Below are 144,179 nucleotides of genomic sequence, written 5' to 3'. Positions count from 1 at the left end.
TCTACCCTGCCCTCTCCCTCCTCACCTCCTACCCATTGTGAAAGCAAGGAAAACAAATCCATTACAAATATGTATAATCGAGCAAAACAAATTTCCATGTTGGCCATGTCCAACAAAACAAAACAAAATATAAGCCTCAATTTGTATTCTGGGTCTATCACCTCTTTTTATGCAGGTGAGTGGCATGTTTCATCATGAGTCCTCTAGATTTCTGATTGCTCACTGTGTTGATCTAAGTCTTTCAAAGTTGTTTGTCTTTACAACGTTGTTGTTATTGTAAATTCTTCTTACTTCACTTTGCATCGGTTCATACAAGTCTTCCCAGGTTTCTCTAAAACCATTCCCTTCATCATTTTTTATAGCACTATATTATTTATGTAATTCATATATCATAACTTGGTTAGTCATTCTCTAATTGATGGGCATTCCCTCAGTTTCTAATTCTTTCCCACAACAAAAAAAATGCTGCTATAAATATTTTTGTACATTTGGGTAATTTTCCCTTTTTATTTTTTATCTTTGGAATATGGATCTAGTAGTGTTACTGCTGGGACACAAGTTATATACTATTTAATGGCTTTCCAGAATATTTGGACCAATTCACAGTTCCATCAAGAATGCATTAATGTATCTGTTTTCTCATAGCCATTTCAGCATTTATCATTTTCTTTTTTTATCATCTTTGCCAATCTGATAGGTATTATTAGGTAGCACCTGAGAATTGTTTTAATCTGCATTTTTCTAATTACTAGTGATTTAGATCATTTTATATGGTGATTAATAGTTTTTATTTCTTCCTCTGAAAGCTATCCATTCATATTTCATAACCATTTGTCAATTGAAGAATGATTCATCCCTATAAATGTGAATTTGTTCCCTATATATCTTACAAATGAGATCTTCATCAGAAAAATTTGATGCAAAAAAATTTTCATTTACCTGATTCTCTTTTAAATTTAATTGAATTAGTTTTTCTTGTACAAAACCTTTAATTTTTTTGTAATCACAGGAGTCCATTTTGCTTTTTGCGATCTCCTCTATCTCTTGTTTAGTCATAAACTCTTCTCTGATCCATATTATTTAACCAGTAATTTCTTTTCTGCTCTTCTAATTTGTTTATGATGTTACCCTTTATGTCTAAATCATGAACCCACTTAGAGTTTGTCTTGGTATAGAATATGAGATGGTGGTGCATTCTTAATTCCTGCCACACAGATTTCCAGTTTTCCCAACATTTTTTGCAAAATAGTAAGTGAGATCTTTGGGTTTATCAAACGCTAGGTTAATGTACTCATTTGCTTCTGTATATTTTGTGCCTAATCGGTTCCACTGAGCAACCTCCCTTTTTTTACCCAGTACAAAATTATTTTAACGATTACAACTTGGTAATATAGTTTGAGATCTGGTACTGCTAGACTCCCTTCCTTCCTGCTTTTTTCATCAGTTCCCAGGATATTCTTCTCTTTTGTTCCTCTCAAGCTGGTTTAAGGCAGCCTACTATAAGCTGGGGAAGACTGGGAGGTATATATTTTGTCAATGTGTTACTACAAATTATTATTCTGTAGTTTCATTCAAAAGGTAACTAGGGTATTGTTTCTATTTCACTTTGTTCTCTGGTTCTCAGAGAATTGGGCAGTCCCTGTTTGTTATTTTTTTAAATATGGTATCCAAACTTTTACTTTGGATCATGATTTTCACATAGATGAATTTTAAAGTTTCTCCTTGACCTGTTTTCCAAGTCAGTTTTTTTTAATAGCATATACCTTACAATTTTCTATTTTTCAATGTTTTATTTTGTTTTAATATTTGTTGTTGTCATTTAAGTCACTGTTTCATTTTTGATCCATTCTAATCTCTGGGGAATTCAGTTCTTGAGTAATTTTTACCACCAATGATTCTAAGCTCTTCTTCTTCCTACTCTTTCCTGCCCAACTATTCTACTTTTCATCTCGTTTCATTTCTTCCAGGTAACTTTGTAGTACTTGTGGTCAACTCATTCTTTTCTTTGAAATTCTACTTAGACTTGTTTTGTAGTTAGTTTCTTCTAGGCTTACCCCATCACACTTTTCTCAGGACAAATGATCTCTGATCTCAGTTTCTAGCTGGAGGGCTTGTGCTTGTGTCAAACTTCTCTTTCATACTGCTGGATGGTGTGGGTATGCCATGATATATCTTGACTTCAGTGGCTACAAGTAGACCCCACCTTCTACAAGATTTGTCTAGCCTTTCTCCTAATATGATACAAGCTCAGGCTGTCTGCATGCTGGACTGGACATTGATTGTATGCGGATGTTGAAGTAGTCAATGGGTTGCCTGATGTTGGGTTGGGCGCAAACTATCTGGATATTGGCATGGCCGTGTCTCTTGTCTCAGTTGAGGCCTCTGGTCCACCTTGAACTAGGTATTTCTCTGTCTCTGTCTCCTCCCCTGAATGGTCTCCTGTGTCTCCCTTTGTTGAGTGCTGCTCTAGCCTTGTCTCTTGCTGTGGAAGAGGGCTCTATGCATTCTCATACTAGGTCCTTCTCTAACTCTATCTCCTGCTGTGAATATTGGCATGTTTTGAATTTTGTCTTTGCTCTACAATTTCACAGAATTCTGGCAGTTCTTTTTTTTTAATAGTCCTATGCTTGTTTGAGGAGTCTGTAGCTGATTCTCCTGTTGCTCTATACCATTATTCATTCAGTTGGATTTTTAGAGCTTTATTAGGCATGTTGGGTAGTGGAAGAGGGAATCTGGGATCCTCTAGGTCCTAACACACTGTCATTTCCCACAGTTGTGTATGTACTATATTTTTAAATATCACCATTAAAGTCTTCCTCTGATACCTCATTGTGTCATGGAAGTGATCTTGGGATCTCCAAGGCTATGACAGTTGTAAGCAAGCTCTGTCTAGTCCTACCATGCTCACAAAATTTAGATTATGGCCCAGTAGCTCAATATCTGTCATCTAAGGATCAGACCATTTACATATGAAAAAGCTGATTACCAGGTTGGGGAGAGGCACAGCAACCCAACTCATGAATATCATCTACTCAAATAATTATGAGATTACAGAGGCATGTGACTATTTAAGAATAAGATTGTATTAGATGTTTAACTGACATGTCAGACTGTAGTCTTATATTGGCAATATTTGAAGGAGTTGTGATTTTATATCCTTTCTCCTTTAATGCTAGCTAGAAGCCCTTGACATCTGAGTAGATGATATTCATGGAAGCTTTTATGGTTGCCATATCACATTGCTGATTGATCTTGAGTTTGCAGTCCACCAAAACTCCCAGATCTTTTTCAGACAAACTGCTGTTTCACCATGCCTATCCATCTAGTATTTGTGAAGTTCATTTTTGAATGTAGGTATGAGATGTTACATTCATCCCTATTAAATTTCATCTTGTTAGATTCATCCCAACATTTTAGCTCAAGAACCATTTGTTCCTATCCTGTGATGACTAATCTATTGTAGGATGGATTTGAATTTCATAGATTTGTGTCAATTCCCTATGGATAATGGATGTAATATTTTTTTCTATTCCTGCTGGAGAGTAATTTACTTTTTATAGGTTTTTTTTACAGGTTATAATTTACTTTCACCTGAAAAGGAGTCTAATATACCTGCACTGTCTTTCCCCAGAGCTACCTGAACTCTCCCTCATACCAGCACATTGTGGTGGGCAGAGAAACATGAAAGAGACCACCCTTCCTGAGGACATTGATATATGACACTACATTGATGACATAATGCTGACCAGACAAGATGAAGCTACAGTGGCAGAGGCCCAAAGCAGATAGTGGCCCATATAAGGGACAAAGGGTGTGAAATCAACCTTAAGAAGAATTGAGGGTCTAGTCTGCTCAGGCAACTTTTTTTTTTTTTTTTATTAATTTTTTTATTTTTTTTAATGTTTAACAATCACTGCCATACAATTGCGATTTTATCCCTCCCCACCCACCCCCCACTACCTCCCTCCCTCCCCACGACTGCATACAATTCTGTATAGATTCTACATATACTTTCCTATTGAGTATATTTTCACTATCGTCATGCTGTGTAGTCAGACTAAGATAAATGAAAGAATCCGTATAACAAATCAGAACATGATACACAAACAGATACACATACACAAACATGATCTGCTACATTATGTGAGTGACTTCCATATTTCTCTCTCTGAGTGTGGAAGGCTTTTTGCCTTGAGGTCCACCATTGGGATTTTTTTTTTTTTTTCAGAAGTTCTTGTGTTATTACAAAAATCTAAGTCTACCAGAAAAAACTCTCACACACTGTGGTTGTTGCTGTGCATAAAGTTCTCCTGGTTCTGCTCCTTTCACTCAGCATCAGGTCATATAAGTCCTTCCAGGCCTCTCTGAAGTCTTCTTGTTCATCATTTCTTATGGCACAATAGTACTCCATTACATTCATATACCATAATTTATTCAGCCATTCCCCAATTGATGGACATCCCCTTGACTTCCAGTTTTTGGCAACTACATAGAGTGCTGCTATAAATATTTTTGTACATGTGGGACCCTTTCCCATTTTTATGATCTCTTGGGGATATAGTCCTAGTAGCGATATTGCTGGGTCAAAGGGTATGCACATTTTTGTAGCCCTTTGGGCATAGTTCCAAATTGCTCTCCAGAATGGTTGGATGCGCTCACAGCTCCACCAACAATGAATTAGTGTTCCAACTCTCCCACATCCTCTCCAGCATTTATCATTTTCTTGTTCTGTCATGTTTGCCAATCTTATAGGTGTGATGTGGTACCTCAGAGTTGTTTTGATTTGCATCTCTCTAACCAATAGTGATTTAGAGCATTTTTTCATATGATTATAGATAGCTTTAATTTCTTCCTCTGAAAATTGTGCTCAGGCAACTTTTGAGGAATACAGGGGGTGAGGAAAACCTAGAGAACTTTGGACACAGTCTAGAATAGGGTAATGAACTTGCTTCTCACAATCTAAGAAGAAAACCTAAAGACACTGGATTCATCAGTTTTTGGAGAATACACATTCTCCACGTGGATATCCTGATGGCCCCCATTAACCAAGTCATTCACAAGTTTGCCTCTTTCAAGTGAGTCCCAGAGTAGGCTTCATCCTTGGAAGATATAAAGCAAGTTGTCCAGTAGTCTCTCCTCTTGGGGCCTTAGGACTCTTAAGGCCCATGTTTCTAGAAATCTTGCTCCATAAAGATTAGGCTGAGTGGAGTCTTTGACAGGCACTAAGAGGTGACCAGAATAAGCAACTGTTAGGCTTCTGAGGTTTGAGTTTCCCCAGAAGAACCACTATGCCACCTATAAAAATTAGTTGCTTGCCTGTTTCTGGGCCCTGAAAAGATACTACAAGGTCATACTCCAGAGTTGCACTTATGGGTTGACTGATACAATAAGGTTCCTCTAACTAGATGGGAGAGTGGAAGAAGAAGATAGAGGGGAATGTGTGGTATACCCTAACCAAGCCAATAGTTAACAACAAAGGGAAAATAACTTCTGAAGGAAGACAAGGGTCTACAGTAGAATGAGTGAGAAGACAGAGGAAGAAATTGCAATATGGGGAAAGGAAGGAGGACATCTCATTTTAATGGTGGGAGGAGATCTCACCAAAGAATACTTTCATGAGGGAAGAACGATATTCTAAACTGGAGATGGGAATCTTACTCCGTATTAAGCATATGAATCATTTTGGATAGTATCATCATTGTAACAAAATTGTCATGACCTAGCCATGAACATTAAATCTCTCCATTTGTTTATTTCTTTTATTTCTGTGATAATTGTCTTTGTCTCCTTGAGGGCAGAGACTATTTTGTTTTTACTTTTATGTCCCCAAAGTCTAGCTGGGTATCTTGTACATTGTAAGAGCTTAATAAATGTCTGTTTAATTTTTTAAAAAAGGAAGAAATATTTTACAGTTACGTAGATATAAGTCCTTGTGTGTCTTGATAGTTTAACTCTCAGGTTTTTTATGCATGTTGTTGAAATTTTAAATGGTATTTCTCTTTCTAGATCTTCTTCCAGATTTTTGTTAGTTGTATACAAAAATGTTAATGCTTTTTATGGATTTATTCTATATCTACTACTATTTTCCCAAAGTTAGTATCTTACTCAATTAATTTTTGTGGACTCTATAAAGGGTCCTTTAAGTAAGCAAGTAGAGATAATTATCTTCATATAGAGACAAATTTTCATCCTTCATTCCCACTTATTCCTTTAATTTCTCTCCAGTAAAATAAAAGCTCCTTATGGGCAGGGACTATTTGATATTTGTCCCTGTATCCTTAGTACTTAACAGTTTCTGGCACATAGTAGTCACTCAACAAATGCATGTTCAATTAACATTAATTGATTTATATTCTTATCTTTTTGTTATAACTAAAAACTGTAGGACCATGTCAACAATAAAGGTGATAATGGGCATCCTTGGTTCATATCTTATCTTACTAAGATATTCTCTAGATTTCTCCATGATAAATAATGCTATACCTCAGTTTCAGATAAATGATTATAAGCTATTGATGCTAAAAATGAGAAATGGAAGGAAGACTAGATATCAGAATAGATTATTAGCATTTCCTCTAAAAAAGTAACCAAGGAAAACCAGTACCAAAAGCAAGTAGACCAAAAGAACCTAGAAATTGCCCCAGTTAGAAAATGCTTTATTTCCTTGTCAAGTAAAAAGATATGACAGCCAAGGACAACACTAGTTTATAGCATAAACTTAATTATAAATCTTTCACAAGCGGTTGGAGGAAGATCACACGCAATGTAACATCATAAAAATCAATAATTAATGGAGGAAAAATGAGTTTTCAGAAACTTTGGTGAGAGACCTAATTGAGCTAAGTCTTCCTGGAGTTGTTTAAGAATAAAACTGGAAGGAGCACATGAAACAGATGAAAAGCATAAAAGGAATCTAATGATATTTATAACAAATGCTTTTCTCCATCAATTAGAGCAGAACCACCACACTTGCATTCTAACATCACAGCCTTATATGTGCTACATGTGGAAGTTAAAATGACACTAAAGAAAACAATGAAGGGAATGGAGACCAGCCAAGATTGCAGAGTAAGAGAAAGCAGTATAGCTCAGTTCTCCCCTACAACTACTCCATCAAAGACATAGGAATATCACCAAAGTCCTGATGGGGAAGTATGTTTTGATGATCTTAAAAAAAAGGCAAAGAATGTGCAAAGGAATACATTAGTGAAAATGGGGAGGAAGGATGAGGGAAACTGTCTAACATAATTGGAGTATGCAAGAAGACTATGCAAACTAGGAGGAAGGAATGGGAGTAATGGATAACACGTAAACTTTACTTTCATCTGAAGTGAACTAAGAAAAGAGAATATACACATGTGGCTACATATACACACACATATGCACATGTACACTGAATCAGGTATGGATACACATTTCATTCATCAGGAAAACAAGAAGGATGGGGTGGAGTGAGAATAATACAAGGGTATTTTCAGGGAGGGATTAGTTAAAACAAAATCAATTCTAACTACACAGAGTAGACCATGAAGAAGATTTTAAAAGGAAAGAGTAAAAATCTACTACTGGGTTCTAGATGAGGGAAAAAGAAAAGAGGAACAGAGGTGGAACCAAATTGCATCAACCAAAGAGCATTGGCACCAAGCACTCTTCTCTCTACCTTTTCTTTGTAAAGAGGGTTCAGGGAGTAAAGAGAAGTAAGAAGTATAAGAGAATAGGATGGAGGGAAATACAAAATTAATAATCATAACTGTGAATGACAATGGGGTGAATTCAGTCAGAAAACAGAAGAGCAGAGACTAATGGATTAAAAACTGAATCCTATATTATATGGTTTACCAAAAAAAAAAAACCAAAACACTCTTGAGGGAACTGTGGGAAGATGGCAGAGTAAGGAAGGAAATTACCTGGATTTCCCAAATTCCCTTACAAACAACTTAAAATAATGTTTCAAAGCAAATTTTAGAGGAGCAGAAATAATTAAAAGTTGGGGTAAAGTAGTCATCCAAACCCATGAACTGATGCTCACTGACCCTGAGTTCACTAAACACTCTTCCCCTACTACTCATGCTAACAATAGCAAGGCTGCATTAGCAGACTAAAGGACCTGAGTTATACAGACTTATTAAAAAAACAAAATACCCCTTCACCTCAGTCTGCTCCCCCCCCCTTTCCAGTGCCAGGGCTATGACAGACAGCCAGTGTGGCCACAGCTCTTTAGGAGCAAAAGCCTTCTGGGAGCTACAATCATGTAGCACCAGCACTGCAGAGCTCGGAAATGCCAGTGTCAGAGTGAATAACTGGTGCCAGGGTGGACAACTGGTATCACCAGCACAAGAGGTCTCTGAACTGCTAGTGGTAGGTCTGAGAACCTACTAACAAAAGGAACAGGACAGAACAACAGGACATGATATTGTGTGTTCTTGTTAAGGGAAAGGGGAGGGCTATGCAGCATTCCGTTAAGTCTGAGGGAAAGAGCATAGAATTTAACAGAGCCTAGTTCTGACCACTCAAAAATTCATTTGAGGCACAGACTTAGGTTTGTGAACTATGAATTGCCTAGTATGAGAAGAGGCTGAGAGACTCTTTGAGATCCAGCCCCCAAGGAAACGACCATCAGAGGGGACAGTTTAAGAAAGTGAAAAGGGGAAAGAAGGGATCAGGGAGAAGACTGAAATTACCAAAGATTTCAAGAAGAAGAAAACTAAAAGATCTTGAGCATAAGCAGATAAATTAACAGGGAAAACATTAACAACAGAAGGAAATATGGCCTTGTTCAGGCATCTATGAATAAATACTACAAAACAAAGGAAAATCATCTATTGTTTGATGAAATAGAGGACCCTATGGAATATGAGAAAAACATGGAACCACAACATGATGTTCCTGAGTGGTTCAAAAAATAAAAGAACAGAATTCATAGCCTATACAACAAAAATAATGGGCACAATATAAAAACTGAAATCTGCAATAGCAAGTCTCAACAAAGAAACAAAAGAGAAAACACTAAATCGGAATGCAAATATACAGAAATGAAGGAAAATCTAGAAGAAAAGTAAAAACAATAACATTAAAAGAAAATATGCTAATTATACAAGCAAAATATACTGATCTCAAAGATAGGATATATAGAGACTACCTAAGGCTTCCAGAAGAACCCAACAAAACATCCAGTATTGTGGGATATTGCATATATTTTCAGAGACTTTTTCAATGTATTGATCCATAATCCTACTTGTTTTTTCTCTTCATTCCTTTTTTTTTTTAAAAAAAAAAAAAAAACAATTCTAATTTTAAAAAATGTAAAGGAAGGAGGTTTAGCAGTACCAGATCTTAAACTGTACTATAAGATGGTAATTATCAAAACTATCTCATACGGACTAAAAAATAGAAATGTATCACTGGAACAGAGTAGCAAATGATTATAGTAACCTTGTGTTTGACAAATGTAAAGATTTAAGCTTTGGGGATATGAATTCACTATTTGGTAAGAATTGTTGGGAAAACTGGAAAGCAGTCGGCAGAAACCAAGTATAGAACAATATATTACAGTATTTAATAAGATAAGGTCAAAATGGATATATGATCTAGATATAAAGGGGGATATCTTAAGTAAATTAAAAGAATATGGAACATATTACCTATCAAACCTATGGATAAGATAATTTAATGATAAACAAAAAATAGAGAGCATTGTGAGATATAAATGGATAATTTTGATTATATTTAATTTAAAATGTTTTGTATAAATAAAAGCAATGTAGCAAAGATTAGAAGGAAAACAAAAAATCGGGGAAGAACTTTAGAGACAATTTCTCAGATAAAGGTCTCATATCTCAAATGCATAGAGAACTTTGTCAAATTTATAAGAATATGAGTTATTCCCCAATTGCTAAATGGCCAAAGGACATGAATAGTCAGTTTTTTTTGGAGGAAGAAATCAAAGTTTTATACATATATATAGATATGTATATATACATATATATATAGTCATATGAAAAAATATTCTAAATCATTATTGACTAGAGAAATACAAATTAAACCAACTTTGAGGCAATATATCATACCTATCAGATTGGCTAAAAGATTGAAGGGGAAAATGACAAATGTTCAAGGGGATGTGGAAAAATTAGGACACTAATACACTGTTTGTTGGTAGAACTGTGAACTGACCCAACTGATCCATTTTGGAGAGCAATCTAGAATTATGCCTAAAGAATTATAAAACTGTGTATACCCTCTGACCCAGCAATATCACTATTAGGTATGTTTCAAAGGAAAAAAGTCTATATGTTCTAAAATATTTATAGCAGCTCTCTTTGTGGTAGCAAAGAACTCATTGAGAGGATGCCCATCAGTTGGGGAATGGTTAAACAAGTCGTGGTATATTATTGTGATGGAATCCTGCTGTGGTGTAAGAAATGACAAGCAGGCTGTTAGAAAAACATGGAAAGACTTGTACGCAATAACGAGTGAAGTTAGCAGAACCAAGAAAACGCTAGATACAGTAACTGCAATATTGTTTGAAAAATAACTGTGAACAACTAAGCTATTCTGAGTATTATAAATATTCAAATCAACTATAAAGGATATATGAAGGAAGATGCTAGCCACCTCCAGAGAAAGAACTGATAAATAGAAGTATGCATGGTATGGTTTCATATATATATATATAGATATATATGTATATGTATGTATATATGTATGTATGTATGTATGTATGTGTGTGTGTGTGTGTGTGTGTGTGTGTGTGTATAATGTGTGTGTGAAAGGGCTTGACCCTGGGCCATTCAAGTCTGAGGACATCTTTGTCACCTTTCAGGGAAAAACTAGCCTAATCTATGCTACGGAAGAAGGGAAGAACTCTGATACATAGCAATCCTATTACAGGGTAAAGTAAGAATATGAATTATCACCACTACTATTAGATGTATGCTAGATAGAAGTGCTAGCTGTGGAAGTAAGAAGAAAAAGAATAAACAAGCAAAGAGAAAACAAAAATATTATTTTCTACAAAAGACATGATAATTTACTTACAGAACCCTAGACAGACAACTAAATAACTAATTGAAATAATTAATAATTTCAGAAGAGTAGCAGGATACAAATCTACATAATTAGCATTTTGTATATTAACAACAGATTCCAGCAAGAAGAGATACAAAAAGAAATTTCATTTAAAATGATAATAAAATATCTAAAATACTTGGGAGTCTACCTACTAAGACACAAACCAGAAACCATATGAATACATCTATGAAACACTCTTTACAGAAATAAAGACGCACCTAAATAATTGAAGAAATATTAATTAACCTTGAAAGGCTGTCAATATGATAAAAATGATAATACTTCCTAAATTAATTCACTTATTCAGCACCATCCCAATTCAGTTGCCAATGGATTAATTTACAGAACTAGAAAAAAGAATAATGAAATCCATCTGTAGCAACAAAAAGTCAAAAATCTCAAAGGCAATAATGAAAAAAGTGGGACAGAAAGGGGCCTAACAGTATCAGATCTCAAACTATGCTTTAAAGCAGTAATTGTGAAAACAATTTGGTACTGCTTAAGAAATAGATAGATCAGTGGAATAGATTAGACAGACAACGTACAGAAGCAAACGAACCTAGTTGTCTAGTATTTGATAAATCCAAAGACCCTTTAAGACAAAGATGGCTGGGACAACTAAAAGGATTCTGGCAGACACTAGGTAAATACTAATATGTCACACAGTATAATACCAAGATAAGTTCTAAGTGTATACATGACATAAAGGATAACATTATAAACCAATTAGAGAAACAAAGAAGAAATTGCCCTTCAGATCAATGGATAAGAAAAGAATTCAAGCTCAAAGGGTAGAGAAGATTACAGAAAATAAAATGAATAACTTTGATTATATAAAATTTTAAAAGATTTTCTATTTAAAAAATCAATGCAGCTAAGATTAGAAGGGCACAACTAGGAAAAAAATCTTCATAGTAAATTTCTCTGATAAGGGTATCATTCTAAAGATATATGAAGAACTCATTCAAATTTATGAGAATCAGAACCACTTTCCAATTGAATACAATTGTATTCAAAGAATACAAGAGGGAAGTTTTCAAAGGAGGAAATCCAATTTATTGATAACTATATCAAAAAATATTCCAAATAACTAATAGAGAAATGCACATTAAAGCAATTCTTTGACAAGTTGGCAAATTTTACAAAAAAAGAAAAACCAATAACTACAGTAGGGGAAACAGAAAACAGGCACTTGAATGCATCATTAGTAGAACTATGAACTGATCCAGATGTTCTGAAAGGGAATTTGGAATTATACCCCCAAAATTACGAAAACTGATTATACCCTTTGATCCAGGTATGTCACTACTAGGCCTGTACCTCAAAGAGATCAAAGAAATAGAAAATATGTACAAAAATGTTTATAGCAACTTTTTGTGGTGGCAAAGAAGTAGAAACTACTATTAATTAAGGAATAGCTGTAAGCAATTTTGGAATATGAATGTATTATAATACTATTGTTCTCTAAGAAATGATACAGGGAACTTTCAGAGCACCTTTGGAAGACTTGTGAGAATTAATGGAGAGTGAACAGAAGAACCAGGAGATTGATTTATACCATAATAGTAATACTGCAGAAATGAACAACTTTGAAAAAAGAATTCTGATTAGTACAATGATTTCATTGCATTGGAATCCCATGATTCCAGAGGACCTATGGTAAAACATGCTACCTACCTCCTGACAAGTGATGGATGAAAAGTGTAAAATAAAACAAATTTTTTGGACATGACCATGAGGGAACTTGTTTTACTTGAATATGCATCTTTGTTACAAGGGTTTTTTTTTTCTCAATGAAGCAAGAGATGGGAGAAAGAGAGAAGAAATTTTTGTTAATTAAAAAATATAATAAAACAAAAAAAAATAAGTTCTTGTTAATTGAAGAAAAATAAAATTTTAAGGAAAGGATTGACAAATAACTGGAGAGCTTTTCCTCAGTAAATCCTGCTCTAAGCCTCATGGAAGCCAGAGCCAAACAGTCCACCCTGCCAGGCTCTGCTCTGCTCTCCTCAACATCATTGCCCAGTGGAAGACTTGGTGGAAATAAACATGAGCCCTTCACCAGACACACAACTTCCTTTTCAGTTTTTTTTTTTAATTTTTATTTATTTATTTTTTAATGTTTAACAATCACTGCCATACAATTGTGATTTTATCCCCCCCACCTACCCCCCACTCCCCCCCTCCCTCCCCATGACTGCATACAATTCTGTATAGATTCTACATATACTTTCCTATTGAGTATATTTTCACTATAGTCATGCTATGTAGTCAGACTAGAATAAATGAAAGAAATCATATAACAAATCAAAACATGATACACAAACACATACACATACACAAACATGGTCTTCTACATTTTGTGAATGGCTTCCATATTTCTTTCTCTGAGTGTGGAAGGCATTTTGCCTTGAGAACCACCATTAGGATTTTTTTTTTTTATAAGAAGTTCTTGCGTTATTACAAAATTCCAAGTCTACCAGAAAAAACTCTCGCACACTGTGGTCGTTGCTGTGCACAAAGTTCTCCTGGTTCTGCTCCTTTCACTCAGCATCAGGTCATATAAGTCCTTCCAGGCCTCTCTGAAGTCTTCTTGTTCATCATTTCTTATGGCACAATAGTACTCCATTACATTCATATACCATAATTTATTCAGCCATTCCCCAATTGATGGACATCCCCTTGACTTCCAGTTTTTGGCAACTACATAGAGTGCTGCTATAAATATTTTTGTACATGTGGGACCCTTTCCCATTTTTATGATCTCTTGGGGATATAGTCCTAGTAGCGATATTGCTGGGTCAAAGGGTATGCACATTTTTGTAGCCCTTTGGGCATAGTTCCAAATTGCTCTCCAGAATGGTTGGATGCGCTCGCAGCTCCACCAACAATGAATTAGTGTTCCAACTCTCCCACATCCTCTCCAGCATTTATCATTTTCTTGTTCTGTCATGTTTGCCAATCTTATAGGTGTGATGTGGTACCTCAGAGTTGTTTTGATTTGCATCTCTCTAACCAATAGTGATTTAGAGCATTTTTTCATATGATTATAGATTGCTTTAATTTCTTCTTCTGAAAATTGCCTGTTCATATCCTTTGACCATTTATCAAGTGGGGAATGACTTGTATGATTATACATTTGGGTCAGTTCTCTATATATTCTAGAAATGAGGCCTTTATCCCTGAGCTTAGCTGTAAAAATTCTTTCCCAATTTACTACATCCCTCTGGATTTTGGTTGCATTGGGTTTGGTTGTGCAAAAACTTCTCAGTTTAATGTAATCAAAGTTATCCATTTTGCATTTCATAATGCTTTCTATTTCTCCTTTAGTAAAGAATTCTTCCCTTCTCCATAGATCTGATAAATACACTATTCCTTGCTTCTCCAGTTTATTCATGGTATCAATCTTTATACCAAAATCATGTACCTATTTGGACTTTATTCTTGTGTACGGTGTCAGGTATGGGTCTATGCCTAATTTCCGCCACACTGTTATCCAGTTTTCCCAGCAATTTTTGTCAAACAATGAGTTCTTATCCCAGAAGCTGGGGTCCTTGGGTTTATCAAACAGAAGGTTGCTATATTCCTTGCCTACTGCATCTTGAGTGCCAAGTCTATTCCACTTGTCTACCTCTCTGTTTCTTAGCCAATACCAAGTGGTTTTGATAATTGCTGCTTTATAGTAGAGTTTGAGGTCTGGTAGCGCTAGGCCACCTTCCCAAGCATTTCTTTTCATTAGTCCCTTTGATATTCTGGACCTTTTGTTTTTCCAAATGAATTTTGATATTATTTTATCCAGCTCTAGAAAGTAATTGTCTGATAGTTTAATTGGTATGGCACTAAATAAGTATATTAATTTGGGTAGAATTGTCATTTTTATTATATTAGCACGGCCTATCCATGAGCAACTAATGTTTTTCCACTTACTTAAATCTGACTTTATTTGTGCAAAAAGTGTCTTGTAATTGTGTTCATATAATCCCTGGGTTTGTTTTGGCAGGTAGACTCCTGAGTATTTTATACTGTCTACCCTAGCTTTAAATGGGATTTCTCTTTCTATCTCTTGCTGTTGGACTTTGTTGCTAATATATAGGAACGCAGAAGATTTGTGTGGGTTTATTTTGTACCCTGCAACTTTGCCAAAGTTGTTTATTAATTCAAGTAATTTTTTACTTGAATCTCTGGGATTCTCTAGGTAAATCATCATATCGTCTGCAAAGAGTGATAACTTAGTTTCTTCTTTGGCTATTCTTATTCCTTGAATATCTTTATCTTGTCTAATTGCTACAGCTAACATTTCTAGTACCATATTGAATAATAGTGGTGATAATGGACAACCTTGTTTCACCCCTGATCTTATTGGGAATGCATCTAGCTTATCCCCATTGCATATAATGCTTGCTGAAGGTTTTAGATAGATACTGCTTATTATTTTATGGAAAGTTCCCTTTATTCATACATTCTCCAATGTTTTTAGTAGGAATGGATGTTGTATTTTGTCAAAAGCTTTTTCTGCATCTATTGAGATAATCATGTGGTTTTTGTTAGCTTTGTTGTTGATGTGATCGATAATGCTAATAGTTTTCCTAATGTTGAACCAGCCCTGTAGTCCTGGTATGAATCCTACCTGATCATAATGTATTAATCTCGTGATAAGATGCTGTATTCGTTTTGCTAAAATCTTATTTAAAATTTTTGCATCTATATTCATTAGGGAAATTGGTCTATAATTTTCTTTCTCTCTTTTGTCTCTTCCTGGTTTGGGTATCAAAACCATATTTGTATCATAGAAAGAATTTGGGAGGACTCCTTCTTCCCCGATTTTCAAAAATAGTGTATGTAGTATTGGAATTAACTGTTCTTTAAATGTTTGATAGAATTCACTTGTGAATCCATCTGGCCCTGGAGATTTTTTCCTAGGGAGTTCATTGATGGCTTGTTCAATTTCTTTTTCTGAGATGGGGTTGTTTAAGTATTCAACTTCCTCTTCTGTTAATCTGGGCAATTTGTATTTTTTAAAATATTCATCCATCTCATTTAGATTATCGAATTTGTGGGCTCCTTTTCAGTTTTGAGCTAAAAGCAGACAAAATGATCGTTTTAGGACAGATAATGATCTAAATGAGCACCAGTTGTTACTGAGGACCAGATGCAAAGAATGCATGCAAAGAATGAATTGCATGTTGCTGAAGAAGAAGCACTGAATTACGGCAACTCAATTAAGTAACGTTAGTATCTTTGAAAATATTTGTATGGGTTTTAATTTCTCTGGGTGGGTTTGATATTATATCACCAGTAGTTTTACAGTTGAAATGTGATTCAGTGATGATGAAGAATGCTACTCACCTCCTTACATAGAGGTGATGGACTAATTGCATCATGAGAAATGAATTTTTGGATATAGGCAATGCGAATATGTGTTTTGCTTGACTATGCCTATTTGTTGCAAGGTTTTTTTCTTTTCTTTAAATGGAAAGGGAAGTGGAATAGAGGAAAAAACAAATACTTGTAGATTAAAAAGAATAAAAGTAATTTTTAAAAAATGAAATGTAGTTCAGCATATGTATATGTAATTGGCCAGCACATAGCAGCATTAGAGGAACACTGAAAAGCAAAAGAAGCAGAAGGAGAAGCAGAAGGAGGAGGAGAAGCAAAGAAGGAAGAAAGAAAGAAGGGAAGAAAGGAAGGAAGGAAGGAAAGAAGGAAGGAAGGAAGGAAGGAAGGAAGGAAGGAAAGAAAGAAAAGCAATAGCTCTTAAATATGTCTGGCAAGTAATCTTCTCATGGAGTTGGTCACAAGTTTCCACAGAAAAGGGTAAATTTATATGAAGATCTTAATGATTTTGGCTATGACATTCCTAAGAGTTTTCATTTTGAGATTTCTTTCAAGAAATGATCAGTGAATTCTTTCTATTTTTCCTTTGTCATCTTGTTCTAATATGTCTACACAGTTGGGGCATATTTCTCAAAATGTTAAATCTGAGCTCTTTTTGGTCATAGCTTTCAGATAGTACAATATTCTTAAATTATCTTTTCTTGTTCTATTTCTATTGTTTGTTTTTGATGTGAGGAACCATATTTTTTTTTCTATTTTAAAAATTTTTTTTATTTTGTTGTAACATGTTTTGTTCTTTCATGGAGTCATCAACTTCTGTTCAATCCACTCTAATTTTCAGGGAGTCTGTTACTTGGGTAAGGTTTTGTATGTTTTGTGCTAAGCTGTTAATTCATCTTCTAAGTTTTTTCCTTCATGACTCTTATTTCATTTCTAATTCTTTCCAACAGTATTCTTCATTTCATTTATAATATCATTTTAACACTTCATTTCCTGTAGAAATTCTAATTAATCCTTATGCCAACCCTTTTTCACTTCAAGGCTTTGTAGACATTTGTGATTTATTCTTCTCTTCTGGGTTTGGATCTTGGGCATCCCTGGCATCACAGAAGCTCTTCATCTCATTCTTTCAGCCTTACCTACCAGATTAGAACTGTGTGTTATGGCCAGGCTCTTCCAACTTCTGGAGGAGCTGTATCCCTCTTCTGAACCAGGGAATAAGCCTGGGATTCCTTCTCCAGAGTCATAACTACAGTGCTGGAGTCTAGTTCCAATTCCTGTTGCATATCCCCTTTCTGTTAGAGCATTAACGCCTCATCACTTTTCTGAGCTCGAAGCCGTTGGCCCAGGAACTGAGTCTGCAATCTCCTCACTCCTTTCTAGATCAGAAAAACAGCACTGTGGTTCTCTTTGTGGCCCTGCTCTGAGGTGGGAAAGAGAAGATCAGGCTCTCTGGACCAGAGGTGCAGAGCTGTAGCCCCTTTTGAAGCAGGAGCTGAGTCTGAAATCCCCCCTCCAGGGTCAGAGTGATAGTGCTATGACCCTGTTCTTAGCCTGTGGTGTAAGTCTGCGATCTTAGCCCATTCCTAGTCCATATCTATTGCCCTGGTCTCTAGCTTGTGGGTGAAATTTGTGATCTTGTGTTAGAAAGATGACCCAAGGTGGTTTCTCCTTAATTTTTCTAACCATTTCACAGTCGCTTTTCTTTCTTAAATCCTTGTTAGAGTAGTTGTAGGAGGAGCTGGGCTATGTATCTTCCTCATACTGATCTCCAGCAAAAGATAATGATGTTGAAGATGATGATAAGTATCATTTTGACAAAAATCAAGAAAAGACACTTTTAATGAAGAGATCTTTTGTGATTCAGCAGCCAAAAAAAAATGTATAAAAATCAAACCAGAATGAAAAAGATTTAAAGCCATCCACACCAAAATTAAAAAAAAAATGTCAAGCCCTTCAAAAAGCAGGACATAACTTATTCCCAAAGGACCCAGTTGTCTAGAGGATATTAAAGCAAAACTTCAGGCAAGTGGAGTAAAAAGGTTGTTTCCTCCCAACAGTGGAAGGCAAATTCATCATTTATGTAAAGAATTGCTTCCAGATGTCTGATCAGGAGGCTATTCAAATTCTCTGGCTGTGGAGGAAATCTCTAAGAAACAGTTTGAACAGTAAGTTAAAATTTTCCATTTTATCTTGATAACAGTTGATATCTGGCTGTTCTTTTTATAATGTAGAATGAGAACTGATAAATGCCATCCATATTACTTTGCCAAGAATGTGTTGGCCAAAATTCCTGTTTAGTTTTTAAAGATCAGACCCCACTGTTTCCTTCATTTAGGTATGTATGGAATGTTATGATAGGGAATAGTAGTCAGACAAATGGAAATAGTGAGAAGACAAATATATGTGAAATAAATTCAGTATTTTAATAAAGTTTTAAAAAAACTAATTAAAGGCCAAATAATCCTAAAGAACTGATGGGTCAAAGAACAAATCACAGAAACAATAGAAAATTTCATCAAAGAAAAAGAAAATAATGAATCAACATACCAAAAACAGTCATTTGCAGAAAATTTCCATTTCTGAATGCTTTCATCAACAGAAGAGAGAAATAATAACTCATTGACTTGAGCATGCAGCTAAAAATAATTTTAAGCCAATAAATCAAAAACTTCCAACTAAATACCAAAGCAGAAATTCCAAAAATCAGACATTAATAAAAGCAAAGCGAAAACCCTATTAAATTGTTATTTAAAAATAAGATTTAATTTTTAAACGTTAATAAAATAGATAAATAGTTAATGTTTTTAAAGGGAAAAAGGAAACCAAACCATTAATATAAAAAATGAAAATAGAGAATTCACAAAAATTGAAATGTAAATAAAAGAAACTATTTTGTCCAATTATGCACCCAAAAATGATAACATAGAAGAAATGGATACAAAAATGTGAAAAACTCAGATTAACAGAAGAAAGCAATTATTTAAATAACTGGATATTAGAAAAAGAAATTGAACAAGTCAAAAGTGAACCCTTCCCTCCAAGAAAACCTCCAAGATTAGATGTATTACAAGTGAATTCTATTAAACATTCAAAGCACAAATGACTCTTAATATCAGATAAATCTCTAGCAAGAGAACGGACTTTTCCATATCCTGTCTATAAAACAAATAAGATTTTAATATCTAAACAAGGGAGAAGCATAGGAGAAAAATAAATCTATAATTCAATATTCCAAATGAACATTGACACAAAAATAATAAGTAAAATAGGATCAACTAGGCAACAACATACTAAAAAGATTATATTCTAGTACCAAGTTGGATTTATGCCAGGAACACAAGATTGGTTCTACATTAGGAAAACTATAAATATAATAGACCATATTAAAAGCAAAATTCACAAAAACCACATGATTATATAAATAGATGCTGAAAAGGCTTTTTTAAAAATCCCCACCCATTTCTGTCAAAAACTCAAAAAAGAATGAGTATGGAAGGAATTTTCCTAACTGGAATCAGTAGTATCTATTTAAAACCAAGAGTAAGCATTATATGTAAGGGAGAAAGGCTGGAGGCCTTTCAAAAAAGATTAAAGATAAAGGAAGAATGCCCCTTATCACTAATGTTATTTAACACAGTGTTAGGAATGCTAGCTACAGCAATAGTATGAGAAAAGGAAATAGAAGAAATTAATGTAAGCAGAAAAGAAATGAAACTATCACTTTTTGAAAATGAAGAATTCTTTAGTGTTTCAATTTAAAATAACTGAAATAATAAATGTTGTAAGCTATAAAATAAACCCACATAAATCATTGGTATTTCTGTATATTAGGAATAAAATCAATCAGGAAGACATAGAAAGAGAAATCCCATTCAAAATCAATACAGAACATATAAAATACTTAGGAAACTATCTACCAAGACACACATGGGATCTTCATGATAGCAACAACAAAACAATCTTCACATTAGTAATGTCATTAATAATTGAAGAAATATTAACTGTTCATTAATGGGTCTTAATAACAATACAAATAATTATTTGTTTAGTCATTTTTCAGTTGCGTCCTACTCTTTAGGACCCCTGTTGGGGGTTTTCTTGGCAGAGATACTGGAGTGGTTTGCCATTTCCTTCTCCAGCTCATTTTATAGATGAGGAAACTGAGGCAAACAAGGTGAAGTGATTTGCCCAGGGTCACATAGCTAGTAAGTATTTGAAGTCACATTTGAACTCAGGTCTTTCTGATTCTAGGCCTGGCATTCTATCCATTGTAGCACCTAGCCGCCCAACACAATGATGCTACCTAAAGTAATTCACTTATTCAAGTGCTATACCAATCAAACTGCCTAAGGATTGCTTAATGGAGCTAGAAAAAAATGACAAAATTCATCTGGAGGAACAAAAGTTTAAGAATTTCATAATGAAAAAAGTTGAAATGAAGGGAGCCTAGAGGTAAGAGAATGCAAACTATACTGCAAAATAGTAAACATCAAACATCAAAACAATAGTGGTTAAAAAACAGAGAGGCTGACCCAGAGAATAGATTACAGTCACAATGAAAAGAAGCAAACAAACCTAGTAGCCTAGTGCTCAATAAACTCCCAAATTCTAAGATAAGTACTCACTTTTCAACAAAAACTGCTGGGAAAACTTGAAAATAGTCTGACAAAAAATAGATTTAGACCAATATCTCACACCATATATGATGGTAAGTTCTAAACGGATACTTGATTTAGATATAAAAGGTCACATCATAAACAAATTAGAGGAGTGTGGAAGAAATTACCTTTCACATCTATGGATAGGGGAAGAGTTCATGAGCAAACAAGGGATAAAGATTACCATGGAAGACAAAATGAATAACTTTGATTATATAAATTTTAAAAGTTTTTGCATAAACTAAGTCAATACCTCTAAGATTAGAAGGGGAAAAAATAACTGGGAAAAAAAAAACCTTTGCAACAAGTTTCTCTGACGAAGATCTCATTTCCAAGATTTAAAAGGAATATATCCAAATTTATAAAACTACAAACCATTGCCCAAAATAAAAATGATCAAAGGATATAAACAGGCATTTCTTAAATGAGGAAATATAAGCAATCAACAGTCACGTGAAAAATATTCCAAATGACTAATAATTAAAGAAATTCAAATTGAAGCAACTTTGAGTTTCCCTCTGATACCCATCAGATTGGCAAAGAGGTCAAAAGAGGAAAATGACAAATGTTGGAAGAGCTGAGGAGAAGTAGATACCTTCATGCACTGCTGGGGATGTTGTCAATTGGTTCATCCATTCTGGAAAATAAATTGGTATTATGCCTGAAAAGGTCACGAAACTATTTATATTCTTTGACTCAACTGCACCTGTGTGTGTGTGTGTGTGTGTGTGTGTGTGTGTGTGCATCCCAAAGAGATCAAAGAAAGAAAAATTACTTATGCGCACATACAAAAAAATGTTTATAGCAAGTTCTTTTTGAAGTAGCCAATAACTGGCACCTAAGGGAGTACCTATTACTTGGGGAATGGCTGAACAAATTATGGCATATAAATGTAATGGAATATTATTTTACCATAAAAAATCATGAAATTGATGGACCTGGGAAGACCTAAAAATACTAATGAAGCGTGAAGTGAGCAAACCAGGAGAACAATTTATACAGTAGCAACTACATTTTAAAGGAAAACAACTATGAAAGACTTGAGAACTCTGATCAATGAAATGACTGATTCTAGAAGATTAATAATGAAGCATGCTGCCTGCTTCTTGACAGAGAGGTGATGGACTCAAGCTGAAAAATAACACATATTTTCAGATGCAGCCAATTCTGCAATTTGTTTTGCTTGACTATGCATTTTTGTTACAAGGTCTTTATTTATCTTTTTTCCAAAGGGAAGTGGGAGTGGTAATGAGATATAAGATAAGGTAGCTAAAAAGAAAAAAGGGGGAAAAAAGGAGAGTAATTAAGGCATCATTTTATTGTTGTTAAATGCAGAGTTAAATGCAGAAATTAGGTCAGAAGGAAGCACAAACAGAACAGCTTTGAAGGCTACAGGCTGAAGTTGTATACTTAAAAAATAAAGCAAGCTGTACATACTAGAGATCTGCAGTTTCACGTACAATACCCTTTTTCTGTTTCATTTTCTGTTTTCTATATTTCTATTTCATTTTGTATATAGAAAAGTCCATTTTATTTGTTATTCAAGTTCAGAATAAGAACACATTAAAAATACAATTCATACAATAAAATATAATCTTTTGTTATATAAACTATAGTCTGGCCCTGATGAGAAAAAGCTAACTAGACAAAAGACTATGTGAAAAATAAAGTACAAAGAAAAACTTCAGCTGTGATTGAGGAGTTTAGAAAACGTTTTATGTGGCTTCTCTCATGACTACCTCAAATGGAAAAGAAACAAGTGGTGAGAAGAGGAGATAAACAAGAGAAAGAACAGGGAAGTAAAGAAATTTGCAAAGAGTCAAGCTGCAAGGTGTTTTAGGACCCAATTAAGCTTGGATGAGTTGACAATCGGAAGAAGCAAATTGTCAGTGAGTTTTCTCTAATGAGATTACCAAGTAACTAACCTATTGACTTGTTTACTTCCTAACATCTATTTGCTCTATACTGAAAAGCTATTTGTGTCAGTTGTTTTGAAATTTCAACCAAACAGTACATACCTTTAAACACAGCCTTAACACTCATGATGAAAAATGCTCTCCACCTTCAGAGAAAGAACTGATGAAGGCTTAATGCGGATTGAAGCATAATATTTTTCATTTTCTTTATTTCGGTGGGATTTTTTGGTCCATTTTCTTTTACAACATGACTAATATGGAAATGTGTTTTGCCTGATTGCATATGTATAGCCTATATCAAATTGCTTACCATCTCAGGAAGGGGAGAGAGAAGGGAGAGAATTTAGAACTCAAAATTTTAAAAAACAAATGTTAAAGATTATTTTTACATGCAATTGGGAAAAATAAAACATTACAGAAAGTATGAATGAATGAATGAATGAATGAATGAATGAATGAAGTCTTAACTAGCAGAGAAAGACTGGGGCTTTGCTCCAGAGTATGAACATGGATGGAGATGGGGGGCACTTTCTCTCCATGGACATCTTCCATCCCAAAGGCTTCTGCTTTGTGTAGGATTGCCCTGGACAACAGTACCACCATTCCCAATATCCCCTGCTTGCCCTGCACCCCTCCTCCTGGAGACTTTGAAGAAAGATTTAGAGACCACCAGTCTTGCACCACTTACCATACTTTCTAGCAGGCAATCCATCCTCTTTCCTGTTCCTGTTGTAAATACTCCCAAAAAAGATTGTCCCCTGTCTGCAGCACCATGTCATTCCATGCCATCCAACCCCAATGCCAATCCCAATTAACTAAATATATCTCAGATTCAAGAATCTCCAGTTAAGTCTAGGGAAGCACTAGAACCAGCTCTAACTAGCTTATAAGAGTCAATTGTCAAAATTTCAGTGCGAACAAACTGGCAGAGTGTGTGTTTATGTATGTATGTCTATATGCGTGTGTGTGTACATTTGAATTGTCTCAGGAAGATTTTGAAGATCACCTGGCATAATAAGAAACCAGACACTGAGGTCCTTCCTCAAATTAAACTGCCAAGCAATCAAACTCTGCTTCAGAGAGTATAACACCAGTGGACTGGCCATGTTGTTCGAATGCAAAACCTATGATTGCCAAAAAGATCATTTTATGGAGACCTCACACAGGGCAAAACATTCACATGTTGGTCAGAAGAAGCGACACAAGGACACTCTCAAGGTCTCTCTTAAAACTCTGGAATTCATTGTGTGACATGGTAGACATTGGCACAGTGTCAGCGTGGCATACCCACATCAGAGAAGGTGCTGTGATCTATGAGCAAAGCAGAACTGAAACAGCTCAAAGGAAATGCAGGATATGCAAATTCGGAGTATTCTCCCCAAATGTTCACACAGACTATTTGTGCCGGACCTGTGGTAGAGCATTCTGAGCTTGTATTAGTCTGATCAGCCTTAGTCTGACACATTGAAACTTGACTCTAGCATAGTGATGTCACTTTGGTCCTCTTTGACAAGGAAGAACAATAACCAATCAACCAATCAGTGTGTGTATATATGTATATGTAGTTATATGTGTGTATGTATTTATTTTTATACATGCCCCTCAGAAATGGCAATCGCTTTGAATCAGGGATTAATTTATTGTTTTATTGATTATATAGGATTAAGAAAGTGTTGATGATTCAGATTAAACTGCAAAGTGTGTGTACATATATTTTTCCCCAGAAGCCTGGTTGTTAAGCATTTACCAGTACATCCCAGTCTTGCTCTATAGACATTGCTTGAGTTCAGCAGGAATGCAGTAGAAGGTTCAGAATGAAGTCATAATCAGACTATAGGCTTAGTGGTGACTATATAATAATAATACAGCCCTTCCTCACTCAAAACAAAGTCAAGTGCAAGTCATGTCGTTATTTCTCTGATGGCATGGTCTTCTTTGGCAACAAAGGATGAACACACACACAATAATAATTAATAACAATAATAACTGACACATACAGAGTGCTTTAAGGTTTGCAAAGTGCTTTAAATCCACTATCTCATTTGAGCCTCACAATACATCTGGTTAAGGCTCTATGGAAGACAGCTGAACTTCCAGAAGATATAAATGTTTTTTAACAAGAGTTCTTTTAGTCACTGAATGGAGAGAGAGATAACATTGTCTTTTTTTCAAAGAGGTCAGAGTTTCTCTACTTTGAAAAGTCAAGGGTCCTAAAATCCATATACTCCTTAATTTTTATGAGAATCAAAACCTGTTTTAAAACAATTTCTGACAATGTTTATTCACTTTTCTAATCTAGAGGACTGGTATTTTTTCCAACAAGGACAGTGACCTCTATCCCTGGCTTATGATATTCTTTTCCATCCTTCCCCTTGCCATGTTCTACGACTACTTCAAAATTCATCTCTTCTTTAAAAAAAAGTATTGATAGTTTTTTGTTTTCACTTCATCCTTCTCTCTATATAAACACATATGTATATTTATATATCCTTCTCCTCTCCCCCACCCAGTGAACCATCCATTGTAACACAGAAAGATGGGAGGTAATGTAGTTCAGCAAAACTAAGCAACACATAATGATATCTGACAGTGCATACAAAAATCCACATTTAGAGTACCTCACCTATGTGAAGAAAAGAGAAAGGTGCTTATTCTCAGATCTTTTTAGTGACCAAGATTAGTCATTCTAATTACACAGTTTCCATTTTCGGTTTCTTTGTTCTTTGTGTTGACATTTCCAACATCCATGTTAATGAGCCACTCACTACCCTTGCTTCATAATTCTTCAAGCTGTTCAACTCCATGGACTTCACCTACACTCCATTTCACCTACACATCCATGGTCATACCTTAGACCTTGCCATCATTTGAAACTGCTCTACTGCCAAGATCTTGAACTCTGATATTCCCCTCCCTGAATACTTCCTATTCCTCCACCTCCCTTATTTTCTGAATTTCCTCTCTTCACTCTCATTGTGACCTTCAGTCAATCAAAAAATAATTCAGTTGGCAAGTATCCTTAAACACTTACTATTTGCCAGGCACTGTTGTAGGCACTGAGGATATAAAGATAAAAATGAAGCAGTCTCTGCCATCATGGAAACTTATCCCTTATAAAGGGAAATAACATGTATATGTAGTGCTTGGGCATACTTCATCCCAGTTCATAGGGTAAATTCCCCCAGGGAATGACAACTCTAGGGTTCAAGGCACTCTGTGAATCCATATTCCCTAAAATCACAGCTCATCCTGATGAAATATGCTACCAAACTCCTGAAAGAAAAGTGATGGAGTTAAATTGGAGAGAGAGACAGAGACAGACAGAGATAGAGACAAACAGACAGAGAAACAGAGAGATTTGACATGGTCAATACAGGAATTTGTTTTCCTTGACTATACATATTTGTTATAAAGGCATTGTTTTTCTTTCTTTTTCAATAGGGGAGATAAAGGTGGGAGAGAGAAAAGGGAGATTTTCAATAATTGAAAAAGATAAAATTTAATTTAAAAAGAAAGAAAAGTACCTATTACTATCCTTTGGCCACTTACTCATTCTTATAAATTTGAATTAGTTCTTTATATATCTTGAACATAAGAACTCGATCAGAGAAACTTGCTGCAAAGATTTTTCCCCAGTTACCTTTTTGCCTTTTAAATTTAACAGCAGTAATGTTCTTCTAAAATGCTTTAATTTTCAGAAATCTAACTTGACCATTTTATCTTCTGTGACCTCTCTATCCCTTGTTTGGTCATAAATTCTTCCCCTATCCATATATCTGAAATATAATTTCTTCCTTGCTCCTCCAGTTTGCTTTTGATGTTACCTTTTATTTCATATACTCCTCAATTTTTTTCCTCCAGAGCTCTTTTGTCATTTTTTTTATTTCTTGCTTTGCTTCTTCCAGGCATTCATTCCATCCAAGTGGCCAAGACATTTTTTCTTTAAGGCTCTGTCTGTAGTTATTATGGAGGTGTTTCCTTCTCCTGAATTGGACTCTTGGGCATCTCGAGATACATAATATTTCTTTATTTTCATCAGTTTTCTTCTGTTTCTTCACAACTATAATCTCAGTCACCTCTCTTGGGTGGAGTTGGATCAGTTGGGCCCTATTTTGTCCTAATGTTGACTTCCTGCACTCCTACTATTGGCTTTCACTTCTGGCACCTGCCTTCAGAGTGTCAGTAAATTTCAAAACCCCTTGGATTGTGGGAGTTTAAAGCATTGGATGTTCAGGTTACTCTGGTGCACTTCAGATCAGAGTGACTCAGATCACTGGGGTAATCTTAATCTGATCACTCTTGTAACAATCAAGCTGCTATTGACTCCCTTTCTGAGTCCACTGTCACCATGTTCTGGGATTCATATCAATTTGTCAGTTTCCTGTTAGAGCCCTCTAGTCTTCCTGCCCCTAAGGACATAGTTCTGAAGCTTTATGTGTCCCTGGGATATCGCTGGCACATATTGGGAGGCTTTTTCTTGCTTGACCTGTATTAGAGCTAGTTTATTGGGCTGGACCCTTTTCTTATTGTACAAGGGTTTCTGGCTTTCTTTCTGTGCAATCCTGGACTGGATAAAAACACTGTAGTTTCTTATTGTTAGGGCTTTACAGGAGTACTTGTGTGAAAGCTTTGCTTTCCTATGGCCATTCACTCAGACATCTTAACCAGAAATTCCCATCATGCTTTGTTTTTAGCTTAAAGTACATAGAACCTTCCTCACTCTTTTAGGAAAGGTAAAAACTACTGGATGTAGTGGCACAAACCTGTTACTAGCAAAGCTGAGGCTGATGGAGCTCTTTAGTTAAGAAGTTCTGAACTGCACTTGGCCAAACCTATCTAGTTTCTACACTAACCAACATCAATATAGTGAGTCCCTGGGAGTTGAGGGAGGGAGGAGTTCCATGTTACCTAAGAAGGAGCAACAAGTCAGAGCTCTTGTACCTATTGGCCTTTGAGTTGTCCCTCTTGACATTCTAATCCAGGGCAAGACAGAAAGACTTAATCTTGATTTTTTAAACTAATTAATTATTTTTTAGTTTTCGACATTCACTTCCACAAGATTTTGAGTTCCAAATTTTCTCCCTATCTCTCCCCAAAGACAGCTTCAAAGTTCAGTGAGAAAGTTCTTTCACCTGGGTGAGAGGGGAGCATAGTCCAGCCCCAGTCCCAGTGTGGCTGCAGTCACCACCACAGTAGGAGCTGCTTCCAGAGCTCTTGGTCTACAGACACTGAGAGAATCAAGGGGTTCATCTGGGTCTCAGTCCTGAGTGGTGATCCTGGAGTGAGGAGGAGCGCTGGCATGGCAGAGCTGATGGCAGCTGTGGAGAGGGAATCCTACTCGCAGTTCCAGCTCAGAAAAGAGTTCTTGTGGTTGCTCAGAGACAAGAGCACAGGCCAGGAGAGGAGTAAACACCTCTCCCCTGACTATACCACTTTGGAGGAACTGAGAACTTACAGGTCCCTAGAGATATCTCAGAGAACTGTTGCAAAAAAACCTCTGAAGCCTGGGGTGGTATACCCTCCACTTGCCAAAGGACTGAAAAGCCAAGTAATTGGCTCAGAAAATGCCCAGAAAAGGGGGGAAAATAAGACTATAGGAGGTTGCTTTCTTGGTGAAAAGGTATTGTCTTCCATCCTTTCAGATGAGGAAGATCAAAGTATACAACCAGAGGAAGACCAAAGTATACAACTGGAGAGAGACAGCAAGGTCAAAGCTTCCATATCTAAAGCCTCCAAAAAACATGAAATGGTTGCAGGCCATGGAAGAGCTCAAAAAGGATTTTGAAAATCAAATAAGAGATGTGGAGGAAAAATTGAGAAGAGAAATGAGAGTGATGCAAGAAAATCATGAAAAATGAGTCAACTGCTTGCTAAAGGGGACCCAAAAATGCTGAAGAAAATAACACCTCTCAAAATAGACTAACCCAAATGACAAAAGAGTTCCAAAAAGCTAATGAGGAGAAGAATGCCTTAAAAAGCAGAATTGACCAAATGGAAAAGGAGATCCAAAAGTTCATTGAAGAAAATAGTTCTTTAAAAATTAGAATGAGCAGATGGAAGCTAATGACTTTATGAGAAATCAAGAAATTATGAAACAAAACCAAAAGAATAAAAAAATAGAAGACAATGTGAAATATCTCACTGGAAAAACAACTAACCTGGAAAATAGATCCAGGAGAGATAATTTTAAAAATTTTGATCTACCAGAAAATCATGATCAAAAAAGAGCCCATACATCTTTCAAGAAATTAACAAGGAAAACTGACTTGATATTCTAGAACCAGAGGGTAAAATAGAAATGGAAAGAATTCACCAATTACCTCCTGAAAGAGACGCCCAAAAGGAAAGCTTCTAGGAATATTGTAGCCAAATTCCAGAGTTCCCAGGTCAAGGAGAAAATATTACAAGCAGCCAGAAAGAAACAATTCAAGTATTGTGGAAGCACAATCAGGATAACACAAGATTTAGCAGCTTCTACACTAAGGGATTAAAGGGTTTGGAATATGATATTCCAGAGGTCAAAGGAGATAGGATTAAAACCAAGAATCACATACCCAGCAAAAGTGAGTATAATACTTCAAGGGAAAAAATAGAATTTCAATGAAAAAAGGACTTCCAAGTATTCTTGTTGAAAAGACCAGAGATGAATAGAAAATTTGACTTTCAAATACAAGAATCAAGAGAAATATGAAAAGGTAAACAGGAAAGAGAAGCCACAAGGAACTCATTAAAGTTGAACTGTGTACATTCCTACATAGAAAGATGATATTTGAAACTCATGAGACCTTTTCTCAGTATTAGGGTAGTTAGAGGGAATATGCTTACATACATACCAATATGAAGGGAGAATACCTAAAAAAATAAAATTTACTGCTGAGTGGAATGTACTAGGAGTAAAAGAAAGGGAGAGGTAGAATGTAGCAAATCATCTCACATAAAAAAGGCAAGAAAGAGCTTTTACAATAGAGGGGAAGAGAGGGGACATGAAATGGAATAAGTGACTCGTACTCTCATGGGATTTGGCTTAAGCAGGAAATAACACACACTCAATTGGGTATGGAAATCTATTTTACCCTGCAGGAAAGCAGGGGGGAATGGGATGGGAGAGGGTAGATAATAGAAGGGACAACAAATTGGGGAAAGGGATAATCAGAAGCAAACACTATTGTGGGGGGGGAACAGATCAAGGGAGAGAATGGAATAAATGTAGGACAGGACAGAAGGAAATGTGGTTAGTCTTTTGCAACATAACTGTTATGGAAGTGTATTGCATGGCTACACATATACGACCTATATTGAATTGCTTGTTTTCTCAGTGAGGGTGGGTGGGGAGGGAGGAAAGGAGAGAATATGGAATCCAAAGCTTTAAAAATGAATGTTAAAAATTGTTTTTGCATGCAACTGGGAAATAAGATTTTCAGGCAGTGGGGTATAGAAATCTATTTTGCCTTACAGGAAAATAGAGAGAAGGGGGATGTAAGAGGGGTGGGGTGATAGGAGGGAAGACAGACTGGAGGAAGGGGTAAAAGGTGTGCACACTGTCCTGGGGTGGGGAGAGATGAGGAACAAATTTGGAATTCAAATTCTTATGAAAGTGAATGTTGAAAACTGAAAAATAAATACATTATATATTGTTTTAAATAAAGAAATGAGGCCTTTATCAGAGAAAAAAAGAAAAGGCTTTTTTCTTGCCTCTTTTATGTGAGAGATAATTTACCCCATTCTATTTCTCCCTTTCTCCTTTTCCCAATATATTCCTCTCTCACCTCTTAGTTTTATTTTTTTTAGATATCATGCTTTCATATTCAACTCATCCTGTGCCCTCTATCTATATGTATATAATCCATTAAACTACCCTAATATTGAGAAGAGTCTCAAGAGTTACAAGTATTATCTTTCCATGTAGGAATATAAACAGTTCAACTGTAATAGGTCCCTTATGATTTCTCTTTCCTGTTTACCTTTTCATGTTTCTCTTGATTCTTGTGTTTGAAAGTCAAATTTTCTATTCATCTCTGGTCTTTTCATCAAAATTGCTTGAAAGTCCTCTATTTAATTGAACTTTTCCCCTGAAATTTTATACTCAGTTTTGCTGAGTAGGTGATTCTTGGTTTTAATCCTAGCTCCTTTGACCTCTGAAATATCATAGTCCAAGACCTCTGATCCCTTAATGTAGAAGTTGCTAGATTTTGTGTTTCCACAATACTCAAATTCTTTCTTTCTGGCTGCTTACAATATTTTCTTGACCTGGGAGCTCTGGAATTTGACTACAGTATTCCTAGGAGTTTTCTCTTTGGGATTTCTTTCAGGAAGTGATCAGTGGATTCTTTCCATTTCTATTTTACTCTCTGGTTCTAGAATATCAGGTCAGTTTTCCTTGATAATTTCTTGGAAGATGATGTCTAGGCTCTTTTTTTTTTTATCATGGCTTTCAGGTAGTCCAATAATTTTTAAATTATCTCCCCTTGGTCTATTTTCCAGGTCAGTTGTTTTTCCAATGAGATACTACACATTATGTGCTATTTTTTCATTCCTTTAGTTTTTTTTTTAATAATTTCTTGATTTTTCATAAAGTCGTTAGCTTCCATCTGTTCCATTTTAATCTTTAAGGAATTATTTTCTTCAGTGAGCTTTTGGATCTCCTTTTCCACATCTGGCCAATTCTGCTTTTTAAGGCATTCTTCTCCTCATGGCTTTTTGGATCTCTTTTGCCATTTGGGTTAGTCTATTTTCTTCAGCATTTTTTGGTTCCCCTTTAGCAAGCAATTGACTCATTTTTTCATGATTTTCTTGCATCACTCTCATTTCTCTTCCCAGTTTTTGCTTTACTTCTCTTACTTGATTTTCAAAATCCTTTTTGAGCTCTTCCATGGCCTGAGACCAATTCATATATTTTTTTTGGAGGCTCTGGATAGAGGAGCTTTGACTTTGTTGTCTTCTTCTCTTTGCATATTTTGGTCTTCCTTGTCACTAAAGTAAGATTCTATAGTCTGATTCTTTTTCCAGCTTTTGCTAACTTCCCCAGCCATTTACTTGACTTTTGAGCTTTTTGTCAAGGTTGCTCTCTGCTTCCAGTGGGGATAGGAGGGGTGTCCTGTCAGTCACTTGATCCCCCCACAATCTGTGGGCCTAGAGCTCCAGAAACAGCTGCTGCTTCTGCCCCTGTTTTGGCTGCCACAGGTTCTTCCACCCCCTCTGCCACCCTGGGGCTGGGGCCAGCCCACTCTACTCTCTCAAACAGTTCAGACAGGTTTTCTTCAGTAACCTTCCAATTTGTTCTCAGTGTTTTGGTGTTTCAAAGTCTGGAAACTGCCATAGGTGCCAGAAATTCAGTCCCCTCAAGGCCTGTTCAGATTCCATCTGTGCCAGAGCAGCCCATGCTAGATTGTTCTCCGCTCCCAGTGAAGCATGATAGGCATTTCCTGTTGACCTTCCCGGATGTCTTGGGCTGAAGATTTGTTTCACTCTGTCATTCTGTGGGTTCTTCAGCTTCAGAATTTATTGAGTCATTTTTCAGGTATTTGGCTGGGCTTGGGGGGATTGCTCTACCAAGTCTCTGCTCCTGCTCAGCCATCTTAGCTCCATCTCCATCAAGACTTGGTCTTTTAAAAAAAAGTGAAGGGGACCTTGACCTGGAACCATAGAGAAGTCTCTCCTCAGCTTTTCCTATTTTCTTCCTGCAAAGTATTGGCTCTTGACTCCCCAAAAGATTCTCAGTCCTAAGTGTCCAGCTTCTTCAAACTAAAAGCATGGTCATATCAGGGAGCTAATGCCCTAGGGCTTGGTTTTTTCTTTGGATAATGTTTCAGGTCCAGAGCCTTGGACACCTCTGTCAGAAATTTACCCCAATTCATGGTCAAAACTCTGCATGCCAATGATTCAAGACAAGTCCAAAAGACTCATGATGGAAAATGTTAAACATATCCAGAAAAAGAACTAATGAAGTTTGAATATAGATCAAAGCATACTATTTTCACTTTATTTTTTTCATAATTTTTCCTTTTGTTCTATTTCTTCTTTCAAGACATGACTAATATAGAAATATATTTTACATGATTGTACATATATATCCTTTATTTAATTGCTTGTCATCTTGGGGAGGGAGAAGGGAAAAGGAAGAAAATTTGGAACTCATAATCTTATACAAAAAATGTTAAAAATTGTCTTTACATGTAATTGGAAAAAATAAAATACTATTTTAAAAAAAGGAAAAACTCTGTTTGCCTCCCAATTTTAGTCTCTTTAAGGCAAAACTTTAAACCAGGTAATTGCTATTTACCTTAAAAGCACCAAACAGCTCTAAAACACATGGATTTGTGTTTCTCAGTTTTCCCAAGACTTTTTTGTAAGTCTCTTCCTTTCTCCCAATGCAGATGAGTAAGTGAGAAAAAAAGACATAGAAGGATACCAAGCCCAGTGAGTGAGGTCCAACCTCCCAGCCTTTTTACTGACCTTTTCATATATAGATGTCGCTAGTCCAAACACTCCGAGGGGCTTTTGAGGCACACCCTTACATACATATAGCAGTATATACAAAATATATATCTTGAGAACAGAGAAGTTTATGACCAAACAAGAGATAGAGAACATTATGAAATGCAAAATGGATAATTTTGATTATCTTATATTGAAAAATTTTTCCACAAATAAAGCCAATGCAACCAAAATTAGGAAGGGAGCAGAAAACTGGAAAAGAATTTTTACAACCAGTATCTCTGATAAAGGCCTCATTTCTAAAACATATAGAGAACTGAATGAAATGTACAAGAATACAAGTCATTCCCCAGTTGATAAACGGTCAAAGGATATGAACAGGCAGTTTTCAGAGGAAGAAACTAAAGTTATATATAGTCATATGAAAAAAATGCTCTAAACCACTACTGATTAGAGAGATGCAAATCAAAACAACTCAAGATACCACATCACATCTATCAGACTGGCTAACATGACAAAACAGGAAAATGATAAATGTTGGAAAATATGTGGGAGAGATGGAACACTAATTCATTGTTGGTGGAGCTGTGAGCTAATTCAACCATTCTGGAGAACAGTTTGGAACTATACCTAAAGGGCTATAAAAAATATGCATACCCTTTGACACAGCAATATCACTTTTAGGGCTGTATTCCAAAGAGATCATAAAATGGGGAAAGGATGCACATGTACAAAAATATTTATTGCAGCTCTTTTTGTGGTGGCCAAGAACTGGAAATCAAGCAGATGCTCATCAATTGGGGAATGGCTGAAAATCTGGGGTATGTGAGTGTAATGGAATACTATTGTGCTATAAGAAATGACAAACAGTCAGACCAGAAAAACATGGAAAGACTTATATGAAATGGTGCTGAGTGAAGTGAGCAAAGCCAGGAAAACATTATACACAGTAATAGCCACAGTGTGGGAGGACTGATTTTGACGGACTTAGCCCTTCATAGCAATGCAAGGACCTAAAACATTTTCAAAAGACTCATGATACAAAATGCCATCCATGTCCAGAGAAAGAATTATTGAGTTGAAACACAGAATGAAGTAGACTATTTTCTCTTATGTTTTGTTTTGTTTTTTTCATGCTTTCTCCCATTCATTTTAATTCTTCTATGTAATATGAATAATGTGAAAATGTGTTAAATGGAAATGTACATATAGAGCCCATATAAGATTACATGCCATCTTGGGGAGAGAGAAAGAGAAAATTTAAAACTTACGGAAGTAAATGTTGAAAACTGGAAATAAATAAATTTTGGGAGAAAATATATCCTGCAAACATAAAGTAAGAGGTATTGAAAAACTGAACAGTGTGAGTGAAGAAAAGGGGAAGGGATACAAGAGATATTATAGAAGTACAAGTGACAAGACTTAGCAACTAATTGTATATATGGCATGAGGGAAAATGAAGAGTCCAGAATGATTCAGAGGCTGCAAACATGGATAACTAGAAGGATGACAGTATTTGCAACAGAACTGGGAAAATTAATAAGATGGGTATGTTTGATACGAAAGAGAATAAGTTCTGCTTTGTATATGTTAAATTTGAAATGACTATGGGTCATCTAGTAGGAAATATCCAACAGGCTGTTGTTGATATAGGACTGAAATCTAAGAGAGACTCCAGGGATGGATATATATCCATCTAACCCTAACCCTAAATCCATCTAGGTTTGTATAAACCTAGAAGATGATAAATTAATCTATCTGAGCTAATGAGGTCACCAAGAAAGGACTCATGACATAGTACTGTAGTACAACCACAGGCAGAGGGTGCAATGGATGATGATCGTCCTGCATAGGAGACTAAGGAGGAGCAGCCAGACAAATATGAAGATAACCAGAGTGAACAGTGTCAAAAAAACCCCAAAATGAAAGAGTATATGGAAGAATGGGGTAGTCAACAGTATCAAATACTACAGGGTGGTCGAGAAAGATAAGGACTGAGAAAAAGGCACTAGAATTTACAATTAAGATATCACTGGTAATCTTAGAGAGAACAATTCCAATAGATAGATAAGGTTGGAAGCCAGAGTACAAGAGGCCCTTCAACGCTTCTTTATTCTCCCAAACTATCAGCTCCAGAGATGCTTGCCACAAATCCATATCCCCACCGCCCACTCTTTATTTTTAAAAATAATCATTGTAGACTGAAATAACATCCCATAAAATCCTACTGAACATTAAACTCAAAGGTATACATAAAATGTACAAATAATAATAATAACAGCTTATAATAACATATAAGTCTCTCCATCCAAATCACCTTCGTATTCATTTGGGATAGACAGAAAAATAGATCCATATATACATCCATCCATCCATCCATACATGCATACATACAAACAAACAAAATTAGGTAGGTAAGTAGATGATGGATAGATAATCTTACAGAAGTGTTGAAGAGGAATAAACTGGGTCCAAGGGAGATTTGGCTGGATTATACTTGGCAAAGAACTCAAGCTTTCTATAAAGCTGAGCTGCTCCTTGACACAAAAGCTCATTTTTCTAACATCAATATTCTCCTGGTGGCACTACATAGCAATGAATCATGGATGACCATGATCTTTGAAGACTCTGTATTTGAGATGACCCAAATGGCAATGCATGGTGGGAGTAAACAGGCTGCAGCATGTTGTTACCATGGATTAACTGCCCATGAGAAATGGTGTAAGAGTCATCGTGAAGCATGTGTACTGTCAGAAAAGGAAGTGGTCAATAGAAAAGGGGGGCACCAGGAATGCTAGCACCAGTACAGGTAAACAAATTGGCTTCTACCCAGTCCAATTAGAGATAGGGCAGAGACATGCGTAGCCTAGAAAGCTCTATATCAAGAGGCAGCAAGAGCATAGGTCCTGAGCAAGGAAAACCAAGAAAGTTCAGAAAACCCCAGGGTAGAGACTTTGGAAGCCCTACAAAGCCCCAGACAGTATAATATTGTAGCAATGCTCAGAGTAAGGCACACAGGCATGGAGACTGCATGATCTCTATACTCTGTCCTGAGACACAATCAGAGCCTGAAGACCCAGTGCTCTAAATCTCAAAGATCCAGGAGATCCTTACTCCAAGAAGTAGAGGTCAGCCCAGAAAACCAGGGGCCCCAGGGAGAGACTGAATAAAACTAACAACCCTAACCTAAAGTGCAGCAAGAAGCAGAACTTCAATTCAGGGATTAAAGTAAGAGAAATTAGTAAATTTTTTAAATATATTCATTTTATTTATTTTTAATGTTCTACAATCACTATCATAAAACTCAGATTTTTTTTCCCCACCTACCTCCTACCACCCCCTCCCTCCCCAAGACGACATACAATTCTATATAAGATCTACACATACATTCCTATTGAATACGCTTTCACTATAGTCATGCTGTGTAGAACTAAAATAAATGGGAGAAATCATATAACAAATCAAAACATAATACACACACACATACACACACACACACACACACATAAAATGATCTGCTACATTCTGTGATTGAATTTCATAGTTCTTTCTCTGAATGTGGAAGGCATGTTGCCTTAGAAGACCATTGGGAATTTTTTTTTATGTTCTTGCATTGCTATGAAGATCCAAGTCTACCAGAAAAAACTCTCCCACATTGTGGTCATTGCTGGGCACAAAGTTCTCCTGGCTCTGCTCCTTTCACTCAGCATCAGATCATATAAGTCTTTCCAGGCCTCTCTGAAGTCTTCTTGTTCATCATTTCTTATAGCGCAATAGTATTCCATTACATTCACATAACATAATTTATTCAGCCATTCCCCAATTGAGGGGCATCCCCTTGATTTCCAGTTTTTGGCCACCACAAAGAGAGCTGCTATAAATATTTTTATTTTTTTTTATTTTTTTTTTATTTAACTTTTGACATTTATTTTCACAAAATTTTGGGTTACAAATTTTCTCCCCTTTTATCCCCTCCCCCCCCAAACCCCAAGCATTCTAATTGCCCCTGTGATCAATCTGCTCTCTCTTCTATCCTCCCTCTCTGCCCTTGTCTCCGTCTTCTCTTTTGTGTTGTAGGGCCAGATAGCTTTCTTTACCCCTTAACCTGTATTTCTTATTTCCTAGTGGTAAGAACATTACAGTTGATCCTAACACTTTGAGTTCCAACTTCCTTACCTCCCTCCCTCCCCACCCCTTCCCTTTGGAAGGCAAGCAATTCAATATAGGCCAAATCTGTGTAGTTTTGCAAATGATTTCCATACTAGTTGTCTTGTATAGGACTAACTATATTTCCCTCCATCCTATCCTGTCCCCCATTACTTCTATTCTCTTATGATCCTTTCCCTCTCCATGAGTGTCGACCTCGGATTGCATTCTCCTCCCCATGCCCTCCCCTCTATCCTCCCCCCCACCCTGCTTGTGCCCTTGTCCCCCACTCTCCTGTATTGTGAGATAGGTTTTCCTATCAAAATGAGTGTGCATTTTATTCTTTCCTTTAGTGAAATGTGATGAGAGTAGACTTCATGTTTTTCTCTCGCCTCCCCTCTTTATCCCTCCACTAATAAGTCTTTTGCTTGCCTCTTTTATGAGAGATGCTATAAATATTTTTGTACATGTGGGACCCTTTCTCATTTTTATGATCTCTTGGGGATATAGTCCTAGAAGAGATATTGCTGGGTCAAAGGGTATGTGCATTTTTGTATCCCTTTGGGCATACTTCCAAATCGCTATCCAGAATGGTTGGATGAGCTTACAGCTCCACCAACAATGAATTAGTGTTCCAACTCTCCCACATCCTCTCCAACATTTATCATTTTCCTGTTCTGTCATGTTTACCAATCTGATAGGTGTGATGTGGTACCTCAGAGTTGTTTTGATTTGCATCTCTCTAATCAAAAGTGATTTAGACCATTTTTTCATATGATTATAGATATCTTTAATTTCTTCCTCTGAAAATTGCCTGTTCATATCATTTGACCATTTATCAATTGGGGACTTGTATTGTTGTACATTTGACCCAGTTCTCTATATATTCTAGAAATGAGGCCTTTATCCCTGAGATTAGCTGTAAAAATTCTTTCCCAATATACTACATCCCTCCAAATTTTGGTTACATTGGGTTTGGTTGTGCAAAAACTTGTCAGTTTAACATAATCAAAATTATTCACCTTGTACTTCATAATGCTTTCTATCTCTTCTTTAGTCAAAAATTCTTCCCTTCTCCATAAATCTGATAAATACACTATTCCTTGCTCCTCCAGTTTGTCCATGGTATCAATTTTTATACCTAGATTGTGTACCCATTTGGACTTTATTCTTGTGTATAGTGTCAGGCATGGGTCTATGCCTAGTTTCCACCACACTATTTTCCAGTTTTCCCAACAATTTTTATGGAACAGTGAGTTCTTATCCCAGAAGCTGGGGTCCTTGGGTTTATCAAACAGGAGATTGCTATATTCATTGCCTACTGTGTCTTGAGTACCTAGCATATTCCATTTGTATACCCTTCTGTTTCTTAGCCAGTACCAAGTGGTTTTGATAATTGCTGCTTTATAATACAATTTGAGATCTGGTAGCCCTAGGCCACCTACCCTAGCATTTCTTTTCATTAGTCCCTTTGATATTCTGGACCTTTTGTTCTTCCAGATGAATTTTGATATTATTTTATCCAGTTATAAAAAATAATTATCTGATAGTTTAATTGGTATGGCACTAAATAAGTAAATTAATTTAGGTAGAATTGTCATTTTTATTATATTGGCTCGGCCTACCCATGAGTAACTGATGTTTTTCCACTTACTTAGATGTGACTTTATTTATGCAAAAAGTATCTTGTAATTGTGTTCATATAGTCCCTGGGTTTGTTTTGGTAGGTAAACTCCCAAATATTTTATAGTGTCTACCCTAGCTTTAAATGGGATTTCTCTTTCTATCTTTTGCTGTTGAACTTTGTTACTAATATACAGGAATGCAGAAGATTTGTGCAGGTTTATTTGTAACCTGCAATTTTGCCAAAGTTGTTTATTATTTCAAGTAGTTTTTTACTTGAATCTCTGGGATTCTCTAAGTATATCATCATATCATCGGCAAAGAGTGATAACTTAGTTTCTTCTTTGCCTATTCTTATTCCTTCCATTTCTTTATCTTGTCTAATTGCAACAGCTAACATTTCTAGTACCATATTGAAAAATAGTGGTGAGAATGGACATCCTTGTTTCACCCCTGATCTTACTGGAAATGCAACTAGCTTATCTCCATTGCATATAATGCTTGCTGAAGGTTTTAGGTAGATGCTGCTTATTATTTTATGGAAAGTTCCCTTTATTCCTATGTTTTCCAGTGTTTTTAATAGGAATGGATGTTGTATTTTGTTGAAAGCTTTTCCTGCATCTGTTGAGATAATCATGTAGTTTCTGTTAGTTTTGTTGTTGATATGATCGATAATGCTAATAGTTTTCCTAATATTGAACCAGCCCTGCATTCCTGGTATTAATCCTACCTGATCATAATGTATTATTCTTCTGATAAGAGGCTGTATTCATTTTGCTAAAATCTTGTTTAAAATTTTTGCATCTATATTCATTAGAGAAATTGGTCTATAATTTTCTTTCTCTGTTTTGTCTCTTTCTGGTTTAGGTATAAAAACCATATTTGTATCATAAAAAGAATTTGGGAGGACTCCTTCTTCCCCAATTTTCAAAAATAGTCTGTATAGTAGTGGAATTAACTGTTCTTTAAATGTTTGATAGAATTCACTTGTAAATCCATTCAGCCCCGGAGATTTTTTTCCTAGGGAGTTCATTGATGGCTTGTTCAATTTCTTTTTCTGAGATGGGGTTGCTTAAGTATTCAACTTCCTCTTCTGTCAATCTGGGCAATTTATATTTTTTAAAATACTCATCTATCTCATTTAGATTGTCCAATTTATGGGCATAAAGTTGGTCAAAATAATTTCTAATTATTGTTTTAATTTCCTCCTCATTGGAGGTGAGTTCACCCTTTCGTTTTTGATATTAGTAATTTGATTTTCTTCTTTCTTTCTTTTAATCAAATTGACCAAAGATTTATCAATTTTATTAGTTTTTTCATAAAACCAACTATTGGTTTTATTTATTAATTCAATAGTTTTCTTAATTTCAATTTTATTAACCTCTCCTTTGGTTTTCAGTATTTCTCATTTAGTATTTATTTGGGGATTTTCAATTTGTTCTTTTTCTAGCTTTTTCAGCTGCATGCCCAAGTCATTGATCTCCTCTTTCTCTATTTTATTTATGTAGGCATTCAAACATATAAAACTTCACCTAAGAACTGCTTTTGCAATATACCATAAGATGTATTATTATTGTCATTCTCTTGAATGAAGTTGTTGATTGTTTCTATGATTTCTTGTTTAACCCACTCCTTCTTTAGGATTAGATTATTTAGTTTCCAATTGATTTTTGGTTTATCTTTCCATGGTCTTTTATTACATATAATTTTTATTGCATTATGATCTGAGAAGGATGCATTGACTATCTCTGCCTTTCTTCACTGGACTGAATAAAACTAACAACCCTAACCTAAACTGCAGCAAGAAGCAGAACTTCAATTCAGGGACTAAAGTAGGAGAAATTAGTAAATTTAAAAAAAATTCAACCAATACAAAAAATTATTTTACATCAAGATGCCCATAAAAGAAGCATGTAATTCCATAACAGCTGTGAGCAGAGATTCAAAAGAAAAAAAATGAATTTTCACAATGAGTACACAAATGCTGAGAAGAAATGAAGCAAGAAACAAAAATTAAATAAAAGCACTAAAGGAAAAAATGGAAGGTGAATTAAATACTTTATAAAAGAAAATGGTAAATCTCGGCCAAGTAACAGATGCCCTTAAAACTAGAATAAACCAAAAAGAAATCAATCACTCCATAAAGCACCAAGAAATATTACAATAAGTTTATAATACTGAAAAAATAGAAGAAATAGTCAAATATCTACTATCAAAGACAAATGACCTGGAAAGCAGGTCATGGAGTAATAATTTAAGAATTATTGGACTCTATGAAAATCATGATTTTTAGAAAAGCCTATAAAATACATTTTAAGAAATCATCAAAGACAACTGTCCAGATCTATTAGAGTCAGAGGTCAAAAAGAAGGTAGATGGAATCTAATAACTGATTTCTAACAACTGATTTCTGAAAGGAATTCCAAAAGTAAAAATCCTAGGAATGGCATAGTCAAAATCCAGAGTTCTTGCATCAAGTAAAACTACTTCAATTATCCAGGCAAAAAACAATTGGCAAAAAACAATTCCAAGGAACTATAGCCAGCATCACATAAGACATGGCAACTTCTAATATAAATAAGAGGAGATGTTGCAATACAATATTCCAAAAATCAAAATACAGAGATTGCATCAGGAGTGAAGCAAGGATGCCTGTTATCACCACTATTATTCAATATTATACTAGAAATGCTAGCTATAGCAATGACAAGAAAAAAATTGAAGGAATTAGAATAAATAATGAGAAAACAGAACTATCATTCTTTGCAGGTGATATAATGGTGTACTTAAAGAATCCTAGCGAATCAACTTAAAAAAACTAGTTGAAACAATTAACTTTAGCAGAGTTGCAGGATATAAAATAAACCCACATAAATCATCAGTATTTCTATATATTACTAACAAAGCCCAGCAGCAAGAGATAGAAAAAGAAATTCCATTTAAAATAAGTGTCAACAATATAAATACTTGGGAGGCTAGCTGCCAAAGCAAACTATATGAACACAATTACAAAGCACTTTTCACACAAATAAAGATAGTTCTAAATAATTGGAGAAATATTAATTGCTCACAGGTATGCCAAAACAAATAAGAAAAATTACTATTTTACCTAAATGAATTTATGTTTTCATGGTTGTAAGTATAGACATTTGAGTTTACCCATTTGGAATTTCAGTAGACTGTTTCTAGGCTCAATCAGTATCAGCCAGCTAGAAAATACTGATGGTTCAGCAATAAAACTGCAAGCTCCCTCTGGTCTGGGATTCTTACCCTGACTTTTTCTCTACAGGTTTCAAGTTGGTCTAGAGGCTGAACCTGAGGCTCTGCTTTGCTCCTGGGGTCCAAACTACAGTGCAGCTGCTTGCTTCTGAACTTGCTCCTTGTTTGGCATATGGTTTATGATTTGTGATTGATCCTCACTCTATTACATTATCCTTAAGTGAAAGTCCCCTCCTCAGTCTTCCCTAGATCAGCTACAAAGGACTGGGTAGCAAGTAGTAGAGTTGCCAATTGGCATCTCTTCCTGCATCCTACAAAAGGTTAGACCATACCATGCCAGTACCTCTTCTTGCTCTGGTGCACAAACATTTCCATGCTATAATGTTCTGTACATTGAGCCTCTGGACAGACCCCAACCTCCATGACCACAGACCCCTTTTATGCTAACCTGGGCCAGAAAAATGATTCTCTTAATTTATTTCTTGAATTTCCTAATAAATATTCAGTCTGGTGTATTTTTAGAACTATTTAGAGGAGTTTGGGGAGAGAGAACTCACTGTGCTTCTTCCTACTACTTGGCAATCTTGGTTCCAGGTCAGTAACTTTTTATGCCCTTTTCTTAGTCAAGCTATGTTCTTAATGAAGCTAGACTTCCTTGTGATCATTTCTTTTCTAGAAGTTCATTCATGATCTCTTAAGTAATACAATCTAGAATTTTGCCAGAAATTAAAGCCAAGCTTGCTAATCTCTACTTTGTAGATTTCTATCTCTTTCCTTTTGTGAAAATCAGGACGTTTGCATTTCTTCAAACTTACAGTATTTTTCCTGTTCTATATGATTTTCAAAGATCACTCACAATTCCCCAGCAACCCCATCTGCCAGTTGTTTCTGTAACCTGCTATTGAGTTTGTCTGCTGAGCCTGGTGACTTGAACTTATCAAATGCGGCTGGGAGCTATCTTACTATTTGACTATTCCACCCCTTTCTCCACAATGACCAAGTTATTGGAGAGATTGGTCCAGTAGAGTACAACACAAACTCAGGGTAGAAAGAGACACACTAAAAACAAGCAAAAACACAGAATGATACTGAAAGATAGCTAGCTACTCAAAAGAGGAAACCACTTTAAGGATCATGACCCTTTGCATCAAAAAGGAATGATTTCTAGTGACCTGGAGATAAGAGTTTATTTACCCTTAGGATATGTGAGTTCTCAACATTTAGAGCTCACTCTTCTACCAACCTATGTGTACTTGTGGGACAGTGGACTCCAGACTTTGGGGGGAGGGATGGGAGTGGAAATGTTTTGTAACAATTGTATTTAGGAAAATATCCTTTTCTAAAAGTTAATTAAAAGCTAACTGGCTTCATGTAAATGTGAAACATAACAACACTAGAACTCCAATCCCTCAGAACTCTGAGGAGAGTATTAGTAAACAACCATCTGGAGATCCAAACCCCTGTGTTTAGGTACAGGTTAGAGAAGTGACCTAGAGGGAGACCTATGCTAATATGACTTTAAAAACTAACCAAAAAATAATCTTTTTGTTGTTCTGAACTGCTACACTAGTAACCATAAAATATTAAAATTCTAAAGTAAATCTTCTAATAAAGGGGGAGACACAGAGAGATAGATCATTTATTAAATAAACACTTTGTGTCAGACAATGTGCTAGGTACTAGAGATATAATTGTACACCATCAACTAAGGTAGTCCCTGCCCTCAAGGATTTTCTATTCTAATGGGAGAAGACAACACCAAAAGGGAAAAAGCTTTGTGGAAAGGAGAGATGGGATACTCCTGTGGTGGGAGTTGTGGTGATTGCTAGGAAATGCCTGGTTCTGGCAAGATAAGGCAAAAATTCATCTATCTGAACCAAGCCACCCAGGAACCAGAATCCAAGATTTAGGAATGGGGGAGGAGAGTCAGAAGATGGGAAGGATGAGGATACTATAGACAAGACTTTCACAGGATGAAGATTGTGAAAGGGTTGCCATTTGTATCAGTGAAGGGAGTATCCATACGGAGGAAAGCAAGGATCTATTAAAGAATATAATTGTAATTACTTCTGTTTCTACTTCTCTTTTTGCCATTTTGCAGATGATAAAATCTTAGTTGTCTAAGTTTTCACCCTTCACCCTCCCGTCAACCCCTTGCAACGTGACCTCCACCCCAGTCACTCAACAGAAACTGCTCTTAAAGGTCATCACTCCCCCACCTCACCAAATCTATTGGGCTTTTTTTTTCAACTCTCATCTTCCTTGAACTTTATATCATATTTGGCACTGGTGACCCCCTCCTACTAGACACTCTCTTTTCCCTTGAATCCAAAATCACCATACTCTTCTGCTTTTTCCTTATCCTCTTTCAGATTATTTATGGTAGCTACACCCTTAATATCTGTCACTGATCTTCTTTCTCTATACCCTTCCTTGGCAACTACTTTACCTAATCCCTCTAGACCTAACCCCTCTAGATCTCTATCATCATTTCAAACCTCTCACCTAAACCTCACACTCATATCTCCTACTCCCTATAGGACATCTCAACATATTCAACATTGAGTTGATTCTCTTTCCTCCTAATCCTGCTACTTCTGACTTCAGTGATGCTATTTCTACCTTATCCTCCCATATTTGAAATTTTGATGGCATCTCTGATTCTCTCTTTCCTTCCCCTCTTTTCTCCAGTCATTTATATGTTACATGAATTCTATGTCCATGACATTGGATTCTCTTCCCTTCTCTCTATTACCATTACCCTTATTGCCCACCCTCTAGTACAGCCCTCATTATTAACCCATTAAGATGACTCCTAACAAAATTTCCTACCACTATTTTCCCCCATCCCAATCCATTCTTCATAACACTACCAGACTAATCTTTCTTGTGCATAAATCTCACTGGGTCATGTCTGTTCTTGAAAATCTTCATTGATTCCCTACTAACTAAAACATAAAACTCCTTTACCTGACTTCAAGCATTCAAAGGTATTCAAAGTACTCCAGAATTTGGCACCAGCCTATCTTTTCAGCTTATTCACATGCTTCCCATTCCATGCACCTAAGACACTAGCTAAAATGTATTACTTTGTACTTTCTGAATATGTCCTATACTTTCCCACCTCCATAGCTTTGCTAATTCTGTTCCTTCTAGCTGGTGTATCCTACCTTCCCTTCTCATCCTGAATACATCCTTTGAAATTTAGTTTAAATGCCACCTACTTCACAAAGTTTTCCCTGATAATGGGAGCAACTAGGTGGCATAATGGATAGAATGCTGGGCCTGAAGTCAGGAAGACTCACCTTCCTGAGTTCAAATCTGGCCTTCAAAACTTCCTAGCTGTGTGACCCTGGGCAAGTCATTTAACCCTGTTTGCCTCAGTTTCCTCATTTGTAAAATGAGCTGGAGAAAGAAATGGCAGACCATTCCAGTATCTTTGCCAAGAAAACTCCAAAGGGGTTCAAGAAGAATCTGGCAGACTAAAAACAACTGAATAATTTTTTCTGTTGAACCTCACATCTAGGTTTGCATCTCCCTAATACATTTATCCATATAATGTGTATTACTAATATCTGTGTTTCTGTCTTGTCCTCCTACTAGACTGTGACCTCCAGTGGGGCAGGGGCTATGTCTACCTGTGCACACAATATGGGCTTAATAAATATGCGTCAAGTTGAATTGCTGAATTATTCAAGTTTCTCCTATTTTTCATTATTTATGGTAATATACTTACATACCAATCTGTTCAGCCATTCCCCAACAATTGGACATGTCATATGTTTGCAGTTTCATGCAGAAACCACAATTATAAATATCTTTTTCCAGATAATTAATTTTCCCATCTTTTGATTTACTTTCTATGGGTATATTCCCAATAGTCAAATGACAGGCTAAAAATATATAAATAGTTTTATGACTCTTCTGGTGTCCAATTTCTCTCTGGAAAGACTGTATCAGTTTGCAAATCCATCAGAATTGTATAAATATACCTGTTTCAACAATGCTAAGTTTTGGAATTTTTAAAATTTCTTTTCTTCTGTTACTAGAGAAGCTGAATTTTTTCAAGTATATTTAAAAATTTTTTTGATTCCCTTTTTGTAAATTGTTCAAATACTTTGACCATCTGTCCTTTAAGATAATATATAAAGAGCTTTACAAACTGTAAAGAGCTATTTGAATATTAGCTATCATTATTATTTTTATTGTTAAGCATAGATATGTGTCAGTTCTCTGTAAATTCTGGATATCAGACTTTTCTCTGACATATTTACCATGAAGAAATTTCCCACTTTTCTTTTTATATTAGATATAATGTTTTTTAATTTTTACAAAATTTTAATATAATTAAATCTATCCATCAAAGGTGCCTTTCAAAATTTTTGTCTTTGATGAAAGTCATGGGTATAGATGGAACATTAGAAATAATTTGGTTGAACTTGATCACTTGATAAGTGAGGAAACTGAAGTCCAGAAAGAAAAGGATGGTTTGGTTAGGATACCTAGGACTTGAGCCCAGTTTGGGATAGGGGGGCAGGAATAGTGAAGAGGGGGCAGAAGGCAGGGATAATTGGAAGCATGATATATTTATTAACTGTTTGGATATAGATGTAGTGGGATTTTAAAACTCAAGTCAGAAATGTATCCAGTAATATGATTTGAATAGTGTAAACATGTCATGTAGCAATAATCATATTGTCTATGCAGTAATTTAGTTTGTAAAGTGCTTTAATACGCATAGGATCATAGAATTAGAGAAGGAAAGAAACTTAGAGACCACATAATCCAATCCCCTCATTTTACAGATGACGAAATTGAGGCACAAAAAGACTAAATGATTTGCCCACAGACCTATAGGTAGTAAAGAATATGGGTGGGATTGGAAATCAAGTTCTGTGATTGCAAAGTCAGTTTTCTTTTGATTATTCCATATATATAACTACTAGCTAGTTCCCTCCCCTTCCCTGAACCTTAAACCTACTTCACTGTGAAGTTCAGACACCATGGGGCCCCTACCCACTGCCTAAAGGCTCTCTTCTAGACCCACGGGGCTTATGAGTGATTATCAATAGTAACTGTTTCCCTCCCAGTCTGAGGTCTTTCTTTTCTTTTTTTTCAATAATTATTTTATTTGTTCTCAGTGTTCTACAATCACTTCCATATATCTTAGATTTTTTCCCCTCTGTCCCCTTCCTTCTTCTCTTCCCTCCCCTCCTCTTCCTTTCCCTTCCCTGAACCTTAAACCTACTGCACTGTGAAGCTCAGACACCATGGAGCCCCTGCCCCCTGCCACCTGCCTAAAGGCCCTCTTCTTGACCCATCTGGCTTAAGTGTGATTATGAATAGGAGGAGCCAAGATGGCAGAGTAGAAAGATACACATATGCTAGCTCCAAACCCACAGCCCATGAAATACCTGTAAAGAAGAACTCCCAACAAATTCTGGAGCAGCAGACGCCACAGAACAACGGAGCAGAGGAGATTTCTGTTCCAGAGAGACCTGAAAAACTGACACTAAAGGTCTTTCGCACACCAGACCCAGAGCAGAGCCCAGCCCTGCCTTGGCCAAATAGCACCAAGAGGAGCAGATCCAAGCAGGCTTCAGGGACGGAATCTCCAGTAGCAGCGCAGGTCCCTCCACCCACAGACACCAAAGGTCAGTGAGAGAGTCTCTTCGGCTGGCCGAGAGGGGAGTGGGGTGCCCCCATAACTTAGGCCCCCTCGGGAGGCAGCAGTGCAGGCAGCAGCAGACAGGGGCTCCCAAAGCAGGCAGGAGCTCAGATCCATTGTTGGAGGTCTCCTCATAAACCCCCTGAGGAAACTGAGTCCCATGGGGTGGCCCTGCCCCCACCTGAGCAGCTGAATTTAATCTCACACTGAATAGCAGCCCCACCCCCGCTGTAAATCCTGAGGCTGGGAAGCTGTATTTGAATCTCAGACCCCAAGGCTTGCTGGACGGATCTGGAGGCAAGGTGGGGGTGGAGAGAACACTCAGAAGTCAAGTCACTGGCTGGGAAAATGCCCAGAAAAGGGAAAAAAAATAAGACCATAGAAGGTTACTTTCTTGGTGAACAGATATCTCCTCCCATCCTTTTTGATGAGGAAGAACAATGCTTACCATCAGGGAAAGACATAAAAGTCAAGGCTTCTGTATCCCAAACATCGATAATTAATATTCAGTAGGCTCAGGCCATGGAAGAGCTCAAAAAGGATTTTGAAAATCAAGTTAGAGAGGTAGAGGAAAAACTGCAAAGAGAAATGAGAGAGATGCAAGAAAAGCATGAAAAGCAGGCCAACACCTTGATAAAGGAGACTCAAAAAAATGCTGAAGAAAATGACACCTTGAAAAATAGGCTAACTCAATTGGCAAAAGAGGTTCAAAAAGCCAATGAGGAGAAGAATGCTTTCAAAAGCAGAATTAGCCAAATGGAAAAGGAGGTTCAAAAGCTCACTGAAGAAAGTAGTTCTTTCAAAATTAGAATGGAACAGATGGAGGCTAATGACTTTATGAGAAACCAAGAAATCACAAAACAAAACCAAAAGAATGAAAAAATGGAAGATAATGTGAAATATCTCATTGGAAAAACAACTGACCTGGAAAATAGATCCAGGAGAGACAATTTAAAAATTATGGGCCTACCTGAAAGCCATGATCAAAAAAAGAGCCTAGACATCATCTTTCATGAAATTATCAAGAAAAACTGCCCTGAGATTCTAGAACCAGAGGGCAAAATAAATATTCAAGGAATCCACCAATCACCTGCTGAAAGAGATCCAAAAAGAGAAACTCCTAGGAACATTGTGGCCAAATTCCAGAGTTCCCTGGTCGAGGAGAAAATATTGCAAGCAGCTAGAAAAAAACAGTTTGAGTACTGTGGAAATACAATCAGGATAACACAAGATCTAGCAACTTCTACATTAAGGGATCGAAGGGCGTGGAATAGGATATTCCAGAAGTCAAAGGAACTAGGACTAAAACCGAGAATCACCTACCCAGCAAAACTGAGTATAATACTTCAGGGGAAGAAATGGTCTTTCAATGAAATAGAGAACTTTCAAGCATTCTTGATGAAAAGACCAGAGCTGAAAAGAAAATTTGACTTTCAAACACAAGAATGAAGAGAAGCATGAAAAGGTAAACAGCAAAGAGAAGTCCTAAGGGACTTTACTAAAGTTGAACTGTTTACATTCCTACATGGAAAGACAATATTTGTAACTCTTGAAACTTTTCAGTATCTGGGTACTGGGTGGGATTACACACACACACACACACACACACACACAGACAGCACAGGGTGAATTGAATAGGATGGGATCATGTCTTTAAAAAATGAAATCAAGCAATGAGAGAGAAATATATTGGGAGGAGAAACGGAGAAATGGAATAGGGCAAATTATCTCTCATAAAAGAGGCAAGCAAAAGACTTTTTAGTGGAGGGAAAAAGAGGAGAGGTGAGAGAAAAATATGAAGTTTACTCTCATCACATTTGACTAAAGGAAGGAATAAAATGCACACTCATTTTGGTATGAAAACCTGTCTTACAATACAGGAAAGTGGGGGAGAAGGGGATAAGCGGGGGGGCATGATGGAAGGGAGGGCAATGGGAGGAGGGAGCAATCTGAAGTCAACACTCTTGGGAAGGGACAGGATCGAAAGTGAGAATAGAAGCAATGGGGGGCAGAATAGGATGGAGGGAAATATAGTTCTTATACAACACAACTATTATGGAAGTCATTTGCAAAACTACACAGATATGGGATATATTGAATTGCTTGCCTTCCCAAAGGGAATGGGTAGGGAGGGAGGGATGAAGAGAAGTTGGAACTCAAAGTTTTAGGAACAACTGTCAAGTACTGTTCTTGCTACTAGGAAATAAGAAATACAGGTAATGGAGTATAGAAAGTTACCTGGCCCCACAGGGCAAAAGAAAAGATGGGGACAAGGGAAGGGAGGGATGATAGAAGAGAGGTCAGATTGGTGATAGGGGCAATTAGAATGCTTGGCGTTTTGGGGTGGGGGAGGGGACAAATGGGGAGAAAATTTGGAACCCAAAATTTTGTGAAAATGAATGTAAAAGTTAAAGAAATAAATTTTAAAAAAATAATAAATTTTAAAAAAGAGTGATTATGAATAGTAACTGTTGCTATTTCCTTCCCAGCCTGATGTCTTCCTTTTCTTTACCTCATTAAAGGGAGGCCATGCCCTGGCTACTTCTTAAACAGGCCTATTCAATGAATGGCCATTACCTGACCCTAAGCGAGTACCTGCATCTCCCATTGCATCCTGGGCCATCTCCAGTCATCCTGATGAATATCAGGTCACTGGATCCAGATGACTCTGGAGGAGAAGTGAGGTTGATGACCTGAACAACCCTCCCTCACTCAAAACAAAGTCAAGTGCAAGTCATGTCATCATTTCTCTGATGGCATGGTCTTCTTCGGCAATGAAAGACAAACACAATATAAGTACATTACATTTGATTCTCTTCATTCCATAAAGCAAATAGGGAAGGAATCATTACCCTTATTTTAGGGATGAGAAAACTGAGTTTCAGGTGATTGAGTGATTGGTTCAAGAACTCACTGGCAGTAAATAGTAGAGTTCAGACTAAAAAGCAGGTCTTCTAACTCTTACTTAATCCAGTGTCTTTTCTGTTTTTTGATTGGTTTATGGATACTAATTCTTTTTTTACTATATAATTGATGGTATTCAGGCTCTGAGAACCTCCTTGAATTCCCCTTGAATCTTCCCACTTAATCTGGCCAAATCTGTTACCTTTGGCCTAGCCTGGCCTTCCATTGTCTGTTACCTCTGGATTGCCCCACTTGCTTCCCACCCAAGCTCTCCATTGTCTGATCTCTCCTGATTGTCTCCAGCTGTTTCCCACCATTGATTACACCACTAGTTACCCCAGTCTCATCCCTCCTCCCATACTACTAGACCACCTCTAGATCTTTCCCACGAACTTTCTGTATATAAATTCCATCTTGCCTCTATGAAGGTGCTCAGATTGAATCCAGCTCACACTCTGTCTAGCTAAAATTCTATCTGTCCCGCTTTTCAATACAAGCATCATAAATGCTTAGGCTCCTTAAGAGTCAACCCAATATAGGGAACTTTAATAAACTTTGTTTTACTTTGGCTGGAAGAAGTCTTGAGTCAAATTCATTCAGCAGGACCCGGCGTTTTGGTATTTTGGGGTCCCAAGCACCGCAAACCTCAGTATGGTTCCCAGACCTCAACATAATCATTTCCCAGTAAAGCACCAACACTGGGCCCTCCATAGGGAGGAAGGAAAATGGTCAAACAAAGCCATGCAACAAAGTAACTGTGTCTGACAGTGTGTGCAGCATTCCACAGCTGCAGTTTCCCACCTCTGTACAGAGAGGAGGAAAGAGTGTCCCATCACCTGTTGAACCCAGGATCCTCTGACTCCTTGTCCAGTTCTTTTTATACTAGACCACAGTGCCTTCCATCTGTTATTCTCAGGCTGTAGGGAAGCAGGCACTTTGTTTCAACGTGAGGCTCCCTAAACTTGAGTGGGATTCAGAAACCAAATCAATCATCCCCCAAGGCAGTCTTGAACAATTTGCCCATAGACATAAAACTACTGTTGTAGGTAAAGATGGAGGAAAACACGATTTGTTCCCACAGAAACTTTCTTTCCAGTTTGTATCCCATGCTCTGCTGGATTTTCAATTTCTTTGGTATAGGTAATCCCTCCCCCAAAGCAGATCCCAATCTCTCTGCACTTTACAAGTCTGTGCTATAATTTACATCTAATGAATGTAAAATAACCCAAGGACAGTGACTTCATCCCCAAACAAATGCTTTGGTTTTGAAGTCTAGTTTACCTGGTCTAATAAAGAACAACATTTAATTAAAAATGTGGAAGTGAGGCTTTAAATTTTTGTGGTAAGTTTGTGACCCCTGTGAGTCTGCCTCCCATTCAGACCATACAATTGTGGCTCTCTACGACAAGGAGAGAAGAAAGGACAGAGAAGATTCAGAGCTTGGATCTCTAGGCAACGGGAGAGAATGCGTAGGTCAGGAGAACTAAAAGCCAATTGCTCCCAGTGCTTAACAGGGAGGCTTTAAGAATGAAATTAACAAGCTGTATAAGTAAAAATCTAATAAAGGGGTCCAGACTTGAGTTGGAAAGAAGATAAATAAGAAATGCTCAGAGCAGTGAGGCACCTGCCCTTATGTGGAAGGGCCCTAGGGAGGGAAGGAATTGTCTATCATTAATCCCGATGTATTCAAAGAATCTTTCTTTTTTCTTTTGTGAACCTGAATTCTATAAAACCACTCCACTAGAGTGAGGGCAGTGGGAGGATATTGCAGACAAGATTTGATGCTATGGCAGCAGCACTCTTTGTGGTAGCAAAAAACAACTGGAAACAAACTGGAAAGCCATTGATTAGGCAAAGTCTGTACAAACCGTGATGTGTGCTACATTACCAAAAGAAATGGGGAGCAGGAGGAATTCAGAGGAGGATGAGAAGACTGCCATGAAATGATTCAGAGGGAGAAAAACAAAACCCAGAGAGTACCGCACTCAATGACTGTCATGATGTGGAGGCAGCAACATGAAAAAGAATCCTAATGAGCAATCTTAGTCCTGAGGGGCAGATTAGGAAAGAGACTTTCTTCCTCCAATCAGTAGAGAGGTTGAAGTGATGGATGGGGAATGAAGTATATGTCTTGGGAGATGTGGCTCCTGTGTCAGTTGCTTTTGCTTAGATCTGCCCTCAGAGTGGGGGAGGCTCAGGAGAATCTGTCAAGTTTTGTTATCAATAATGTCCTTCAGGCAGAAATCTAATGTAGTTCGAGGGATATACAAATTCTGTCATTTTTTTTCTTGCCTAATTCCATATTTTGAACCAAAAGAGTTGGACCAATTCGTGAATGCAAGATTGGAGGTCAGCAGAGATATTAGGGCAGGAATGATGGATTTGAGAATCCTCAGTGTAGGGATAGTAATTAAATCTATGGGAGCTGATGAGATCACCCAGTGAGAGAAGAGTCCAGGACAGAACCCTGTAGGACAACTACAGTTAGAGTTAGCTCTGGAGGATGATTCAGCAAAAGAGATTGAGGAGTGGTTTGATAGATGGTAGGAGAACCAGGAGATAGTGGTGTCCTCAAAACCTAGAGAGAAGAGAGTATCAAGAAGGAGAGAGTTATCAACTGTGTCAAAGACTGCAGAAAGGAAAGGAAAATGTGAATTGAGAAAAAACCTTTGGATTTGGAAATTAAGAGATCATTGATAATATTGGAGGGAACAGCTTTGGGGAAATGATGTAACCAGATTGTGAAGGGTTAGGAAAAAGAAGAGGAGAGAAAATGGAGGCATCTCTTAGAAATGGCCTTTTCAAGTTTATCCACAAATGACAGCAGAGACACAGGATGATAATTACCAAGGGTAAAAGGAACAAGTGAGTGTTTTTTGAGATTGGAAGACACATGGGCATGTTTGTAGGCAATAGGGAAGGAGTCAATAGTGATAGAGTGGAGATGACAGAGGGGGCAATCTGTTGGAGGAGGCAGGATGGAATGGGTTCACTTGAACAAATAGAGGATTTGGCCTTGATAAGGAATAAGGTCACTTCACTGCATGAAAAAGGGGTGAAGGAGGAGGTAGTGGCAAAAGCCATATGAAATGAGGAAGAGGGGAGAAGAGAGACCTCCTTCTCCTCAATTTTTTTCTGTTAAATATGAGGCAAAATTCTTTATCTACCTACCTATCTATCTATCTATCTATCTATCTATCTATCTATCTATCTATCTATCTATCTATCTATCTATCATCTATCTATCTATCATCCTTCGGTGGCATAGAAAAATTGTTCCCCACCCAGTTAAAAAGAACAATTACTTAAAATGGGAAGTTCTTCTTTTTCCCTACTGCTTCCTTTCCCTCCTCACCCAATAAGCAGGTTTGGGCCAGTGTGCCAGGGTTTCTGACATCCTACCCCCACCCACAAACAACTGAAGGTAAATTCTGTGTGACTTGTCTTGGATGTGATGTGTGACACTTACAATTAGAGCAAAATTTTTTAGTTATTGCTCTAGACCTTCTAAATTGGTCTTCAGACTTCAGAAACCATGCCAATATCTGTTAAATAGGGCTTGGTTTGTCAGAGCAAAAAGGGCATCTACTCTCCACCTTTGCTAGTATTAGCATATGGGGGCCATCTCCAGTCATCCTGATCTGTATCTTGCCATTGTACCCAGATGGCCCTGGAGGGAAAAGTGAGGCTTTGCACAGCCCTCTCTTCCTTAAATCCAGTTCACCTGCAAGTCAGAGAATCACCTTCCTGATATCATTCAAGAATGAAGGACAAACAACAACAATTAGCATATATGCAACAAAAACAACAACAACAGTAAGAATAATGTTCAAAAATGTTAAATTCTGCAATTGCTCCAATGGTGATATTTTTAGTGGTAGCAAGATCAAACAAAAAGAGCTAAAAATGAGAAAAGAAAGAAACAAGAAAAGTACAGCAAATAGACAGGGACTGGAGTGGTTTAATTTAGGCCTAGGGGTATAAGTAGCAACCCCCTCTCTCAATTGTTCCTCTTTTTTAATGCTGTTATTTAATCAGAATATTTCCTTCCCCTGAAAGGGAGAACTATACTTTTATTCTTGTTCATTGCATTTCTTTGTACTGCTAGTGATATGAGAGTAAAGTTTCTGGCCACTGATGTACCACCAGGGTCAAAAGTAGTTATAGAATCAGCCACAGTTAAATATCTAATTGCCACTATTGGGTATTAATCAGGCTTACCTTCAGTAATCAGGGTTCATTTTGCCACTTATTGATATGCTAGCTCATAGTACTTGGCCAGAGTGTGAGCTCAGCTGCCAGAAGTGTCTTGGTACTTTATGGAGTACTACACTTTACTTGGGTACTCCGGTAACCAGACCCAAGGACACAATTTTTATGGATCTGGGGATGAAAAGTGTGAATTATTGTCTATTGCTGTTACTAGTAGTAACAGGTACCTATCATTCATTCATTCATTCATTCAACAGGCACTGATCAAGCACCTACCGTGTGCCAGAAACTGTACTAGGGGCTGTGGATAGAAAGGCTGAAATGAATTAGTCTCTGCCCTCAGGGAGCTTGCATTCTACTGGGAAGATGTAAAGGTATAGGATGTATCCACATGAGTAGTATTCAACAAACATTTATTAAGTACCTATCAATGTCAGGCACTAAGCTAAGCGCTAGGAATACAAAGAAAGGCAAAAACAGCCCCTGCCCTCAAAGAGCTCACATTTTAATGGGTGAGGCAGTATGTAAATAGCTAGATACACAGAAGATACAGGATATTCTAGAAGTCTTAGTGTAACATTAAGCTATTAAGTTTTAATTGGATTTAATAATAAAGTTTTAATATCTTAAAGCTGAACTAAGGCTTTTCTTTTCTTTTTCTTTTCTTTAATTAATTTATTTATTTATTTTTAGTTTTCATCATTCACCCACACAAGATTTTGAGTTTCAAATTTTCTCCCCATCTCTCCCCTCTGCCCACCCCAAGACATCGGGCATTCCAATTATACCTTCCCCCAATCTTCCCTCCCTTTTATCACACCTCTCTCTTCTCTCATCTCCTTCCCTTCCTTTTTCTTGTGGGGAAAGATAGATTTCTATACCTCATTGCCTATATGTCTTACTTTCCAGTTGCATGTAAAACAATTTTTAACATTCATTTTTAAAACTTTGAGTTCTAACTTCTCTCCTTTTCTCCCTTCCTATGCATCCCCACTGAGAAAGCACATAATTCGATAGAGGTTATAGATGTGTATAACTTCCATAAAAGTCATGATGTGGAAGACTAACTATATTTCCCTCCATCCTATCCTGCTCCCCATTTATTCTATTCTCTCTTTTGACCCTGTCCCTCCTCAAAAGAATTTACTTCTAATTAGCCCTCCTCCCATTTGCCCTCCCTTCTATCATCCCCCTCCACCCTGCTTATTTCCTTCCCCTTACTTTCCTGTAGTGTAAGATAGATTTTCATACCAAATTGAATGTGTATGTTATTCCCTCCTTAAGTCAAATATGATGAGAGTAAGCTTCACTTTTTCCCTCTTACCTTCCCCTCTTCTCCTCCATTGAAAAAGTTTTTTCTTGCCTCTTTTATGTGAGATATAATTTACCCCATTCTGTTTCTCCCTTTCTCCTTCTCCCAATATATTTCTCTCTCACCCCTTAATTTTATTTTTTTTTAGATATCATGCCTTCATATTCAACTCATACTGTGCCCTCTGTCTATATATATGTAATCCCCCCAACTACCTTAATACTGAGAAAAGTCTCAAGAGTTTCCATGTAGAAATGTAAACAGTTCAACTTTAATAAGTCTCTTACAATTTCTACTTCCTGTTTACCTTTTCACACTTCTCTTGATTCTTGTGTATGAAAGTCAAATCTTCTATTCAGTTCTTGTCTTTTCATTAAGAATGCTTGAAAGTCCTCTATTTCACTGAAATTTCATTTTTCCCCCTGAAGTATTATAATCAGTTTTTCTGGGTAGGTGATGCTTGGTTTTAATCCTAGCTCCTTTGACCTCTGAAATATCATAGTCCAAGCCCTCTGATTCCTTAATGTAGAAGCCGCTAGATTTTGTGTTTCTACAATACTCAAATTCTTTCTTTCTGGCTGCTTGCAATATTTTCTTGACCAGGGAGCTCTGGAATTTGACTACAGTATTCCTAGGAGTTTTCTCTTTGGGATCTCTTTCAGGAAGTAATCAGTGGATTCTTTCCATTTCTATTTTACCCTCTGGTTCTAGAATATCCAGTCAGTTTTCCTTCTTGGAAGATGATGTCTAGGCTCTTTTTTTTTTTATCATGGCTTACAGGAAGTCCAATAGTTTTTAAATGGTCTCTTCTGGATCCATTTTCCAGGTCAGTGGTTTTTCCAATGAGATATTTCACATTGTCAGCTATTTTTTCATTCCTTTGGTTTTGTTTTATAGTTTCTTGATTTTTCATAAAGTCATTAGCATCCATCTGCTCCATTCTAATCTTTAAGGAATTATTTTCTTTAGTCAGCTTTTGGACCTCCTTTTCCATCTGGCCAGTTCTGCTTTTTAAAACATTCTTCTCCTCATTAGCTTTTTGGAACTCTTTTGCCATCTGGGTTAATCTATTTTTATTTATTTGTTTGTTTGTTTGTTTATTTATTTAACTTTTAACATTCATTTTCACAAAATTTTGGGTTCCAAATTTTCTCCCCTTTTGTCCCCTCCCCCCACCCCAAAACACCAAGCATTCTAATTGCCCCTATCACCAATCTGCTCTCTCTTCTATCATCCCTCTCTGCCCTTGTCTCCATCTTCTCTTTTGTCCTGTAGGGCCAGATAACTTTCTATACCCCATTACCTGTATTTCTTATTTCCTAGTAGTAAAAACAATACTTGACAGTTTTTCCTAAAACTTTGAGTTCCAACTTCTCTTCATCCCTCCCTCTCTACCCATTCCCTTTGGGAAGCAAGCAATTCAATATAGGCCATAGCTGTGTAGTTTTGCAACTGACTTCCATAATAATCATGTTGTGTAAGACTAACTATATTTCCCTCCATCCTATCCTGCCCCCCATTGCTTCTGTTCTCTCTTTTGATCCTGTCCCTCCCCAAGAGTGCTCCCTCCTCCCACTGCCCTCCCTTCCATCATCCCCCCACCCTGCTTATCCCCTTATCCTCCACTTTCCTGTATTGTGAGATAGGTTTTCATACCAAAATGAGTGTGCATTTTATTCCTTCCTTTAGTGGAATGTGATGAGAGTAAACTTCATGTTTTTCTCTCACCTCCCCTCTTTATCCCTCCTCTAATAAGTCTTTTGCTTGCCTCTTTTATGAGAGATAATTTGCCCCATTCCATTTCTCCCTTTCTCCTCCCATATATTTCTCTCTCACTGCTTGATTTCATTTTTTTAAGATACGATCCCACCCTCTTCAATTCACTCTGTGCACTCTGTCTCTATGTGTGTGCGCATGTGCGTGTGCATGTGTGTAATCCCACCCAGTACCCAGATACTGAAAAGTTTCAAGAGTTACAAATATTGTCTTTCCATGTAGGAATGTAAACAGTTCAACTTTAGTAAAGTCCCTTAGGACTTCTCTTTGCTGTTTACCTTTTCATGCTTCTCTTCATTCTTGTGTTTGAAAGTCAAATTTTCTTTTCAGCTCTGGTCTTTTCATCAAGAATGTTTGAAAGTCCTCTATTTCATTGAAAGACCAATTTTTCCCCTGAAGTATTATACTCAGTTTTGCTGGGTAGGTGATTCTTGGTTCTAGTCCTAGTTCCTTTGACTTCTGGAATATCCTATTCCATGATCTTCGATCCCTTAATGTAGAAGTTGCTAGATCTTGTGTTATCCTGATTGTATTTCCACAATACTTGAATTGTTTTTTTCTAGCTGCTTGCAATATTTTCTCCTCGACCAGGGAACTCTGGAATTTGGCCACAATGTTCCTAGGAGTTTCTCTTTTTGGATCTCTTTCAGCAGGTGATCGGTGGATTCCTTGAATACTTATTTTGCCCTCTGGCTCTAGAATCTCAGGGCAGTTTTCCTTGATAATTTCATGAAAGATGATGTCTAGGCTCTTTTTTTGATCATGGCTTTCAGGTAGTCTCATAATTTTTAAATTGTCTCTCCTGGATCTATTTTCCAGGTCAGTTGTTTTTCCAATGAGATATTTCACATTATCTTCCATTTTTTCATTCTTTTGGTTTTGTTTTGTGATTTCTTGGTTTCTCATAAAGTCGTTAGCCTGCCTCTGTTCCATTCTAATTTTGAAAGAAGTATTTTCTTCAGTGAGCTTTTGAACCTCCTTTTCCATTTGGCTAATTCTGCTTTTGAAAACATTCTTCTCCTCCTTGGCTTTTTGAACTTCTTTTGCCAATTGAGTTAGCCTATTTTTCAAGGTGTTATTTTCTTCAGCATTTTTTTGGGTCTCCTTTAGCAGGGTGTTTACTTGTTTTTCATGCTTTGCTTGCGTGTCTCTCATTACTCTTCCCAGTTTTTCCTCTACCTCTCTAACTTGATTTTCAAAATCCTTTTTGAGCTCTTCCATGGCCTGAGCCCATTGAGTGGGCTGGGATACAGAAGCCTTGACTTTAGTGTCTTTTCCTGATGGTAAGCATTGTTCTTCCTCATCTGAAAGGAAGGGAGGAAATATCTGTTCACCAAGAAAGTAACCTTCTATAGTCTTATTTTTTTTCCCTTTTCTGGGCATTTTCCCAGCCAGTGACTTGACTTCTGAATATTCTCTTCACACCCACTTTGCCTCCAGATCCGCCCAGCCAGCACTTGGGGTCTGAGATTCAAATGCTGCTTCCCAGCCTCAGGGCTTTTGGTGGGGGCGGGGCTGCTATTCAGTGTGAGATTAAGTTCAGGTGCTCAGGTGGGGGCAGGGTCACCTCACGGGCTCAGTTCCCTCAAGGGGTTTATGAGGAGACCTTCAGCAAAGGATCTGAGCTCATGCCTGCTTTGGGAGCCCCAGTCTGCTGCCACCTTCGCTGCTGCCTCCTGAGGGGGCCTGAGTTATGGGGGCACCACACTCCCCTCTCGGCAAGCCGAGAAGACCCTCTCACCAACCTTTGGGGCCCGTGGGTGGAGGGACGCTGCTGCTGCTGGAGATTCCGTCCCTGAAGCCAGCTCAGATCTGCTCCTCTTGGTGCTGTTTGGCCAAGGCAGGGCTGGGTTTGGCTCCAGGTCTGCAGTGTGATGGACCTTTTGCGAGATGTTTTCAGGGCTCTCTGGAACAGAAATCTCGTCTGCTCTGTTGTTCTGTGGCTTCTACTGCTCCAGAATTTGTTGGGAGTTCTTTTTTACAGATATTTTATGGGCTGTGGGTTCTGAGCTAGTGTATGTGCGTCTTTCTACTCCGCCATCTTGGCTCCGCCCCCCCGGTTAATCCAGTTTTTTAAGGTGTTATTTTCTTCAGCATTTTTGCGTCCCCTTTAGCAAGCAGTTGACTTGTTTTTCATGGTTTTCTTGCATTGCATTCTCTTCCCAGTTTTTGCTCTACTTCTCTTACTTGATTTTCAAAATCCTTTTTGAGCACTTCCATGGCCTGAGACCAATTCATATTTTTCTTGGAGCCTTTGGATGGAGGATCTTTGACTTTGTTGTCTTCTTCTGTTTGTACATTTTGGTCTTCTCGTCACCAAAGTAAGTTCTATAGTATTATTCTTTTTCTGGTTTTTGCTCATTTGCCAACCATTTACTTAACTTTTGAGCTGTTTGTCAAGGTAGTTCTCTGCTTCCAGTGGGGATGGAGGGGTGTCCTGTCAGCCACTTGATCCCTCCACAATCTGTGAGCCTAGAGTTCCAGAAACAGCTGCTGCTTCTACCCCTGTTGCAATTGCCACAGACTCCTTCATCCCTTCCACCTTCCTGGGGCTGAGGCAGGACCACTTTACTCTCTCACACAGGTCCCACATGTTTTTTTCTACTGACCTGCCAATTTGTCCTCAGTGTTTTAGGAGTGTGAAGTCTGGAAACCACCACAGGTGCCAGAGATTCAGTCCCCCCAAGGCCTGTGCTGGCGTGGCCTACACTGGACTGCACTCTGCTCCCAGAGTAGCGCAATAGATGCTTCTTGTCAACCTTCCAGGCTGTCTTAGGCTGGAAATTTGCTTCACTCCATCATTTTGTGGGTTCTGCAGCTCCAGAATTTGTTTAAAGTCATTTTTACAGGTATTTGACTGGGCTTGAGGGGAGAGCTCTAGCAAGTCTCTGCTTCTACTCTACTATCTTGGCTGCACTAAGGCTTTTGAGACTTTATATATAGAGTTGTTGTTTAGTTGTTTTTCAGTCGTGTCTGACTCTTTGTGGTCCATTTGGGGTTTTCTTGTGAAAGACACTGGAGTGGTTTTCCATTTCCTTCTCTACCTCATTTTACTGATGAGAAAACTGAGGCAAACATGGTTAAGTGACTTTCCCAGGATCACACACATCTACTAAGTGTCTGAGGTCAAATTTGAACTCAAGAAGATGATTCTTCCTCACTCCAGGCTCAGCACTCTGTGCACTATGGCACCGCCCAGCTGCCCATTTATAGAGTAGATGGAAAGTAATCTCAGAGAATAAGATACTTGCAGCCAAGCAGACTCAAAAAGGTCTCCTATAGAAGGTGGGATTAGAACTGAGACTCAGGGAAGCGGGGAAATTGAATGTGGAAGTTAATCCAAGGCAAGGGAAAGGAGTTTGATCTTTACAACAACCCTAGGAAGCAGGTGTTGTTATTATCTTCATTTGACAGATGAGGAAGCTGAGGCAAGCAGGGTGAAGTTACTTGCTTAGTGTCATGCAGCTAGTAAGTGTCTGAGGTCAGATTTGAATTCAGGTCTTCCTGAGTCTAGGTCTAGTGCTCTATCCACTGTGCCACCAGCTGGAAGTTATAGAGAGTCATTAGGGTTTATTGACCAAGTTGAAGGTGCCATGGTGAGATCTATGTTTTAGGAAAATCACTTAAGTACTTGAGTAGAAAATGGATTGGAGTGGGGGAGACTAATTAGAAAACTACTGCAGAAGTCTAAAGAAGAGGAGAGGAGGAAGGCCTGACATAGGGTGATGGATGTGAGAGAGAAGGACACATATAGGACAGATGTTTTCAAGGTAGAAATGATAAGATTTGGTAAGAGATTGGATATGTGGAGTGAGTGAGTATAAGGAGTCTCTGAGGACATTGAGGTTATGAGCCTGTGTGACTAGGAATATGAAGGTGCTCGGGACATAGGACAGTTGAGGTGTGCAGGGAGAGGATGATTTGGGAGAAAGTTGAGTTCTGTTTTAGACACATGACTTTGAGATGCCTAGGGGATATCTGATTCAAGATGTCCAAAATGAAGTTGGTAATCCAGGCCTGAAACTCAGAAAAAAGAGTAGGTTTGGGTATATGGAACTGAGAATCATCAACAAAGAGGTAATTATTGAATCCATGGGAGCTGATGAGTATAAAGCAAGAAGAGAAGAGGACACAGGATGGAAACCTGGATTCTATTTAGTGAGTAGGATCTGGATGAAGATTTAACAAAGGACTTCTAGAAGGAGTAGTCAGACAGGTAGGAGGAGAACCAGGAGAAAACAGTGTCCCAAAAACCTAGACAGGACAGAGTATCCAGAAGAAGGCAATAAAAACGTGTCAAATGCTGCATAGAGGTCAAGAATGATGGGTAATGAGAAAAGGCCATTAGATTTGGCAATGAAGAAATCATTGCTAACTTTGGAGAGAGTAGTTAGAGTTGAATGATGAGGTTTAGAAGCCAGATTGCAGATGATTTAGAGGTGAGAGGGGGAGAAGTATAGGCATCTGGTGTAGCTGGCTTTCTCAAGAACTTTAGACAAGAAGGAGGGGAGAAATATGGGAAGATTGTCAGCAGGAATGGTGGGATCAAATGAAGGGTTTTTTATAGAATAGGGGAGACATGGTGGTGTTTCTATAAACTAAGAAGGAGTCACCATATAGGAAAAGATCGTGTGTATTCCCATTGCTTAACATAGAACTTTGCATGTAAAATGCTTAATAAGTGTTTTATTCATTCCTCTCACACTTTTAATATTCCCTTATCCCCAATCCTAGGCATCCTGGCTACAAAGGAGGCAGAATCATAGAGAGGGTGTTTGTTGATCTCTTATACTATCAGTTGGAACGTTGAACTCCATCTCTCAAAGTGGTTTAGTTTTTTTAATGTTAAAGTGAATCCAAAGAGAAAGTGTCTTCCTTAAACCAGTTGCTTTTTCTTTAACCACTCCTACGGATTCCCTTTTTAACCTAGTCAAAGATATACAAAGGAATACATTTTTTATTTGGAATAAATAAGAAGACATTACTGTTGTTAGTTTGGCCACCATAATCGAGACAATCTCAATCCTGGTTTTAGGAAGTCAGGATCCCATCTTAGAATTTATAAGTCTTTTATTAGACACTAATTAGGTCTTTGATTCAAGTGAGATCAGGGACTTCAGAGCAGGGCATCGACATAATATCATTTCTAAATTTATTTTCCTCAAAACTTTTTCCTTTCTCACTCCTGCCATCTTCTGGCACTCACTGACATTTGACTCATTTCTGAAAACAGTGCTTTCCTGATTCCCTTTTCCTTCATTGGTCACACTTTGTGTCATACTCTGACTCACGGAGTGTTATGGAGGAATTGAAATACTCCTCGGTCCTTATTACCTTTTCTAGACCCTCCTTATTCCACAATCACTCAGTTGCTTCTCCTTTCCTCCTTTGAGGTTTAAGCTATCCAAGTGTATCACCTAATGCAGATCTTGGTGACTTTTACCTACCAATCTCCTGGTCATTCTCTCTCCATTCTTAGTGGCTTCAGTGCCTGGCTCACTGTCTTTCCACCCCAACTCCTGCCCTCATGCTAGGAGACTTCAGCATACATATGGATGTTTTATTTAGTACTCTAATTTTTCAGTTCCTTAATCTACTCAGTTCCTTTGCCCTACTCTTCTACTCCACCTCGACTCCATGATGAGATAGTCATACCCCAGATTATCACTCACAAATGTTCCACTTCTATGTTCGTGAACTCTAAACATTCCTTTATCTGGTCAAAATATTTTTATCATTCCACTTTCCCTATGCCTTATGACTGCTAACCTTGTTTTCCTCCCTCACCAAGACTGTTAATCCCTCTACCCATCAATACTTTCTCATATTTTGTCAAGTTCTACACTTAAGATTATTGCTATCATCTATCTCCTTTACTCCTATTCACACACTGCCAAACAATACTGGAGAAAGTCATAAAATCATCCTAACTGGGCCCACCACATATTTATGTTATCCAATCTCAATGGGGCCTACTCTGCAGCAAGGTAATCCTTGTACTTCTCTCTAATCAGTTCTCTAATATATTTACCACAGCAGCTTTTCTAAACCTTCTCGTCTCTTTTCAAGCCTCCCATGTTATCCCTCCCCTACTCTCTCAGCTTCGAATATTGCTTCATATTTCTTGGAAAAATTGAGGCCATTAACTCAGAGTTCCATTTTCTCATCTTATTTCATATCTCATTTACTAAATAATATTTTATTTTTTACAATTACATGTAAAAACAATTTTTAACATTCATTTAGAAAATGAATTCTAAATTCTTTCCCTCCCTTCCTTCCTAAGACAGCAAACTATTTGATACAGGTTATACATATGCAATCATGTGAAACATTTCCGTATTGGTCATGTTGTGAAAGAAGATACAGGCTAAAAAAGCCATAAAAAAAGTGAAAAAATGGTGTGCTTCAACCTTCATTCAGACTTCATCAGTTCTTTCTCCGGAGGCAGATAACATTTTTCATCCTGAGTCCTTTGGAATTGTCTTAGATCATTGTATTACTGAGAATAGCTAAGTCATTAATAGTTGATCATTATAAAATATTGCTATTACTATGTACACAGTTCTCCTAGTTCTGCTCATTTCACTCTGCATCGGTTCATACAAGTCTTTCCAGGTTTTTGTGAAACCATCTTGCTCATTATTTCTTATAGCATAACAGTATTCCATTACAATCACACCACAATTTGATCAGCATTCCCCATGTCTTTGCCACCACAAAAACAGCTGCTATAAATACGTTTTTTACAAATAGGTTCTTTTTCATTTTTAAAATCTCTTTGGGATACAGAGCGCCAACATTTGTCATTTTCCTTCTCTGTCATATTAGCCAATCTGATAAGTGTGAAGTGGCACCACCTCGGAGTTCTTTTAATTTTCATTTATCTGATCAATTGTGATTTAGAACATTTTTCATATGATTACAGGTAACTTTGATTTCTTCATCTGAAAACTGCCTGTTCATATCCTTTGACCATTGATCAATTGAGGAATGACTCATTCTTATAAAGTTGACTCAGTTCTCTATATATTTGAGAAATGAGGCCTTTATCAGAGACATTTGCTATAAAAATTATTTTCCAGCCTTCTGATTTCCTTCTTACCTTGGATGCCTTGGATTTTTTGTGCAAACCCTTTTTAATTTGATAGAATAAAAAACCATCCATTTTATATCTCATAATACTATCTCTTCTTTCATCATAAATTATTTCCTTATCCATAGATCTGACAGGTAAACTATTCCATACTCTCCTAATTTGCTTCTGGTATCACCTTTATGTCTAAATCATATATCCATTTTGACCCTGTCTTGGTAGATGGTGTGAGATATTGGTCTGTGTCTAGTTTCTGACATACTATTTTCCAATTGTCCCAGTAGTTTTTGTCAGATAGTGAGGTCTTGTCCCAAAAGCTTGGATCTTTGAATTTATCAAACACTAAATTACTTTGGTCATTTACTACTATTTATTGTATACCTCATCTATTCCGCTGATCTACCACTATTTCTTAGCTAACAACAAGCTGTTTTGATGATCACTGCTTTATAATGTAGTTTGAAATCTGGTACAGCTAGGCCATCTTTCTTCACATTTTTCCCCATTAATTCCCTTGAATTCTTGATCTTTTGTTTTACCAGATGAATTTTGTTATAATTTTTTCTAGCTCTATAAAATAATTGGCAGTTTGATTGGCATGACACTGAATAAGTAAATTAATTTACTTAGAATTGTCATTTTTATCATATTGACTTGGCCTACCCATGAACAATTAATATTTTTCCAGTTGTTTAGATCTGACTTCATTTCTGTTAAAAAATGCTTTATAATTGTGTTCATATAATTACTGAGTTTGTCTTGGCAGGTATGATACCAAATACTTTATATTGTTTATAGTTATTTTAAATGGAACTTCTCTTTCTACCTCTTCCTGCTGGATTTTGTTGGTAATATATAGAAATGCTGATGATTTATGTGGATTTATTTTATATACTGCAACTTTGCTAAAGTTGTTAATTACTTCAACTAGTTTTTTAGTTGATTCTCTAGGGTTCTGTAAGCATACTATTATGTCATCTGCAAAAAGTGATAGTTTTGTTTCTTTATTGCCTATTCTAATTTTTTCAATTTCTTTTTCTTCCCTTATCTCTATAGCTAGCATTTCTAGCATAATATTGAATAATAATAGTGATAGTGGGTATCCTTGCTTCACCCTGACCTTATTGAGAAGGCTTCTAGCTTATCTCCATTACAGAAAATGCTTACTAATGGATTTAGATAGACACTTATTATTTTAAGGAAAGTTCCATTTATTCCTACCTTTTCTAATGTTTCCAATAGGGATGGGTATTGTATTTTGTCAAAAGCTTTTTCTTTTGAGATAACCATATGAATTATTGGTTTTGTTATCGATGTGGTCAATTATGCTGATAGTTTTCCTAATATTGAACCAGCCCTACATTCCTCGTATAAATTCTACCTGGTTATAGTGTATGATCTTTGTGATATATTGCTGTAATCTTCTTGCTAGTATTTTATTTAAAAATGTTTGCATTAATATTCATTACCAAAATTGGTCTAAACTATTCTTTCTCTGTTCTTATTGTTCATTGTTTATGTATCAACATCATATTTGTGTCATAAAAATAATTTGGTAGGACTATTCTTTGCCTATTTTCTCAAACAGCTTATATAGTATTGGAATTAATTGTTCTTTAAATGTTTGGTAGAATTCACTTGTGAATCTCTTTGGTCCTGGGGATTTGCTCCATGTCATTTCCTAAGATGAGGTTATTTAAATATTCTTTTTCCTTTTCTGCTAATCTGGGCAATTTATATTTTTGTAAGTATTCAGCCATTTCTCTTAGATTGTTAGATTTATTGGTATATGCTTTGCAAAAGAACTCCTAAAAATTGCTTTCATTTCCTCTTCACTGGTGCTGAATTCATCCTTCTCAGTTTTGATACCAGAAATCTGGTTTTCTTTTTTTTAAAAAAATCAAATTAACCAATGGTTTATCTATTTTATTGGTTTTTTCATGAAACCAGCTCCTACTTTTATTTGTTAGTTCAATAATGCTTGCTTTCAGTTTTATTAATCTCTCATTTGGTTTTCAGTATTTCTAATTTGGTGTTTAAGTGGGGATTTTAAAATTATTCTTTTTCTAAAATTTTTCAGTTGCATGCCCAATTCATTGATCTGCTCTTTATTTCATTGATGTGAGTATTTAGAGATATAAATTTTACCATAAGTACTGCTTTGGTGGCATAAATATGTTATCTCTTTGTTGTTGTTTAAAATGAAATTATTGGTTGTTTTTCTGTTTTGTTTTTTGACCCACTCATTCCTTAGGATTATTTAGTTTTCAAATCATTTTTAATCTATGTTTTTATGGCCCTTTATTGAATATAATTTTTATTGCATTATGATCTGAAAAGGATGCATTTAATATTTCTGCTTTTCTTCATTTGGTTGTGAGGTTTTTAATGCCATAATACACGGTCAACTTCTGTGAGTACCATGTACCACTGAAAAATGTATATTCTTTTCTATTCCCATTCATTTTTCTCCAGAGGTCTAGTACATCTAATTTTTCTAAAATTCTATTCATTTCCATAATTTCTTTCTTGTTTATTTTTTGGATAGGTTTATCTAGTTCTGATAGGGGTAACCTGAGGTCCCCCAATAGTATGATTTTACTGTCTATTTCCTCTTGTAACTCATTTAACTTTTCCTTTAAGAATTTAGAAGCTATACCATTTGGTGTTTAGATGTTTAGTATTGACATTACTTCATTGTCTATGGTACTCTTTAGCAAAATGTAGTTTCCCGCTTATCTCTCTTAATTAGATCTATTTTTACCTTTGCTTAGTCTGAGATTATGATTGCTACCCTGGTTTTCAGCTGAAGCATAATAGATTCTCCTCCAGTCCTTTACCTTTACTCTGTGTGTTTCTCTGCTACAAGTGTGTTTCTTGTAAAAAACATACTATAAGATTTTGGTTTTTAAGGCATTGTGCTACTCACTTCTGTTTTATGGGTGAATTAATCCAATTCACACCCACAGTTATAATTACTAATGGTTTATTTCCCTCTATCCTGCTTTTTCTATTGTTTACCCTTCTCTTTCTCTCCTTTCACCCTGTCCCCCCTCAAAGTTGCTTTGCTTTTGACCACCACCTCCCCAAATCTGCCCTCCCTTCTATCAACCCTCCCACTTCTTTTATCTCTCTCCATTCCTATTTCCCTGTAAGCTGAGATGGATTTCTATATCCAAACGAGTGTATATATTACTCCCTCTCTGAGCCAATTCCCATGAACGAGTTTCAAGCATTGCTTCCCATGTCCTCCCCCCTCCAATTTTTCCCCCATTGTAAAAGTTCTTTTGGGCCTCTTTTATGTGAGATAATTTATCTCATTGTGCCTTGCCCTCCCTTCTCCTAGTTCAGGGGTGGGGAACCTGTGGCCTTCTAGATCCTTGAGTGCAGCCTTTTGACTGAGTCCAAATTTTACAGAATAAATCCTTTTTTTTTTAATAAACAAATCCTTTTATTAAGCGGACCTAGTATATTCCCTTTTCTTACCCCTTAATTTTATTTTTATTTTTGGATATCATTCTATCATAGTCAACTCACACCTATGCCTTCTAAGTACATTCCTAACTGCTGTAAGAAAGAAAATTTTCTTAGGAGTTACAAGTATTATCTTCTTATGCAGGATGTAAACAGTTTAACCTTATGATTTCTCTTTCCTATTTACTTTTTTATGCTTCTCTTGAGCTTTACATTTTAATGCCAGATTTTCTATTCAACTCTGGTCTTCTCATCAGGAATGTTTGAAAGTCCTCAATTACATTAAATATCTATCCTCCCCCCTCCCCTGAAGGATTATACTCAGTTTTGCTTGATAGGTGACTCTTGGTTATAATCCTAGCTCCTTTGCCTTCCAGAATATCATATTCCAAGCCCTCCAATCATTTTCATGTAGAAACTGCTAAATCTTGTGTGATCCTGACTGTGGCTCCTTTGAATTGTTTCTCTCTGGTGGCATGCAGTATTTTCTCCCAGACCTGAGAGCTCTGGAACATGGCTATAATATTCCTGGGAGTTTTCATTTTGGAACTCTTTCAGGAAGTGATCAGTGGAATCTTTCAATTTCTATTTTACCTTCTGGCTCTAGAATATCAGGGAAGTTTTCCTTGATAGTTTCTTGAAATATGATGTCTGGGCCCTTTTTTTATCATAGATTTCAGGTAGTCTAATAAATCTTAAATTATCTTTCCTGGAGAGGAGCCAAGATGGTGGAGTAGAAAGATACACGTATGCTAGCTCTGAACCCACAGCCCATAAAATACCTGTAAAGAAGAACTCCCAACAAATTCTGGAGCAGCAGAAGCCACAGAACAATGGAGCAGAGGAGATTTCTGTACCAGAGAGATCTGAAAAACTGACCCAAAAGGTCCGTCGCTCCCCGGACCCAGAGCAGAGCCCAGCCCTGCCTTGGCCATGTGGCACCGAGAGGAGCAGATCCGAGCAAGCTTCAGGGAAGGAAACTCCAGCAGCAGCGCAGGTCCCTCCACCCACAGACATCAAAGGTCAGTGAGAGGATAAATAAATAAACAAACAAACAAACAAACAAATAAGTAAATAATCTTTCCTCTTTCTGTTTTCCAGGTCAGTTGTTTTTCCAATGAGATAGTTCACATTTTCTTCTAGTTTTTCATTCTTTTGATTTTGTTTTGTTTCTTTTTTTTAAATTAATTTATTTAACTTTTAACATTCATTTTCACAAAATTTTGGGTTCCAAATTTTCTCCCCATTTCTCCCCTCCCCCAACCCCAAAACACCAAGCATTCTAATTGCCCCTATCACCAATCTGCCCTCTCTTCTATCATCCCTCCCTTCCCTTGTGCCCATCTTCTCTTTTGTCCTGTAGGGCTAGATAACTTTCTATACCCCATTACCTGTATTTCTTATTTCCTAGTAGTAGAAACAGTACTCGACAGTTTTTCCTAAAACTTTGACTTCCAACTTCTCTTCATCCCTCCCTCCCCACCCATTCCCTTTGGGAAGCAAGCAATTCAATATAGGCCATATCTGTGTAGTTTTGCACCTGACTTCCATAATAGTCGTGTTGTGTAAGACTAACTATACTTCTCTCCATCCTATCCTGCCCTCCATTGCTTCTGTTCTCTCTTTTGATCCTGTCCCTCCCCAAGAGTGCTCCCTCCTCCCACTGCCCTCCCTTCCGTCATCCCCCCACCCTGCTTATCCCCTTATCCCCCACTTTCCTGTATTGTGAGATAGGTTTTCATACCAAAATGAGTGTGCATTTTATTCCTTCCTTTAGTCAAATGTGATGAGAGTAAACTTCATGTTTTTCTCTCACCTCCCCTCTTTTTCCCTTCACTAAAAAGTCTTTTGCTTGCCTCTTTTATGAGAGATCATTTGCCCCATTCCATTTCTCCCTTTCTCCTCCCAATATATTTCTCTCTCACTGCTTGATTTCATTTTTTTAAGATATGATCCCATCCTCTTCAATTCACTCTGTGCACTCTGTCTCTATGTGTGTGTGTGTGTGCATGTGCATGTGTGTGTGTGTAATCCCACCCAATACCCAGATACTGAAAAGTTTCAAGAGTTACAAATATTGTCTTTCCATGTAGGAATGTAAACAGTTCAACTTTAGTAAAGTCCCTTAGGACTTCTCTTTGCTGTTTACCTTTTCATGCTTCTCTTCATTCTTGTGTTTGAAAGTCAAATTTTCTTTTCAGCTCTGGTCTTTTCATTAAGAATGTTTGAAAGTTCTCTATTTCATTGAAAGACCAATTTTTCCCCTGAAGTATTATACTTAGTTTTGCTAGGTAGGTGATTCTTGGTTTTAGTCCTAGTTCCTTTGACTTCTGGAATATCCTATTCCATGCCCTTTGATCCCTTAATGTAGAAGCTGCTAGATCTTGTGTTATCCTGATTGTATTTCCACAATACTTGAATTGTTTCTTTCTAACTGCTTGCAATATTTTCTCCTTGACCAGGGAACTCTGGAATTTGGCCACAATGTTCCTAGGAGTTTCTCTTTTTGGATCTCTTTCAGCAGGTGATCAGTGGATTCCTTGAATATTTATTTTGCCCTCTGGTTCTAGAATCTCAGGGCAGTTTTCCTTGATAATTTCATGAAAGATGATGTCTAGGCTCTTTTTTTGATCATGGCTTTCAGGTAGGCCCATGATTTTTAAATTGTCTCTCCTGGATCTATTTTCCAGGTCAGTTGTTTTTCCAATGAGATATTTCACATTATCTTCCATTTTTTCATTCTTTTGGTTTTGTTTTGTGATTTCTTGGTTTCTCATAAAGTCGTTAGCCTGCCTCTGTTCCATTCTAATTTTGAAAGAAGTATTTTCTTTAGTGAGCTTTTGAACCTCCTTTTCCATTTGGCTAATTCCGCTTTTGAAAGCATTCTTCTCCTCATTGGCTTTTTGAACCTCTTTTGCCAATTGAGTTAGGCTAGTTTTCAAGGTGTTAATTTCTTCAACATTTTTTTGGTTCTCCTTTAGCAGGGTGTTGACCTGCTTTTCATGCTTTTCTTGCATCTGTCTCATTTCTCTTCCCAGTTTTTCCTCTACCTCTCTAACTTGATTTTCAAAATCCTTTTTGAGCTCTTCCATGGCCTGAGCCCATTGAATATTTATTTTGGATGTTTGGGATACAGAAGCCTTGACTTTTATGTCTTTTCCTGATGGTAAGCATTGTTCTTCCTCATCTGAAAGGATGTGAGGAGATATCTGTTCACCAAGAAAGTAACCTTCTATGGTCTTATTTTTTTCCCCTTTTTTGGGCATTTTCCCAACCAGTTACTTGACTTTTGGGTCCTTTGTCAAGAGTAGGGTATACTCTGGGAATCTGTGAGATCTCAGTTCCTTCAAGGTGGCACAATCAAGTGGGTACTGGTCTGGATGCAGAGAGGGATTTTTGTGCCCAGAATCTTAGCAGATACCTCTCCACAGCCACCTGGCCTCCAGTTCCCAAGTCAGCACTGGGGGCTGATTTTCAGATAAGCTGGATGGGGAGGGCTGGCATTCAGTGTGAGACAAAGACCAGCTTGGCCAGGGCCTCCAACCAGGGTGGATGCAAGACTCAGCTCTTCAGTGCCCCCAGGGGTTTTTACGCTCGAACAATGGAGCTTCCATAGGGGCTGCTGTGCAGGCTCTGTGGCTGCTGCCTGCTGCTGGAGCTATGGAAAAGCCCTTCTCCCTTCCTGGCTTGCTGATAAAATCCCGTCACTGACCTTTAGAGCCAAGGGATCTGATGCCCTGCTGCCGTGACTGTAAATTCCACCCCCGAAGTGTTCTCCTCCCAGAGTCTCATTGCACTGAGGCGCTGGGCCAAGCCTGGGCTGGGCTCTGCACTGAGCTACACGTCCGATGCAACCTATATTTCTGTGGGCCTTTCAGGTCACTGTGGGCTGGAAATCTCATCCACTCTGTTGTTCTTCACTTCTGCTGCTCCAGAATTTGTTGAGAGTCCCTCTCTACAGGTATTTTATGGGCTGTGGGGAGGACCCTGCGTAAGTGTGTCTTTCTAGTCCGCCATATTGGCTCTACCCTGTTTTATTGTTTCTTGCTATCTCATGGAGTCATTAGCTTCCACCAGTCTCTGATGAAGAGATGACCAACACACTCTATATGCACTATTTATTCCAAGTTTATTCCATCTTCTACAGAAGATGGTCCCCAACATTATCTGTACTGTCTCTAATCATTACTCTCTACTTATCTATTGTTTCCATGCATGTTGCCTACAACAATACTCATATCTTTCTGATATTCAAAACCTTCTTATGGGTTACCTTACTCTATCCCATTTCACTATCCCTGTCTCAGTAGTACTGAAACCCCATCACCAGAACAATAAACTCTTCTCCCTAACCCTTTTTACCACCATAAAAATTGCTGCTGTGAATATTTTGGTATATGCAGGGTCTTTTTTTTCTAGCAATGGCATTTTTGGGGTATAAACCTACTAGTGGAATTTCTGGATTAAAAAGTAAATCTCTGCATAAAGTTACATTTTCATAATTATATTTACATAACTCCAAATTGCTTTTCAAAATGGTTGTTCTGGAGGATTCTAGGAAGATGGTGGAGTAGGTCAGAAAATTTCAAGCTCTCAAGATTTTCCCCCACAAAAGAGATAAAATAGCACCTTATGGCAAAGTGTGGTTAAAAAATAAATAATAATAGGTGCAAAACAGGGGTCTTCCTAGGACAATTTGAGAAGATTAGAAGAAAAATCCCAGGATGAGGTTTGGTCTCTGTGAAGAGTAAACATCTCCAGGCTAGGGTCCACTTTAACAACAAGTGGTAAGCCCTGGGGTTACTTGGTTTGGGAGGCTCTTCTCCCAGGATATGAGAGGAGTTGGGTGTCTGAATCCAGGGAAGATTGAGGGAACCTCTGCTGACAGGGAACAGCTGTCCTGCAAAGAGTGGCAGGGGTGAGAAGGAACCAGCACACACATGGTGAGCGCAAAAGCAGTGGGGCAGAATACCCCTTGCTGTGGGAACTTATAGGAGCTTGGAGGTTTGGCTTTGGTTTCAGGATAGAAGAGAGAACTAAGATCTGGGGCAAGAGGCACCAAACTCCATGTCTCAGGGCTACAGGTGATTACAAAAATTAAGCTATTATCACAAAAAAAAATGCTCAGACAAAACAGAAAGAGTACAACCATAGAAAGCTATTATGGAAACAGAGAAGACCAGGGTTCATCTTCAGAGTGGGATATTGAAGCAAGAAATCCTTTTCTACCCCAAAGAGTAACATCAAATGGTCACCTGCCCAAGAAGAATACATAGATCTTTAAAAATCAAATTACAGAAAAAAATCAAATGACAGATGAAAGAAAAATTAAAAAAAAAGAATAATCCAAGAAAAACAAGAAGAATATGAAAGGAAAGTCAACCAATCAGAAAAGGAGATCCAGAATCTTAAGGAAGAAAATGACACTTTGAAAATTAGAATTGGGTAAGACAAAGCCAGCAAATACATAAGAGATCAAGTAATAATTAAACAAAATATGGATAAGGAAAAAATAGAAGAGAAAATAAAACATTTTATAAGAAAAACAACAGATCTGGAGAACAGATCAAGAAGAGAAAACAAAAATAATTCGACTAATTGAAAGCTATGATCAGAAAAAAAGAATTTTGATACAAAATTCAAAAAAATAATTAAAGAAAATTTTCCTGAAGCATTGGAACAAGGGGGGGAAAGTAGAAATAGAAAAAATTCATCAATCACCAGTTTAAAAAAATCTATGAGGAAAACTCATAGGAATTTTAGAGTTAAATTCTGAAACTCCCAGTTCAAGGATAAAATATTAAAAGCAACAAGAATAAAACAATTTAAATATGATAGTGCCATAATAAGAATCACAGAAGACCTAACAACAGAGACATTAAAGTACCATAGGTCTTAGAACAATATATATTGAAGAGCAAAAGAATTGAGGCTCCAGCCAAAACTATCATACCCAGCAAAATTAAGCATGGTCCTGAATGGAAAAAAATGGACATTTGATCAACTGTCAGACTTTCAAGACTTTGTTAAAAAAACCCTGAACTTAGTAGAAGATTTCACATACAAGACCCAAGAGAAACATAAAGTACATAGCAAAGACTGATTACAAGGGATTCAATAAGGACAGACTGTTTACTTTTTATATATGTAAAATGTAAAACATATGTCTAAGATTCTTATTAATAATTGGGTAGCTCATAAGAAAGATTGGGATAAACCTGACTATGATATAAATTAAAGAAAAACCATTTAGGAACAGCTAAAAAGAGTAATTATTTTATACAAATGAGGCACAAGAGGAAGAATTGATACATGGGGGAAGAGGGCTTGTAGTTCTGGTAACCTACTTTCGTTAGGAATGGGTTTAAGAGGGAACAATATATATATATGTGTGTATGTATATATATTTAGAAGAGTATAAAAGTGTTCTAAATTCAGAAGAAATAAACTGATAAGCGGAGAGGACAAAGGAGGGATCTCTAGAGGGGAGGATGAGGGAATAGGTTATAGGGAGCTATAGAAGGATATTTAGATTTATGGGAATGGGAGGATAGGGGAGGGATCCTTGGAGGGGGGTAGGCAAGTAATAGGAAGACAAGGTAGAGAGTAGAAATAAAGTAGAGTAGGCAGGAGGGATAGAAAACAAGAGATATGCACAAACATAAAAAACAAAGATCAGGAGTAGATTGTGTTTGGGAAAGTATACGTCTCTATATATATATGTATGTATGTATATGGATATGTATGTATCTAAAGCTATAGACAAATATATCCACACTTAATTGTAACCTTCTGGGGAGGAGAGAACAAAGTAAAAAAGTGCACGCTACCGAAAAATAACAATCTATTTCTTTCCTAATCATTTTTATGGTATGATTTTTTTATATTCAGGTTGTATATCTATTTTGAATTTATTGTGAAAAAATGTGTAAGATGTTCATTGAACCTAATTGCTGCCAAACTTCTTCCCGGTTTTCCCAGCAGTTCTTAGCAATTAGGGAGTTCTTTCCTAAGTGATTTATGTTTTGGGGCTTATTGAATACTGGGCTATTGATTTCTATGACTTCTAAGTCTTCCTTTTCTAGCATGTTCCATTGATTAACTTCTCTATTTTCTAATCAATTCCAAATGGTTTTGATGACTCCTGCTTAACATAGGTCTGGAAGTTCTATTCTCCCTTCATCCTTACCTTTTTACATTATTTCCTTTGATATTCTAGATTTTTTATTTCTTCATATGAATTTTGTTATTGTTTTATCAAGGTATTTTTTTTATCAAAATACCCTTTGATAATCTTGTACAACATTAAAATTATAAATTAACTTTGATAGTTTTGTCATTTTTCTTTTGTATCCATGGCCTAGTGTCATAGGTTTGACTCTAAAGCCAGGGATCTTAGTTCATTTTGGATGTTGAGAAGAGGAACTCCTAAGGCCATTAATATTTAACAAAGGAGGAGGTTCATTTTGCCTACACACAGCAAGAATGTACAACAACCGCAATAATGCAGCTCTTAGCTTCTTTGGACATGGTCTCTACCCTCATCTTCATTTGGAAACGTGTTTGATCAGTCAGTCAGAGTACAGAGACTCCCATGTTCTCACCAAGTCTGAGATTCAGGGAGCCCAAATGGCTTGGACATATTATTGACCCTAGGCCAAGAATCTATGTCAGAGAAGCTGGGACCAATCAGATTTTGTGAAGGGAGGAAACTTCACCAGGGAAGCCACTAGGGAAGCTGGGGCCAAAGGAAATTGTTTCTGGTGAGAGAATTAATTCTTGATCCTGTATTTTATATCTGATTTTACTGTGTGAGTGATTTTATTCTGTAACCATATTTCTCTTCTCTGTCTCTGGATGAACAAGCTTATGTGTGTTAAAGTTCAGCCTCCTCCTCTCTGAACTTAAATACCAAGACTAAGCTTTCCCAGAATTGCTGTTAGTTAAAGAAAAACTCTCTTCTCAGTACTCTCGTAAAACATTATCTCACCATTTCCTGCAAGGTTTGTGTGGTATCCTTGAGAATTTAAGACTAGTTGACCTTGTCCCATCTTTAGCTGTTAAGGTGGTTTTGTCTAATTCCCGAGGCGCCACTGAGTCTATGTACCTGAGACCCTATCAGTAATCTCAGGATTCAGCCAGGACCCATAAATTTCCAAAAACATTCCTTAGAGATAGAAAGAGGTGGTCTTCATCCCACGTGGGAACTAAGCCCGCTTTCTCTAAGGTAACCAATTGTAATCTCTCACCTCTATAATGCTGGCCAATTACACGATTTTTTTCTGTTCTTTGTTTTATGTTTATAAAAATGGATTGCACCCTCCATTTGGGGTCTTTTGGCTATTTGAGGGGTTGAAACCTGCTTTACGGTGGGTACACCCCTAGTAATAAACCACAACTTTGCTCGAAGTTTGCCTTGATTTTCCTTTCTTGTTAAATTTCACACATCACATTGGATTGTGTCAGAGTAAGAAGAATTATGTCAGGGAAACTGCTGCCTCACATCTAGCCATGAGCTTTGAATATTCTTCCAGATATGCAAGTTATTTTTTTTTTGAGGAGCCCTTCATAGTCATACACTTTTGAGAAGGGTGCTTTGGCAGATTGGGCCCAAGTATTTTATGTATTTTGAGTTATTTTGAATGACATTTCCCCTTTTTTATTGCCTCATTTTTTATTGTTACATAGAAATGCTGTTTTGTGTGTTTATTTTGTAGCTTGCAACTTTGTTGAAGCCATTGCCTCGACTGATTTCTATGATTATTCCCCAGAATTTTCTAGTCATACCATCATTCTATCAGTAAATAAGGAGTGATTTAATCTCCTCTTTGCTTATCTTTATAGGAGTAGAAGACTTTAATGTTCCTCAGAGCTGGCTAAATCTGGAGGGGTAAACTGGAGGGGTAAGGGAAAATACAGAACTGAGTAAATTACTGAAGAGTTTAGAGTTAAAAGAGTTAAAACATGTCATCTTCTGAAAAGTAGGATTTGCTATCATGTTATCAGACAAAAGAAAAAAGTATTCTATCTACAATACAAGTAGAGATGAAATTACATTATACTAAAAGGAACCATAGACAACAAACCAATATTGATATTAAACTTACGTGTTCCAAATACCTTAGTATCTAAATTAATAAAGGAAACATTTGTCATCTCAGCAGCTTTCTCATGCTGGTAACCTCTATGATTTCTCCTCTGATGGGTGAGTTCTTTTCCCATAATCTCAATTTGAGTATGTAACCACACCAACTCTGCTAACTTCAAACCTGGTTCAGTGTATCGTCCCTTGTACATCTTTTCTCCCTCCATCCCAGTGGCTTTTTTATGCTGGCAATGCTTATCCCCTTGCAGCCTCCTTTAATTAGTGGGTTTCTCCCTGGAACCTTAGTTTAAGGAAGTGCTCACATCAGTCAGTCAATCAATTAATCAGCAAATATTTATTAAGCACCTGTTACTGTGTGACAGTCACTGTGCTAAGTGATGAGGCTGCAAAAAGAAACAAAAGATGATCCCTGTCCTCAAAGATATTACAGTCTAATGAGGGAGACAACATTCAAGCAAACACACACACATGTATGTATGTGTGTATCCACACACATATAAAGCTATATATGGGATAAATTGGAAATAATTAACAGAGGGAAGGCCAGAATTAAGAAGGGTTGAGAAAGGCTTCCTGTAGAAGGTGGGATTTTAGTTGAACTTGAAAGAAGCCAGGGAAGTTAGTAAGCAAAACAGAGGAGGGAGAGTGTTCCAGGCATGGGGGATAGCCAGAGAAAGCTTGGACCTGAGAGATGGAGTGTCTTGTTTGCGGAACAGTGGCCCAGAGGCCAGTGCCACTGGATCAAAGAATACATGTTAGGGATTAAGATGTGAGAAAACTGGAAAGGTAGGAAGGGGCTGGGTTATGAAGAGCTTTGAATGCCAAATAGAGCATTTTGCATTTTATATTGGAGGCAACAGGGAGCCACTGGAGATTACTGAGCAGGGGGATGATATGACCCACTTTCAGAAATTCACTTTAGTGGCTGAATGGAGGATAGATTGGAGTGGGGAGAGACTTGAGGCAGGCAGACACCCCCCCCCCCTCCCAGCAACTATTGCAATAGTCCAGGCATGGGGTAATGAGGGCCTTCACTAGAGTGGTAGCAGTGTCAGAGGAGAGAAGGGGGCATATCTGAGAGATGGTAAAAAACAACAGACCTTGTCAACAAATGGATATGGCAGGTGAGAGAGAGTGAGGCATCTAGGATAGCTACTAGGTTGTAAGCCTGAGGTACTGGGAGGACGGTTTTGCCCTCTACAATACTAAGGAAGATGGGAAGGGTGGGGAGGCTTTAAGGGTAAATAATAATGAGATCTGTTTCAGATATATTGAGTTTAAGATGTCTACTGGACATCTAGTTCAAGATATTTGAAAGTCAGTTGGAGATGTGAGATTGGAGCTCAGCAGAGAGATTACGGCAGAATTGGTAGATTTGAGAATCATCAGCCTAAAGATGGTAATTAAATCCATTGGAGCTGGTGAGATCACCAAGTGAAGTAGTATAGAGGCCCAGGATTAAGGAGGAGAGAATGATTAACTGTGTCAAAGGCTGAAGAGGGAATCATATTTTCTTCTAACTTGACTCAGCCTCTGACACTTTGGACTGCTTTTCTAGATTCCACTCCCTCCTGGTTTTCAGCATTTTTTTATGGTGTCTTCCCCCCATTAGAATGTAAACCCCTTGAGGACAGGGATTGTCTTTTTTAAAATTTTTAATTATTTTATTTGTTTTCAGTGTTCTCCAATCACTTCTATACATCTTAGATCTTCCCCCTCCCTTCCCTTCCTTCCCCTCTCCCTCCCCACTCCCTCCCCCAGACAGTGTGCAATCTTATATAGGTTCTATATATACATTTCTATTAAATAGATTTTCACCTCAGTCATGTTGCATAGAAGAATTCAAATAAACAGGAGAAACCATAAAACAAAACAAAACATAATACAAGAGAAAATGTTCTGCTTTATTCTGCAATCCAGTTCCATAGTTCTTTCTCTGGGTGTGAAAGGCATTTTGCCTCAAGAGTCGACTGGGAATGTTTTAGGTCCTTGCATTGCTATGAAGGACTAAGTCTACTAGAAAAATTCCTCTCACACTGTGGTTGCTGCTGTGTACAAAGTTCTCCTGGTTCTGTTCCTTCCACTTAGCATCAGTTCATATAAGCCTTCCCAGGTTTTTCTGAAACCATCCTGTTTGTCATTTTTTACAGCACAATAGTATTCCATCATAATCGTATACCACAACTTGTTCAGCCGTTCCCCAATTGATGGGCATCCCCTCAATTTCAATTCTTTGCCATCACAAAAAGAGCCATTATAGGGGAGGTGTCCACCCCAAGCATGTGAAGACTTCCCCCAGCAGAATGGGCAGATGACAACAATTTGTTCCAATGGTCACGAAGACACCTGTGGAGTATTTAGGGCTTGATCAGGAAATGAAGACACTAAGGTCATCCAACACATCATTCTGACTTTTGTCTTGCCACTGGAAGAGAAAGTAAGGCTAACAACTTTGTGTAACTGTGTTTCCCTTAAATCCAATTCACCTGCAAGTCAAGACATTACCTGTGTTGTCATCAATCATCTTTGAAAATGAAGGACAAACAAACACCAGCAGCAGGGAGGAACATGGAAATATCCAGAGATTCAGGAATAGGACAGGGAACGAAGTGAACTGAACAGAAGGGAGTATGTGTGTCCTGGAAACTTCATCTATTAAATTAGGTAGTATATCAGCATGGTAGAGTAGATATAACATCAGAGGCATTTTCATGGTGGGAAGGTGGCTGAGATGGAGGTGGAAATATCAGAAGTGTCAAAAGTGGAGTTGGGAATGACATGAACTGGAGAGAAGGTAGCATGTTTGGCCTGGGTGTTTCCTCAATTAGATTTTTCAGGCAGGAGTTAAACAGTGACAGTAGGAGTCTGTGAGAGCAGAAGCATCTCCAAGGTGAGTATGTAGCTGAGGTGTAGGTAAGAACAGTTGGAGAGTTAGGAGTATAGCCAGGATAGAAGGGATTATGGTTGGCTTGAACATGTCTCAAAATGGAAATTCTGGGCAAGAGCTCATCAATGAATGAATGAATGAATGAAGCATTCCAGCACTTACTATGCATAAAGTTCTGTGCTGCACTAGTTGTACAAAGAGAAAAGTAAAACAATCCTTCCTTTCAAGGAGTTCACATTCTCAAGGAGACAATATATAGAGAAGGTTTCAGTTGCAAGTTACTAGGGAAAATCCCATAGTGCTAAGGGTACAGTGGCTAAGCAGATGTTAATGGTTTGTCTCTAATCTTATTTAATGTTGCTGTTCCCAGAGCTCTTGGGTTCAGAGTCCTGGGCTCTCTCCATCAGTGTCTTAGGGGAGATGGTGGTCAAAGTGGTGGTGGTGGTTTGCCTTGCCTGGCATAGGCTACCTCATGTCTCTACCTCATGGGGCCTTGTCAGTCTTGTGGTTGGTAGTCAGTTGGGCAGCTGGTGGGGGTGGCTGGCCCTTTGTCCACAGGATTTTCTTCCCTGGATTACGGCTATGAAGTTTGGACTGGAAGAAAGCATAGTCTAGGGAGTGCTGCCACTCCCAGGGCTCCTGTACCTATCTTTTTGTTGGTGGCAGTTGGTCAGCTGTTGTGAAAGGTAAGCCCCATTCTGCACAATGACCTCTCCTTAATGACGGTTGTGGGAGCTGGTCTCAAAGCAATGTTGATGGTTTCACCATTTCCAGGGTCAAAAGGCAGCTGGAGGTAGAGTTGGATAAATCAGATTTAAGAGTACCACCTGGAGGGAAGTGTGCTGGAGAGAAGAGAGCATGTTTTTCGTGGGTGCTTTTTCAATTGTTTTTTCTAGTCTGGAGCTCAGCAATCAGAGAAGGAGACAACGCAGATGGGCTGAAGAAAAAGAAATTCAGAGTCAGGAGTGGAGATGGAAAGGAGCAGGAATGCTTAGACTGAGTTTTCATTCAATGGAGATTTGAGTAGGATCTCATCAATGGAAAGAGATGCCTGCAGGTGTTGAGGTAAGTCCAGGATGAGAAGGTGGCTGCTGTAGAATTGGATAAATTAGGAGACTTAGCAGCAGAACCTTTAGAGAAGTGAGCTGGAATGTTTTTGGTTTGGATGCTTTCTCAGTTGGACTTTCTAGGCAGGAGTTCAGCACTGGGAGAAGGGGAATACAAGCCTAGCTGTATTTCTAAGGTGAAAGGCAGCTGGATTGCAAGGGAAAATAAGAAAAACCAGTTGCAGAGCTGGGAATGAATTTAGGCAGAGAGAAATGAGTGTGTTTGAGGTGGCCACTCACTGAGATTTTTTCAGGTAGGAATTTGGTGATGTAAAGGGAGACAGCAAGGTTGGAGGCATCCTCAGTGTGAGAGTTAAATCAGGAAGTTTAAGGCAGAGCCTGGAGAGAACTGAGAGAGAAAACTGTTCTGAGTACTTTGTCAATTGGATCTTCTGTTCAGGAGCTCAGCAATGGGAGAAATGGGTCACAAGGGTGGGAACTTCTCCAGTCTGAGAAGATAGCTCCACCTAACGAATTAAAGTCTGGTTAGTCAGTAGCAGAGTACCAATCTCCTGAAATGGACTCTAAATGCTAGTAGGAAACAGAGAGACAGCATTCCATCACATGCTCATCACCTGGGCTGGTCTTTTCCTTCTTATAGGGGACTCTTCCTATCTGCAGGGGATCAGAGAAATAGAATCCAGTGCTAGTCTCTTGGCCTGGTCTCTTTATGCTTTCAGAGGAGAGAGATTGAGAAAGAGAGGAAGAGTAAATAGGAGTGGGAAAGTGATTGAGAAGGGGAGGGAAGAAGGAGGGAAGAGGGGAGGGAGAAAAAGAGAGAGGGAGAGCATGCAAGAGTGCCACATGCATGTGCACACACACATCAGATCATGCTATTGTGTTCCTGTTGCCCATGCTATCTTCCCATTTGCAAAGAACTCTTCCTGCCTTCAAGGGACAGAGATACTTTATTCCTTCATGCTTCTGCCACTGATCCCCTGGCTTGTCCTGCCATTCCATCAGCTTCCCTCACTGTCCCCTCACTTGAGCTGTCTGACACCCTGAAGGGACTCCACCCTGATGTCAAACCTCTCCTGTTGTTAATAAGCTCATTTGTCAATGATTAACAAACTCCCATCCAGTCATATTGGCTTGAGTGCTTCCCCAAATGGAGGTTGTGGGCAGGAACTCAGCAATGTGAGGGGGAATTTGACATCTGGAAAGTCAGGAGCAAGTCAGAAGGGAATGAAGGTTGACCTGCTTGGGTCCTTCTACAAAATGGAGGCCCTAGCAGGAACTTCCCAGTGCCAAAAGGGCCTGCCAGGGACAGGGCTATTCCAAGATGAGAAAGCTCCAGGCATAGTTGGATGTTCCCCTTTCAGGAGGCCCCAGGTGCTGAGGAGAAAGTTCCAGGATTACAGAACAGGTGAGTCATGATTTTGAAGTGCAGAAATGAGAGGGGAATGAAGACTGGCCTGCCTAGAAGGATGGAGGTCCCAAGAAGAATTCGCTAATGAGAGAAGGGAGTTGGCCTGGCAGAGGGCTATTCTGGGGTGAGGAGGCCTAAGGTGCTCAGGGAAGTTGCCGCATGAGGCAGCATTTGAGTAATGTCTTTGAAGTTCAAAGAAATGCAGACATCTCTAGAGTGAGAATGTAGGTGGGGGAGAGATGGAGGAGTCTAGACTGTAGAGAGTCAGGAGCAAAGACACCAGAGAGATTAGCAAAAGTAGCCTGGTTCTTTCTTCAAATGAATATGCCTGATAGGAACTCGCCAAAAGCTGAAGGGACCTCCCCGGGGAAGGGGCATCATCATCAAGGCAAGTTGGACAGGGGTAGAAAATTCTGGAGAGTCAGGCTCAGCTGTCAGAGAACTGAGTATGGTTGGCTTTCATACTTCTTCAAATGGAGCTTGTGGGTAGAAACTCACAAACGAGAGGGGAAGGTCTGGAACCAGGAAAGAAGTTGGCCTGAACATGTCTTCAAATGGAATTTCTGGAGCGGAAATCACCAATGGACATAAGACCCACAGATGTGGAAGCATCCCCAGGTTGCAAAGATACCTGGGGAAAAGTTGGGAAAATCTGGCGATCAGGAGGGCAGCCAATTCTTAACCGTTTATTCCTTTAGATGAATTTTGTATTGTTTTTCCTCATCCTGTAAAATAATCCTTTGGTATCTTGAATGGTATTGACACCGAATAAGCAAGTTAATATAGGCAGTATTTTCATTTTTGTTATACTGGCAAAACCTACACATGAGCAATTAATATTTCTCTTTTTCAGTATGCCTTCATTTCTATAAATAGTACTTTGTAGTTAAATTCATATAGCCCCCCACAAGTGTCTTGCTGAACGGATTCCCAAGTACTTTATAATTCTGTTGTCATTTTGAATGGAATTTCACTTCTTTTTTCTTCCCCCTACTTTTAAAAATAATCACCTTAGAAGGCTGATGATTATGTGGATTATTTCATATCTTGAAGCTCGCTCAGTTTAGTCATTTGAACAAATTTTAGTTGATTCTTTAAGATTCACTAAAACCATCCTATCATCTGCAAAGAGTGATATTTTTGTTTTTCTCTTTGCTCGTCTTTATTCCTTCCATTTCATTATATTTTTTATTGCTGTAGCTTCATTTCTAGTACTATGTTAAATAGTAGTGGTAATAATGGGCATCCTTGTTTTGCCCTGATTTTATTGTAAATTTCCTCATTGCATATAATATTCATTCTTATTTTTAAACGTGTTATTTGCCATGTTAAGTAAAATTCTATTTACTCCTATGCTTTCTAGTATTTTTTAAACAGAAATTGGTGTTAGATTTTGTCAAGTCTTTTCAGCATCTACTGATATAAACTGGCTGTTTTTGTTATTTTTGTTTTTAATGTGATCTATTCTGTTTATTTTCTCTGCATTCCTGGTATAAATCCAACCCGGCTGTACTGTATAATCTTTCTAATATGTTATTGCATTCTATTTTATAATATTTCATTTAATATTTTTCATCAATATTCATTAGAAATATTGATCTATAGCAGTGGTGTCAAATTCAAATAGAAATGGGGGTCATTTCCTAAAGCATAGAATTCCTATGGACCGCATATTCATTTAGAAAACCACACGTTTCTTTTGTTATTAATACATCAACACATTAAAATCAGATAAGTACTACCTTTAATTTGGTTCAGGCTTCACTTGGAAATGGTGTGGGCTGCATGCAGCTCAAGGGCCATATGCTCCGCACAATTTTTGTTCTCTTTTGACTCTTCCTGTTTTAAGTATCAATGCCATACTTACAGAAACAGTTTGGAACAGTCCCTTCTTGTCATTCTGGTCCTATTTTGTCCTTTGGGAGTTCATTTATAGTTTGCTTAATTTTGTTCTATGATATTATGTTTTTAAAATACCTTATTTCTTCTCTTAACCTAGGCATTTTATATTTTGGTAAGCATTCAACCATTTCAACTAAGTTAGCCCTTTCGGGCATCTAATTGGGCAAAATAATTTCTGACATTTTCTTTTATTGCTTCCTCAGTGGTCGTAAATTCTCCTTTTTCAATTTTAGCATGAATAATTTGGCTTTTTCTTTCTATTCTTTGGAATCAGACTAGGTGTTTATTTTATAATTTTTTTTCCAAGACAGATCCTCTAGTTTTATTGATTGATGTAGTGGCATTTTTAAAAAAAACATTTTGAACTTAAGCACCAAAGTAGAGCATTTTCATTAACATAGCAGAACAGAGAGGGTTCTATATGAAAATATAAATCTCCATTTCATACCACTTGCTTTTGTGAACAAAAAAAGATGTGTGATAAATTCCACCCCCTACGTTCCTTTCAAAACTGTCCTGCTTGTCTATGTTTCCTTCTAAACTTCCTCATCTTTCCTTCTGTGCATTTTAAAATATTACAATGACCCTGTTTCATGAGTAATCCACTATTACTAACTTGTTATTCCCTTGTCCCTTCCTCAAGTGTTGTTGTAAGAATTTGTGTGACAAATAAGCATGCTTAAGCAAAAAACTATCCATGCAGTAGCCCATATCCTCTCAACCTTGTGTTCATCACTTCTCTGTCAATAGATGGATACCATGCTTCACCATAGGTCCTCTAGAGTCATAGTTGGTCATTGCTTTGATCAAGGCTCTTACGTATTTCAAAGTTATTTTTTTTCTTTACAGTGTTGTTATCTTTGTGTAAATTGTTCTGATTCTACTAAGTTTACTCTGAGTCAGGATTCTCTGAAATTGTCTCTTGTCATTTCTTATGGCACAATAATATTCTGTTGCTTTCCTATACCACAAATTGTTGAGTCATTCTCAACTGTTTAAGAGGGAAATCTAAGGCACACTCTTAGATTTGAGCTCTCTCTTTCCTTCTTTCCCTTTTTAATGCCCTCTTCAGAATAAGGAAGTTTGTTTTGCTTGGGATTATTCCCTCGTATTATTTTCCTGTTTAACAACCCCATCCCTATCACTGCTTATTTCCCTGTTAATTTGGTATTTTTCTATATCAAACAGTGAGTGTGTATTCAACCCTCTTTTGTCCATTTAAGATACAAATGAGGTTTGTCTGATGTTCACTATCTCTTTCTCCATGCTTATACATTTTTCTCCCTCTCCTCAATCATGAGAAAAATACCAAGTTTCACTCTCCTCTTCATCTATTATACACTAGTGTATTCCTTTTACCCTTTCTTTTCTTTTCCTTCTTCTGATCCTCAGAAGAGAACTAATCCACCTTTAAGAAAACTGTTTTTCTCATTTAACTCCCTCAGTATTCTTTGAGGACATTAAGGTTTTGAAAGGACACTTGTTTCTTTTTGATCTATTGGAATGTTGGTACTACATCATGATACAGCTCTTTCTAATTCATCAAATAAATTTACCTTTTCAGGATTCTCTGGATTCTTGAATTTGTATTTCAACATTTGTATTCATATCTGTTCTTTTCATCAGAAATGTTTGAAAACCTCTATTCCATTAAAGCTCCATTTCCCCCTATAAAAGAATTCTGTGGTTAAAGCCTATCTCTTTTGCCCTTTAGAATATTGTTTTCCAGTATCTCTTCTCATTTATAATAGAAACTCAGGTCTTCAGTGATTCTGGCTGTAGGTTGGTAATTCAACTGCTTCAAGATGCTTGTAGGACTTTTTTTTTTTTATTTTGGAGCTTGTGACACTCTTGGGACTTCTCCTTTTAGGGTTCCTTTAAGAGGTGACCAAAGGATTCTTTTTATTTTCTTTTCAGCAAGAGGCAATGCTGTTCAATTCAAGAACTAAGCTTTGGAGAACTTAGCCTTTTCATGCTCTGCACTCTCAGTTCCTCAAGTCAACCACTACAGTAGGCTGCACTCCAAATCATACTTCACTTCATTCCCTGAACTTTTTTCCAGCCTTCCTGCTGCCATGTGGCTACTTTGTGTTTGTTCCCCTTGTCAAGTTCTGGGATAAGTTATTGATCCTGGAATGATTGTGTTAAACCATTTCCCTGTGACTCCACTTACCATTCCTGTAATTTTGCAACCCAAAACATGATTCCATAGCTAGCATTTCCCTATATGTGTTGCCTCTCCTAATCAGAATATCCACTCCTTATGGGTAGGAACTATTTTTGGTTTTCCTTTTGTATCTCTAGCAGTTAGCACAGGGCTAACACTAAATAAACACTTAGTAAATGATCATTCACATCAACCTACTGCTAAGGTCAATCTGCTCTAAGATCCCTTTCCACTGTAAAATTTGGGACCAACAGTCTGGGCTGCAGTGAGATAGGATGACTTGCTAGAAGTTTTCATATAATTTCAAGTTTTATGTGTGAGTACAGAACCTAGTCACAGAAGCAAGAAATGTCATAATGAGGATCAAACACCAATCATACACATTCAAAGTTGGCCAGCTGTGAGGGGAAGACTGCAGAGGAGCACTATTGGATTAGTGCTAAATGTTGTGCATGGTGGCCTGGCTATCCCAAGGAGTGCTGGTGGCATAAGTTACCCTGAAGGCCATAGATTCTTTTTCATTTAAAATTTTAAAAATTATCTTTTTTTGCTTTTATTTTCATCATATGAATTTCTGAATATATCTCTTTTCTATCACTGAACTTTCCATTGGTAACAAAAATTTTAAAAGAAAAAAAATAAGTGGCAAAACCAAGCTGCACATAAACTATAACTGACAGTAAATGCAACATGTCGCTCCCATAGTTCCTCATCTCTGCAGTGGAGAGAGGGTAGTATATTTCTCAACTTTTCTCTGGGGCCAAGCTTTGTTATAATGGTACAATGTTCAGTTTTTGTTTTATTTTTCGTTTTTGTTGTAGGCATCATGTATACTTTTTGTTTCTGCTTATTTCACTCTGTATCAGAGTCTTCCCATGTTTCTTTGAATTCTTCATATTCATCACTTCTTACAGTGCAGTAATATTCCATTAATGTGTAGATTCCAATTTGCATATTCATTTACCAATTAATGGGCACCCATTCTCTTACCATCTTTTTGCTACTTTAAAAAGTGTTGCGAAGAATATTTTGATATGTATGGACCTTATTTTCTATCTTCAGCTTTCGTGGGGGGTATATGCCAAGGAGGGGAACCTCTTTCAGTCTCTTTTATAGCAGAATTCCACAGTGTTTGAGAATGATTGGATTACCAACAATGAGTTAATGTTAGTGTTCTCCTTAAGGCCCTTCAACATTCTAATTTTCCTTTTTGGTCAGCTTTGGCAACTTTACGGATGAAGTAGAACCTCAGAGTGGTTTTCATTGGCTTTTCTATTATTAAAAGTGATCAGGAATCATTTTTCATACTGTTGCTTATAGTTTTGATTTCTTCCCTTGAGAACTTCCTATTTATATGTTTGACTACTTATTTAATGGGGAATGATTCTTATTCCTATACATTTACATTAATATCTTGGATATTAGATTCCTATAGGAAATCTATAGTATAATTTATAATAATTTAATTTATAATAGGAGGCCCAGAATTGCTATTCCCTCTTCATCTCTACTTTGTAATACTTCCTTAGAGATTTCCAGACCATTTTTCTTCCTAATAAATTTTGTTACTTTCTATAACTCTAGAAAGTAACCCCTGGGTAGTTTGATTGGTATAGCACTGACTACAAATTAATTTAGATGGTAACATCATTTTTATTATATTGGCACAGCTCAGTCACAAACAATGAGTATACTTCCAATAAAATAATTAACTATTTCTTTAAATAATTCTTTGGTGGAATATTGTTTGTATCTTGCTAAATTGACTCATATAGTTGAAGTATTTTATGGTTATTTTATTGGGATTTTCCTTTCCATTCTCACTTCTGCCTCCTGGCTTTGCTGAAGATTTAGTTCAAATCCTGACTTAAGTGGGAGGCCTTTTCCATCCATCTCTTCCCCCCTCCACTACTGCTAGTGCCTTTCCTTTGAGATTACTTCCCATTTAGATCCTGTATGTACATAATCGTTTGCTTGTCTGTCTCTCTCTGTCTCTGTCTCTGTCTCTGTCTCTGTCTCTGTCTCTGTCTCTGTCTCTGTCTCTCTCTCTCTCTCTCTGAAATGTGAGTTCCTTGAAGGAAGAGACTGTTTCTAATTTTCTTTGTATCTCCTCTACTTGGCACAGTGGCTGTCTCATAGTAAGTATTTCATAAACGCTTGTTAACTGACTGGTACTGAAACCCTGGTTCTAGAACAATAAATACTTAGCTTTAACCCCAGTTGCCCCCTCATTTATTCCCACTAATTCTTGCTATAGGGTTTGTTTGTTTGTTTTTTTAAGTTTAAAGTTTGGGGTTTACTTTAATGTAACAAAATAATTCTCTTGAACCCTCAGAGTATCTTCCTCAAACCTATTACTTTATGTAAACCACTCTAAGAAATCCCCTTTCAGTTTGATCAGAGGTGTCATATCTTTTTTAAATGGATTCAATAAGACATTCCTACTGTTGATTTGTTCTACAGATGAGACTAACTCTAGTAATTCTAGTCTCAGGGATTCAGGATTCCTCCATAGGTTATATTAAACCTCTATTTGAGGCTAATTAGGCGAAGTGAGTCCAGGGAGTAGCCCAGGACATTGTCTTCATATTATTTCTTAATATTTTTTTCCCCTCAAAATCTTTTCCTTGCTCACTTCTGCCACCTTCTGGCACTTTCTGAGATCTGGTTCCCTCCTAATGATAGTACTTTCCTGCTAGCTTTTCCAGTACTGACTATACATTATTTTCTTTCATACACTCCCCCCACTCCCACTGATTGGTTGTGGGGGAGAAACTGAAATAAAACTTGGTCCCCATTAACACTTACAAACTCTATTATTTAGTCACCTCTCCTCTACTAAAGTTCAATTATCCATATGTATCATCCAACCAGATTCTGGCAGATGTTACCTACCACTCCCCTGATCATTCCCCTTCTTTTCTCAATAAATGTAATGCCTAGATCACTGTCTTTCTTTCCACTCCAACTCCCTACCTCATAGTAGGGGACTCCAACGTACCCAGTGATGTTTTCTTAAGTATACTCTAACTTAGCAGTTCTTCAATCTACTCAATTCTATTCCTAACCCTGTTTTTCTTCCTCGTCAGGACCTCTAAGCCCTCTATTTTTCAGTGTTATCCCTCACCTCGCCATCCTCCAACCTTGGAATATTCCTATAATCTTCCTCCTTCCCCAATATTTATGTGCAACTGAATCGAGGTGAAAAAAAATCATGAAATCATGCTAACTGAATGCATTACAAATTTATATTACATAATTTCAAATGCAGAAGCCTGCAGAAAGGAAATCCTTCTTTTTCTTGCTAGTGAATTCTCTATCTCACCTACTACAGTAGCTGTTCCAATCCTATTTTGTCTCTCCTTAAGCCTCTCGTGGTACCCTTCCCTGACCATCTCAGCTCAGGACCTCACCTCAAACTTCACTGAAAAAACTGAGACCATCATCCAAGAGTTCCCTCCTGTCTCCTGCCCCTCATCTCATATCTCTCTGACATCAGGCCACTACTCTGTCCTCCTTTACCACTGTTTCCCTTGGAGAGGTGGCCCTTCTCTTTGCCAAAGCTGTCCCTTTCCCTCCTATCTTCTTCAGCAGGTGAATTCCACCTTCATCCCTGTTTTCTCTAATCCTTTCCTTTTAGTCATCCAAGACTTCTAACTTCAATGCCATTTTTGACTCCTCACTCTCACCTCACATTTCTAAATCTGTTTATCAAGTCTTGTCATTTTTACCCTTACAATATTTCTCCTATACTTTTCCTTCTTTTCTCCCCCACCGCCACCACCCTTGTTCAGATCTTCATGCCCTCTCGCTTAGCTTTCTGTAATAGCTTTCTTATTGGTCTCCTGTCAAGTGCTCTCCTTGCCTTCAAGTCTCTTCCCTCTCCATTCAGCTGCTAAAGGGATGTTCCTACAGCTCAGGCCTGAATATTTCAACCCAACTCAGTAAATAAACCCCACTAGCTCCAAAATATCCCCAGGATCACATATAAAGTCCTCTGTATGGGACTACAGACTTTAAAACCTGGTACCATCCTTCCTTTCCAATCTTTCCATGCTTATTTTCCCTCCATACATTCTACAATTCATCAATCCTGCCCCATTTGCTATTCCTTGCACATCTCACTCCATTTCCCATTTCCGTGCCTTTCACTAGTTGTCTCCTCAAAATTGGAGACGATTGGAGACAATTATGCCCACTATAATTGGAACATATTCCCTCCTCACCTGATCCTCTTGACATCCCTGGATTCCTTCAAGATTCAGTTCAAAACCTCCCTTCAACAGGAGGACTTACGTAACCTCAAGCCACTTGGCCCTTTTCCTCTAATGTTTTCTACTCTGTATATGTCTTGTATGTAACTATTTATTTATGTGTTGTTTCTCTTATTAATATATAAGCTTATGAGTACAGGGCTATTTTAGGTTTCAGTTTTTCTTATTATCTTCATAACATAGGGCCTGGCACATAGCTCAGTACTTAAGAAAGACCACTGATTGATACCTTCTTGGCAATATTCCGTGGCCCTCTGTCCACTTAATGGACTGGTCTTGGACATGTACAATTTATGATAGATCACTTGCAATGCTGTGTATTCACAGGCATCACTTCATGGCCTGCCTGCACACTTAGGGGCAATTAGTTGGCCATCTTTCTTGTCTCTGGCACATGCCTGACCTTTACAATTTGGTTTGTGTTCCATATATATTCTCTGTCCTGTCATGTTTGGGACTAATCTGTTTCTTTCTACTCTTTGTACCCATTTCCTCACCCATCCGATTTCAGAAATATTCTTGTACTTTTGTAGTTAGTAGTAACACATTCCCTGACCTGTCTAATTTGAGAAAGATCCCTGTTCTTCATAAAATATGTTCTCTGAGAACTTTTTCTAGTTTGGGAGAGTTTCCTTGTGCCTGTCTACCTACTAAACGCATTCCTTGACTTTTACTTTGAATAGATTCTTGATCATCTGTCTACGCTTTGGATGCATTCCCTTACCTTTCCACTTTGGAATGGGTCTCCTTACTCCCAAGACACTTGACATAATCTGTTCAATTCATGAATAGTTCCTACATGTATCCTTTGAATACATTCCATTAATTACCTCTTAAGGCCAGTTTGCTGTTTTGTGTACTCTCTGGACACATTCTTTGACCTGTCTAATCTGGAATAGTTCTTTGGTCCTTTGTCTATTCCTAATACATTCTCTGTTCTATCTTCTTGAGTCACTTCAGTTGTATCTGACTCTTCGTGATCCCTTTTGGGGTTTTCTCAGCAAGAATACTGAAGTGGTTTGCCATTTCCTTTTTAGCCCATTTTACAGATGAAGAACTGAGGCATGCCAGTTTAAGTGACTTGCCCAGGGCCACACAGATAGTAAGTGTCTGAGGCCAGATTTGAATTCATGTCTTCCTGATTCCAAGCCCAGTGCTTTATCCACTGTGCCACCTTACTGCCTTCTAGTCTCATATAAATTCCTAGTCATGTCTAAGGTATGCAGACTTTTGTTCTTGTAGATAGTCACCTATCTATTGCAAGAAGGGAAATGTTTCATCTTTTGATTTCTGGGAACAAAATTGGTCATTAACCTGAGTTCCACTGTCTTTTAGTGTTATTTTCAATTATGTTGTTGTCTTTGTATATATTACATTGTATATATTACTTTCCTGGTTTAGTGTTTTGTTCTGTATCAGGTCTTTTTTTAATATTTCCAATGACTAAACATTTATTTTCTCACCCAAGGTGGTTTGGCTTGCCTAGTACATGCCACTTTTTGCCTCTCCCTTAGGGTGCCTTGCTGCTTCAGGGTCGCTGAGTCAAAAGACTCTCATTCAAATGCTCTTGTGTTTCTCTGCTTTTCACAGGATCATTGTTTCTTATGATACAGTAATATTCCATTATATTCTTATGCTACCCTTTATTTCTACCAGTCTGCTTTCCATATTCCCTATCAGTTCACGTCCAATAAGGAGTCCTCCCCAATTACCATGCTTTCCTATGTTTACCAAGCACTGCAACCATTTGTATCTCTTTTCTTATCTAGTTTATTCCATGGATGTACTTTTCTATTTCTTAACCAGTACCAAATAGTTTTGATGATCATAGTTTTATAATAGTTTAAAGTCTAACAATAATAAGTACTCTTCATTCCTACTTTTTCATTATTTCATTTGAGATTCAAGACTTTTTGTTTCTCAAAATGAATTATTATCTAATCTGGTTGTATAAAGTAACCTCCTGGTAGTGTCATGGAAAGAAAGCTCACTGTTTATAATTTAGGGTACATCAGTAAAATGCTTTATTTTGTGCAGAGCTACAAGCCATGAGATTGAGGGGCATCTGGGGTGGCCTATGGAGCAGAGAAATTTCTATGGGGCAGTAGTAATGTAGTCACACTGGGCTCACAAATAGTCCTTGGGGTTCTTGTAACAGGAATTAAGGAGAGCAGTTGGATGGTGTCAACAGCCTCAGGGTAACAAATAGCTTTAGTTAGACACTGAAGGACCTGGAGGAAGGAGGAAAACTAAAGGGGAGTGATCATGGGTATCCAACACTTGGATGAGGGTGTGCAGGGGCAAGGATGGGGAACTAGTGTGAGACAGTTTGGTCCAGGAATGTGAGAAATGCATTTCAGCTTGAGTCTTTGGCTGGCAAAACAATCTGGGAGTAGAATTTCTGGGTGGTGTGGAGGCAGGCTGGTGCATCCAACCTGGGGTTCTTTATCCTTGGTCACAGATGGGAGCAGCAGCACAGGATAAGAAGAGAAGCATTTGGTTCCACGGGATGATGAGTTCCTTTTGTAGTGTGATGTATAGCTCCATGTCTGATGGTCAGATGGCGGATGGCAATGTTGATGGGCAACAGGATCTGGGATGAACTCTTCCAGTATGAGCGAAGGGTGCTTTTCTCACTGACATGCCCAGTCTTCCAGTTGGAAGTTGTGGCAAGGAAAAGGCGCCAGGTGATCGGGAAAGAAATTCTGATACCTGATGGTGAACAGACTTAATATATTTCATTAGTATTTGAACGTAGTTAATGGTCTCATCTGTTAAATAAAGAACTGTTTGGTAAGGGAATTTCAAGACATGCTTTTTTTGCTTAATAAATGCTTGTTAATGAAATAATAGTTCAAAAGGACCTCAAAGGGTATGGGGGTCATCAGATCACTTCTGTCCAATCTCAGTATAAATCTTAAGCTATGTTATTTATAAGGATTATATTACAGTGCCTCTGAAACTCAGTGTGGTATTGTAAATGAGAATACAATTGAAAAAGAAAAGTATGAAAATTTCTTTTTCAATTTGTTCTTTTTATTGACTGCTTTTACCAAAACAGGCAGATGTAGGGGAATAAGAAATCTTGGTATTGCTCAGCTACCTTTTATGCAATTCTTTCTTTTCAGGAGGGATTGGTGGAGATGGGATTGGGAAGATTGTATCTGGAAATAGGGGAGATTTAAAAAAATGAAAGGGAGGCAAGAGAAATAATGGTAAGCCCCAGGTCACAGTTATGGGGAAATTGTAGGAGTGAGAGATATCTAGTCAAGGCAATTCTACAGATGTGAGGCTTCCAAGGTTACTCAACCTATAAATTCCATCCCCATCAATTCTTCTCAGGGCAATAACTGATACTTAATTAACTTCAGGCAGGAGGAGCAGGAGGGGTTCCAAAGAGTCTGCAAATGCTCTACTTTCAGTCTGGTGGCCAGGTGTCAAGAAGCAGGATGATAGAACATCTACCGACTTTAAGCAAATTGTGCTACCAGAATTGACTGCATGATGGCAATAATGGAATTCAGAAAGAATAGGTAGGATTCAGGGAAGAGACTTTGGAAAACTCTTAGGAGCTGATGCAGAGGGAAGGAAGAAGAACCAGTGACTACCATAATGTCGATGGACAGTCCCCAAAGTGAAAGAGATTGCATTGTCTTTGTAATAACCAAGGATCTTGACAGTAGAGAAAAACTGAGAAAAGTCACCTATGTTCCTTCCATGTAGATGGGGACATAGATGTGGATGGTCTGAGTGTGAAACACTGCACATGCAGGCTGATTTGGTGGATGTGTTGGTTGGTTTTACTGAACTGACTTCCTCTATTTCTTTTCTAATTCTTTGTACTAAGGGATGGCTTACTTTGGAAATTATGAGGATGGGTATATTTGGAAATGAGGATGATAGAAAAACAAAAATCTATGAGGAAATTGTAATGATAAAGCCATGGAAAGAAGTGTGGGTGGGCATTGCAGAAAGGGGCAAATTCTAGCCAGGTGGTGAGAGAGTGATGAGAGCCTGGATGGGTCAGAGTCTGGGTCCTGGCTGGATCTGGAAGGGTGAGGTTTGCTTGATTTACTCACCCTCCAAACATCAGCCAAGGCAGCTCTTCCCCAGAGCCAGTTCCAACGAGGAGTAGCCTATCTCATTCTGGGTTAGGAGAGAGGGCTGGGAAAGTGGAGTCCTGGTCCGTTGTCCTGGATTCAAGTAGCAGGTCTGTTGGCTGGGTGGATCACAATGGCCAGGCCCTAGCCTGTGTTTCAGAGGGAGGGTTGAGAGACTGGATGGGTCTGAGTCTGTTGCCTGCTGTGCTATAGAGGGGTGAGGCTTGCTTATTATACTCACCCTCTAAACACCAGCCAGGGCAGCTCTGCCCCAGGGCCAGCTCTAATTGGTTATGAATTTACAGGCTACACATGGGAGGGAACCATGGATTCTGGAAGGTCCCTACTTTTGGTCCAGTGGCCTGATGTCAAGAAGCAAGGGATGAGAAAGTGAGGTAAAGGGAGAATCCCAGGTTCTATCTTCATGTTCAGAAGTAGGTCCTGGAGACTGGATGGGTCAGAGTCTGGGTCCTGGCTGTATCAGGAGGGATGAGGCTTACTTGATTTACTCACCCTCCAAACACCAGCCATGGCAGCTCTGCCTCAGGGCCAGCTCCAATGGGGAATTAATGATCTCCAAAAGGGATGTACTAGAGGGTGTCTAATTTTGGTCCCATGGCCAGGTAGTAAGAAGTAGGGGGCAGGAACAGCCAATAGATTTAATATACTATGGTACCATGACTTCTTCAATATAATGTAGTATGTCTAGGAAGAGTGGAGAGAAAAATGGGAAAACTGATATTTCATCTAGAGGGATGATCAGCTAGAAAGAAAGACAGTACACACAATGATTCCAAAAATGTCCATGGAAAGTTCTAAAAAGTGAAAGTGCATGCATTATAATTATGATAACCAAGAATTTTGGTTTCAGAAAAGAGCTGAGAGAATGAACCTCCTTTGAGGTAGAGACTGGCTGGACTTTTGTGTATGGAATTCTGAATGTATGGCCAGATATTACTCATGTGTGAATGAATCTGATGAGAAGTATCTTTTCTGCATTTATTTCAGTTTATGACATAAACTGTCATTCTTCATGTAGGGATTTGGGAGTGATATGTTTAGCAATGAATGTCATATCAAAACAAAATATTTTGAAATTATCATATAAAAGAGAAAAGTTACCAGTAGGGAAAATGACAAGTTTCTGGTCCTATGCTGTTGATCAAATGTGGATGTTAGAAAGGAGCAAGGTATGCATTTGGCTAGTTCTAGATAGGTGAGGCTTCCTCAATGAAATTTTTCTCCAGCTTCTCTTGGGACAGAACTCTTGCAGGGTCATTTCCAATGGAGGAACTAATCATCTCCATTTGGAGGTTGGGGGAATGTGGACTTTGGAGGGTGTCTTATATTGGTCCAGGCACCTGGTGGTAAGAAGCAGGGGAGAGGCTCATTTTGGGAGGTGGTTCTGTAGCACATCAATGAAACTTATGATTTCTGTGATGTAAGAAAGAATTCTCAGGAAAGACAGAGTCATGAGGAAACTGATATGAAGTGATGCAGATGGAAGTTAGAAAAACATACATGATTTCTTCAAAAATGTGAATGGAAAGCAATGAAAAGGGAAAGTGAATGCATTGTAATCATAATGACCAAAGATCTTAGTCCTGGAGAAGAACTGAGAAAATGTACCTGCTTTCCAGGATTTGCAATTATGTTATTAAACAAAGAAAAACTTAAAAAATACAACATAAAAAGAAGTAAACAGGAGAACTAAATTGTGCTGAAAGAAACCATAAACAGCATATCAATATTAATATTAAATTTATATGCTCCAAATACCTTAGCATCTAAATTCATAAAGGAAAAACACTTAATTGCAGGAAAACATATATAGTAATACAATAATTGCAGGTGATTTTAATGTTCCTCCCTCAGTTTCAGACAAATCTAACAACAATTAAAGAGAAAATGTAGAATGGAACAATTTGCAGGAGGAACTAGAACTAAAAATCTCAAGTCATTTTCTAAATGGGAGTGCTAAAGAATATACATATCTCTCAGAAGCATGTAGATCTTTTACAAAAATTAGCATTGAATGAGACCACAAGATACTACAAAGAAACATAAATACTCAGAAATGTTACACATATTCTTTATGGATCATAAACAGTATAGAGCACAGACAATAATCAGTTCAAGGAGCATGTACACCAGGGAAGGACAGAGTACAGAAGAACTGTATATAGATCATTAATGAATATAATTTCAAAGACTTTAAATAAAATCCTATCAAACAGACTATAGCAATACATCCAAGAAATCATTCACTATCATCAAGTTGGATTTATACAATAGATGTAAGAATGGTTCAACATTATGAAAATAATAAATATAATCATATTATAAACAAAACACATCAGACCACATGATTATCTTAATAGATGTGGGAAGAGTCTTTAATAAAGTAGAAAGCTTATTTATGCTAAATACCTAAAAAGTATAGACACAGAAGGAATTTTTTTACATCATGAAAAGTATCTAAAAACAAAAGGAAACATCATTTGCAATGGGAATCACTAGAACTTTTTCTAGTAAATATAGCAGTGCAGCATGGATGGCTGCTTTCCCCACTATTGTTTGATATATTTCTGGAAATGCTAGCAGCAACACCAATACAAGAGAAAGAAATTACAAGTGTAAAGATCAGTAAAGAGGAGATATGACTATGCATATTTGGTGATGACATGATGATTGACTTCAAAAAATCCTTGGGAGTCAGCAAAATACTAATTGAGACAATTAAAAGCTTTTCCAAACTTTCAGGGTACAAAATAAATCCACAAAATCACCAGCATTTCTATACAATAACAATAAAATCCAAAAGACAATACAGAAAGTGAAATACCATTCCAAATAACTACAAAATGCATAGAGAGTTGGAATCAATATACCAAACCACACAAAATACTTGAATAGATTCAGTTACAAAGTATCACTGAAAGAAATAAAGAACAACTTAAATAGTTGGAGTAATATTCAGTGCTCGTGGCTGCGTCTACCAATAATAAAAATGACAATACTACCAAAGCTAATTTACAGTCTTAATGCTATTCCAATCAAACTACCCAAAGGGATACTTTATAGAACTAGATAAGGTAATGAAATTCATTGGCCGATTTTAAAAAATCTAGAATATCAAAGGAAATAATGAAAAAAAAATAGGAATGAAGGGAGGGATAACACTTTCCAACCTCAAAATATATTATAAAACATTAGTCATCAGTTAAAAAAAGAGGCATATCAATGAGACAGAATAAACAATTGAGAGAATTAGAAACAATGGAACTCAATAACCCAGTATTTGATAAATTAGAAAACATTAATTACTTAGGAAATAACTCCTATTTGATAAAAAGTGCTGGGAAAACTAGAAATCAGTGCAGCAGAAATTATGGTTAGATCGACACCTCACAGTGTATTACAAAATAAATTCTAAATGAATATGTGGCCTTAATAGTAAAATCATATCATAAAAAATTAGAATAAAAGCAGATATATCTTTCACAGCTTATAAGTAGGAGGATTTTTTAAGCAAAGAAAGGATAGAGGCAATTACAAAAATAAAATACATAACCTTGATTAGACGAAATAAAATTTTCTGTGCAAACAAAATTATTGTACCTAGGATGAGAAGGGAAATGGCTAAATAAAAAAACACTTTGATTCTCAGATAAGCATTTGCTAATCAAGATATATAAACAACTAACTATAATATATTTACAGACATTTGTATATATAAAACCAAATGCCATTCCCCAATAAATAAATGCATCAAAGGATATAAAAAAATTCTCAAAAGAAGAATTACAAACTATTTACAACCATACCAAAGGATGATCCAAATCACTAATAATAGAAATGCAAACCAAAATAAGCTTAAGGTTTCAACTCACACCCTGAGAATTAACAAAGATGACAAAAGATGGGAATAATCAATGTTGGAGGTGTTGCAGGAAGACAAGCACACTAGCATATTGGAGGTGGAGTTGTGAATCAGTACACTACTTTGAAATGCAATTTGCAATTATGAAAATAAAGTCATTAAAATGTTTATACCCTTTGACCCAGAGATTCCAATACTAGGCTTACACCTCAAAGAGGTCATTGATACTTCATTTGGGGAATGGCTAAACACATATGGTACATGAATGTAAGTCAAGAGATGAGAAGCTTCTGTGATTATCTCACCCTCCCTATGTCAACCAAGTCAGCTTGTCCCCCTGGGCCAGCTCCAATGTAGTGTTATTAATCCATAACTCAGAGGGATGAGTAGCAGTGGAGTTGTCATGGAGTCTGATGGGCCTCTATTCCTGGTCCAGTGAGTTGGTAAAAAGAAGGATGTTCTTAACAAAAGTAGTCTGTCCTAGGTTATAGTGCAGTGATCAGAAATAGGGGCCAGATATACATGAATCAGTGTTTGGAGTCTGTCTAGTTATAGGTCACAGAGGTATCATTGTCTAAGTCACCCTGCAATCCTCAGGAAGCATGGCTCAAACAAAAGCCAGATCATTTTGAGATTTAGTTATCCCCACAAGGGAGGGAAACATGAACTCTGGAGGGGTTTTCTCTTCAGTCCAGTGGCCTAATGTCAAGAAGCTGGGGAGACATCAGACTTATTCTAGTGGTCAAGGGACTGGTTGGATTGGAAAGGATGACATCTGCCATAGATTTACTCATCCTCTGAACTTCAATATGGACATCTCTACCTTATGGTTAATCAGTTACTTCCATTTGGGAGAAGGATACCAAGGACACTGAAAGGGCTTTATTTTGGGTCCAGTGGCCAAGTGTCAAGAAAAAGCAGTAATGACACCACTACAAGGCCTATACCTCAAAGAGATAAAGCAAAGAGGAAAAGAACCCATATCTACCAAAAATATTTATAGCAGCTCTTTTTATGGTGACAAAGAATTGGAAACTGAGTGGAACTCAAATGGGCAGTGGTTGAACAAGTTATTGTATATGAGTATGATGTAATACTATTATGCTGTAAGAAATGATGAAGGAGATGATTTCAGAGAAACCTGGAAAGACTTGTATGAACTGATGCAAAGTAAAGTGAACTGAACCAGAAGTACAATTTATACGATAACAACAATATTGTATAGACAATCAACTCTGAAAGACTTGGAAACTCTGATCAACACAATGATCAACCACAAATTCAGAGGACTCATGATGAAACATGCTACCCACTTCCCAATACAAAGGAGATGGACTTAGAGTGTAGACTGAGACATAATTTTTGGACATGGCCAGTACAGGAATTTGTTTGGTTTGACTATACATGTTTGTAACAGAGGTTTTGGATTTTTTGTTTCCACAGTGGGAGAAAGTAGATCTTTGTGAAAATAAAATTTATTTTAAAAAAAAGAGTGGACAGGACGTTGGTTGGGGCATACTTAACAAACTGCGCTGACATAATCAATTGCAGGATGGTGGTAACCATCTAGGAAGAATAGGAAAGATTCAGGGAGCAAGCATGGCAAGACTCTTAGGAGCCGATGCAGAGGGAAGGAAGGAGAACCAGGGAAATAGTATACTTAGTGACTACCACAATGTCAATGGAAATCCCTTCAAAGTGAGTTCACTGTTGTAATAATAAAGGATCTTGTTCTTGAAAATTAGTAAAGAAGCCAATTCTGTCCTTTCTATGTAGATGTGGGCATTAGTGGGTGTGAAATATTGCACATGCAGGCTGACTTGGTGGATATGTTGGTTGGTTTTACTGAATCACCTTTCTTCCATTTCTTTTCCGATTCTTTGTACTAAGGGATGGTTTGCTATGGAGAGGATGGGAAAGGATATATTTGGAAAACAGAATGATGTCAAAACAAAAGCTATGATGAAAATTGTACAGATAAAGCAATAGAAAGAAGCAAGTGTGGCAATGTAGAAAAAGGCAAGTTGGTGAGTGGGAGAGATGAGCTTGGATGGGTCAGAGTCTGGGTCCTGGCTGGATCTGGAAGGGTGAGGTTTGCTTGATTTACTCACCCTCCAAACATCAGCCATGGCAGCTCTTCCCCAGAGCCAGTTCCACCGAGGAGTAGCCTATAGCATTCTGAATTGAGAGAGGGGACAGAGAATGTGGAGGTTCTCTGGTCCTGATCCGTTGTCCTGGATTCAAGTGGCAGATCTGTTGGCAGAGTGGATAACAGTGGCCTGGTCCTTGCCTGTGTGTCAGAGGGAGGGTTGAGAGACTGGATGGGTCTGAGTCTGTTGCCTGCTGTGCTATAGAGGGGTGAGGCTTGCTTATTATACTCACCCTCCAAACATCAGCCAAGACAGCTCTGCCCCAGAGCCAGCTCCAAATGGTTTATGAATTTTCTACACATGGGAGAGGCTATGGACTCTGAAGCGTCTCCACTTTTGGTCCAATGTCTTGTTGTCAAGAAACATGAAGTGAAGAATCAGAGTAAAGGGAAAATCCCAGGTTTTAGTCTGATGGTCAGAAATAGGCTCTGGAGACTGGATGGGTCAGAGTCTAGGTCCTGGCTGCATTGGGAGGGGTGAGGCTTGTTTGATTTACTCACCCTCCAAACATCAGCCAGGGCAGCTCTGCCTCAGAGCCAGCTCCAATGGGGAATCAATGATCTCCACAAGTGACTTGGCCATGAACTCTGTAGCAGCTCTAGTTTTGATCCAGTGGCCAGGTGTCGAGGTGTATGTGAGAGGGATATCGAATGGACCAAAATGAAGCCTATGATTCCTGTGATGTAAGAAAGGAAGCCCAGGAAGGATGGAGAGAGGCATGGGAAGATTGTTATCAACTGATAGAGAGGGGGTGGTCATGAAGAGAGGAAAAGAGCATATAAAATGATTGCAAAAACATCAACAGAAAGCAACAAAAACTAAAGGTGCATGTATTGGAATTACAATGACCAAGGATCTTTATACAGGAGTAGAACTGAGAAAATGAACCTGCTTCTTTTAGGAATAGAGCACTTGGACTTTGGGTGTGAAATATTACCTAAAAGGTCGGAAACAGCTTATATGTGGACTAGTTCTACATATATAGTACTATATACATAGTAAGTGCCTTTTATGCATTCCTTGTTTCATTCTATCATAGAAAGGGTAGCTCTCCAGGAAGAGGATGAGGAGTCATGTGTTTGGAAAAGATGATATCAAAACGAAAGATATTCCATTTTTTAAAATATTATGATATAAAGAAACAAGGTCAACAGTTGAGCAAATGTGTCAAAAGCAGGCAAAAATGATTAGTATCTGACCCAATGCTGTTGCCCAAATGTAAATACTAGAAATTGGCTGGGTCAGAGCTTGGCTAGCTCTAGAGAGGTAAGACTTCTTTGATGTACTCCCCTTCCCAGTTTCAGTCAGGGAAGTCTTGTTTCAGGCCATTTATGATGGGGAATTACTTGTGTCCATGGGAAGCCTGAGGGGGTCATATAAATAAAGTATGTCTAATTTTGGTTTAGTGTTTCTAAGCACTAAGCTTCTAAGCAGGCAAAAAGCATGTTGATTGTTGTGGCTCAATATATTGTGATACATGAATGAAGGATGATTCATGTAATGTAAAAAAGAATGCCAAAGAAAGACAGAGGGAGGCAGGGGAAAACTAAGATGAACAGATGCCAACGAAAGTGAGAAAAACAGGAAACAATATTAATGATGACTCAAAAACTGTGAATGGAAAGTGATAAAAAGGGAAAGTGAAGGCATATTGTTAAATGACTAAGAATCTTGGTCCTAAAGAAAAGATGAAAAAAATGTACCTTTCATGCTCTGCAAAGGTGAGGGACTATGGGTGTGAAATATAGCATATATAACCAAACTCAGTAGATATGTTGTTTGCCTTCCAAAAGTACTGCATTTCTATGTGATAAAGTATGACCCTCTAGGTAGGTGATAACGAGACAAGATATATGTGGCAATGATAGTGGTGTACAATCAAAAGATTTCCACATTTGTGAAAAATGTAATATAAATACACAGATGAGACTTTCAGGAATATGATGAGTCTCTGATCCTAATATATTGAGCTAAGGTTGAGGCTAAAGCCTAAGTGTAGCTATGGATGGTCTAAGTGTGAAATATTGTACATGCAGGCTGATTTGGTGGATGTGTTGGTTGGTTTTACTGAACTGACTTCCTCTATTTCTTTTCTAATTCTTTGTACTAAGGGATGGCTTACTTTGGAAATTATGAGGATGGGTATATTTGGAAATGAGGATGATAGAAAAACAAAAATCTATGAGGAAATTGTAATGATAAAGCCATGGAAAGAAGTGTGGGTGGGCATTGCAGAAAGGGGCAAATTCTAGCCAGGTGGTGAGAGAGTGATGAGAGCCTGGATGGGTCAGAGTCTGGGTCCTGGCTGGATCTGGAAGGGTGAGGTTTGCTTGATTTACTCACCCTCCAAACATCAGCCATGGCAGCTCTTCCCCAGAGCCAGTTCCACCGAGGAGTAGCCTATCTCATTCTGGGTTAGGAGAGAGGGCTGGGAAAGTGGAGTCCTGGTCCGTTGTCCTGGATTCAAGTAGCAGGTCTGTTGGCTGGGTGGATCACAATGGCCAGGCCCTAGCCTGTGTTTCAGAGGGAGGGTTGAGAGACTGGATGGGTCTGAGTCTGTTGCCTGCTGTGCTATAGAGGGGTGAGGCTTGCTTATTATACTCACCCTCTAAACACCAGCCAGGGCAGCTCTGCCCCAGGGCCAGCTCTAATTGGTTATGAATTTACAAGCTACACATGGGAGGGAACCATGGATTCTGGAAGGTCCCTACTTTTGGTCCAGTGGCCTGATGTCAAGAAGCAAGGGATGAGAAAGTGAGGTAAAGGGAGAATCCCAGGTTCTATCTTCATGTTCAGAAGTAGGTCCTGGAGACTGGATGGGTCAGAGTCTGGGTCCTGGCTGTATCAGGAAGGGTGAGGCTTACTTGATTTACTCACCCTCCAAACACCAGCCATGGCAGCTCTGCCTCAGGGCCAGCTCCAATGGGGAATCAATGATCTCCAAAAGGGATAAGGCTCTGGAAGGTGTCTAGTTTTGGTCCAATGACCAGGTCTTAGGGAGTAGTGGATAGGGACATAAATTGGAGAGTGGTTTGACATATGGTGGTACATGAATGAAGTCCATGATTACTGTCATGTAAAGTCATTTGCCCAGGAATGATGGGGAGAAGTAGGGGAAGACTGATAGAAAATTATAAAGAAAGATGGCCAGCAACAAAAAAAATGTACCAGTTCCTCCAAAAAAGTGAATGAAAAGTAGCAAAAAGAGAAACTGAAGGGATTATAATAGTGATAACTAAGGATCTAGGTCCTAGAGGCTAGTTGAGAAAATGTGCTTGCTTCCTTGCTTTGCAGTGTGTGAGACTGTGAGTGTGGAATATTGCATACAGATTCAAATTCAAATTCAAATGATGTGGCATTTGGTTTTCAAGGACTGCCTTTTCTGAATTTATTTTCCTGTTCTTTGTAATGAGCAATGGTTTTCTGGGCAGGGGATGACTAGGAAGGGTAAATGTTTCATTGATGGTGATGTAGAAACAAAAGATCTCCGTATTTGATTTAAAAAAAAGCCTATGGTAAAGAATCCAGGATGACCTTCAGAAAAATGGCAGATCCCCAGATCTGTTAGATAAAGGTAGAGGCTAAAAACTAGTGGAGTGTGTCTGGGCCAGGCTAGGTCCAGAGATGAGAGACTTCCACCCTCTAAACATCAGCCAAGTCAGCTCTTCTCCAGACCATCTCCAAAGGGGAGTTAATCCAGAACTCAGGGGGGTGAGAGGAGAAGGGAAGTTGCTATGGATTCCATAAGACCTCTGCTTATGGTTTTAAGGGCTCATAATGAGAAGTAAATGGAAATGGGTTCTAGCTTAATGGTCAGAAGCAAGGCTTAATTACAGCATGGGATAGCATCTGGGCTCTGTCTAGTTGTAGAGGGGTGATGTGTTATTAAATGAATTACTCTGCAGTCTCAGGCAAGGCAGCTTTGACCCAGGGTCAAGTTAATTTAGGACATAGTTATCTCCACAAGGGAGATGAGGCATAGACTCTGGAGAGACTTTCTCTCTTTCTCTTAAGTTCAGTGCCCTGATGTCAAGAAGCTGGGGAGGCATCAGGGTAAATGGAAAGACCTTGGTCATATCCTATTTATCAGAGATTGGGTCCAGGGACTGAATGGGTCAGATTCTGGGACCTGGCTGGATTTGGAGGGCTACGGTTTGTCATTGATTTACTCACCCTCTAAACTATAGTGTAGGCACATCTATCCCAGGTTAACTTACTTGGTCATCAATAACCTACAACTAGAAAGGACCAACTTTGGAAGAGCTCTCTTTAGGGTCCAGCGGTAGGTTGCTAAGATACTGCTGAGGGTGGGACATTGATTGGAGCAATCAGTTACATGATGGTGACCAATGGATTCCAAGAGGAATTTGAAGGATTTAGGGAGGAGGAATGGGAAGCTTCTTAGGAACTTTTGCAGAGGGAAGGAAGGAGAACCAGGAGAACAATGCATCCAGTGACTACCACAATGTCAATGAAAATTCTCTCAAAATGAAGTGAGTGCATTGTCATTGTGATAACAAAGGATCTTGTTCCTCAAGCTAAGTTGAGAAAAGTAACCTCTATCTATATTGATATTGAAGTACCATGAGTATTTAATATTGCACATGCAGGTTAACTCAATGGATTAGTTGGTTATTTAGTTGAATTGTTTTTCAACTCCATTTCTTTTGTAATTCTTTGTGCTAGTGGATGTCTTGCTTTGGAAATGAAGGTGATGTCAAAACAAAATTGTAAAGATGACACCATGGAAAGAAGCAGGGGTAGACAGTGTAAAAAAAAAATAAGTTCTAAGACCTAGGCAGGTGGTGTTGAGAGCCTGGATGGGTCAGAGTCTGGGTCCTGGCTGCTTCTGGAAGGGTGAGGTTTGCTTGATTTACTCACCCTCCAAACATCAGCCATGGCAGCTCTTCCCCAGAGCCAGTTCCAACGAGAAATAGCCTATCACTTTCTGGGTTGGGAGGAGTCTCTCTGGTCCTGGTCTGGTATCCTGGATTCAAATGGCAGGTCTGTTGGCAGGGTGGATAGCAGTGGCCTGGTCCTTGCCTGTGTGTCAGAGGGAGGGTTGAGAGACTGGATGGGTTTGAGTCTGTTGCCTGCTGTGCTATAGAGGGGTGAGGCTTGCTTATTATACTCACCCTCCAAACATCAGCCAGGGCAGCTCTGCCCCAAGGCCAGCTCCAAATAGTCACAAATCCGCTATACATGGGAGGGGACCACAGACTCTAGGGTCCCTACTTTTGGTCCAATGGCCCGATGTCAAGATCAGGGTGGTGAGGAAGAGAGGAAAAGGGAGAATCCCAGGTTCTATCTTCATGTTCAGAAGTAGGTCTTGGACACTGGATGGGTCAGAGTCTGGGTCCTGGATGTATTGGGAGGGGTGAGGCTTGCTTGATTAACTCACCCTCCAAACACCAGCCAGTGCAGCTCTGCCTCAGGGCCAGCTCCAAATGATTATGAATTCTTTATACATGGGAAGAAGTCATTGGCCTCTGGAGGGTCTCTACTTTTGGTCCAGTGGCCCATTATCAAGAAGCAGGAGCTGAGGTAGCATGATAGCAGGAGAATCCTAGATTCTAGTCTGATGATCAGAAGTAGGCCCCAAGGACTGGATGGGTCAGAGTCTGGGTCCTGGCTGCATCGGGAGGGATGAGGCTTGCTTGATTTACTCACCCTCCAAACACCAGCCATGGCAGCTCTGCCTCAGGGCCAGTTCCAATGGGGAATTAATGATCTCCAAAAGGGATGAGGCCATGGACTCTGGAGGGACTCTATTTTTAATCCAGTGGCCAGGTGTCAAGGAGTACCTGGGAGGGGCATTGTGTCTCAATGGGGGAGTGTCTCAATAGATTTCAGCATGTGAATGAACTTATGACTTTTACAATTTGAGAAAGGATTCTTAAAGTGATGAAGGGTGGCATGGGAGGACTGAAAAAAACTAATGCAAAGACAAGCTCAGAAGAAAAGGATGAGGGAGTATATGGTGACTCCTAAAATGTCAATGGAAACCAATAAAAAAGAAAGGTGAAAAGAATGTAATGACAAGGAATAAGAGTCTAGGTCCAGAGGAGTAGTTGTGACAATACCTATGGGCGTGGAATATGTTGCAGAGAGTCAAATATGGTTGGTGGGAAGTTGGGTTTTGTTGAAGTACCATTTCTGCATTTCTTTTCCTTATAATAGCTAGTGCTTTCATAGTGTTTTCATGTTTGCAATGTCTACTTTTGCATGTTTGCATGTCTACATTCTCTCTTAGAAAGGACAATTTCTATGAGTAGGGAATGATGAGGAAGAATATATGTGGCAGTGATTGTGATATAGGGATATAAGGGCCTTAAGATTTCCATATCTATGAAAAAAGATTATAATGTAAAGACATGGGATGAGCATCAGCAAAATGACACATACCCTGCTCCTAATATCTTAGGCAAAAGGAGGGGGTAAAGACTGGTTGGGTATGCTTGGGCTGGGTTACTTCTATAGATGCTAGGCTTTTTTGATTATCTCATCCTCTCAATGCCAGCCGGGTCAGCTCTTCCCCTGGGCCAGTCCAATAGTGAGATAATAATCCACAGATCAGAGGAATGAGGGAAGTTGAGGGGAGTGTGAAGGGGGAACAGGATTGCTATGAACTTTGGAGGGCTTCTATTTCTGGTCCAGTGAGCTCATGACAAGAAGTAGGTAGTAAATGGGTACTCTCAGGTTTTAGTCTGGTGGTCAGAGATAGGGCCATATACAGCAAGGATTAGAATTTGGGTACAGTCTAGTTGTAGAGAAATGATATGTCATTGAATAAACCACCATGTAATCCTTAGGCAGGACAACTTTTCCCCCAGGCCAAGTCAATTTTGGACAAAATTATTTCCACAAGGGAGGGGAAACATGGGCTCTGGAGGGACTCTGTCTCTCAAGTCTGCTGCATAGATGTTAAGCTGGGGAGGCATCAAGGCAAGTGGAAAGAACTGAGTCTTATCTTAATGATCAGAAGTAGAATCCAGGGACTGAATGATTCAGAGTTTGGGGCCTCATTGGATTGGGAAGAGTGAGATTTGTTATAGACTTTTTCACCTTCTAAAGGTGTGGCCACCTCTGCCCCAGGGCTAGCTCTTATCATCAATTACTTACACCTGAAGTGGAGGAGTTTTGGTACAATGGCTAGTAGTCAAGCAATAGATGAGGGTGGAACATCAATTGGAGTAAGGCTTAAATAAATTATGCTACCAAAATTAACTGAACGATTCTATTTGGGAATAGCTTATTCTTAGCTAATGCAGAAGGAAGGAAGAACTAGGAAAACAAAACTAATCACTACCATAAAGTCAAGGGAAAGCTTCCCAAAGTAAAAAAAAAAAAAAAGTGAATACATTGCCATTGCAGAAACCAAGGATTTTCCAGGAGAGGAGTTGAGAAAAATCACCTTTATTCCTTCCATATGGATATATATAGAGAGAATGTGTTGTTCTTGGTGGGGTTTACAGAACTGCTTTTCATTCATTTATTTTCTGATTCTAATACTAAGGGATGGCTTACTATGGAGATGATGGGGTTGTATGAAGGTGATATAAAAACAAAAGCTATGATGAAAATTGGAAAGAGAGTAATGGAAAGAAGCAGGTATGGACAGTGTAGAAAAAGGGCAAATTCCAGGTCCTAGTCAAGTGGTGAATGAGAGCGATGAGTTTGGATGGGTCAGAGTCTGGGTCCTGGCTGCTTCTGGAAGGGTGAGGTTTGCTTGATTTACTCACCCTCCAAACATCAGCCATGGCAGCTCTTCCCCAGAGCCAGCTCCATTGTAGAATAGTCCATCTTGTTTTGGATTTTTGGAGGGGCCAGGGAAAGTGGAGGGTCTTGGGTCCTGGTCCTGTGTCTTGAATTCAAGAAGCATGTCTGTTAGCTAACAATGGCCCAGTCCCTGCCTGTGTGTCAGAGGGAGAGTTGAGAGACTGGATGGGTTTGAGTCTGTTGCCTGCTGTGCTACAGAGGAGTGAGGCTTGTTTATTTTACTCACCCTCCAAACATCAGGCAGGGCAGCTCCGCCCCAAGACCAGCTCCAAAAAGTTATGAATCCACTACATTTAGGCAGAAGACATGGACTCCTTCGAGTCTTTACTTTAAGTGAAGAGCTGGTATCAAGAAGCAGAGGGTCAGGCATCAGGGTATAGGGAAAATCCAGGGTTTTATTCTGGTGTTCAGAAGTAGGTCCTGGAGACTGGATGGGTCAGAGTCTGGGTCCTGGCTGTATCAGGAGGGGTGAGGTTTACTTGATTTACTCACCCTCCAAACATCAGCCATGGTAGCTCTGCCTCAGAGCCAGCTCCAAATGGCTAAGAATTCTCTATACATTGGGGTGGAGGGCATCAACTTTGGTGGATCTTTATTTTTGGTCCTGTAACAAAATGTCAAAGAATAGGGAGAGGGACAGTGACTTGGGGAATGCCTCAACATACTCTGGTTAGTAAATGATACCCATGATTCTTGCAGTATGAGAAAGGATTTTGGAAGGATGTAGCGAGGCATGGGAAGACTGAAATGAAGTGATCCAGAGGAGTATTCATCAGGAGAGGAAAAGAGTTATACAATGATTAAAAAAACAAGGGAAAAATGAATAAGTGAAACTGCATGTAAAAAAAGATAAAGGGTAACGATCTTGGTCATGGAGGAGAGATAAGAGGAAGGATACACTTGCCTAAGTAGGAGTGGCAGCACTTTAGATGTGGACTAATGTTGAAACATTTGGCCATAGCTTCTATGAAGATAACTAGGACATTTTTAGATCTTTGATACAAAGTCTGGCTCTTTGACTAGGGAAGGGAAGAGCAGGGATCTATTTGGAAATGAATTAAATAGCAAAACAAAAGGTATTAGAAATATCTGGAAATAAAGAAGTAAGATAGGGTAGACAAAAAGTCTCTGATCTTATGCTATTGACCAACTGTGGATTCTTGAACTAAGCTGAGGTAAAAATTGGGTAGTCCTCGAGAGGTGAGGCCACCTTAATGAACCTCCTGAGCTCAAATCAGGGCAGATCTTCTCATGGGTCCATTTTCAATGGTGAACTTTTCATGTAAATATGGGTACTGGGATCACAGGGATTTTGGATAATATTTAATTTTCATTTATGGGGCTTCTCTGGAGAAGCAAGACTGAGGCACATCAGTTGAAAATTAGCCCAACACATTACACTAAAGAATTCCAGCAGAGATTTCAGTGGTATCAGAAAGGATAATTGGAAAAATGGAGTGTAACATAAGAAGACTGAAACAAACTGATTTGGAGAGATGCTCAGCAAGACAGAAAAAGTTTGTACAAAGTTACTTCAAAAATATTAAGAGAAAAAACTAACAGGTATAAGGAGATGCAATATAACTATAATGAGCCAGGATCTTATCCTCAAGGAGAGTTGAGAGAAGGAATTCACCTCCTTTGGTTGGTTATAAAATAGAAAGACATTGGTTGTAGAATATTGCCTAAATGATCAGACAAAGCTTAGGTGAAGGTGCATTTGGTTTAAATGGTTTGGTTTTTTTGCATTTCTAGTTTCATTCTTTGATATAAAAATTGGCTTCCTAGTTATGGTATGGCAAAGGTCATAGTGGTAAATGAAGGCAATGTCAAAACAAAGAATTTCTGAAAAAAATATTTCAAAGAAATAAGGTAACTGGTGGGTAAAATGTAGCTTCTTTGGAAGTCTATAGAGCTCTGGGACATTGGATGTAAAATAATTCTGAAATTTCCAATCACAACTTATGTTTCAATGAGTTACTTGAACTGCATATAATATATTTCTTACCTTCTGACACAAAGTCTGAGTTTCTGGCTATTGGAAAAATGGGGAGGGATATGTTATATATATACATATATATGGAAAAGAAAATTATATACAAATGAAATATTTGGATGTTATGATATAAAGTAACAGGTTCATCTGTAGGGAAAATGACATGTTCCTAGTCCTCAACTGTTGACCAAGTATAAGTGCTAGAAGGCATCTTTGTCAGAGTTTATCTTGTTCTGGAGAAATAAAGTTACTTTTACTTTTCCCAGGGATAGCCAGGGTAGCCCTGCCTCAGGGCCTTTTGAAATGAGGAATTCATTATCTCCATACATGAGCTCCGGTCAAAGGGTTTTGTCCTCGGCCCTGCACTGGAGAAAGAGGGTTAGAAGCAACTTGGATTTTAAGGTATCTCATAATCTGATGAAATGTGAATGAATCCCATGTCTTCTGCTTCATTATATGGTATCTGAATGAAATACATGACTTCTGCAAAATAAGAAGAAAAATGCTTTGGAGCAAATCGACAGAAACTGAAACCAACTGATGAAGAGGAATACTGAGCAAGAAAGAAAAACATTATATAAAATGATTTCAAACACAATAAGGGAAAGCACTGAAAGGTGAAATGAAATGCTGTAACCACTATCAGGAGCAGTGATCTTTTCCAAAAGGAAAATTGAGAGAAGAAGTGTGATTGCTTGGGTTGCATATGGACTGGTGGGACATTGGTTGTCAATTGTTGCCTAAATGGAAGACTAAGCTTTGGTAAAGGTGTATAGGATTGAAGTGTCCTTGCATTTGTACTTTCATTCTTTGATAGAAAAGTTAGATCTCTGGGAGTATAATGGCAAAGAATATGTTTATAAATGAAGAAAATCTCAAAATAATGGATATAAGTATTGTTGACATTTTGCTATAATGAAACAGGGCATCAGGGGGTAAAATGTCCCTGCTTTGGTTGTCTACAGAACTTTGGTACACTGGATGTGGAATATTTCTGAGACTGTCAGTCACAGTTATGGGTAGGTCACTTCTTTTTAATGAGAATTTAATGAATTTCTTTTTTTTTGTTTCTTTGTTTCAAGGTCTGCTGCTCGAATTAGTGAAGGAAGAGCTTGTATATATCTATATCTATATGTGTGTATGTGTGTAAATATATGTGATGGCAAAAGAAATAATATTAGATGTATTTTACATTCTGGTTTAAAGAAATGGTAAATTACATTAATGGTTAAATTGCTGATGATTTGGTTGTCTATGTAGCTTTGAGCCAGTGGGTGTGGAATATTTTGAAAACTGTCAGTCCTATCTTATGTTCAACTAATTTTTTGAAGTGCGTTTAATACGTTTCTTTTTTCATTTTTTGATGCCTGATCTACCTCCCTAGCTAATGAAAGAGTGTATAGTGATACATTTGGAAATGAAGGAGATATCCCTACAAAATGTTAGAAATGTCTAGAAATTTGTCAACATTGTCAAAATACCCAAACATAGGATATTAGAAGTGTATTTGACATTCTGATAGAAATAAGGTAATCACTGGGGAAAATGGCCCTACTTTAGCTATCTAGGACACTGGGTATGGAAATTTCTGGAAATGTCAATCACAGCTCATATATAGCTTATTTTATTTGGAAATACATTTAATACATTTCTTTTTCTTTCTTTCTTTTTTTTTTTTTATAAAATGTCTACCTCTCTGACTAGTGAAAGGCTGAGTAAGGATATATTTGGAAATGAAGATAATACCCAAACAAAATATATTAGAAATATGTTGACATTATCAAAGAACAAGTTCATCAGTAGGGAAAATTATATACCTCAAGTCCTCAGCTATTGGTCGACTGTGTGTCCTAGAAACTGCCTGAATCAGAGATTAGCTTATGTGGAAGAAGTGAGACTTTCTTCATGAACTCCTCTTTCTAACTTCTGATGGGGCAGCCCAGACTCAGGGACATTTCTATTGGGGAATTCAGAATCTCCGAATAAGGGCTGTTGGACATGCAAATTTTAGAGTATCTCTAAGTTTTGTCCTTAGACCTACATTGGAGAAAGAGTGAGCACTGGGATTTGAAGCACCTCATCATTTAATGGTGTGTGAATGAATCCCATGTCTTCTTTCTAGGATATTTGGAGGATGGAGTGAGGCATGGGAAGACTGAAACAAATTGATACGGAGTGATGGTCAACAAGAGTGAAAAACATTGTATAAAGGGACTTGGATAATATTTAGAAAAAATACTACTAGGTAAAACAAAATGCTATTTGATTATTATGAGCAAAAAATTTTTCCTGAGAGGAGGAATATAACTGCTTTTTGGTTGGTTGTAGAGTTGTGGGATATTGGTTGTGAAATATTGCCTAATCATTCTGGCAAAGTTTAGGTGAGGGTGTATAAGACTGAAGTGTCTTTCTTGAATTTGAAATTCCATTCGTTGATAGGAAACTTGCTTCCAAGGGAGGAGGTCATGTTTGTGAATGAAGGTGATGTCAAAAGAATGCATATGATCAGTATTGTTGATATTTTGTTATAATGAAACAGAGTATCGGTGGGTAAAATAATCCCATGTTGGTTTCATGTAAAGGCAGGGAACACTGGATGTGAAATATTCAGAAACTGTCAGTCATACCTTATTTGTAGGTGAAAAGTTTGTTAAACAGTTTTCATTCTTGTTTCTTTGAGTCAAGTTCTGGCTCTCTGGTTAGTGAAGGATGATAAGGGATGTATTTTTATGAAAGTGATGCCAAAAGAATATTATAGGTATTTTTGATATTCTGATAAAAAGATAAAGGTTATCAGTAGGTAAAATGGCCAATTGTTTGCCTATGGATCTCTAGGATATTGGGTGTTGAATTTTTCTGAAATTCTCCTTCATAGCTCATGTTAATTGATATTTTTCAGTGGTATTATATATGGGTTTTTTTTCATTCTGTGATAGGAAGTCTGCTCCCAGGCTAATGAAAGAAGTCAGATTTTGAAAATGTAGAAGATATCTAAAAATATATTAGAAATGTGTTGATATTATAGTATCAAGGATGAGGTTCATCAGGATGGAAAAAGAAATGTCCACTGTCATCAGCTCTTGGCCAAATATAAATGCTAGGAAGCAAAATGGTTAGAGTTTAGCTGGCTATAAAGAAGTGAGGTTACATTAATTGAATCCTCTTCCCAGCTTAAACCAGGGTAGTTCTACATGAAGGCCATTTGCCTTGGGAGTTCATGATCTCCATGTATGGACTGTGGTCACATGGGCTTGAGGTTATGACTAAGGTTCATCCTTGGGCCTGTGCTGGAAAAAGAGGATTGGAAACACTTGAATTTGAAGGCATCTCATCATCTGATGGTATAGAAAGGGATCCCATGAGTTCTGCAATATAAGAAAGAATGTTTGGCAGGGTGGAGAGAGGCAGGGGAAGACTGAAACAAGGTGATGCAGAGAGATGCTGAACAAGAGAAAAAAGCATTGTATAAAGTGACTTCAAACCCATGAATGGAAAATAGTGATAGATGAAACAAAATGCAGTCCACTTATAATGAGCAAGATGTTTTCCTGAAAGAGAATTGAGAGAAGCAATGCAATGACTTGTGTTGGTTGTACCACTGTGGAACACTGGTTGTGAGATATTGCTTAAAGCCTGAGACAAAGCTTTGATGTGGTTGTTTTTCCACTCAAGTGTCTTTCTTTCTTTCATTTGTTGATTCATTCTTTGATAGGAATGTAGGCTTCCTGGGGACAGGATGGTGAAGGATATGTGTGTAAATGAAGATGATGTCAAAAGCATAGATGTGAGAAATAATGTTGACCTCCTGTTATAACGAAACAAGGTCATCAGTGGGCAAGATGCCCTAGCTGACTGTCTATAGAGCTCTGGGACACTGGGTGTGGAATCTTTCTGAAACTGTCCATATCAGTGATGTGTAGGTGATTTTTTTGGAAGTGAGTTTACTGTATTTCTTTTTTTGTTTATTTGACAGAAGTTCTGGTCCCATGGTTAGTGAAAGATGGAGTTGGATATGTTTATCTCAAAAGATGATGCTGAAGCAAAGGACGTTAGTAAAATTTTTGGCATTCTAGAATAAAGAAATTTGGTCATGGTTTGTGAAAATAGCTGTGACTTGTCTATAGAGCTCTGGAACACTGGGTGTGGAGTTTTTCTGAGTGTCAGTCACAGCTCATGTTAGTTGAATTTGTTGAAGTACATTCAGTGCATTTCTTTTTTCATTCTGTGATATAAGGTGTGTTCTCCGGCTAGTGAAAGGAAAAAGACTGTTACTTTTGAAGATATAGGTGATAGTCAAACAATAGATGTTAGAATTATGTTGACGTTACAATATCAAGAAAGGTCTATTGATATGGAAAATAACATGTCCTTCGTCCTCAGCTCTTTGCCCCATGGGAGTGCTAGAAAACAATTTGGTCAGAGTTTAGCTGCTTTTCAAAGATAGGAGGTTGCTTTCATGAGCATCTCTTCTCAGGCTCAGTTCAGGCAGCCCTGACTCAGGGCCATTTTCAAGGGGAATTCATGACTTCTGTTTATAGATCTGGTCAAAGGGACTTGGGAGTATGGCTAAGTTTTGTCCTTGTTGGGTCTGCTGTAAAGAAAGAGGGTTGGAAGCACTTGGATTTGAAGACATCTGATGGTATTAGAAGGAGTCTCATGACTCCTGTAGGAACAGAATGGTTGGTAGGATAGAGAGAGGCATGGGAACACTAAAACAACAGTGGGATGCTCAGGAATAGAGGAAAACATTGTAGAAAGTGACTTTAAACATATTGAGGGGAAGTAAAAATAGCTGAAATGAAATGCAGTGCATTTAAAATAAGTGAGGATCCTTTCCTGGAGGAGAATTAATTACTTTGGTTGGATGTACTTCTACGGAACATTGGTTGTGACATAATGCCTAACCCCAAAAGACAGAGTTTTGATGAGGGTGATTTTGGTGGATATATCTTACTTGTATTTTTTCATTGGTTTTTTTTTAAACTTGCATTGCCTGATTTAAAAAAAATTGGTTACCTGATAACAATGTTACAAAGGACATGTTTATAAATGCAAAGGATGTAAAAAATGCCAACTAGTGGGTACTACTAGTGGGTAAATTGCCAATGTTTTGGTTGTCCATAAAGGTCTGGAACACTGAAAGTGGAATTTCAGACAGAAGTTTTGCTTATGGTGATATTTTCAATTGTGTTTAATGCATTTCTTTCTTCTTTGCTTGATGTCAGTTCTGGCTTTTTGACTAGTGAAAGGATGTGAAGATATGTACCTAGAAATGAAGATATTATGCAGACAAAATACGTTAGGCATGATTGGACATTATGATATCAAGAAACAAGGTAATGTGTAGGGGCAATGACATATCCCATGTCCTCATCTGTTGGGCAACTGTGTGTCCCATAAACTGAGTTTGGTCAGATTATGGCTTGGAGAGAGGTAAGGATACTTTCATGAACTTCTCTCTTCCCAGCTCCTGCCAGAGTGGCTCTGACTCAGGGCCATTTTCATAAGGGGATTCATGATCTCCATATATGGGCTGTGGTCACATGGGCTTGAGGTTATGACTAAGGTTTATCCTTGGATCTGTATTAGAAAAAGAGGATTGGAAACCCTTGGATTTGAAGGCATCTCATCATCTGATGGTATGGGAAGGGATCCCATGACTTCTGCAATATAAGAAAGAATGTTTGGCAGAGTGGAGAGAGGGAGGGAAAGATTGAAACAAGGTGATGCAGAGGAATGCTGAGCAAGAGAAAAAAGCATTGTATAAAGTGACTTCAAACCTATGAATGGAAAATAGTGATAGGTGAAACAAAATGCAGTCCAATTATAATGAGCAAGATGCTTTCCTGGAAGAGAATTGAGAGAAGCAATGCAATGACTTGTGTTGGTTGTACCACTGTGGAACACTGGTTGTGAGATATTGCTTAAAGCCTGAGACAAAGCTTTGATGTGGTTGTTTTTCCACTCAAGTGTCTTTCTTTCTTTCATTTGTTGATTCATTCTTTGATAGGAATGTAGGCTTCCTGGGGACAGGATGGTGAAGGATATGTGTGTAAATGAAGATGATGTCAAAAGAATGGATGTGAGCAATAATATTGACCTCCTGTTATAATGAAACAAGGTCATCAGTGGGCAAGATGCCCTAGCTGACTGTCTATAGAGCTCTGGGACACTGGGTGTGAAATATTTCTGGAATTGTCAATCACAACTCATGTTACTTGAATTTGTTGAAGTACATTCAGTGCATTTCTTTTTTCATTCTGTAATATATGATCTGCTCTCTGGCCAGTTAAAGAAAGATTATTATTTTTGAAAATGTAGCTACTATTTAAACTAAATATCTTAGAATTATGTTGCCAATATTATATCAAGAATAAGGCTCATTTTTATGGAATATGATATGTTCATAGTCCTCAGGTCTTTGCCATATATGAACGAACATAATTTGGTCAGAGTTTAGTTGGTTCTCAAGAACTGAGGTTACTTTTATGAACTCTTCAGCTCTAGCTGGTAAGACTTGCCACAGAACTCTTGGCAAGGAAATGTTTCAAAACAAAAGTGATATCAATTCAAAGAATATTAGAAGTATTTTTGACATTGTAGTCCAACAAAGCAAATCTTTTCACTGGATAAAATGCCAATGCTTTTGTTATCTTAACAGCTCTAGGACTTTGAGGGTTGAAGTTTTTTTATATTTTTCAATATCTTATGTATGGGTGTTTTCTGGAATTGTCTTTAAAATGGTTTTTCTTCATTTTTGATAGAAGTTCTTACTTTCTAATTAGTGAAGCAGGTAGCTGAGATAATTAGGAAATGAAAATGGAATGAAAATTAAAAAGGTTACAAATGTTTATTATGATATTAGGAAATGGGGTCATCTGTAGAAAAAAAAATGAGCTGTCCTTTCTGCACAGCTGTTGGTCAATAGTGTATGCTAAGAAATTGCTTGGTCATACTTTAAGTTGTTCTAGAGAGTAGAACCTACTTTTTTGAACTGTGCTCTCCACCTCCAGCCAATGCATTCCTGACTTAAGGTCCTTTGCAAGAGTGAATTCTTTATCTCCACATATTGGGTACTGTCACATGGACTTTAATTTTGGGCATAGGACAATGTTGGGAAAGAAGGGAGGAAGCACTTGGCATTTTAATGAAATCCATTACACCTGAAATATGGTGCAAAAGATGGAGAGATGCATGGAAGAATGAGATGAACTTATGTAAGGGATGATCAGAAAAAAAATAATAATGACATTTACATAGCATTTACTATGGGCCAGGAACTTTGCTAAGTGCTTTTACAAATATTACCTCTCTGGATTCTCATAACACCTTTGCAATGTAGGTGGTATTACTATCCCCATTTAACAGTTGAGGAAAATGAGGTAGGTAAATAGAGGATAAGTTACTTGACCAGAGTCAAACAAATAGCAAGTGTCAGGCTGGATTTAAAATCGGGTATTCCTGACTTTAGGCCCACTATATATATTAATGACTCATAATTTCTACAGTATCAGGAAGGTTAGTGATAAGAAAGAAGTAAATAATGTATAAAATTATTTTTAAAATGTTAAAGAAAAAGAGGGTGGCTAGGTGGCACAGTGGATAAAGCACTGGCCCTGGAGTCAGGAGGACCTGAGTTCAAATCTGGCCTTAGACACTTAATGTCTAATCTAATGTATGATTCTGGGCAAGTCACTTAACCCCAACTACCTCCAAAAAATGTTAAAAAAAAAAATGAAGAGGTGAAATCAAATGCCATCAAATTATGCTGAGCATGAATGTTATCCTAAAGGGAGTGAGAAGGAATACATCTGCTTTGGTAGATTTTAGAATGGTAAAACTTTAGTTATTGCATAAAACAGGAACTACAGAAAACGTTAACTTGGCTGATGGCTTTTTTGCATGTGTAGCTATGTTGATTTAAAATTTTGTTCTCAGATTACAAGATGGCAAAGAATATGTGTGGAATTGAATGTCCTTTAAAATAATGGATATTGGTAGTCTGGTTGACATTCTAATATGATGAAGTCGAATCGTTAATGGAAAAAAGTGCCCCAGCTTTTGTTTTCTATTGGAGCTATGGGAAAGTATACATGGAATATGAAGGAAAAATCAGTCTCAGTTTACTTGTGCCTGATTTTCCTGCAACAATGTAATAGCAATTTTTTCTTTCCTATGATGAATGAGTCTGTGACTAGTAATAGGAATGGAAATATATTCAAAAGAAGGCAAAATGAAAATAAAATATTTTAGAAATGGGGAAATATTAGAAAGTCAGAAAGGGTCAACTCTAGGCAAAATGACATATCCCTAGCATGGAGCTGTTGTACAACAGTGTATGCAAGAAAAGACAAGAAATATGCTTGGTCAGAATGTAGGTAATTTTGGAGAACTGAGGTTCTTTCCCTGAATTTTTCTTCTCAGTTCCAAGTAGGGCTGCCTGGCTGATGATAATAAGCAGTGGAGAATGCCTTATATCCATAAATGGCCTGTAGTCACTGGGACTTGGAAGTTTGCCTAAGATTTTTCATGAGTGTAGGATAGCAAAAGAGGGAGGAAGCTCTGGGCTTTGAGAGTGCCTCAGTATCTATGGTACATTATTACACACATCACTTCTCTACTATAAGAGAGGTTGCTTTCAAGGATGGAGAGAGGCCATGGAAGACTTATATCACTTTATAGATTGCCTAAACCTGTTTTGGAAAAAGAGTGATGGAAACACTTCGATTTGAGGGTAATTCCTGATAGTGTGGTATGGAATTGCACAGTAAAAAAGTCAGTTCCAGATTTCAAATGCTTGAGTTTTTAAAACTATTTCATGAAATTCTATTTCATTATTAGATACCGTAAATGAGGCTATCTGGCTAGGCAAAGATGAATTGAGATGTTTGCAAATGAGGAAGTAGGAAATCAAGAAAGGGTCATCTGCAGGCAAAGTGAAATGTCCCTAGTGTGGAATGATGGGCCAGTTGTGTTTACTAGAAAGAGTTTGTGTCCAATATAGGTAGTTTTGGAGAATTGAAGCTCTCTACCTGAATTCCTCTTCCCACTTCTAGCCCAGGGATGCCTGACCTCAAGACTCTCTGTCTATGGAGAATCATTTACCTCCAAATATGGCCTGTGGTCACTGAGATGTGGTAGTTTGCCCAAGATATTACATGAGCCCAGGGTATCACAAGAGGGAGGAATCTCTTGAATCTGAGACTACCTCAGTATCTTATGGTAATTCATTAAATACATTGCTTCTACATAAGGCAATATGCTTCTAAGGATAGACACCTTAGAAGACAGAAATAAATTTATGGATTTCCTGAACCTGAGCTGGAAAAAGAACATCAGAAGCACTTGGACTTCAGGGTGACTCCTAATATTATGACATTTAGATTCAATCAATAACCAATGAAATACTACAAAGCACAATGAGAAAGATGAAGAGAGGAATCACAAGACTGAAATAACTTGATATAAAGGAATAATCAGGAAGAGGAAAAAATTATATAAAATTAAATGAAAATCTATTTTAAAAAATTAAGGGGTAAATTATTATACCATAAAATTATGCTGAGTGTATTTCTTATCCTTGAGGAGAGCTATGTGAAGGGATATAGATGTTTGGTTTGCTTATAGTGTTATTTTTTTGGCTGTTAAATAATGAACAAAAATCCAGGAAAAAAACTATGGGGAAGATGAGACAGGCTGAAAGTTTTATTTATTAATTTGTTTATTTATCAGTTCATTCATTCATTTATTTCCTTTATGGTTTCATTTTGATTTAAAATTTTGGTCCCAGATTACAAGCTTGGCAAAGGACATGTTTAGAACTGAATTTGCTTTCAAATTAATGGATATTTGTCATCTGGCTGACATTTTAGTATTGAAAACAGCATCCTTAGTAGAGAAAGTACTCCATCTTTTGATGTCTGTTCAGTTCTGGGATATTGCCTATGAAATATTCATGAAAATGATGGTCTCAGCTTACGTGTGTCTGATTATCTGTAATAGCATTTGATTAAAATCTTCCTAGTTTTTGGATACCATGTCTGATTCTTTGGATAGGCAAAGATGAACAGAGATATTTGAACGTGAATACAAAATTAAAATGAAATAAGTGAGAAACATAGCAAATAAGAAGGCAAGAAGGGGGGGCATCTAAATGAAAAAATGAAATGTCCTTGGGGTAGAGCTGTGGGCAAATAGTGATTCATAGAAAGAACTTGTTCTAAAAGTGGGTAACTTTGGAGAACTGAGGAGCCTGATCTGAATTCATTTAGCCTTTAAGTGGAATTTAATAAAATAAACTTATAATGTGCAAGGATATTATTCAAGAGATGTGAAGGGAGAAGGAATTAACCCTTGCCAATATTTAGAGTTCTGAGGCATGAGTTGTTCAAAAATTGCCAAAAGCTCACCTAAAACTATAAGGTATATGAGATTTTCTGAATGGTGTGTGTGTGTGGGGGGGGGGGATTTCCATTTCAGTTTAGTCTCAGATAATAAGATATCAAAACATATAAAAGAAAATATTTGGAATTGAATGAGTTTTCAAATTGCTGAATATTGGTAGTTTGGTGGGCATTATCTACTAAGCTAAGAGGTCAGTTATTGGAAATAATGCCCTAGCTTTCATTGTCTATTCAGCTCTGGAACATAGCTAATATAGTAAGGATGAAAATGTCAGCCCCAGAAGATAATTGCCAGTTTTTCTGGAATAGTATGTCTGGAAATCCTTTTTCATTCTTGAATACCAAATTGGGCTTCCTGCATAGGGAAAGATGAATGAGGATATTTGTGCATGAGGACCATATTAAAACAAAATAAGTGAGCAGCAATATGGAGAAAATAGGAAACAGAACTGGATCATCTGTAGGTAAAATGAAATGCTGACATTGTAAAGCTGTTGCCCAATTCTTTTTGCTGGAAAGAATTTGTTCTGAATGTAGGTTGATTTGGAGAATTAAGACTCTTTCTCTGAATTCTCTTCCAACTTCTAGCCAATACTGTCTGGCCTCCTAACTCTACGTAATGGGAAATCATTTACCTCCATATATGACATGTGGTCATTGAGACATGGTCTATGATTTTGGATGAATGGAGGGTAGCAATAGAGGGCAGAAGGTTTTGGATTTCAGAGTGGCTTAGTATGCTATGGTGGGTCATTAAATATATTACATAGCCTATATAAATGAGTAAGATTTAAAGGATGGAGATAAACCTACAGACTGCCTGAACCCATGTTGGAAAAATGTGTGTTGGAAGCAATATGATTTGAGAGTGACTCCTGATAGGTTCGTATGTCAAGGGAACCATTAAATAATGAAGTATCAGAGAGAATATTGAAAATAAGAAAGAGAAAGTACAAAAGCCAGAAATAAATTGATAAAAAATAATACTCAGAAAGTGAGGAAAAAATTGTATGAAATTAAATGAAAATAATATTTACAATGGATATATCATTAATATCATAATATAAAATTATGCTAAGTAAGTTTGTTATTCGTCAAAAGTTTTGTAAAATAATGTACATGCTTTTGTAGGATGTAAAGTGATATTTCTTAGATTGTTTGGATCATGAACAAACAATCAGATAAAAATCTGGGGAAGGCAAGATAGACGGATGGCTTGTTTAATTAATTAATTAATTGTCTATGAAGTATCATTTTGATTACACATTTTGGTCTCAGGTTACAAAATGGCAAAGGATATGTTTGGAATTTGAATTTGCTTTGAAATGAATAGATATTCATAGTCTGGTTTACGTTCTAGTAAAAAGAAATGGGCATCATGGGTGGACAAAATACAGAAAGTTTTATTTTATTTTATTTTATTTGCTATTTGTATGTTGTACATTGTGTATGGAATAGGAATAAAACTGCTACTGTCACACTATATAAAACTGATTTTTCCTTCATAGAATTTAATGAAATGCTTTTTCATTTTTTTAGATAATATGTCTGGCTCTCTGGATAGGCAAAAATGAGGAAAAGATTTGAAAATAAAAGCCAAATTAAAATAACATAAATGAAAAAATGTGGAGGGAAAAGAAAATCAAGAAGAGTCATATGTACACAAAAGAAATGGCCCCATTGTGATACTCTTGGGCAATGGGGTTTACTGGAAAGAATTGGTTCCCAATGTTGCGAATAAGGGAGAACTGAGATTCGTTGTATCAATTCCTCTTCCCAGGGCTATGTGGTCTTGAACTCTAGGTAATGCAGAATCTTTTCCCTTCATACAGGACTTGTGGAAATCGGTGCAATGTAGTTTGCCTAAGAGTTTGCCAGAGACCAGGCTAACAAAAGAGGAAGAAAGATCTTGGATATGAGAGTCACATATCATCCTTCATTTCTCTAGTAGAGAGGATGACTTGAAAGATGGAAGGAGGCTTTAGAAAATTGATATCAATATATAGACAACAAGCCCTATTTTTGAATAAGAGCATTAGAGGCACTAAGATATGAAGATGACTTCTGAATGTGGGATATAGAATTTCAAGCAATAACAAACAAAATATCAGATGACATATCGAGAATGATGGAGGAAAATAAAAAAATATGAAGCAATGTTCAAAAAAAGGAAATTGTTTTATAAAATTAATAGATCATATAAAATGAAAAATTACTAGGTGAAACTAAATGCAATGAACTTATGCCATATGAGGAATTTATCCAAAAAGTGAGAAAGCAAACCAAATTCAAATTATTCGCTACTTTTTAGAGTTTTAGGTTTGAGATGTTTGCAACCCATGTTGTAAAATCAGCAAAAACTATGAAAGAAGTGAGAATGACAGAAAGATTTGGGAGGTCATTTCTTTTTTAAAATCAAAATTTGAGTCTCATGTTACAAAATGTCAAAGGAAAAGTTTGGAGTCAAACTTGTTTTCAGATTACTAGATATTGGTGGGTAGCCTAATATTCTCAACTAACAAAGGAGGTTAATTAGTAGATGGAATACCTGAGATTTAATTGTCTCTTCAGTTGTGGGAAAGAAATATAAAATAAGTCTTGTGATAGATAGTGATTTTCTGGAACAGTTTTTTTAGGTATTCTTTTTGATTTTTGGATTTCATATCTAGTTTTTTGAATAGGTAAAGATATTTGTCAATAAGGGTCAAAATAAAATTCAATGAGTGAAACATATGGAGGAATTAAAAATAAAAAATGAGGCATCTGTAGGCCAAATGAAATGTTTTCAGGGTAGAGTTGCTGGCCAATTGTTTTGCTAGACTTTGTTCTGGATAAATATTTATGTGGAGAGTTGCGAATCATTCCCTGACGACTTCTTCCCTCTTCCAGCCATGGCTGCCTGGATTTCCAGCTTGCTGCAATGAGGAATTATTTACCTCCTGATATGGGCTATAGTCACTGGGAGATGATGGAATTCCTATGATTTTGCATGAAGGAAGGGTAGCACTTGAAGCTGGAAGCTCTTGGATTTGAAAGTGGCTTAGTATCCTATGGTACAGCAACAAACATGTTCATTATGTACAAAAGAGTATGCTTTGCAGGATGGAGAGAGGCCATGAAAGACTGGGATCCACTCAGAGATTTGTTGAACCCATGTTGGAAAAGGAAGTGCTGGAAGGATTGGATGTGAGGGTGACTCTGGTCACTGGTATGTCAAAGCAGCCATTAAGTAATGAGATATCAGAAAGCATATTTACGAAGAGGAGAAAGAGAAATGAGAAGAATGAAATAAAATTATATGAAAGAATGATCAGAAATTGAGGAAAAGATGGTCCAGATGCAAATGAAAATTGAACTTGCAAAAAAGAAGGGAAAATTAATGTCATAAAACTATGCTGAATAAGTTTGTTATCCTTGGAGAGAGTTTTGGGAAGGAATGTGCATGCTTTTGTTAAATGTTATTTCTTTGGTGGTTGAATCATGACAAAACTATCAACTAACTCTGTGGTAAAGGCCAGATAGACTGATGGCTTCTTTTTTTCTTCCTTCTTTCCTTCCTTCTTTCCTTCCTTCTTTCCTTCCTTCTTTCCTTCCTTCCTTCCTTCCTTCCTTCCTTCCTTCCTTCCTTCCTTCCTTCCTTCCTTCCTTCCTTCCTTCCTTCCTAGTATCATTTTGATTGTATATTTCAGTCTCAGATTAAAAGATGGCAAAGATAATCTTACAATTGAATTTGATCTCAAATTAATGGATATTTAAAGTCTGTTTCATATTCTAGTTGTAAATAAGGGTGTCATGTGCAGGCATAAGGCTACGCTTTTTGTTAGCTATTCAAGTCTGGGACATCATGTATGGAATATGAATGAAACCGGCAGTATCCCATCACATGTAACTGATTTTTCTGAAAAGCATTTAGTACGATACTTCTTCACATCTGGCTCTCTGGATAGGCAAAAAGGAAAGAAGGATTTGAAAATGAAGGTCAAATCAAAATGAAATAAGTGAGATGTGTGGAGGATAAAGGGAAATCAAGAAGGGGGTCATCTATAGGGAAAATGAATTGACCCCAGTGGGCAGCACTTGGTCAACTGGATGTGCTCAAAAGAATTTATTCCAAATGTTGGGCGTAAGGGAGAACTGAGATTCATTGCAACACTGCTTCTTCCCATGTCTGGCAAGGACTGTCTGGATTTGAAGTATAGGGAAAGGTTAATTTTTTACCTCCATATACGTTTGTGGAAGCTGGTACATCGTAGTGTGTCTAAGATTTTGCCTGAACCCAGGCTAAGAAAGGGGTAAGGCAGGTTTCAGATGGAAGAGGCCCTCATCATCCTTAGGTGTGTTATTAAGCGCAAATGCTTCTCTAGTATAAGAGAGCATGATTTTAAGGATGAAGGGAGGCCTGGTAAGACTGAAATTACCTTATAGATTGTAGAAATGTGTTTTGGAAAAGGAATTTGGGAAGCACTAGCATTTGTGGTGACTCCTGAACGTGGGGTAAGAATTTCCACTGATAACAAATGAAATAGCAGATGAGATAGTGAGAATGATGGAGAGAAATAGAGGAACACAAATCAATTCATATGAAGCAATGTTTGTAACAAAAGAAGACAATTTTTTTTTGAAATTAAAGCAGCATCAATAGAACAAAAACTGAGCAGGTGTAACTTAATGCTATAAACTGAGGTTATGTCAAGATGTTATCCAAGAAGTGTGAAGGCAGACGGAATTCCCGTGTTTTGTTAGGCTTTAGAGTTCTAGGGCGCACCAGTCGCTCAAAAATTGCACAAAGTTCTGCTAAAGATATTGGCAGAGTAGGATTGTCTCTATACCTTTGGGGAAAGTAGGGAAAGGGAAAGAGGGTATTTGCATTTCATTTTGATCCAAATTTGAGGTTCAGATTACAGAATATCCAAGGATTTGTTTAGAATCTAATATTTTCTGATTATTGGATATAGGAAGGTTGGTCAACATTCTACATAAAAAGGGGGTTTCTTCAGTAGTAAAATGTCCCAGGTTTCCTTTTTTATTCAGCTGTGGGACAGGACTTCTGTAGGGAGAATGAAAATGTTAGTCCCAGATTATAGGTAGCCGATTTTTCTGGAACATTTTGTTTTTCTGAAAATTGTTTAATTCCTGGATTTTGTATCTGGCTTTTTGCATACGTAAAGATGAATGAAGATATTTGTTGATGAGGGCTAAATGAAAATTCAGTAAGTGAGAAATATAGGGGCAATAGGAAATAAAAAATAAGTCATGTGTAGGACAAAGGAAATGTCACCAGGTGGAGCTGCTGGCCAGTTTTTTTGGAAATTTTGTTATGGATGAAGGTTGATGGGGAGAGCTGTGAATCCTTCCCAGATTTCATCTTCCCTCTTCCAGCCAGGACTTCCTGGACTCCGAACTCTGCAATGGGGAAGAATTTACCTCCCAATATGGGATGTGTTTACTGGGAGATGGAGGAATGCCTATGATTTTGCATGAAGATAGGGTAGCAGTGGATGGTGGAAGGTCTTGGATTTGAAGAGTGGCTTAGTATCCTATGGTACAGCATCAAATGCATTCATTCTTTACAAGAGAGTATGCTCTGCAGGATGGAGAGAAGCCTTGAAAAAGACTGGGATCAACTTAAAGATTCCTTAAATCCATGTTGGAAAAGGTGTTGGAAGGACTGACTGGATGTGAGGGTGACTCTGGATATGCTGGTATGTCAAGGCAACCATGAAGTAAGGAGGTATCGGAAAGCGTACTGATGACAAGAAGGTAGAGAAAAATCAGAACACTGAAATAAAATGACATAAAAGAATAATCAGAAATTGAGGAAAAGGTTGCATAAACTCAAACAAAAATTGAATTTTCAAAAGAGAAGGGGAATTTAATGTCAAAAAATTATGCTGAGTTTGTTATCCTTGGGAGGTTTGGGAAGGAATGTGTATGCTTTCATACATTCTAAAGTATTATTTCTTTGATTGTTGGATCATGACAAATCTATCAGCTAACACTGTGGTGAAGGACAGAAAGGCTGATAGCTTCTTTTTCTTTTTTCTTTCTTTCTTTTCTTCCTTTTTTCTTCATTCCTTTCTTCCTTCCTCCCTGTTATCTTTTTTCCTTCCTTCCTTCCTCACTCCCTTCTATTCTTCCTTCCTTTCATTCTATTTTTTTGTGTTTTCTTTTTTCCTTCATGCCTAGGAATCTTCATTTTTATTGTACATTGAGTCTCAGAAAGCATACTGAGCAAGAGGAGGAAGAGAAAAAAAAAGACTGAAGTAAATTGATATAAAAATACAAAGACATACCGGAAAAGGTTGCATCAAATTAAGAGAAAATTATATTTTAAAAGGAACCAGGGAGTTTTAAAGACAGAGAAATAGGCTGAGTAAGTTTGTTATCCTTGAAGAGAGTGTTTTGAAGGAATGTATATGGTTTCATGCTTATAAAGTGGGATTTCTTTGGTTATGGGATCATGAAAAAACCATCAGTTCAAACTCTGAGGACTGCAAGATAGTCTCATGGCTTTTTACAAGTATTTTATTTAGCTATTTATATTTTTTGTTTGTTTGTTGATCTTTTGTCTATGAAGTTTCATTTTGATTTCACATTTTGGTCCTGATTACAAGGTGGCAAAGGTTATGTTTGGAACTGATAGATAATGATAATCTGACTGGCATTCTAGTGTTAAGAAATGATGGTATTAGTGGACAAAATGTGACACCTTTTTTTTTTTTGCTATTTAGGTCTAGGAAATGGTGTATGGAATATGAAGGAACCTGGTTGTGTCACCCCGCATGTGAATGAAGGATTGAAGATCTCCTTCATTTTGATATCATGTCTGGCTCTTTGGATAGGCAAAAAAGACAGAAGGACTTGAAAATGAATACCATATTAAAATGAAATAAGTGACATGTGTGGAGGAAAAAGGGAAATCAAGAAGGGGTCATCTGTGGGCAAAATGAAATGGCCCCATTGGGCAGCTCCTAGACAATTGGATTCGCTCAATAGAATTTCTTCCCAATGTGGGGAGTAAGAGGGAACTAGAATTTGTTGGATCAGTTCATCTTCTCAGATCTGGTCAGGGCTACCTGGCCTTCAAATCTAGGTAATGGAAAATCTTTTACCTCCATGTAGCATTGTAGACACTGGCATGTAGTAGTGTACCTAAGATTTTACCTAAGAAAGGAGGCAGGCAGCTCTCAGATCAAAGTACCCCTCATTATTCTAAAGTGTGTTATAAAACACATCAGTTCTCTAATATGAGAGGATGCTTTCAAGGATGGAGAGAGGCTGGGAAGGCTGAAATTAATCTCTAGATTGCCTAAACGTGTTTTGGGAAAGAGGTGCGGGAAGCACTAGGATTTTGGGGTGACCCCTAAATGTGGGGTATGGAATTTTAACCAATAACAAATGAAATATCAGATGAGATAGTGAGAAGGATGAAGAGAAATGGAAGCGCACAAATCAATTCATATGAAACAATGTTTTTAACAAAAAAGGATGATGTTTTTGGAATTAATATAGCAGCAATAAAATCAAAACTGAACAGGTGCAATTTATTATGATAAACTAAGGCTGTGCCAGGATGTTATCCAAGAAGTGTGAAGGCAGACAGAATTCCCCTGTTTAGAGTTCTTTAGAACTTTTTTTTACTTTAAAGTTCTAGGGCGCCAATCACTCCAAAATTGTACAAACTTCAGCAAAAGCTATGAGCACAGTGAGATTGCCTCCATGCTTTGGGGAGCATAAGCAAGAGGGTATTTGCATTTCATTTTTATCCAAATTTGGGGTCCAGATTATAAGATACCCAAGGATATGTTTGGAACAGAATGTCTTTTCAAATTACTGGATATTAGTAGTTTGGCTGACATTTTCCATAAAGGAAGGGGATTCTTTAGCAGAAAGAATGCCCCAGTTTTCCTTGTCTTTCCAGCTGTGGGACAGAGCTTTAATAGGGAGAATGAAAATACCAGTTTAGGTGATATGTGACTGATTTTTCTGGAACAGTTTTTCTGGAAATTCTGTTTCATTCTTGGGTCCCATATCTGGCTTTTTTGCACAGGTAAAGATAAATGAAGATATTTGTCAATGGGACCTAAATTAAAATTCAATAAGAGAAAAATATGAGAGAAATAGGAAGTCAGAAATGTGTCTTCTGTAGCTCAAATGAAATGTCACCAAGGTGGAGCTATTGGCAATTTTTTTTTTTTTTTGCTAGACTTTGCTCTGGATGAAGGTTGATGTAGAGGGCAGTGAATCATTCCCTAATTTCCTCTTCCAGCCAGGGCTCAATGTTTTCCAAACTCTCTGCAATGAGGAATCATTTACCACTTAATATGAACTGTGGTTACTGGAAGGGGTGATATGTCTATGATTTTGCATGAAAGCAGGGTAGCCCTCGAGGGTGGAAACTCTTGGATTAGAGTGGCTTAGTATCCATGGTACAGCATCAAATGCATTCATTCTATACAAGAAGGTATGCTATGTAGGATGGAGAGTGACTTTTAAGACTGGGGTCAACTTAGGGATTCCTTGAACCCATGTTGGAAAAGGAGGTGTTGGAAGGTTTGGATGTGAGGGTGACTCTGGATACTCTGGTATGTCAAGGCAACCATTAAGTAATGAGGTATCAGAAACCATATTGATAAGGAGGAGGAAGAAAGAAATCAAAAGGTTGAAATAAATTGATATGAAAGAAAAACCAGAAATTGAAGAATAGATGATCTAAACAGAAATGAAAACTGAATTTGCAAAACCAGGAAATTTAATGTCATGAAATTTTACTAAGTTTGTTATCTTTGGGGTGAGTTTGGGGAAGGAATGTACATGCTTTCATACTTTCTTATTATTCCTTTGGTGGTTGGATTCTGTTGAAACCATGAGCTAAGACTATGGTGAAGGCTAGAAAGTCTAATGACTTCATTTTCTTCCTTCCTTCCTGCCTTCCTTCCTGCTTTCCTTCCTTCCTTTCTTCCTTCCTTTTCTTCCTTCTTTCATGCTCTGGAAGTTTCATTTTGATTGTTCATTTCAGTCCCAGATTAGAAGATGGCAAAGGATAAGTTTAGAATTGAATTTGATCCCAAATTAATGGATATTTAAAGTCTGTTTTGCATTCTAGTTTTAAATAAAGGTGTCATGAGAGGACACGAGGCTGTAATTCTTGTTGCTTATTTAGGTCTGGGACATTGCAGATGGACTATGAATGAAACTGGCAGTGTCACCTTACATGTAACTATTTTTCCTTAAAAGCCTTTCATGAAAAGCTTCTTTTAGATATTATTTCTGGCTCTCTGAACAGGTGAAAATGAAGGAGATATTTGACAATCTAGGCCAAATTAAGATAAAACAAGTGAGAAAAGTGGAGGAAAAAGAAAAGCAAGAACACACCATCTGTAGGGAAAATGAAGTGTCCCCTGTGGCCAGCTCTTGGCCAACTGTGTTTGCTCAAAAGAATTTGTTCCCCAAGTTGTGAGTAATGGAGATTATTGGAGATTTGTTATAGGAAACCATTAAGGAAAGAGGTATCAGAAAGCATGTGTGCGTTCGTCCTTCGTTGCCGAAGAAGACCATGCCGTCAAAGAAATAATGACATGACTTGCACTTGATTTTGTTTTGAGTGAGGGAGGGCTGTGCAGGTCACCAGCCTCACTTCTCCTCCAGAGCCATCTGAATCCAGTGACCAGATATTCATCAGGATGACTGGAGATGACCCAGGATGAGGCAATTGGGGTTCAGTGACTTGCCCAAGGTCACACAGCTAGTGAGTGTCAAGTGTCTGAGGTGAGATTTGAACTCAGGTCCCCCTGACTCCTGCACTGGTGCTCTATCTACTGCACCACCTAGCTACCCTCATCAGAAAGCATACTGAGCAGGAGAAGGAAGAGTAAAATCAGAAGACTGAAATGAATTGATATAAAATAATACCAAAAAAGGAAAACATTGAATCCAATTAAGATAAAATTATATTTTCAAATGAGGAAGGGAGATTTAAAGTCAGAAAATTAGACTGTTAGTTTGTTATCCTTGGGGAGAGTGTTGTGAAGGAGCATTTCATGCTCATAAAGTGGGATTTCTTTGGTTGTGGGATCATGAGAAAGCCAGAAGCTCAAACTTTGACGTCAGAATGAGAGTCTGATGGATTTTTCTAAGTATTCTATTTGGTTATTTATAGTTTATGTTTCTTTATTGATTTTTTTGCCTATGAAGCTTCATTTTGATTTCACATTTTGGTCTCAGATTACAAGAGTGGGGAAAGGATATGTTTGGAATTGAATTTGCTTTTAAATTGTTAGATAGTAGTAGTCAGGTTTGCATTCTGGTATTAAAAATGACGTCATTAGGGGACAAAATAAGACACCTGTTGTTGGCTATTCAGGTCTTGCAAATAGTGCATGGAATATCATGGGACCTGGGAGTATCCCCTCACGTGTAACTCATCTTCTTGAAAAGCATTTTATGAAATGCTTCTTTATTTTTTATACTATCTCTGGCTTTCTGGATAGGCAACAATGAGAGAAGGATTTGAAAATGAAGGCCAAATTAAAATAAAATAAATGAGATGTGTGGAGGAAAAAGGGAAATCAAGAAGGGAACATGAAATGACCCAGCTAGGTAGCCCTTGGCCAATTGGGTTCACTCAAAAGAATGTGTTCCAATATAGGGACTAAGGAAAAACTGGAATTCGTGGCATCAGTTATCCTTCCCAAGTCTGGCCAGGGCTGCCTGGCCTTGAAATCTAGCTAATGGAAATATTTTACCTCCATATGGTGTTGTGAACACTAGCACATAGTGCTGTGGCTAAGATTTTGCCAGAGCCCAAGGTAAGAAAAGAGGCAGGCAGCTCTCAGATTGAAGAGTCACTCATCCTATTATTAAGCATATCGCTTCTGTAGTATGACAGGATGCTTTCAAGGATGTAGAGAGGGAAGAATGAAATTGCCTTGTATGCTGCCTAAACTTGTTTTGGAAAAGGCGTTTGGGAAGCACCAGAATTTGAGGGTGACTCCTGAATGAGGGGTATGAAATTTCAACCAATGATGAATGAAATATCAAATGAAATATTGAGATGGTGGAGAGAAATGGAGGGGCACAAATCAATTCATATGAAGCAATGCTTTTCATAAAAGAGGACAATATTTTTTTAAAATTAATACAGCAGTAATAAAATAAAAAAATGAACAGGTGCAATTTAATGTTATAAACTGTGGCTTCACAAGGATGTTATCTAAGAAGTGTGAAGGCAGATGGAATTCCCATGTTTTTCTAGGCTTTAGAGTTCTAGGGCACCAGTCATTCAGAAATTGCATAAACTTCAGCTAAAGTTATGAGCAGAGTGGGATTGTCTCCATGCTTTGGGGGGCATGGAGAAGAGGGTGTTTATATTTAATTTTTATCCAAATTTGGGGTACAGATTAATAGATATCCAAGGATATGTTTGGAATCGAATATCTTCTCAAATTACTGGATATTGTCAGTTTGGCTGACATTCTCCATGAAGGAAGGGAATTCTTTAGTAGGTAGAATGTCTCAGGTTTCCTCATCTATTCTGCTGTGGGACAGAATGTGGGAGAATGAAAAGGTAGTCCCAGGTGATATGCAGCTGATTTTTTGGAACAATCTTTCTGGAGAAATTTTGTTTCATTCTTGGGTTCCATATCTGGCTTTTTGCACAGGTAAAGATGAATGAAGACCCTTGTCAATGAGGGCTAAATTAAAATTTAGTGAGTGAGAAATATGGGGAAAATAGGAAATCAAAAATGTGTCATCTGTAGGTCAAATGAAATTTCTCCAGGGTGGAGCTACTAGCCATTTACTTGTTCTGGATGAAGGTTGATGTGGAGAGCTATGAATCATTTCTGATTTCCTCTTCCCTCTTCCAGCCAGGGCTGCCTGTTCTCCCAACTCTCTACAACAAGGAATCATTTACCTCTCAATATGGGCTGGGAACACTGGGAGGTGGTGGCAGGCCTATGATTTTGCATGAAGGCAGGGTAGCAGTGGAGGGTAGAAGCTCTTGCATTTGAGAGTGGCTTAGTATCCTATGGTACAGTATCAAACATTCAGTCTATACAAGAAAGTGTGCTATGCAGGATGGAGAGAGGTCTTGAAGGACTGGGGTCAATTCAAAGATTCCTTGAACCCATGTTGGAAAAGGTTATGTTGGAAGGTTTGGGAGAATGACTCTGAATACACTGGTATGTCAAGGCAGCTATTAAGAAATGAGGTATCAGAAAACATAATGCAGATGAGGAGGAAGAGAGAAATCAGAAGGCTGAAATAAAATGATAAAAATAAAATAATCAGAAATTGAGGAAAAGATTGAATAAATTCAAATGAAAATTGAATTTACAAAAAGAAGGGAAAATTAAATCATAAAATTATGCCGAATGAATTTACTATCCTTGTTGAGAGTTTTGGATTGGAATGTACATGCTTTTGTATATTCTGATGTGTTGTATGTTCTAATGTGGTTGTTGGATCGTGATAAAACCATCTGTTACTATTGTGGTGATGGCTAGAAGGGCTGATGCCTTTTCTTTTTTTCTTTCTTTTGTTTTTTCCTTTCATTCTTTCTTTCTTTTTTCCTTCCTGCCTAGGAATTTTCATTGTACATTTCAGTCTCAGATTACATGATGACCAAAGATATTTGGGTAATGAACTTGATTTCAAATTAATGGAGATGTAAAGTCTGGTTCATATTCTAGTTTTAAGTAAGGGCATCATGAGCGGACACAAGGCCTCAATTCTTGTTGGCTGTTCAGGTCTGGGACTTTGTGTTTGACATATGAATGAAACTGGCTTTGTTACCTTACACGTAATTGTTTTTCTTTAAAAGTCTTTCATGAAATGCTGCTTCTTTTAGATGTCATGTTTGGCTCTCTGTATAGGTAAAAATGAAGTCACATTTAAGATAAAATAAGTGAGAAATATGGAGGAAAAAGGAAAGCAAGAAGGCACCACCTCTGGGGAAAATGAAATGTCTCCTGTGGGTAGCCTTTGGTCAACTGTGTTTGCTTAAAAGAATTTGTTCCCCAAGTTGGGATTAATGGAGATTTGAGGTTCAATATAAGAGTTACTCTTCCCAGTTCTCATCTGGACTGCCTGACCTCCCAACCCTCTCTAAAGGAGAATCTTACTTTTCCATATATTGTTTGTGCATACTGGTACATGGTAGTGTGTGTAATATTTTGCCTGGGCCCAGGGTAGTCACAGAGGCAGGAAACTCTAGGATTTCAGAGTACCTAATCTCATTTATTAAACTCATTTCTCTGGGATGAAAGAGGATGCTTTAAAGGATGGAGAGAGCCCTGGGAAGATGGTCATTGACTTAGGGAGTGCTTGAACCCATGGTGGAAAAATATGGGCTGCAAGACATTGGATTGGAGTGACTCCTCAAAGTGTAGGAGGAGTAATGGTCACGACAACCATTAAGGAAGGATCAGAAAGCATACTGAACAGGAGAAGGAAGAGAAAAAGAAGACTGAAGTAAATTTATATAAAAAATACAAACAAAACGGGAAAAGGTTGTATCAAATTAAGAGAAAATTATATTTCACAATGAGGACTGCAGCTTTAAAGTCAGAAAATTAGGCAGAGAAAGCTTGTCCTTGGGGAGAGTGTTGTGAAGGAATATACATGCTTTCATGCTTATAAAATGGGACTTCTTTGATTGTGGGATCATGAGCAAACCATCAGTTCGAACTCTGAGGACAGTAGCATAGTCTGATGGCTTTTTAAAGTATCATCTATTTATTTATTTATATTTTTGTTTATTGATTTTTTTTGCCTATGAAGTTTCATTTTGATTTCACATTTTGGTCTCAGATAACAACAAGGGAAAGGTTATGTTTGGAATTGAATTTGCTTTCAAATTGTCAGATAGTGATAGTGAGATTTGCATTTTAGTATTAAGAAATTGGTTCGTTATTGGACAAAATGTGGCACCTTTTTTTGGCTATTCAGGTTTTGGAAATGGTGTATCGAATATGAAGGAACCTAGCAGTGTCCCATTACGTGTAACTGATCTTACTGAAAAGCATTTAATGAAAGGTGTCTTCATTTTTTATATCATGTCTGGCTCTCTGGGATAGGTAAAAATGAAAGAAGGATTTGAAAATGAAGGCCAAATTAAAATAAAAAAGTGAGACATATTAGAGGAAAAAGGAAATCAAAAGGGGTCATCTATGGAGAAAATGAAATGGCCCCAGTGGGGAGTTCTTAGCAAATTTGGTTTGTTCAAAAGAATTTGTTCCCACTTTTGGGAGGAGGAGAGAATTTGTTGCATCTATTCTTCTTCCCAGGTCTGCTTGAACTCCAGGTAGTGAAAAATCTTTTACCTCCATATAGGCTTGTGGACGCTGGCACAGGGTAGTTTGCCTAAGATTTTGCTGAACCCAGTGAAAAAAGGAGGCAGGCTGATCTCAGATTTAAGAACCCTTGGCATCCTAAGATGTGTCAGTAAGCACATCAGTTCTCTAATATAAGAGAGGATACTTTCAAGGATCAAGAGAGGCTTTGAATGAAATTAACTTATAGATTGCCTAAACCTGTTTTGGAAAAGGAATTTGGAAAGCACTAGGATTTGTGGTGACACCTGAACAAGGGGTATGGAATTTCAATCAATAAAAAATGAAATATCAGATGAGACAATGAGAATGATGGAGAGAAATGGAGGGACACAAATCAATTAATATGAAGCAATCTTCTTCACTAAAAAGAACAATATTTTTGAAATTAAAACAGCATCAATAAAACAAAAAATGAATAGGTGCAATTTAATGCTATAAACTGAGACTGTGCCAAGATGTTATCCAAGAACTGTGAAGGCAAATGGAATTCCCCTGTTTTGCTAGGCTTTAGAATTCTAGGGCACCAGTCATTCCAAAATTGTAGAAACTTCTACTAAAGCTATGAGCTCAGTAGAATTGTCTCCATTGTTTTGGGGACATGTGGAATATTTGCACTTCACTTTGATCCAAATTTGGGGTTCAGATTACAGGATATCCAAGGATATGTTTGAAATTAAATGTCCTTTCAAATGACTAGATATTGGAAGTTTGACTGACATTCTCCGTAAATAAAGGGGGTTCTTTAGTAGATAAAGTACCCCAAGTTTTTTTGTCTATTCAACTATGAGAAAGAGCTTTAATGGGGAGAATTAAAATATCAGTTCAGGTGATATGTGGCTGATTTTTCTGGAACAGTTTTTCTGGAAATTCTGTTTCATTCTTGGATTACAAATCTGGCTGTTTGCACAGGTAAAGATAAATGAAGATATTTGTCAATGAGGGCTAAATTAAAATTCAGTAAGTGGAAAATATGTAGGAAATAGGAAATCAAAGATGGGTCATCAAATAAAATTTCACCAGGTGGAGTTGCTGGCGATTTTTTTTTCTAGATTTAATTCTGGATTAAGGTTGATGTAGGGAGCTGTGAACAATTCCCTAATTTTCTCTCTCAGCCAGGGCTGCCTGTCCTCCTAACTTTCTGCAATGGGGAAGAATTTACCTCCCTATAAGGGATGTGGTCACTGGGAGATGGTGGAATGCCTATAATTTTGCATGAAGGCAGGGTAACAGTGGAGGGTGGAAGCTCTTGGATTTGAAAGTGGCTTAGTTTCCTATGGTACAGTATCAAATACTTTCATTCTGTATGAGAGAGTATGCTTGGCAGGGTAGTGAGAGGCCTTGAAAGACTGGGATGAACTTAGAGATTTCTTGAACCCATGTTGGAATAGGGGGTGTTGGAAGCATTGGGTATGAGAGTGACTCTAGATACTCTGGTATGTCAAGGCAATCATTAATAAATGAGGTATCAGAAACCATACTGATGAGGAGGAGGAAGAGAGAAATCAAAAGATTGAAATAAATTGATATAAAATAATCAGAAATTAAGGAAAAGAGTCTAAACTCAAATGAAAATTGAATTTGCAAAAAAGGAATTGTAATGTCATAAAATTTTGCTGTGTAAATTTGTTACCCTTGGGAAAAATTTTGGAAAGAAATGCACGTGTTTTACTACATGCTAAAATGTTATTTCTTTGGTTGTTGGGTTCAGATGGCTACATTTACTTTTTTTCCTTCTTTTCCTTCCCTCCTTCCTTCCTTCCTTCCTGCCTTCCTTCCTTTCATTCTTTCTTTTCTTCTTCATGCCTAGGAAGTTTCATTTTGATTGTATATTTCAATCTCAGATTAGACGATAGCAAAGGGTAAGTTTGAAATTGAATATGATCTCAAATTAGTGGATATTTAAAGTCTGTCTCACATTCTACTTTTAAATAAGGGTGTTATGAGTGGACACATGGATACACTTGTTGGCTATTTAGGTCTGGGACATTGTGTATGGAACATGAATGAAAATGGCAGTGTCACCTTACATGTAACTATTTTTCCTTAAAAGCCTTTCATGAAATGCTGCTTTTTTTTTGCTGCTTCTTTTACATGCCATGTTTGGCTCCCTGGATGGTGAAAATGAAGGAGATAATTGACAATCTAGACCAAATTAAGATAAAATAAGTGAGAAACATGGAGGAAAAAAGGAAAGTGAGAAGGTGCTACCTGTAGGGAAGATGAAACGTCCCCTGTGGACAGCTCTTGACCAACTGTGCTTGCTCAAAAAAATTTATTCCCCAAGTTAAGAACAATAGAGATTTGAGATTTGTTACAGGAATTTGTCTTCCCAGTTCTCACTGGACTGACTGGCCATTCAACTGTCTTTAAAGGAGAATCTTTGTTCTCTTTACATAGGTTGTGGATACTGTTATGTGGTAGTGTGCGTTATATTTTGCCTGGGCCCAGGGTAGCCACAAAGGCAGGAAGCTCTTGGATTTCAGAGTGCCTGATCATCCTATGCTCTCTTATTAATCCCCTCACTTCTCTGGGATGAGAGAGGATGCTTTAAAGGATTCAGAGAGGCCTGGGAAGACAGCCATCAACTGAGAAATGCTTGAACCCATGTTGGAAAAACGTGTGCTGGAAGACATTGGATTGGAGGGTGACTCCCCAAAGTGTGGTATGTCAAGGCAACTATTAAGAAAAGAAGTTTCAGAAAGCATACTAAACAGAATAAGGAAGAGAAAAACAGAAGACTGATATAAAATGCAATGAAAAACAGGAAAGATTGTATCAAATTAAGAGAAAATAATATTTTTAAAATGAGGAAGTCAGTTTTTAAGTCAGAAAATTAGGCTGAGTTGGTTTGTTATCCTTTGAGGAGGGGGAGTGTTGAGAAGGAATGTAAGTGTTTTCATGCGTATAAAGTGAGATTTCTTTGAATCTTGTGATCATGAGAAAACCATCAGCTCAAACTCTTAAAACAGAAAGATGCTCTGATGGCTTTTTCTAAGTCTTCTATTTAGTTATTTATATTTTTGTTTGTTTATTATTATTATTTTTTTACCTATGAAGATTCATTTTGATTTTACATTTTGGTCTCAGATTACAAGATGGGAAGGCTACGTTTGGAATTGAATTTGCTTTCAAAATACTAGAATAGTGATAGTCTGGTTTGCATTCTAGTACTAAGAAATGGCATCACTAGTGGACAAAATGAGCCACCTGTCGTTGGCTATTCAGGTCTTGCAAATGGCATATGGAATATGAAGGAATCTGGCAGTGTCCCTTCACATGTAACTCATCTTCCTGAAAATGTGTTTATGAAATACTTCTTCATTTTTGTCATCATGTCTCTCTGCATAGCAAAAATGGGAGAAGGATTTGAAAATGAAGGCCAAATTAAAATAAAATAAGTGAGGCATGTGGAGGAAAAAAGGAAATCAAGAAGAGGTCATCTGTGGGGGAAATGAAATTACCCCAGTGGGCTGTTTATGGCTAATTTTGATTCACTCAAAAGAATTTGTTTCCAATGTTGGGCGTAAGGGAAAATTGAGATTCGTTCTTTTTCCTTAGGTCTCACCAGGACTACTTGGTCTTAAATTGTAGGTAATGGAAAATCTTTTATCTCCATATAAGCTTGTGGATACTGGCACGTGGTCCTGTGCTAAGATTTTGTCAGAACTTGGGTAAGAAAGGAGGCAGGCAGCTCTCAGATTGAAGAGCCACTCATCCTATGGTGTATTACTAAGCATATCGCTTCTGTAGTATAAAAGAGGATGTTTTCAAGGATGGAGAGAGGGAAGAATGAAATTGCCTTGTATGCTGCCTTAACTTGTTTTGGAAAAGGGGTTTGGGAAGCACCAGAATTTGAGAGTAATTCCTGAATATAGGGTATGGAATTTGAACTAATGACAAATGAAGTATCAGATGAGATAGTAAGAGTGATGGAGAGAAATGGAGGGGCACAAATCAATTCATATGAAGTAATGTTTTTAATAAAAGAAAACGATATTTTTGAAACTAAAACAGCATTGACAAAATAAAAACTGAACCGGGGCAGTTTAATGCTATAAACTGAAACTGTCCCAAGAGATGTTAAAGAAGATGGAATTTCCCTCTTTTGCTGGACTTTAGAGTTCTAGGGCACAAGTCATTCAGAAATCGCACAATCTTCAGCTAAAGTTATTAGCAGAATGGGATTGTCTCCATGCTTTGGGAGTCATGGAGAAGAGGGTGTTTGTATTTAATTTTTATCTAAATTTAGGGTCCAGGTTACGGGATATAAAAAGATATGTTTGGAATAGAATATCTTTTTAAATTATCAGATATTGATAGTTTGACTGGCATTCTCCATAAAGGAAGAGGGAGTTCTTTAGTAGATAAAATGCCCCAGGTTTCCTTGTCTATTCAACTGTAGAACAGAACTTCAATGGGGAGAATGAAAATATCAGTCCCAGGTGACATGTAGCTGATTTTTCTGGAACATTCTTTCTGGAAATTGTTTCATTCCTGGATTCCATATCTGGCTTTTTGCACAGGTAAAAATGAATGAAGATGAGGACCAAATTAAAATTCAGTAAGTGAGAAATATGGGGGAAATAGGAAATCAAAAATGGGACATTCATAGGTTAAATGTAATGTTGCCAGATAGAGGTGCTGGCGAATTGTATTTTGAAACTTTGTTCTGGATGAAGGTTAATGTGGAGAGCTGTGAATCATTCCCTGATTTCCTCTTCCCTCTTCCTGCCAGGACTGCCTATCCTCCCAACTCTCTGTAATGGGGAATCATTTACTTTTCCATATGGGCTGGGAACACTGGGAGGTGGTGGCAGGTCTATGATTCTGCATGAAGGCAGGGTAGCAGTGGAGAGTGGAAGCTCTTGCATTTGAGAGTGGCTTAATATCCTATGGTACAGCATCAAACATTCAGTCTATACAAGAGAGTGTGCCATGCGGGAAGGACTGAGATCAACTTAAAGAATCCTTGAACCCATGTTGGAAAAAGTTGTGTTGGAAGGTTTGGGAGAATGACTCTGAATACACTGGTATGTCAGGGCAGCCATTAAGAAATGAAGTATCAGAAAGCATAATGCAGATGAGGAGGAAGAGAGAAATCAGAAGGCTGAAATAAAATGATAAAAATAAAATAATCAGAAATTGAGGAAAAGATTGAATAAATTCAAATGAAAATTGAATTTACAAAAAGAAGGGAAAATTAAATCATAAAATTATGCCGAATGAATTTACTATCCTTGTTGAGAGTTTTGGATTGGAATGTATGTGCTTTTGTACATTCTAATGTGTTATTTTGTTGGGTATTGGATCATGATGAAACCATCAACTAACATTGTGGTGAAGGCTAGAAAAACTGAAGCCTTCATTTTCTCTTTTTCTTTCCTTCTTTGCTTCCTTTCTTTCCTTCTTTCTTTTATTTCCTTTCTTCTATTTTTCCTTTTATTCTTTCTTTTTTTTCTTTCATGCCTAGGAAGTTTCATTTGGTTGTACATTTCAGTCTTAGATTAAATGATGGCAAAAGTTAAGTTGGGGATTGAATTTAGTTTCAAATGAATGAATATTTAAAATCTGCTTCACATTTTAATTTTCAGTAAGGGCTTCATTAGTGGACACAAGGCCACTCTTCTCGTTGGCTATTCAGGTCTGGGACATTGCAGATGGAATATGAATGAAACTGGAGGTGTAAACTGTTTTTCTTTGAAAGCATTTCATGAGCTGCTTCTTCTTTTAGACATCATGTCTGGCTCTCTGGATGGTAAAAATGAAGGAGGTAATTCACAGTCTGGTCAAATTAAGATAAAATAAGTGAGAAACATGGAGGAAAGAAGAAAGCAAGAAGGGGTCACCTGTAGGGAAAATGATACATCCCTGGTGGGCAGCTCTCAGCCAAATGTATTTGCTTGAAATAATTTGTTCCCCTTGTTGGGAGTAATGGATATTTGAGATTTGTTACACGAATTCCTCTTCCCAGTTTTACCTGATCTACCTGGCCTCCCAGTTCTACCTAGTGGATTATCTTTGTTCTCTACGTATAGGTTGTGGATACTGGTACACGGTAGTGTGCATAATATTTTGCTTGGGCCCAGAATGGCCACAAAGGTGGGAAACTCTTGGGTTTCAGAGTGCCTGATCATCCTATGGTATGTTATTAATCCCGTCACTTCTTTGGAATGAGAGAGAGGATGGAGAGAGGTCTGGGAAGATGGCCATCAACTTAGGTACTGCTTGAAGCCATGTTGGAAAAATGTGTGCTACAAGACATTGGATTTGAGGGTGACTCCCTAAAGTGTAGTATGTCAAAGCAACCATTAAGGAAGAAAGTACCAGAAAGCATACTGACCAGAAGGAAGTGAAAAATCGGAAGAATGAAAGAAATTTATCTAACAAAATACAAAGAAATTCAGGAAATGATTGTTTAAAATTAAGTCAAATTTTTAATTAAAAATGAGAATGCAAATTTTAAAATCATTAAATCAGGCTGTTTGTTATCCATGATGATGGTATCATGAAGGAATATACATACTTTCATGCTTATAAAGTGGAATTTCTTTGGTTGTTGGAGCCAATCATCATGACTATACTTTCAGCTCAAACTTCTGTGAGGACAAGTATACTGATGGTTTTCCTAAATTCCTTTTTATATGGATTTTTTTTTACCTATTAATTTTCATTTTGATTTCTCATTTTCATCTCAGATTACAAGTTGGCAAAGGAAATGTTTGGAATTTTTTTTATATTGGTGGATATGGTAGTTTGGCTGACTTTTTCTTCTAACAAAAGAGGTTCATTATTGAATATAAAGCCCTATTTTTCGATGTCTGTTCAGTTTTGGGGCACATCTTCTATAGTAAGAATGAAAATATCAGTCCTAGATGATATGTATGTTACTTTGTGGAACATTCTTCCTGGACATACTTATAATTCTTCTTATCATAGATGGCTTTGTACACAGGCCAAAAATGAGCGAACTATTTGTAATTGCAAAGTAAAATTATATAAACGACAAATGTGGAGCAAATAGGAAATTAAAAATGGGTCATTTTTAGACAAAATGAACTGTAGCCAGCGTGGAGCTGCTTCCAAAGTGTTTTGGCTAGAAAACTTTCCCTGAATTCTTCTTTCCACTTTCAACCAGTGCTACCTGGCCTCTCACCTCTCTGTTATGGGGAATCATTTTGCTCCATAGGACTGTGGGCACTGGGATGTCATAGGCTGCCTTTAATTTTGCCACAACCCAGCTGAACCACTGAGTTTGGAAGCTCTTGGATTTTACAGTGGCTTTATGTCCTATGGTAGATTGGTATTCTCTGCTACCTTTTCAGAAAAGAATGTTAGAAGCACTTGAATTTTCAGTTTATTTTTGATAGCGTTGTATGGAATTACAACTGGTAACAAGTTAATATCAACAGGCATAATGAAACGAGGGAGTAAAAACAGTAGGCTGAAGTAAATTAATATAAAGGGATGTTTTTAAAAAGACAAAAATATATTACTACATTCATTCATAATTGATAAAGTAAAAAATGAATAGGTTAAATTTATTACCACTAACTTATTCTGTATATGAATGTAATCCCAGAAATGAGTAATTAAAAAAAATACTCCTCCTTACTTTGTTAGTGTATAGATTTTTGTGACGCTATTTGTTAAATAATACCAGAAAGGTCCGCCAAATGTTTGCTGAGGGTTAGATGATCTGAAGGCATTTTGGCAAGGGACATTTCAACTTTATTTTGATCTAAAATTTTGGTCTCAGATTACAAGATATCAAAGGACATATTTGGAATTAAATGTGTTTCCAAATTATTAGACATTAGTAGCTCCATTAACATTCTCTAATTAAGAAAAAGTTTTATTAGTGGATAAAATGCCCTAC

Source organism: Notamacropus eugenii, chromosome X, assembly GCF_028372415.1.
Source record: "Notamacropus eugenii isolate mMacEug1 chromosome X, mMacEug1.pri_v2, whole genome shotgun sequence".
Taxonomy (NCBI): domain Eukaryota; kingdom Metazoa; phylum Chordata; class Mammalia; order Diprotodontia; family Macropodidae; genus Notamacropus; species Notamacropus eugenii.
Note: the sequence above shows the minus strand (reverse complement) of the source record.